The following is a 113513-nucleotide window of genomic DNA, read 5'->3' on the forward strand; positions in this document are numbered from 1 at the left end:
TATGCCTGAGGTACTAGCTGATTTTTACAGCACCTTAAAAACAAATTAAATATGGGATCATCCACATCTCTCAATCAGATTGCACTGAAATGTGTATTCAGTTTTACTAATTTCTCTGATTTTACTCTTTATAAATACTATTATATCGTTTTTTAATATATTACCTTCATGCCTTATGTGTTTCATATGGAGCTCTTTGGATTGCTTTGTTGTTAAAAGCTGCTGTACAAATCCACTTGCCTTGTTTTATGAGAAAACAGGGTCATTAGGGAAGTTATTAATCATTATGAACCAGAGAGGAAATACAAAGTAACCTGTCTGTTCAGATCAAGTTTAACGGCCAGATACCAAGTTAGTTTGTTCCTCAGTTGTTTTATGAACATGAAGTAACAGATAAAGTTATGTTGTTGGTAGTAAATCATTATATCTGAAAGATCACGAGCCCCCTTGAGTGACACGCCCCCTTTACAGCGATAGTGTTACCACGGAAACGAGGCTCTCAAAGCTACACTATGGTAGGTGATGAGGCCCAATTTGTAGTCTTAAAATGAATCTCTCTTTATTTGAATACGCATACTAGACAAGTATAACAACCCAAACTAAGCCAAAACCAACCTTTGTAACTAGTTACTCAAATGTATAGTTTAAGAAAGTAGGTGGTCAACGTGTGGTAGGTGGTCAACGCTGTCCAAAATTAATATAATTACTGTCCCATGATGCTTCGCGGTACAGGCTCACCCAACGCGATTCCCCTATTGCTTATAGTTTACGTCCATTAAAAAGAAACGAACCAACGCAAGTTACTCACCTGACGAGGTGGAACAACCACACCAAGCTGTCCGCGACTCTCTGGCTGGACCTCACGATGAACAAGTACAGGTAGACGGCAATGGCCACAGTCCAGAAGAACGAGCTGGTGTTGGCGAAAGTGGAGATGGCCCCTTGAGCCACGCAGTCCAGCGAGTCGGTGCGGAAAACCCTCCAGACTCCGTAGGCGTAGGAGACGGCTGACAGCCAGTCGGCCACCGACAGGTAGACCAGCAGCCTCCTCGGAGTCGTCCTCAAGTCTGACCACAGGATGTAGGTAAGGATGATCAACGAGGAGCCCGCGAACGACAGCGCGCACGAGCCCAAGACGACCACCTGCTCAGACAAGTACACAACTGTCTGATTTCCCTCCGCCATCGTGGTTGAGCGAGATTATCTGCTGACTATCATGTTGTGCATGTTTTTAATTACTGCGGTCTCTCCGAATTTAAAGCCAGGCGAGCTAAATGACTTAATGCACTTTGTCCATTGCTTTTGAGGCAGCCAGACAAACTTTTCGTCCCGTGTTTTAACCCCTCCTTCCTCGCCTCCTCTCTCCTCGCCTCCTCTCTCTTGCACCCAAAGCAGAAGTCAGTCAGCTGGTAATGGGCTCATAACGGTCTATTTTTGGATCCAAGGCTTGTTACTTGTGCAACCCTAAAGCTATGATAAATGTGTTGCATAAAAACAGATGAACATTTGTGGTTTCCCCCCTTGCAGGGGTAACAAAATATTATTTCAATCCAAGCTTGCTAAACGCAAAGAGCTGTCAGGCCATTAGCAGTCAGTTATAGAATACTGCATCTGATTTTATTTTATTTAGATTAGATTTTCACATTGAACGTGAATGAGTGTTTATGTGTGACAAATTAAAGCTTGGCTTTACAAAAAAGTAAAAAAGTAATAAAACAATCATATAAAAAATCCCATACAATTGTAAAAACAGAAAAGGAAACATAAAAAACTTCATCAGGTAAGATATGACAGTAAATCACATAAATGCACATGTGTGCAAAGTTTAAATTCATCAATACATTTAATAATAATAACGCCATATTTTTTTCAGTAAAGTACCAGCATCAGAATTGAAAGCTGGGATGAGATTTTGTTTTTGATAATGTTATGTCTGTTCTTGTGTGTAACTGTATAAAAGTGTCAATAGACAGCCCTAAAAATATAGTTTAGACTGCAGCTAATGATTATTTTCCTTTTTTATGAATCTTTCAATGCATTTTTTTTGGTGAACAGGATTCATTGTATGTTCCAAAAACATTTTGATAATACTAAAAAAGGCCTTTCACAATATCGTAGAACAATGTCTTTAACATAACTTTAACTTGTGTCTCAACAATAGAGCAAGGATTTCATTTAGTTAAATAAAACAAAACAACAAATCCTCCAGTTTGAAGAACTGGAAGCAGTTGTGTTTTTTTGTGATTGGAATGGAGCATTTATGGAGCATCAACATGTTATTTAAATTTTTTTTTTTCTGTTGATTAAAAAAAATTGAATTATCATGTAAGCTCTAATTACTGTCTGTTAATATTCAGATGTTATATAAATGCTCTTGTGCTAAACTGATTGAATCATAACTTAAATATTTGGAAAGATTGCATTGCATTACTTATGTAAGCTTTCCAGGAAAACCTGAGTGTCTCAGCATTCTGGGCAGTATAATACTTTTTTAATTAAGTAATTATACAAATCTAATTACATTGTGCTTTTTTTTTTTTTTTTTTTTACCTCAAAGTAAAAGTCCTTGTTATCAAGCAGTTCTTTGGGAACACAGGCTGCCTATAATAAAGTGCACATTTGAGACATTTTTGATCAAAGAGTGATGTGTAGCGCAGCTGTTAAATATTTGGTGTGCTTGTAATTGTGGTACCAAAGAGTCAAAGTGAAGACAGATTTAAAGCTATAAAGCAACAACCTTGTGTGAGAGCAGCATTTTATTGCTTCTGAATTGCTGCAGCCCTGAAAAAAACAACTGCAGGCTCTCTTTGTTTGCAGCAATGCAGTGGCACGGTGTCTTCTTTCCTGCAGCAAACGCATCTGCATTATTGTGAGAATTACACATGACCAACAAACTATTTTACGATACACAATGTTTTCCATCAAGTTTTAACAAGTAATTATCTAAAGAGGCTGTGAATCTGTGGACAACGGCTGTATTTTGGATCTTAAATCAGCAGCACACTTTACATTCAGCTGCGTCTGCGTTTAGTGTGTGGGTCTGTGAAAACCTAAATGAGTGTGCACCTGGCATATCGGCCATTCTGCCTCGTCTGCACTCATTAGGTCCCCTCTGTTCGCATGGTAACATATTTTTTTCAAGGGTCTTAAAGTGCTGCTTTTACACAAATGTTTATACAACAAAACATTTACATAATTGCAAAGGGCATACTGTGAAAACAAACAACACCAATTCATACATTTTTAAGTTTTATGTCACTTTTATTTCTTCCCCTTTTTTTCAATTACATATAAAGAAATTATGAAGTTGTAACTAATAAAGTGGGAATCAACCAAAATAACCACAAAACGTGAATGTGAAGCAAAATTATATTGGGTGACATAAACAACATGCATTTGCAACTAAAAAGCAGAAATAGAAAAGTCATGGTAAGCCAAGCCATATTTTCTGAATGAAAGGGGTTTTATATTGTCTCAATGAAAACAAAAAAGAGAGTAGGTTTCACAGATTGCGGCAGTGTTAAATGAACAAAAAGCATGTTGAAGTGTGGATGTCTGTCACAAGATGGCAGCAGAGGGTCATAAAGGTACAGTTTGAGGCTTTGATCCAATTGTAAATATTGTAGGTGCTGTTAACAAAAAGGCCATGCGCTCAAGTGACATATCCTCTGTTAACTCTCTTGTTACTCCCTACAGTGTCATCACACGTGTAAAAACTTACGGTAGCAGCCGGCTCCGTCTTGGCTTCAACACCACTTCACATTTTCTTCCTTCCTCTCATGATGGCTCTGATCCCAGGGCCCCTTATTGCAAAGCATTTCTGCGGCAGTATACTTGCTGATTGCTTCGTTCTCACTTCTCACAACAACCAGCTAAGACACTGCCAGAGAAACACCCACAGCAGCCGCATCCAACCGTCTGTCCCTCCGCCTGCCTCTCCCCTACAGGATCCGGACTGGTATTTTCCGTACACCTCCACCCGCGAGTCTGGCACTGCAGGCGCTCACACTTTCTATGCCCAGCTTCCTGGTGGTATTGGTTGTTGGAAGGCAATGGCCTCACAATAAAAGCCCCAGGGGGTGGCGTGGGTCCTATGCCAGCAGCTTGAAGCTCTATAAGAGAAGTAGGAAAACATAATTCAGGAACAATTGGTCCATGGATTAAACCTAATTTGACCTTACACATTGTAAAGTCAAATTAAAATAAATATCTGTTTCTTTTTGGGAATCGTGCATTAAGATTTAAAGACGCACTCTGCTGCCTAAGCCTGTTATAGGACTGCGATGCATTGATAAGTCTACACTCCGCTGCACAAAGTGACCCAAAGCTAGTTCTCAAACTAGATCCTCTCGGCTTTTACACGGCATCACTTTAAGTGCACACAACTTGGACAAACACAAACACCCCCCACCTAAGAATAGACTTGCTATGAGTCATGACTTTGCAACAAAAAGCTGTGTGTGATTTAGCTGTCATCTATTTCTGTGTGTTTGTGGCTATCTGTTCACATGAGTACCATATAATGCACATACCTGGGTGTTTATGTACCTCAGGTGCTATCATCCCCTTGCTATCAGTTGTGTTTGCTCGCTGCAGAGCTATTTTTGGGCCGGCTGACCACTCCATACTGTCCTCTCCTTGTGGATTATGCTTTGCTGACAGGACAACATGGATTCTATGAACAATCTGCAGTCACTAGCAAATGAAGCAACAGAGGGAGCGCTGAAGGATAGAGAGGTGTGGAATGTGTACAGTCGGATGAACGTCCTCTGTGTGGAGTATCTTTACTGTTGAAATCCAGGAGCAATGCTATTTGTAGCTCTCCATGCTGCATTTTATGACGCATTTTTGGTTGTATAACTGGAAATTCCTTGCTTTATGGGTGGTGAGAACATCTTGACCCTGTTTAGATACTTCTAAAATATATGATTTTTCAGGCTGATGCTAACACTAAATGTGTATGTGTCTGTCCCTGTCTTACACACACAGACACAGGTGATGTGCACTGGCGTCCACGCTGCCAAATTTGTCTCTTTGTTGTGAGCCAGAAGCTGCCCTCACTGAACACATGATGACAGGAATTCCTTCCTGCTCAGGGCTTGATGTAATCCTTAATACAGGATTGAGGAATGCCAGTGAAAACAACACCCTGCTTGCTAAATGAATGACTGGCTGCATCACACAGCAAACGGCAGCAGCAACGAGCCTCGACTCACAAATCTGGACACAAATACGTTCCAGGCCTCATCTTTACTGACAGGAGAATGTCTTAATATTTTTGTACTATTGGCCAAATGCAAAAAATGATGCGGGTAGGAAATTTGTTTAGTGGTATAGACGAATATAGCATCAATTAATATAGCTTTTCAGGTTTGCCAAGCTAAAAGAGGGCTTTCTTTTGACATAGGTATAAGCTGAATTAGAGATATTAATAACCAAGTAGCATGCAATGGATTACTCATAAATCCTAAAATAGGCAATAGTCGTAGATTAAGTGTGCAGTTACAGCAGTGGGATACTGGTGCAATAATGACTGAGAGGACTGGAGAGATATCCAAATGAATCAACATGATTATGGCGTCTGCTTTCTTTCTTTCTTCTTATTTAATTGCACATAGAACCGAACACTTAACACAAATATATAACTAATAATTCCATTTGTAGGTGATGTCAGATGCCTGAAGAGCTTTTCATGAGTCTCCCCCAGTTTTAGTCAAGACAAACAAATATAATAATCTTAACTTTTTATGATTTTTATTATATATAAATGGCTTGTTTTCTCTAACCAACTTTCAAAAATCTTTCTTTTACCGACACTGCAGAGAAGCTGGAACACCAGGTTGGTTTTTAAAAGTAGCCTATTAAGACACTAATTTGATATATTTAACTGACAAATAGTTAAATTTTGTACCATAGTCAAACTCAGACTAAAAAAATAAATCTCTCTTTTTTTTCTTTATATATTCATCTTTCTTAAGAGTTCATATTTGTCAGTTTATTAGGCTATTGGTGTATGCAGCCACAGTTTCAAGTCTAATAGTAAACAGAATGCAGTGTTTGTCTTCGACTGGCATTTGTTAGCAACCATTTAACTCTCGTCTACAGATCATGACAGGTATATCCATACACAAATATATTATGACCCCGCCTATACGTCCTGAACAAGCTGGGTCCCTCTGCTGGAAACACATTTCCCCCAGCTCCCCCACATCATCACCCTGCACGCTGTATGTCCTACACCACCTCGCTCCTCTCCGCTGTGCACTTGTTCTGTCGTTCCGGTGTCGGGTAGCGGCGCTCAAACAGTCCTGCTTCCCCGCTGCAGTCCCTCCACCAACCTAATCATCTTATGGCTAACAATGACGGCTCTTTACTGTGGAGCCATGTTCCTGAACACTGCTACACATGACAAGCACACCGACGGCGTGCCTGCTGCTGAAGCTTAGCCTCTCTGAAGGTTTAAGTTCCGATATTAATTTAGCTTTCTAGATGTTTTACTTTCAAGGTAAGTATTAAAAGCCATCGCTGGAGGCGTTTAAGTTGATAGAAAATGATTAGAAGTAATAAAAGCATTGTCATGACATTTATGCTCTACCTTTTTGTTGTGGAACTTGTTGGGGGTGATAATTGGTTTTGTGAGCAGTACCGTATCAGTATTGCAGTGTGTTACTTATTATACGGTTTTGATTCTTGCCCACTGTGCACACTTCATCTGGTTACCAGAAAACAAAGTGCCCAGTAACTATATGCAGTCTTGACGACACACAAGTAAAATGCAGATCATAGTACACAAGACGCCAAATGATTAACGTTTGAGCTGCATGAGTGATTTATGTCTTCTCGTTTTTACCGTGGAGTTAATCAGTGTGCCATCGTGGATCTGTAGTTAACGTTGTCTTTATCAGCTTCTCTGTGTATCGAGCAGTGAACGTAATCGTTCAGACTCAAACAATGATTTTCCTTTTGAGAGCAGAAACTCTAATCAGCTCTGTCTCCCCCCTGTATTTAACCAGATATAAATCATACTCTGAAGTCTTCATCTCTTTGGTCTCAGCTTTTCGGGAAGGAGAGGCCGCCTGCTGGGTCTTTGGATAGAAAACCGTCTTTCAGTCTGAACAGAGGAGACAACAACAACCAAAACAGCTGTCCTTCTCTGTGAGGCTCAAACTGTGGTCAGACAATGATGGCCGAGTCCCCGGGGACATGTGAAATGTCCAGTGGTGGTGCTCTGTCTGTGCAGAGGTAACTGTGCCACTGTGTGAGTGGTAACCGTGTGTTTGGCCGACTCACACTGCTGTGCGTTCAGTAACCTTTTGTATAGTTACCATGGCGTCATATTAGCATCAAGACTCTATCACAACACTTCAAGCTGTGCACTCCAAGATCACATTTCCTCATTTATACTTCAATTAAATTCCAGGCCGTTTTTTATCAAGCCGGTATAAAAGCCTCATTTTAGCAAATTTATAGTTCAATACAAAAATTAGTGTTTCTGAAGTTGTACCTGAAAGTAAATGAGCACTGTGTTCCTCTTTGCAATAACAATTAACCTAGAATTTCACAGAAGTGCTCAGTAATATTCATCCACACTCAGTTGTGACACTTACCGAGCGTGAGCGAGAGGCCGCCGTGGAGCTCCTCCATCCACGCTCATCTCCAGCGTGGTCGCTCTGACATCAGCAGGAGTCTGTCCACAGGTGCTGCAGGGCTCTGTCAGTGTGTGGGTCACTTCACACACTGGAAAAGTGTTGACCACAAGCCTCTCCTCCGCTTCCCTCTCTCCTTCTGCCTGTATGTCTCTGCTTCACTCAGGCAGCACAACAAGCCAAGGCATGTTCCAACATGTCACCAACAGCTGGACCGGGTGTATGAGCCTGCTCCTAGACCAGAGAGGAGGGAGGAGCAGAGGATTAGAGAGGGGGGGAAACCCAGAGAAAAAAAAACCCAGCATGACTCAGCCTGCTTTAATAAGTTAGTATGCACAAATTTGAGCTCTTTAACACATGAAGTAGTTATTGTTTGAAGCTACATTAAGATGGATTTTCTGGGTGACGTGGTTTACTTGATTTCCTTATAAAAGAAGAGGTGGTGAGGGATGAGGGCAACTGACTAAAAAAAAGTCTTGAAGAGAAGAACGCTGATGTATTGGACTGACTTGTCAGATCCTCTTTTCCATGTCATAGATCACAAAGAAGTACAGTTTGCCTGCAGGCAGAGACTTCTTTCTCTTTTCTCGGACCAGCAGGCGGAAACATTTCCAGCTGATGCAAAATCCTCGTCTTTACTGGTAAGATGACAGGGTGCAAGTCAACTGAATGTCAGCATTGTGTTACATGCATTCTCTTATTAGTGAGTAGTTCTGTTTTCTTTTTACCACAGCAGAATTAATAGTTTACAGACGCTGTAACTGGACACTGGCACAGCATGCTGATGAATGCTGCTGAATCATCAAATCATCTTATGACCACAGTGGGTGAAGCCACATCAATTACAGATGAAGCTCATCCGTATGAATTACATGACTGTGAACATCTTAAGGAATGCATTACCAAAGATACGGAAAACCTGTGAAATATTCACATTTTCCTGGATCTGTGATGTTTAATGTCAAATATTAATTTAAAAGCAACTCATTAGTGGAGCAGAGAAATAACCCTTTTATGTGATCCATCAGAGAAAGAGGTACAAATGTACATTTCATCCTATTTAGCTTCTGACACATTCATCCGTATCAAATGTGCAGAATCATCTCCCTCTACAAGTGCTAATTATGCAGAGCTGCACTGATGCAAGCTGGGTTTTTTACTAGAGGAGGGGTGATGTCAGTTTATCACTGCTGTAGTGGAAGTTGATCACTAGGCAGATTCTGGGTGCAGCGGCAGGAACCAGCTCAGCAAAACTCACCTGCTACAATATGGTCTCAGTCTGGCTGCCTGAGTGTCTCTACAGCTCTGTACTGTACATCACTGGAGCTGCTCTTCACTGCAGCCCGTCAACAGACTGATGACCTTATCAATGAAACGGCAAAGTCACTATGATGTTGCGTCCAGAATAAACCCAAAGCACTTTGCTGCTGCTTGGAGGTTTGTTTAGTCCCTGCTGACAGCAACTAAAAAAAGCTGCACAACTTTGTAAAAGAGCAGAAAAAGGCGTATTTGCCTGCAGACACTTGCTTTAATTTATTGGAAGGAGTGATGCGGCACTGCACTGCTCAGCAGCGTTTTGACAAAGTGCCAGCAGTAGTTTCACCAACTGAGTTGTTTTTTTAATTTATGGAAGCGTGAGCTATCAGTTTGCAAAAGAGGGAAATATGGACAATCGTGCTGGCCCACTCACAGGAAATGATCGTCTGCACTTTTAGGTAAATAATTAAATAAAAGAGTAATTTATTCATCTTCCTACCTGGGACACAGACTGCAGCTGAGGCCTCACACTTGCATCTGTATTAGTCGAGGGAAATCGGGGGGGGGGGGGGGGGGGGGGGGATGAGGAAGAAGATGGAGGGGGGAGGGGGGAAAGAAGCCCCTGGCCCAGCAAGTTCAAAGCTTGCTGCATTGATTACATCATCGGAACTCGAGTGCTGGAACGGGACAATGCACCACCGGGGTGGAGAGGAGGGGGCAACTAACTAATCTCTCCATTGCCTCCCTGTGGAGCTTTGTGTGTGTGTGTGTGTGTGTGTGTGTGTGTGTGTGTGTGTGTGTGTGTGAGAGAGTGTGAGTGTGTGTGTGTGTCCTTCTTCTCTGTCTCTTAACTCAGCCTAGTCTGGTCCAGAGTGAGACGGCCTGCTCTCCCTCATTTACCACCACGCTGTCACGTGACTGAGAGAGAATGATGTGCAGCCCTGTGTGTGATGTTAGAGGCCAGGCTGCAGGAACTCAGCTGCTGCAGGATACTGCAGGATTGCTGCTCTGCTGCTGGCTCACCGGCTCCTTCTCTCTCTCTCTCTCGCGCTCCCTCTCCCTGTCTCTCTCTCTCTCTCTCTCTCTCTCTCTCTCTCTCTCTCTCTCTCTCTCTCTCTCTCTCTCTCTCTAATCACTCAGACAAATTGCTCAAGGAGGATGGTGTGAGCATGTGCTGCATACCTTTTCAGTAGGGGAGAGGGTGTGAGTGGAGGAGGGAGGAGGCAGAATCACAGAGGTGCAAAGCATGCCGGTGAGGCGCTGCGCTGGGCAACTGTACCTCTGAGGGAGACTACAGTAGAGAAATTGGAGATGAGGAAGGGGGAGGGAAAAGAAGGAGAGCGGGCGGGAGGTGGGGGGAGGGCAGAAGTGAGGTGCAAGGAACATCAGGTGAGTGCGGCAATTTCCTTTGCTGGCGGTGCAGCACCCACCCTCAGTGAAAGTGTGAGCAGGAGAACTGCAGATGTTCCAAAATGATGTCAGGCTCCGGATGTGGCGCGGACCTGATGTACAGTTTCCTATCACTCTGTCCCCTCGCGCTAGCCTGCCTGCAGTGTGGAGGGACCAAAGGCCAGAGAGATGCTTGGACTTCTGCCTCACAAAGCTGACGACGCAGGGCCGGCTTTTTCAAGGTCTTAGCACAGTTACCTGAGGTGAACTCAGAGCAGACTGAGACGGCGTACAGGCGAGCTCATCCTTTTAGATCCATCACCCAGATGGCTTTCAGAGCACATTTTGAACTGACTCACTTTAATATGTTGTTTTTTTCGCCCACAAACTATTTTTGCACAGCCTTTGAAAAAGGCTCACACTTGAGCGTAGACAGTGCAATATGGCATAAAAGACAAAATCAGCCACACTTACTTTTAGAGCAGGAGAGATGCTGAGATGCTGCTGCATAGATATTTAAGTATTTCTGCTCTGAGAGATTTTTCCATTTCTGTTTTTAGCCAAGAAATAAATATAAAATTTAAAAACGCATACACAAACACTTCCCTGCAAACAAACTCTTTAAAACTTTGCCCTGGTATCCACTTTTAGGATGGAAGAAAAGTCCTATAGCTACAGCACAACTTCATTACTGCACCACAGCTCCCCTGTCCCATGCAGGCCACTGTAGCCTCGTTCTCCTTCCCACATTTTCAGCTCTCAGACAGCGACAGATCAGGACCACTACAATAGATCTTTCTCTCTGGTGTCCAGCATCATATTCACAACTAACACATGCTGATAAATAAAATCCCACAAGCACCAGGAAAAAAAAGTATAGAGCCAGGACTTTGTGTACTCTTCTAAAAGCCAAGTCAGCAAAGATGAAAGTCCCCTCTAGTGGAGGAAACTCTTTGCGTCCTTGTTAGTCTATTTGTCCTTTGTCAAATACAGAGTCTTTTTAACCGGCCGCTATCCGACACGCCGGCTGCTATTTCCAGCCTGTACCATGTGTTAAACATGGATGAGGGAGCATTGGAGCCTGACTGCTAACGGACTGGCTGTCTGGCTGGCTGCTGCCTGGTTATAACTGGTGCAGAGGAGGCTGACAATGTAGTGACAGAGGCAGCCGGGAGCTTCAACATTGCAGGCATGCACACACCGACAGACATATATCAAGTCCCGTAAGGCTGATTTAAGAAGTGTGCCATCCTACACTAAGCGGTAGACACATACCAAGACAATATAGAAAGGTAAATAAGAAAAGAGAGGAAATATTTACCCAAAGATGGATCCCGGACGGCATCGCACACCCGAGGCAGAGAGGAGGAAAACTTCTCTGCACTCACTCTCTGCCTCTTGGTTGCTGGTGATGTGCCTTCATGGCGCTGCAAAGTTGACTGCAGCATTGCCTCCTGAACAGAATGACATTGTTTGCTCTCTCTCTCTTCACTCCTCCTCCTCCTGGATACGCGCTCGCTCCCCCTCCTCTTCTTTGAACGCGTGCTGGCAGCACAAACTGCACAGCTCAGCAGTGTTCCCCCACTGCCGCAGCAGATCCTGCATGAGCTCTGCGTATCTGAGTGGGATGGGACTTTTAAAGGGGAACGCAACCTCCAGGGTCAGTGTGTGTGCACATCCTCAGTCGGCCTTTCTCTCCTCCCTGTCCTCCTCTGCAACAGTCCCCCCCCCCCCGCAATCCCCTCCGAGAATTATCCGTGTAAAGGACTCCTCACAAGAGAGACCCCCTCCATGCACACATAACTCTCAATCCCCTTTTATTCATTTTCACACTACAGCAAAAGCTGCTTTGAGATATGAGTGTGCTCAAACCTCAATGAGGAACAGTTTGCTCCACAGAGAGGCCATCTCCTCTGGTGTGCTTTGATACTTGCCACAATATGTTTGAATTATAATTTTCTCGAGGGATTTATTCAGGTATGAGTTGCAAAAAAGATGTGTTTGACCATTTAATTAAAAAGAAAACTAAAAATGACATGAAGGATAAAAAAAAAAAAGCTAACACTGTCAAGCTAATTGAAGGAAATGACAGACTTGGTCACCATTTTTAAACACAATTTTTTTTACCTGGTCACAACAACATGCTTACTTTATTTTACCCATAAGCAATTGTTAAGAATCATATATAAATAAAGTACGTCAACAATGTAAAAAACACGAGGAGCACCACAGGATTGTTGCACAAAGACCGCTATTCTCTCGACAAATGAACAATAATCATGATAACGGTTTGAATGTCGCTATCTAAAAGTTGCTATCGCAATGCTAAAATGTAAATATTCTCAAAGGTTAAAAAAATTCCCTTCTGTAAAGTGAAATGTCCTTAATCTGCAATCCCTATTACCTGCCTTTCATTACCCAAGGTGCACTGCTCTACTGGTGCTATTCTGCAGTGCGCTAAAATATAGAAATATCTTGACCAACCAAATCTGTCTTTTGCGCGTTGCACAACTCTGTGAGAGTGAGATCATCCATCATTTAGTCAGCCAATAAGGTTGAGCTTCTCTTTCTGCAATGTCTTTACTTCACAAAAATGCACTTGCTACCTTCCCAGCTTTCATGGATGACATTTGTGGTGAGCTGCATGGGCTTTGTATGGATAATGGTGACTTCATTATAAATGTCTTTTAGGCATCAGCCTCTGCAGCAGTGCAGCGCTCTGCTTTTCACTGCAGGAGCAAGGCTTTTTTTTTCATGACTTTGTTCTGCCTGGGCCCCCACTTGAACCCTGTGATCTTTCATCCTTTGGTGCAAAATTAGAAGCTACTAGTATCGCATATTAACCCATGACTCCATCAAGCTATGGTGTGTGCTTTCCTGTTTTCAGCACATCAGAGTTTGTGTTTATATATCAAGGCTTTTCTCTCTTATTAGCTCATCAGCCCTTATAAGACACGCCACTGCTAGAACAGATCGCAGAATCAGCAAAACTCATATAATGGAACATCTCTGGCTACCGGGGATCAGCTGCATGAGGATGTCCATATCTGTCAGTGTCGGTATTAATCACAGTTCCATCAGTTGAGGGCGAAATCTCTTTCTCTGCATGTACGATCGGCATGCAGTGCTGCTGCTGCTGCTGCTGCTGCTGCATCAGTCTGCCGAGCCTCGCAGCACATGTTCTCTCCTCTGTACTCGGTGACACCGGGGAAAATGCTCCCGCCAGCATATCCCTCACATAGCCATCGCCATTCTCAGTAATGGCATCCCCTGTGATGAATAAGCCATGAGGAGGGGCCCTTTTACATGTCCTATCAGATTACCTCCCTATGCTTTACCTGGCTATACTGTCACCTCATCGCCTTTGGCTCGCACTCTTCTTAATATTCTCTCTGGTTAGCCCAGCCAAGGGCACAGTGTGTAAATGTGTGTTAGGGCTAATAGATCATAAGAATGTCGAAGTTTGAGAGTTGAATCATCTTTGCAGTCCATTGAATGTGTATATACACGACTCTCACTCATGTTTATGATTCACATTAAGCTCTGGGAAAACTGTCTGGCGATTAGCATTTTTTTTTGCAGTTGATAGGAAATGTTTACCTTAATAGGTGATTGTTTTTGTGTGTGCCTGGGATCATTGCAGGCTAACATCATTATCTCATAAAACCTGAGTTATAACAAACCTGACATAATGCTCAGCTGAAGAAAATGTTTGAAAATAGCAAGTGTGGACAGTCTTTACACGTGCAGATAATCGAGTCGAGTCAGACCATCGGATGGTGAGTTTAAGTCTTTTTTTCCTCCTTTTTTTGCCATTCACAGCCCATTCCTCAGCCCATTGATCTGCCCAGAAAAGATAATAGACACATTGATTCACAAGCTCAGCAGCTTGCTTGGTTTACACATCAATTCAGACTAATTCTCAATAGTCCTCAGTCGAGGAGGAGAATTGCTTTGACTGACGACTGACTCCTGGGTCTTTTGAAATGGAAGATTCAAAAGACGTGCTGAGGAGGCTTTCTTCTCGCTCTCTTTTGGGTGTATGGCAAAGCTGAATTTACTTCTGAAAATCTGACAAGATGTAAAATAAAATAAAAGATTTTGGTGTGCATGAATGAATATGTAGTTATAAAGGATATTCTCAGGGGGAACCTGACACTGACAATGGAAGATGAGGTAATTGAGGCGAGCAAGCAATGGATTAACTTCACAAAAATCTTTCTCCATCTGTCTGGCACAGAGATTGACTGAATGAAAGGATCTGATTTTGAAGGTGTGTGTGGTGTGTTTCACTGCACCAATGCTTCTTAGTTGAACTCATTTTATAATGCTGATCCGATTCCTCCCGCAGCCAAGTGGAGTGAAAAAGACACCGTCAACAGCAGCACAGGTCCAACGTGGTTGTACAGAAATGACTGTCAGCACAAAAGCTGTTAAACATTAAGAATAGTGAATTGATACACTATGAATTATCCCATATATACAGTAGTTTATTGTACTAACATGGAAACACTGTTTTCATTCATCAAAGTATCACTCCTGACATTACTCACCATCATTTTAAAGATCCCGTTTTAAGAGGCAGAGCTCTGCATGTGAAACATATGAAGTGTGAGGAGTGATCAGTTTCTCCTCCAGTATGAAATAAATAGTTGTAAAAGGTCTGTGATGGATTGACACTATGATGAGTGTCTGAACTTCTGACAGCCGGCTGTTCTGTTGTGGCGAATGAGCAGCCGCTCCGTCAGCTGTCGGTGTCAGCAGCATACAGTTTGCTCGCCACAGAGGTGTTGAGGCAAGACTGAACGCACAAATCAGCTTTTACAGGGAGACTGCAGCCTTGATTAGGTCTTCACAGACATATCAAATCAATTCCAAGCATTTATGTGATATGTAGAATAAACTGTAAAAAAAATAATTCTGTAAGTTGTGTTTTTGTTTGGATTTCTCTTCAATATTTTATGTATTTAGGTTGGCTGCAGTTAAATGTGCACATTGTAGTGCAAGTCAGGGAAATATTACTCTGAATAGAGGATAAAGACTTTGAACTTTGGGTTCATCTTATCGGTTGCAGTCGTATGCACACGCCATTACGCTGTAAACCAGCTGCATTGCACCTATAAATATTAAGTCTCAAAGTTGAATTGCACTCTACTTTGAATAAATTCTTGGTAGATGCGAGTTTACACTGAAAAACAAAACAAAAGATCATATAGAAAGCACTCAAGCATCTTCGTTTGATGAGAAATGTGTGATTGTGAGCCAGAAAACCATATTGTGTTTCATAGAAAATATGCCCCTCTACTGAGTTTCTGGTGTTATTTGTGCCATTTTCCTCTGTCTCGATGGCTAGCAGCTTGCTATTTTGGTCTCCTCCCTGCTGCATTGTGTTATGCGTTTCAGGTTCTTGGAGGAGTGTTGCATATCCTCCACAATAATCCGTGTCATCTGGAGATGTGTGTTGACTCCTGGCCTACATTCACTACTGCCATTTGTTACCGTCAAAAACAGGTTTGGCACAGAGGGACACAGAACTAGTCAGAACGAGTGGCCTATTGATGTCCACATCTGCCTGTGAAGCGTTGCAGCAAGCGGCTCCGGGACCATTCCTGAAATCTGCACCGTCTTCACCGGGAACTCTGAGAAGTCTGCTGCCCAATGAGAGAGTCGTAAACTGGAGGAACGGACTCCCATTCAGAAGTCGTGAGGAACGGAAACCAACAATGCAATGGTTGTGAGTCGGTTTCTTTGTACTTTTTGACTTACCTGTCTGTAGCTCTCAGCCAGAACGACATTCAAAATCTTTTCACATAGTTCACAAATATCTATTTTATTAAAAAGAAAAAAAGCTCAGCCATTTCCTAAAACAGCTTGACAGTGTAGTGCTTAGCAAAGGCGACTAAAACAGGAGTAACTTGTGCTTTGCTGAGAACTATTTTCACCCATGGATTAATAAATACATGCTCGGTGTGCGAATGAGCATTGTTGGCAGCAGGACGCTGTATGTGGGCTCAACTCTGAATGAACTACAGTAGCGCTGTTCATTGGATAAATTCAACGTATTATTAAGAAATATTAGTCTTTGGATACAATACTTACAGACTAAAACTTGGTTTTGGTCTTTTGTGGAAGCTGACAATAATAAACAAAGCAAATATCACCAGGCTTATTCTTATTCTTTAAACTTAAAAGTGGAATGTTACAATATTCAGCCCTTTCACTATAAAGCCTATTTGTGTTGAAAATAGTAAATGCATTGTCACTGCAGTCGGTCCATTAAGGTATTAACTTATTGATTCCATATTGTGCAACACAGCAGGTAGTTTTAATATCAGAGCAAATACAACAATGTAGTTTTGGGCAACAACTACACAATATGTTTTTTTTCCCCATGAGATGATTCTGTAATTTGTAATTTAGTTTGCCTAAATTAAAGATGAACCGGTCTGATATGCTCAAATAATATGTCTGATTTATTAAGCAGATCAGGTTTCAAAATTGATCTATACTAAATACAACACAATACCGTCTTTGTCAATGTCTTCATCACAATTTTGACTGATGTAAAAATAATTCAAATGAGTTCCATGCAGAGTTATATAGTATGCAGATTTTAAATGTGGGGAAGGGGAGCTTTGGCATCAGATTGGTATTCTGCATGGGGAGATACAACTATTGAGGTAATGGTGAGGGTCAGTGAAAAAAAATCATTTGTATGCTTGTGTGTTTATGAAAGGTATACCAAGCTCACATTGCCATCTCATCAAAGAACTTGTCTCTCTCAGTGGGCTTGATGTCACAAAACATCATAACACCTTCATCTGCCCCAGCTCAGAGAATATGGAGTGAGTTCCTAAAAAGGTATTCATGACCTCAGATCAAGGCAGCTTCGTTGTACTGCAGTTAAAGAAACTACGATATACATTTCCTCGATTGATCTTCATATTTTCTGTTCACAGTGTCCGGTCATTTCCTGGCTCTGATGCGCAGGATGAGCTCTGAGGGTCGGCCCGTCTACTGCAACATCAACCGGGCCTCCATTAACGCCATGAGATCACTCGGCTTCTCTGCTTGTCCACGTATGGGGGAGAACTCAGTGCTGCTAATATGCAAGGACAGAGTGTGAGTCTGAGGGAGCCAAACCACAATAGAATCAATGTTATATTTTTTATTGTAAAAGTTGAAAATGTAAGGATAAATTTACCTGCAGTACTCAGGGAATGCTGCACTTTAGAGAGTTTAGTCCATTTATGACAGCGAACCGCACATTTTCTTGTGGCTTAAGGGGGGAATGAGATGAATGCCAGCAGTGCTGCTCTTTTCTTGTTCACTGTAAAAAATATCTCTCAATATGAAATAATTATATAAGGACAAAACAAAACTTCCGTTTGACCCTGTGGCATGTGCTGAAGATCTGCAGATCACCCAAGGAGGCTCTCGTCCACCTGGGACCCCTCCCTGGAGGTGTGCCGTTCCACTGCCGATTGCCTCTTTGTGTTTTAGCAGCAATGCACCACTCAAGTCTGCAGGCCACTTGACAAATGAGCAGCGATCTGAGCAGAGGGGATGCTCGTACTGCACCACACATCCTGTCCCATCCACATCCCCCGGCCCTGCAGTGGTGCACCTCTTTTAACTGACACCCTTTCCTTTCTCGAAACCTTCAAGTGCTCTTCTCAAAGTCACACAAGTACTGTTCACTGTAAATGCATGCTTGCAGACGCAGGTACATATAAAGACACAGCTAAACGAGTGTGTAAACACAAACCTGTATTTTCAGTGCTGCTGCTTTATAGAAATGTTGATCTGTGTAAATTAGCGTTTTAATGCTTGAAATACTTATTGTTTTATATTTCATTTTAGAATATCGTGACATAACTTAACTGCATGTCAAGAAACTTTGATAAAATTTAATCAATAATGATTAATCAAATAGTTTTTTTTCTCTATTTCTATGTCTTTTTTAAAATTCAATTAAAACAATTTGTCTCCCATGTTGAAATATATTATTTTTCAGTGTATGACATTTTGATGAACTAATTGATTAAATGATTATTGAGAAAATAGTTAAGGGATTAATCTGCAATATTTTATTTTTTTTAAGTTTAGTTGCAGCACAGAATAGTGTGATAAACAGGTTGTGTAAAGGTGTAAAAATAATTACAAGAGGTGAATATTACCAGAGTGAATACATTTCTAAACCTTACTGTCCATGCACACTGCTTTAATAACAGAAGAATTTTAACGCTGTTAAAAGATTTCTGTTTCACAAAGCTTGATTGTCTTATATTGCAAGCCATCTCCTGAAATATGAGAGGTCTTCTCACCTCCGTGATGAGTCTCTTTGAGTACTTAACCTCTAATACAGTCAAAGAGGTGTAGGGCAATAATAAAAAAAAGGCCTCAGGAGAGTTTAATGCAAGCTGCCTCAGTTGCAGATATTTACTCATCTCAATGCAGATTTGTGAGGCAGCGAAGAGGCAAAACACTTGAACTACCTGACGACTGAGCTAGTTCTGTGGCTTCATCAGTATGTTGCCTGCAACTGAAAGCATCACTTGAGGACCGCATCCACCCACTGGCCCTTCTCAGAAACTGCAGCCCAGAACAAGTGAGGAGCCGAGAGTCTGACGCAGCATGCGATCATTCTCCTTGGCTGCGAATGCTGCTCGGACTTGCCTTGGTGCAGCTGTCCACACATAACCCCCCACCGACACCACCCATCCCAACCCCCCTATAGAGGCGGTGCACTCTGCCAGCCGTGGAGTGGGACGGACTATCGATCCTGCTGAAATGATGGTTTCTAAAAGGGAGGCAGTAAGCATGTCTACGCTCCCTTTCTCAACTGTGGAGGGGGCCTGAGATATCACCAAGCTCAGCACATTGCACCATCACTGCATGAGAAAATGGGATTTTCACCGCGAGACAAGCTGAGGGGAAGGTAATTCAAGCCTCCAAGCTATGTTCCCCAGCAAGGATGTAAAACGAGCCATATTACCTTCAGACGCCTCACACAGCGAACAAATAAGGTCATTTTAAATGTCCTATTATTAATTGCAATACTTGTCACAGATGCCAAATGGTCAACTCTGCATGTATGGCGAAGTTAAGAACATGAAGAGAAGAAGGATGCTGTGTCAACTGTGCATTGATGAGCATGTATGCCATCACATCCAACGTGTTTGATTTTTTAAATTCTCAATGAGTGATAAAGGAATAAAGTAGAGCTTTTTGCAGATTAGAATAATCTAATGTGAGGCACCGCTACACCTAAAGAAGGTGTGTATTCCAGAGAAACCACTAGATGGCAACAGTGTCCTCCCATTTCCCAACACTCAGGTGAAATTTGGTGCATGTATACATGCTGTGACTCACACAGGGCTGCAGATTTAGAGGGAATTCTGAGCAGGCTTTTTCAGTTGTTAGTGTTTGTTACCACAAACCAAAATTAAACAGGGGTAATAATCGTTTACTCTGGTCACTATTTCAGAAAAAAAGATCTTGTTTTCATTCCCATTTACGAATGAACTTGGTCGTTGTAAAGAAGCTGCTGCCACTAAAGATATTTGCCTGAAAGATTATAAGTAACCGCATCGGTTTTGCAGCAGATGAAGGTTGTGTGCTGGGTGCTTTGTCCTTGTCACTCAGCACACTTGACGTTCCCCTGGGGTCAGTGTGTCAGTCAGTGGAGTATGATTTGGACTCACTGAGCAGCAGTAACTGACGTTTAGGGTTTTCACTCGTCTTAACGTCATTGCCTGCCTTTTTGAAAACCGTGTCAGCGAGGGACTGAATGGCCTGTAGGTCAAATTGAACAACAAAGTGCTCCAGTGTGTGTCATTGTGTGAGCAATAATGGCTCACTGGTGCTGTCAGGCCCCTGCTGAAGTTCGTCATATGGGGTGTTTGTCTGGGACAGACTGGAGTGTGAACTATCAATTTTACTTTCACCATCAGACATCACGTGCATGCTCTTAGGACAGCCAATACTTGCTTAGTTCTGTCCAAAAATACAGAGGACACAACGATACAGGAAAACTAATCTATTATGTTTGGGGGATAGCTCTAGAGAGACAAAGCACAACCCAACAGATAGTACCGCAGACAATGTGTAAACCCAAAGCTGCTTTTTATAGTTTCGTTATAAATGAATGTGACGTGTTTTGCCTTACTGTGAAACTAACAAAGATGTGAATGAACAGTGGTTTTGTGATGTCCTACCTAACTTGTTCAGCAGTTGAGCTCAGTGTACTCGACAATTCAGGCTGCACATTGAACGAAACTGGGCAGTCCAGTGCATCGACACACATGGCGATGCATTGGACTGAAGTCAGTTTGATATTTAGAAAAAGAGGCATTTCGGTGGAGAATGTTTTACCTTTAGTTTCTGTTTTATGTCGAGACTATGGCAGTTCCTCTGTGTTTTATCTTTTTTTTTTTTTTTGTCAAATACGTGAATATATCTGTCTATCTCTCAGTCTGTCTGATAGAATAAATACAGTTTTAAATACTTCTTTATTCTGTCTGTCGAGACGATGTGAGTTCAATTTTGTTTTTATCAAAATTTTTGTCAAATAAGTGAATATATCTGTCCGTCTGTCTGTCTGACAGAATAAATACAATTTTAGATATTTGTTTATTCTGTCTGTATATATAATAGTGTTTTTTTCACTGTTACATATATTACTTGCTTCTTATTTTACTACCATCTCTTGCTGATGTAATCCTAATGGCTACACCCTAAAGCTATTCTAAAAGCAATAACTCATTTCTCTATGAATTACAGTGAAGACAACTTGTATGTGTGTGTGTGTGTGTGTGTGTGTTTATATATATATATATATATATATATATATATATATATATATATATATATATATATATATATATATATGATAGATAGATAGATAGATAGATAGATAGATAGATAGATATGTACTTTATTAATCCCCAAGGGGATTTTTTTTTAATTTATATGTATCTCCTAACAAAAAACGTGAATATAAACGTGTCTAGTATTTTATTAATTTCTGAACATGAGCATTTGTACAATCTAAGTTGATTTTATGATCACAATACAATAATAATAATTATTGCATTATTTGTGGAGCAATGTTTTTTATTGGTATTGGTATTGTTGTTATCAATATACTTAGCAGCCACAACGCGTGTTAGGATGATGATTAAGAAAAAAAGAACGCAACATTGTGTTTTCTAAAAAGTATAAAATAAAAAAATCTGAGGTACAGTGTGAATGCGTTTGAATTGAAAGTCTTTGTGAATGTGACTTAAATCTTTGAAAAAAAATAACATTTTAAGATCTTAAAATGTTCAGATGTCTGCAATACAAATCAAAGCTACATGTCAACACGGACATTGAAATAGGTTTTTGTGTATTTCATGAACACACTTATTTACAGATAAAACAAAACACCACATCCGCATAAACTACACTCCCAACACGAAGCGGACTTCGCTCCGGCTGCAGCCCGTCAGGAGGGAGGTCCTAATCGAGCGGAGCAGCTGGGAGCGTTTTATCACGTGACGGAGAGATGGTACAGAGCAGCCATCACCATTCCACCTAGCTCATGTGCAGCCTGAAATGGTCAAAGGTAAGACTACAAGCAAACTGCGATGGAGTAACTCGCCTCTGCCTCTGTCCCGGTCTCACCCTCTCCATTTGTTCCCTGTGTCACGAGGTTAGCTGTGCGCCTTTTCCCCATTCGCTCCTCTCCCTGTTTTTTGCTCCTATAGTGGCTGCCGAAGCGTCTGTTTCAGTTTCTGTACGTATCTTTGCGTCACATTTACCTACTTTACATGGAAAACAGCCCCCCAGCAACGGGTTGTCATTTCCCTAACGACCAGTTTAGGAGTCGGGTTGTCCTCGCGCCTCATTGATGCGAGCCATGTTGTGGTGCTGCTCATGCTAACTGCTGAGCTGCTTGTTGTGTAACAAGACGTTTCGGACGCTGGTCGAGCTTCAGGTGACGTACACCGGTATCGATACACCAAAATCAACGCTTGACGCACACGCTGGTCTGTGACGTACCTTGACCTGGCCCTCGAGTCCACGGGAGAAGTGTCGGCGGCTTGTACGTTAGCTAGCTGGACGAGCTGCTCTGGGGTAACTTGTCCAGAAGGCCTGTACGCTCAGGTAAAAGTTACTGAGGTGTGACATTACTTAACTAACCTACCTTAAACAGCAGGCAGCACCTGCTTGATTCCATCAGGTGAGGTTTTTTGTTTTACCTGGTATGGTGCTGATTTAATTTTATGTTCATTCTGGAGGCTGCAGTTATTGGTACTATTGTTTTGTGCTGATATTTTCTATATGCATATCAGTTGATGTCGATCACATACTAAAAACACTTCTGAGTGTAATATTTCAGTTCAATGGCACTATAAACTGCTCCTTCCAAAATGACCTGTTTATAACTAAACAGTACCAACTAAGCCTCACACACAGTTTATGTCTTCATAGGACATAGAAGAGACTGCATTATGTTCTGTAACAGCTTTGTATCTGCACAATGGATGACTTTGTTTTTGGTAAACCTTAAGCTTTGTACACCCGGCAGGTCAACAAACAAGCCAGGGCTTAAGTTCAGGTGGGCCCCGTCTAAATTGGGCCTTACAATAGAGAGAAGTGTTTCCTTGGCTCAGCAAAACCATCGAGCCCTTCCTCCTGCATCTTAATAAGCTGCTAACCAAACCAGGGGCCCAGGAACCCCAACCAGGCCAACCCAGGATCCGAGCCCAAATATATCCCTCCACAAGCCGCCTATTATACTATTGATGGGTATGTTTGTTTTGAAGTCCATGGTAAATGTGGGAAGACCTTTTAATTGTTTCTGTTTTGTGCATTGTACGATGGGACTTTGCTATAGGGAGAGAAATGGTGAACTCTTGGCTCAAAGTACAAAAAAGTGCAAATTAACATGTTTCCCTCTCCCTGGGTGTTGGGACAGGCATTGAAAAAGAGATTGTTTACATTCAGATGCTGGCCACCCGCTGCTTGCTTTTTCTTCCCCCCCTGTTTTCCAATCACTGTAGAGACATGACCCATTTAAATGGTTGTTTACTTGCATTAAAAGAAGAGCCAAAGCACTTCTCAATGAACTCTTGTCTACAATTCAATTAGAGTGGCCTTCCCACATTACACAATGCTCTCTTCAGCCTCGCTGCAACTCGGAGGTACGAAGACCAAAGAGCAGGCGTAGTCACAGGTCCCCGTAAAAGAATGTCCTGACTGTTGACTTAAAGTAGTCCTTATTGGCATTTAGACATTTCTTACATTTCCCTTAAAACTTATCTAAGTTGTTTAACAGTTGATTCGGGCTCTGCAAGAAGTGCCCCATCAAAGCTGTAGTCTATTGTAATGGAGACAGCAGGTATTCAACAGGCCTTTTTGTTTTCTGAAACTGTTCCTGCCTCAACAGAGCTCTGGTCTCGCAGTGTCTTCCTCAAACATCAGATCACTTTTCTTTTTTTCTTTTTTAAGCCAGGCGATTTATTACTGCTTTTCCGGTTGCCCTCTGACTAGACAACTAAATAAGAAATGGCTGACGTTTTTTTCCCCCCCTCTATTTTTGGAGATTGTGGGAATATTAGCTGAGTAACATGTCAGCCAATCAATGGCATAGGAGCTACTTTTGTGCTGCTTTCCATGTGCATTGTAACTTTTAATAAACTAACGGTATAATACCATAAATTTCTCTCTCGCTCATATTTTTATACACGTGTCAGAAAATTACAAGATTTAAGTTGTCCACTGTGTCAGGATGGCAAGCACTTTATGTTGTCACTGCTTGATAACTTGATTGGAGACATTGTGTGACATCAAGAAAAGCTGTCCAAGAAGTAGTGTGTAAAATTGAGGACAACTAATCAAATCAGGTTTTTTGATTTCTTCATCTTTTTGCAATCTAATCCAAAATTAATCAAATCAAAAAAAGCACTAACATGGTTGTTTACCAGTTCGGCATGTAGAGCTCATAACAATTTATGGAAAGGACTGTTTAATAAGCAATGTAAAAGCTGATCATGAGAATATTTAGATTATTGTTGCACTTCTATGCAGTGTACTTACTATGGATCTAGATATTGTACAGCTGCCGGATCTATGGATCATGTACATTTACGTGAACATGTGTTAATGTTTATAGTCTTGTAGGTGTGCAGTTGTCCTAAGATGAGGCCACAAAGGGAAAAACATGGTCATAACTGGGCTTATTCAACATGTCTTATGTATAAGTGCACATTTTTGATATTGTTATGCAAATTAAATTAGTTACAGCGACTCAATTCAATCAGACATTGTAAATAATTAGGCCAGTCTATTCCCTATTGTCCGATCCATTTAAAATGATCTTCTCAATCAATAGCAAATATTTTTACGACTAGATGGCTGAAATTTGGTTGGCTCAACTGGTCGGAAATCAGAATCAATATAATCTGGCTCCTTCAGATGGTTGCGACAACACTGAAGAAGTCAGCAGATTAATGTTTTCTCCCAGTTGTGTGATGATGATGTTATTTGTGTAAATTTAGGTATTTGTTTCCATCTCCGATTTCATTGCCAGACACTGCCTTCTTTATGTTTTTATACGCTAAACATCACATGAGAACAAAGCCACTTTTGAGGCTGCTCACAAGCTGTGCAGCTAATGTCCGTTGTCGTCTACTGATTTTAATCAATCAAGTTAAACCGGTGCATTTACCACTAAATGTTAACATGCACTGTAACATTTTTAACTAGAAAGAGCATTTCCTGCTGAAAATGCGTTGGAATGCAAAAGGCTGAAGCTTATAGCTGAAATATTTGAAGGAAATAGCTGAATATAGCTGAACATAGTGGAATATAGCTTAAATTAGCTAAATATAGCTAAATATATTTGAAAATGAAAGAATAGCTGAATATATGTAAAAACAGCTGAATATATTAATGCAGCTGAAAATTGCGGAATAGATGAATATATAAATAAATAGCAAATCATTACTGAAAATATAGAAAAGGCAAAATACCTGCTGAAAAATGTTACAGTTCAACATCATTTAATTGAACTGTTGAAAATCCTTGTCGTTTAAATGTATCATTGGAAAAGTTGAAAGGAAAACTGCATCATCTAAATCAGAGGTGTCAAACATACGACCCGGCCCGCCACAGTGTCCAGTCCAACAGAAGAAAAAAAAAAGTTGTTTTTTTTAATATTGAAGTCTGCCATAAGTGGGGTTTGAACCACTGACCCTTTGCTTCTAAGACGGAGATGCTAACCACTGATCCACAGGCGCAGTTGGTGAGAGACCTGATATTATTGAGTGTCTACAAAACCATCTGTCAAACCTCAGAACGTGAACGTCAGTGACGCTGTTAATCCTGACGTCTATAACCAAAGTGACCTGCACACACGCGCGCACACACACGAACGTGCACGCGACCATAATAACACGTTAACGCGGCCGTTCGCGCGCACACGGCCGTGCACGCGCGCGGCCGTTGAGGCGCGGGCGCACCCGTTGGCGAGCGTTTACACGCGCGGCCGTTTCACGTTAGTGGGCGTTTACGTGTGCTGCCGTTCACGCGCGAGCACGGCCGTTCATGTGCGCGACCCGTTCGCGTGTGCGGCCGCTTACGTGCCTGCTGCCTGTAGATGCACAGACCAAAGGGCTGCTGCTGGGGACGGACCGGCTCTCCCATTCAGTCGGACCTCAACACGTCTTATCTGTTGGATTCCTGTCGACCGCAGTTTACGGCAGAAGACAAGATTTCCAACGTTTTGAGCTATAAATTATGTCCAAAGAGTATACGGTTTGGAGTAGAGAGCAAGTTTAAAATATGTGTATCGCCAAGTGCCCTCGCTCTGGAGTCTGACGTCACCGCTGTGAGCTGCCCAACACACAATAATGAGAAAGGCAGAAAAGGTGCGGAAAAACTATAAAACGAAAACGCCGACAGTTAAAACAATATAGGATATATCAAAAAAGATGAGTAATACAATAACAGCTAAACGTTTTGTCAACATTTTAAAGGTGGAATGGTGTCTCTAGCTGGAGGCATGACAGAGCCTTTACCTTTTGAAGTTGAAGAGTTGAAAGCGGATTTGAAGATGTTCTTCATTGGAAACCATTCATTTTTTTTTTATAAAAAGCTGAATAATTTTAAAATTTGAGTAAATATGAAAAATGTAAAAGCGTAGATTAATAGCTAAAGGTTTTGTCAACATGTGAAATTTTAAATATTGTCTCAAGCTCAACGTATGAAGAAACTGTAAACGTTTGAAGTTGAAGATGATTTGAAAATTTCCCCATTGGGTCCCATTATAAAAAAAATCATAAGAAGCTTAATAATTCAAAGATTTGAAAAGTCTGAAATATGAAAAGTCTTAGCCATCGTGTCCTTAGGTAACTGAATATTTTTATAATTGAACTTTTTTCTGTAGCTGAAAATATGAAAGAGTTGAAGAGGTCCAAAATACGGATGGAAGAAATAGAATAATAACTAGAAAGAGCATTTCCTGCTGAAAATGCGTTGGAATGCAAAAAGCTGAAGCTTATAGCTGAAATATTTGAAAGAAATAGCTGAATATAGCGGAACATAGTGGAATATAGCTTAAATTAGCTAAATATAGCTAAATATATTTGAAAATGAAAGAATAGCTGAATATATGTAAAAATAGCTGAATATATTAATATAGCTGAAAATAGCGGAATAGATGAATATATAAATAAATAGCAAATCATTATTGAAAATATAGAAAAGGCAAAATACCTACTGAAACATTTTACAGTTCAAAGTCATTTAATTGAACTGTTGAAAATTCTTGTCGTTTAAATTTATAATTGGAAAAGTTGAAAGGAAAACTGCATCATCTAAATCAGGGGTGTCAAACATACGACCCGGCCCGCCACAGTGTCCAGTCCAACAGAAGAAAAAAAAAAGTTTTTTTGAAAAATTAAAATCTGTCATAGGTGGGGTTTGAACCACTGACCCTTTGCTCCTAAGGCGGAGTTGCTAACCACTGATCTACAGGTGCAGTTGGTGAGAGACCTGATATTATTGAGTGTCTACAAAACCATCCGTCAAACCTCAACGTGAACGTCAGTGATGCTGTTAATCCTGACGTTTATAACCAAAGTGACCTGCACACGCGCGCGCGCACACACACACACGAACGTGCACGCGACCATAATAACACGTTCACGCGCGAGCACGGCCGTTCATGTGCGCCACCCGTTCGCGTGTGCGGCCGCTTACGTGCCTGCTGCCTGTAGATGCACAGACCAAAGGGCTGCTGCTGGGGACGGACCGGCTCTCCCATTCAGTCGGACCTCAACACGTCTTATCTGTTGGATTCCTATCGACCGCAGTTTACGGCAGAAGACAAGATTTCCAACGTTTTGAGCTATAAATTATGTCCAAAGAGTATACGGTTTGGAGTAGAGAGCAAGTTTAAAATATGTGTATCGCCAAGTGCCCTCGCTCTGGAGTATTACGTCACTGCTCTGAGCTGCCCAACACACAATAATGAGAAAGGCAGAAAAGGTGCGGAAAAACTATAAAACGAAAACGCCGACAGTTAAAACAATATAGGATATATCGAAAAGATGAGTAATACAATAACAGCAAAAACGTTTTGTCAACATTTTAAAGGTGGAATGGTGTCTCTAGCTGGAGGCATGACAGAGCCTTTCCCTTTTGAAGTTGAAGAGTTGAAAGCGGATTTGAAGATGTTCTTCATTGGAAACCATTCATTTTTTTTTTATAAAAAGCTGAATAATTTTAAAATTTGAGAAAATATGAAAAATGTAAAAGCGTAGATTAATAGCTAAAGGTTTTGTCAACATTTGGAATTTTAAATATTGTCTCAAGCTCAATGTATGAAGAAACTGTAAACGTTTGAAGTTGAAGATGATTTGAAGATTTCCCCATTGGGTCCCATTATAAAAAAAATCATAAAAAGCTTAATAATTCAAAGATTTGAAAAGTCAGAAATATGAAAGGTCTTAGCCATCGTGTCCTTAGGTAACTGAATATTTTTATAATTGAACTTTTTTCTGTAGCTGAAAATATGAAAGAGTTGAAGAGGTCCAAAATACGGATGGAAGAAATAGAATAATAATAATAAAAAGTTTAATAAAGATTTGAAGAACAATAGTTGGAATGCTTGCAGCATTCCAACTAATAAATGCAGTATCATGTAATTGGAATTGTCACAATGAAAACGCACGATGAGGATGGACTCCCTTATGTTGAGCTTGTCTTTGCTTTGTAGGATCTTAATCTAATGTTTCCTGGTCTAAAGAAATTTGCTAAGATAAATTAATAATGATCTGCTTTCATCTCTACTAATCTCTCCAGGTACGCTTTGAACAACACCTGGTGTGACCGTCTCTGCCTGCAGCTCGTGACAAGAGGAAGCAACAAACTTGCTGCTTGGGTTGCAGGAGCACAGTAGATGAGAGGTTTTGAGGTGGATTTCTCCCCCCATTAAATCTTTTAGGAGGAGGAGGAGGAGGAGGAGGAGGGGGTGGAAGAGGCAATTGCTATAACCACCCAGAGCATGGGGCAAAAAGTCCCAGGTGGCATTAAAACCATTGATATGCGGGATCCAGCGTTCAGCCCCCTGAAGCTGGAACTCCAGGCCCTGAATCACACCAAGCCGTCCCGACTAGATCTGCTGCTGGACATGCCACCTGCCGGCGTAGACGTCCAGGTCCAGCACTCGTGGAACAACGATGATCGCTCTCTAAACATCTTCGTCAAGGACGACAACAAGCTGGTTTTTCACAGGCATCCCGTTGCGCAGAGCACGGACGCCATCAGGGGTCGAGTCGGCTATACAAGGGGACTGCATGTGTGGGAGATCAGCTGGGCTATGCGCCAGAGGGGCACGCACGCTGTGGTCGGCGTGGCTTCGATTGACGCCCCGCTTCACTCGGTGGGGTACACTGCTTTGGTAGGAAGCAACGCCGATTCCTGGGGCTGGGACCTGTGCAGGAGTAAACTCTACCATGACGGCAAGAATCACCCAGGAAAAACCTACCCGGCATTTCTTGAGCCAGACGACACCTTCATAATACCTGACTCCCTTTTAGTAGTGTTGGACATGGATGAAGGGACTCTGGGTTACATAGTGGATGGACATTATCTAGGGGTGGCATTCAGAGGACTAAAGGGCAGGAAGTTGTACCCTGTGGTGAGCGCCGTGTGGGGACACTGTGAAATAAGAATCCGGTACATAAATGGACTTGATCGTAAGTACAAACTTTAAATGTTTGAAAATATTCTGTTCCTCTTTTCTCTCTGCGCTGACAGTGCTTTGCCATCCGTGATATCTTGTGTCCATTTCTTGCACAATCAGTGACAGCTTTTTTTTAATCCAATAAAGGTGGGACAGTTGAGGATTGTCTAAGCCGAACATATTCCTGTAGACGGTTACTGTCGAGCTGAATTGCATCAGTATCAGTATGATAACGTGACGTTTGTGTTCTGGCTTTGCGGTCCAAAATGCATTTTAATGAATATTTAACATATAAATAATTATCTTTTCTCATATGTGAATTATGTTTTGTGTCGTGATCTTACTATAAGTATCTCAATGTAAGATACCTTTTTTTTAGATTTTGTCTTTTGAAGTATTCACTTGTAATTCATTAACTGTACCTTGCCTTGTTTTTAGTCTAGGTCGCGGCGCCGCCATCATAGATGTTATGGCTTTGAAAACATCCACTGGTCCCTAATCTTTAAGTCCAAAGACAAATCAATTATTTTAAATTTATTTTCATTGGACAAATGCTTCATTACTCTGTGGCGTAACGATCATAAGCTTTCAATGAGGAAACATAGTTTTTTTTAATCACAACATGCTGTACTACCCGCATGTCCCAAGTGCTGTGTGCTCATTAGATTTTTATGTTCAACTCAGATCCCGCGACCTAGTTTAGGCCTGTGGAAAACGAGCACTACAGATGCCATGATATGTATAAAAGCCTGTTTTAATTTTATGGTTCTTCTCATTGTCAGATATTGACAGGGGAATTACAGGCAAGATTAAAGAAGTTTGTATCACAAAATATAGTTAATCTTTTTGGCACTTTGGATTCAGCATGCAGTTTCGGCACTGCAGCTAGAGAATAAACAGAAAGTCAAAATATTTTTCCAAATCAGTTTTTACAGCCACAAAAAGCCCAAACTAATGGTATACTCATATGAAGAATTTAAATCACAATTTTTTTAATCAATTTTAAAATGTATTTTTTTAAGTTGTTGTTGGGTTGCTTCAAATGAAATGCATCTATCTAAATTTTTGGCTTATTTAGTTTAATTAAAAGGACTTTGTAGAAAAACATTTCCAAAAAATAGAGGTACTGAAACTCTATTGCACTGCAATAGAAATTCTTCAAGATGACCAACCCTAAATTTCCATCACGTTAATAACACCTCCTTGTTTCATTAGTTGAGGGTGGATTTCACTTCCGTGTGAAGTTCCTTTCTTGAAAAGCGGCATGAACCGAAGCCTATTAAGTTTATTAGGATTTCTATTCTTTAAAGCAGAAAATTGCTCAAATATACATTGTGTTTTGCACAAATACTACATTATAGCCGACAAGCACATGAGACACTGTCCCTTTTAGTGAAGGCTTAACATGAACGCACTACTGACATGAAAATCAGCCATTGCTAACACACAAAACATGCTTCTCCTCATCCTTTTCTTGTCTCCCACCCTCCCAGCTGAACCCCTTTCTCTGATGGACCTGTGTAGACGTTCGGTGCGGGTGGCATTAGGAAGAGATCGTCTTGGTGAGATCCATAGACTGCCCCTGCCGGCCTCTCTCAAGAACTACCTGCTCTACCAATGACGCCGCCGCCGGTAACCACCCACTTGGCACACCCTCGTCTCTTTCTCGCATTTCTCTGGGATTCCTCTTGGGCTGAACCCGTTTGACGACATTGCTCAAGCCTCCTGGAAAGACTCAGCCTTTAACAAGTATGCTTCTGTGACAGTGGGCGGACACCTTTTTGATTTTCTTATCCTGTTTTTATGACTCTTTGCAAATGTATTCTCAAACTTTATAATATCAGGAATCACTGAGCGCTATGCACATGCTGATCCAGACGATGCCCTGACGGTCACCATGTTGGTGTACGACTTCTAGTTTGTAGGTTAATGTGGCATTTGTGGTCGGTATCTCTGCTGTGACTTTGTTATTATGAATTTCTAACTCGTAGCCTTTTTAAATTGAAGTGTTTATTGGTTGTGATGGAAATTAAACTTTGAGTTGGTGGACAAAACGCTGCCTGCATCTGACCACAAGGTGGCAGCACATTATTCTGTTCAGCCCCTCAAATTATATTAAAGTTTTTAGAAATCATGTTTTTTAATGAATGCTTAACACATAAGAGTTGCCGACCACTCCCCATGGTGAGTCTGAATGCAGTGTGGATGAATGCACTGAGGCAAGTGTAGAGCAGCTCCAACCTCTCACTGTACTCAGGTTTCTCTGCGATTATGGAAGTGTGCCCCATTGCTTACCATCAAGGCATCGGCCAGGAACGTCCACAGCAGAAATTTTAACGGTTAATGTCACTGTGATTATTTGTAGCATGCATCTGCAGGAAATCTCTCAATACAATCACGTCTTTTAAAAAATATATATTTTCTGTCACGTCTGCTTTTTTTAAATTTTTTTTTTTTTTAGTGCATTAGTTTTCAACCGCATGCGGTCAGGGCCCAAGAGTGCTGTTTTCTTTTTTTTTTTATTCAACCAGTCTCGCCATCAGCTGATTTCACTGGTTTGCACATATTCAGCCAGAGAATGGAAACTAAACAATGACATATCCACTGAAGTGGTTCTTCGATGAAAACCTGCTACTCTTGGGTCTCACTGGCACATAGCTGGGAGCTATGGATGTAGTGTTTGTGAATATATGACATGTAAAGGGCGCAAACTATGTAGGTGGACAATGTTGTGCCTGAATCCACAAACTTCAGATATAGGGCACCATAACAGAAAAAGACAATCTACAAAGTGCTGCACAAATGTAATAAAGATCAGATTGCCAATATATTGTCAAATGCCATATCATAGACCTGTTAACTAGTATTTTTAAATGTGCAGATGTTGTCCGTATTCAGTGCTCAGCTGGATGTAGACACACTGTGTCTCACTCTATTTTCCTTGATTGCAGCTTCCATTTTATTTGTATTCATTGTTAAATATGTGTTTGTATCTATTAAAAGTTTATTTCAAAATGTATATATTGTCTATTGTACAGGAATCCACTGTAAATTTCAACAAGCTACAGGGGATGGACAAAATATTAGTTGCTGTATTTGGGCAAAATCATGCGTCACGGCATGTTTTTTTGTAAAGTACATTTCAACAAGACAATTCAAAGTAGTTTTAATACAAGGCATTAGGACAGGATATTGAAAAACAAGTGTAAAATAAAAAACTATGCATAGTATTCACCATCCAAAAGTCTTCAACCTCTTGGTCTCTGAGCTGAACGTCACTATTGTTCATACAAAACCAAGCAACCATATTTTAGTCCAGATGAAAGTTGATGTAAAAACTGATAACAAGAACTGAATAATTAGACCCCCTTACTTTGTGACCATAAATAGTACAGGAAGATCCTTTTTTGAGGTTTCCAGAAGGTAACTCCTTTCTGTCTGAAACTCAAAAAGGAGATATTATGGTACATTGGGTTATTACACTATTGCAAAAAATAATTACCCATGCACACTTTAAACTTTACAATAAAATACATAAACATCATTAATTGTTGCTGATCAAATATTTGTGAATATAAAACTGGCACACTCGTCCTGAAATACCACTGAAGATAAGAAAACCAGTTGGAAGCTTTCATAATGAAATGTAATTGTACTAGAGCTAAGCACCAGAGAAAACAAATACTGGCAGGGGTGATTAGAGTCCCTTTCACTGATGCGCCAGTCTCACGCGACTGACGGTTTCCCTACGGCTTTTTAATCCTTGCAATGGTTTAGCTTTTGATATGCGGCACAGGATTAGGTCCAGCTAAATTAGCACACATGCACATGTATGTGTGCTGATTCACAGAAACCGAGTGATTGAAAGCACCTAGAAACTCAATGAGATCTAAAATTCAGCTGCAATTTAACAATGCCAAATAACACTATAGTTTTAAAAAAGAAAGCAAATAGGTGAACCTCAGTGACAAAAGAAATGAAACTCAAAGCTGAGCTGTTCTCCAGCTGTATGCTTCACATTGGGTCACATGGTGTCAGCATTTCCAGCGTCTACTGTATTTAAACCATGACAGCCAGTGAAGCTGTCCCGTCTCTTTTTGTGACTGACAATTGGTGGTGAAATAAGTATTCAGATCCTCAACTTAAAGAGTATAAATACAACAATGTAGAAGGCCTCCATTACGTTGTACATGTTAACTTGTATATTTGCACTCTTCTTAAACTACTGCAACTGCTGCTCAGGTAAAATAAAGTTGTCTCATCTTGAAGAATTATTCTTTAAAAAAATCTTAAAGTAATAGCATTTCTTGCCCTACGGACTGATCTTATTTTAGAAATGGCATTATTAGCTGCATGGTGGAGGGAGGTAGTTTGCAATGAGAGGATTTATGGTGCTGGAAAGAAGAAATCGCTAAGTCCTTCCAGACACATTTGTGTAGCACATTACATAAATATCTCAAATTTAAAATGTATATTCAAGTTTAAACAAAGGAATTGTTCTTTGAGTTTAGAAGTCTGGATTCTTGGCCTGCATCTAACTTTGGCCCTGGCTGCAGGTCGAAGACTGCAACAAAGCTGGATCTGTGGCTGGTTGCTGCTTGAGTCTGAATTAAAGGAGTTTCTGGTAAACCTGCATAAATGTGTCAAACGTTGTGCATAATCTGATCTGGTGCACCAATGCATGAAGCATGAAGAGTATCTTCTCACTGGGGGTCTCGTTTACTTGTGTAGAGACTTTACCAGTAAATTCAGACTTTTATAACCAGTTCAAACTTCCTCACTGTAACTTTAAGTACTATACTGGAGTAAATACACAGTTACTTTAACCACTTTAAAATACATTTGCCAGTTGAAAGTTCCTTTATTATTTATGTATGTGGTTTCAAAACCTGTTGTGCAATAAGTGAGATGCACTTTATTGCTCAATCACATATTTGTTTACATGTTAATGTAGTTCTACACTTGATGACAAACCTGTGTTGTGATTTCAAATAGGACAAAAAGCAAGTGCAGCTGTTTTGACGAGACAGTATTGACAACATTTACAAATGGAGTTATTGCACAGACAAAAGGACAAATAAAGCACTAATATTCTTCTGTAGACTAGATTTATAGCCATAGATATACCCATGTGACAGCATACCAACTTGCATTATTAATATTACTCACTGCTCATGGTATGTTTTGGTATACTTACTGCTCATTGGCCCACAGCACATACCATAACATCACATGTTTTTTATGGAACCCAAACTGGCACGGAGTCATATTTCCTCAGGAGCCATGTTCTGTGGTGTTCCATTTATAAAAGATAAGACTGTGCTCATTATTATTACTATTATTTTTAATCTCCTTACCCATTTTTTTTTAATGAAAGTAAAAACAGCCACTGATAGTTTGACTGGAAAGTAAAAAAAGACCATTCAAACTTCACTAAAAAACCTGAAAGTTTTAAGTTTGTATTGTCATTATGTCGCATTCGTATTATTCATACGACTTCACAAGTAAAGTTTGAACAGAATAACAGTGTTTGGTCTCTAAAAAAAAGTTTTTGAAGACATTGTAGTGTCTTTATGCACCGATACATCTTTAAAACGAATGACTTCAATTCATATTGTTATAAAATGTGCAGAATGAAACCCGGTTATTTTACACTGAAACCAGTGAAGGTCAGGAGGAACTCGAAGGAACAAAGTGTTGTTCTCGCGGTGTTTTTGTTGCTGGTAATAATTGTCCAACAGCACGAAGAAGAAGAAGAAAAACAGCCCAATCGCGCACGGTGGCTAGCACATGTGCTGACGTCACTGACAACACCCCCGTCCGGCCCACTGACGTAAATCGTGAGCAGTTCCTCAGGTCACCCGGGAGCCGCTCCACCGAGCCGGTAGAGAGACACGGGCAGCACACGGACACGGGGATCACACCACCGCGACTCCGCTCCTTCCCTCCGGCCAGACGAGAATTTTTAAACAAGCGGCATAACACGAGCATGGTGGCGGTGTGAAGACATAAAGGATGCAGAAGGACACTCTACTGAATCTCTTTGCAGGGGGGTAAGTGAACGCTCACGTTACTGCTTCTCGCCGGTTTAAGGGTTTAGGGGTTATTAATAACTCAACAGGTTCAGCGGTAAGGCGACCTTGGGGGCCACGGGGTTTGTTACACGAGTCACCCAGAAATGACTCGTGAATGTGACGCGCGTTAGAGAGCCGCGGACCCGCTAACAAGGGAGCCGAACTAGCTCGTGTTAGCTTAGCACTAGCTGCCACATTGAACACCGGGGAAATTTGTTTATTGAACTGTGTTCTTCATTATGGCGGTAAATCGGCGAGACGGGATACTGACTGACACTTGTATTAACGTATGGATCTTAAACATGCTATTAAATAACGTTGTTGTCGTGGACAACGAGCGCCTCGACCACATCTTCAAGTCCCTTAATCAGTAGCTAACCGAAACATCCTTGCGGAAGTGTGCTAGCGCCCGTCAGCTAGCAGGGTCCCGCTGCAGTGTGTCTGGTCTGGAAGGTGCTGAACAACGTGATAATATACTGTGTTACACCCCCACTGTGTGTAACACAAGCCCGTGAGGCTTCTCCCTTGTCGCAGTCACCAGAGACGTCCGGCTGTATGTCGCTAACCTTAGCCGACGTCCTTCGGCGTTATGTAACGTTGAAAGAGGCACATAAACTCCTCAGTGTCACATTTGGGCCTGTGGTATTACGACGAGCTTGTTGGCTTCCACATGACGTTAAAGTCACATTTTTAACTGCGCTGACTTGTTCAAATGACGCCATTTTACCCTTGAAATGTTGGGATGAGCCTTCAGGTTACCGAGCTATAGCTTCACACGTCTGTATTAATAATAACAATAATACGACTCAGATGTTGGCCCTTTTTGTTGAACTGTATCCACCAGACTCTCCTCATAGACACTTAAAACATGTACCAAACCGTCTGAGGGGGAAATGTGTGTTTACCTTTCGAGGTAACCATTTCTCTGAAAACCGGCTGAGCTCGTTTGACATACTAACACCAAAACTTAATACAAACACACACTCACAAACACCATTTTAAAAAAAACATACGGGCCATTTCCAGACTGCTCACACTCTTTCAACCACTTTACCTGGATTTCTTAACTTTGTGGTCACAGGTCATGGACACAACAACAACGCATCGTGTCATCATGGTTGCTTTTGTTAGTCAAATTAGGTTGTGCAGATGGGGACATCATGTAATAATTTCATAACAAAACACTCATGGGTGGTCAGGTGACTGCGCAAATGTAATACTTGACCTAATTGCATTATATCTATTTGACTCGCTCCCCTCAGCACAGGCCATACAGAGGCTTAGTCTGATCCCTTCCAGACGTCTAAGCCTGTCACGAACAATGTTATAGACATACTTGATAAAGGATCTACCTATTTAAACTTAAAATAACTAAATTCATAAAAAAATTGTGCTGGAATAGATTTCCAAAAACGGGGAAATTACTCTGTGCAATTAGAGCGTCTGAGCCATAAAACCCACTGCACCAGATGTGTTGGGTTTACTCTGGAGTATTTCCATTGCAGAGCCAGAGACCGGTCTTTGCCCATAATTGTTCATAGTACTTGTTCATAGCTCCTCAGCTGTGTTATGATGGAAGAACACTCTGCTTGTCAAAGCCGAAATGCAAATAAAAGACTACTCTACATGTATTTGCTTGTAATATGTTAAACACCCGAGAGTCCATAATCCTTACTTGTATGTATTATTCAATTCTCAGATGTAGTGGTACGGTGGGAGCCATCGTGACCTGCCCCCTGGAAGTGTTGAAGACACGGTTGCAGTCATCTGGCCTCGCCCTTCGACCCGTCTTCCAGGTCCAGCTGGGGACCCTAAGCGGTACTGGAGTTATTCGACCGGGTACAGTTACTCCAGGGCTGCTTCAGGTCTTACGGTAAGATGTTTTTATTTTTTATGCGTTTGCTGTTCCTTGAGAGTTTAATTTTTTTTGAACTGTAATAAAAGTACACACATCTGTTGCACTTTCTCTTTAGTGTGACTACCCGAAAGGGACTGTCTACCTTTTATAGTTACAAAGAGGCGTCATGCTGAGTTATACCCTGCAAAGACGTCAATGGTTAGACATTCTGAATCTGTTTTGATTTAGTCCATGGAATCACTTTGGACGTCCTATCATCTGCTTTCGTGGTCTTAAAGTTCAATCCTTAAATTCTCCATTAAGGGAGGATCTGGACGCTTGTATTTGGTACATTTGTATTTGGTATTTAACCAGCACTGAGGGACAGCCCAAAACATTACCACAATGGCTGACATGTTTTTGTTTTTGAGGTGACCATGCAAGCAGCCTTTTTATGACTCTGCTTAGGTTGGTAAGAATCTAGAAGCAGCCCTGGCGTGCCGAGACGAGAAAGGGGAGGTTTTATCCAGGGTGCTTGGAACAACTCATGTTACACATATAGGACTGGGGCAACCAACTGAACCAGTCTAGACTGTTCATTTGTTGCTGTTGAAGTTTTTTACATGAATATCCATATTACATTTATATTTCAAAAGCAAAAAAGGTTAATATGCACAAATAATACACATTTTCGTACCTTAGCTGATACAAAATATATTTTTTTGAGGGAATTATCTTTTATTTACAGGCTTATATTTATGCAAAACTATTTCCGGACATGGAATTCCACCTTCAAGTCATTAGAACATCATCAATAGTGAGCACTGCATTATTGCCATTGTTGTGTGTGGGTATCAGTGAGAGAGTTAGAATGTCTGAACATTGCCCGAGAGAGACGTGATTTGCATTACAAACCCCAGCACAAATAGCAGTTTTACCCTCTCCCTTTGCATAGCCGCAGACAGACCTGACTAGCATCTGGCCAATGAAGTTCACTCCCTTCAAAGAGTTAAAAAAAAACCTTGAGGAGACGTGGCCGACGTGACCAGTCTCTGTAGAGAGGACTGGGTTTCATGTTTAAACTTGGTTAAACCAGCTCAAGTGAACGGGACTGGCGAAACACTTTGTGCAGGAGCCATCCTACTCATTCCCGTAATAGAATTGGTGTGGACGGTCCTCCACAAGCATTTGCTGTAGTGTGTGCCTGTGTGTGTCTTTGTGTCTCTGTGTCTCTCAAATATCAATATTTTGATGGTTTTCTCTTGTTGCAGGTCAATACTAGAAAACGAAGGACCAAGATCACTGTTCCGTGGTCTGGGGCCGAATCTTGTTGGTGTGGCCCCCTCAAGGTACAGATACATCAGTGACCCCACAACAGTCAATCTCACCACCATCCTCACTCATTGCTATTTTTATTGAACAAAAACCTGACACTATGACAAGCTCTGTGTGAATGATACCTGCCCTTTGGTGTACAGGTTTGCAATGACACCCTTTTTAAGTGATATTCAAGAACGATAAACAAAACAGAGTCCAAGTAGCCCGCAGAGCGGTGGTTTCTCAGTAAAGTCTGTGTGGCAGGACACTTCAGAGTGTATTAATGCACAGTCGCTAACCAAACAAAACAAAAGCAAGAGGCTGTGTTTTTATATTTTCAACTTTAATGGCTGACAGCATTAACTGGCTGTATAAACGGGAAGCAGCACCTTGCAGTGTTCTTTGAGTCGGCTGTTTGGTTTTTATGTGCGACGGTGTACTTGTATTTGATCAAACAAACTTGACACAAGACTCATAAGTTGAAGAACAAATAAGTAACTATGTTTTTAGTAAAACTGTTTGTTTAACTCTGCGACAGTAAAATATAATACATAGTACTGACGATGGTTTGATAACGAATCTGTCATAGGTCAAAGTTCAATATTATGTAAGTACATCTTGTTTTGATTTCACTTTTTTGTTTCAACAAATAGTCGGGACTTTGGCACGTTACCGTGTGGTTGATGATCTAAACTCAAAGCGCTAAAATTAACAGTCCTGATGCATTTGCCATAAAATGTTGATTTAGACTTTGAGACTCTGTTAAGCTGAAAAGGTTCATAGGTTACGTATGCTTTTCCCTATGGTTAATGAGTAGCCCCAGCATGATCCTTTGCCCAGTAATTCCACTGTCCCTTGATTCCACTGGCCAACTTCGACCGGCTCACATTCAGGGCCACTCTGTGGTGCCCGGTGCTTATTCAGCCCATTCTGGTGCAGTGGCAGTAGGTTCCAGAAGCCAAATAGAGAGAACAGGCATTGGGAAACAGACTACTCTCGATGCACTCTGTCAAAGGCCAACACAAGTCCAAATGGAATATTTTGCAGAATTGCCCAGCTGTTTATAAAACATACACTTGCATTTTAAAATGCATTCATTTAATGACTGTGTTTTAATCTTTACAGCTGCTTCTGTGTAGAGTTCTCACCAGTTTGTTCTCTGTGTTTCAGAGCCATTTACTTTGCTGCATACTCAAAATCTAAAGAGACGTTCAATGGGCTGTTTGTCCCTAATAGTGGAGTGGTGCACATGTCCTCTGCTGGTCTTGCAGGTGAGCAGTCTGCTGTAAAATGTAATTCAATCCAGGGTCCTGCAAAAATATTATTGATAAAGCTCATGCTTTGACTACCCTGTGAATGACATAACAGAATGCTTTCATGCCATTGTTGACAATTTAAAAAAACAAAACATGGTGGACTTTACAAAGGTTAATCATTGCATTGCAAGTAATGCTGTTGCATTGTGATCCTGCTGTAATTCCCTGAAATCAATTGGAGAGCATACTTTTATTCTTACAACTTTATGAGTTACATTGATCGGACGGAATTAATCTTGTAAACTAAAGTATAAAACTGAATGTGCTTCTGTACCCCCTTGTTTTCAGCTTTTGTTACAAATTCTCTGATGAACCCCATCTGGATGGTCAAGACCAGAATGCAGCTGGAGAAAAAGTGTGTACACTTAATTAAAGGCATAATATGTGTCCTTGTATTCTACATGAGAGCTGTGTTGAACAATCTGACTTATTTTAGGGACTTTGAAGGTGGTACGTGACTCCATATAATATGACCTTTGACAGAAACCTTTAACAGAGCTCCACGATGGTGTCCTTGCGAGACTGAGCGTGTGACCTGGCGCCATAAATACACAGCGCTGACGCACTGACCTGCGTGCAGAAGAAGAGTCTATATTTACATTACAGAGTACAGGGCAGTAGTATCATGTGAGAACTCAGGAACAGATCTTGTCACTCTTTCTGGAAAGAGCATCTGTCCTGCAGCACAAAATTCAGATGCAACTACACTATGTACTCATTCAACTCAACAAGGAAACTTCAGGTTGTTGCATACTTCCTGAAAAAGGCTGAAAGTTAATGCATCACTTGGACAATAAACAGAAAAAAAGATAGGATGATGATTTACAGTTAAAATGTCTGTTGGTTTCAACACCCCACCAAATATGATTTTGTCACTAATAAGGCTGACTGGTTTGACTCTTTAGAGCCCGAGGAGAGAAGAAGACGAATGCACTGCAGTGTGCCCGATATGTTTACAAAACGGAAGGAATTCGGGGCTTCTACCGAGGCTTGACTGCATCGTATGCTGGCATCTCGGAGACAATGATCTGCTTTCTCATCTATGAGACACTGAAGAAACACCTCGCCAAGAGCCAATTTGCCTCCTCAAATGGGGAAAAGGAGAAAGGAGCAGCAGACTTCCTGGGTCTGATGATGGCTGCTGCTTTTTCAAAGGGTTGTGCGTCCTGCATAGCCTATCCACACGGTAAACACTAACATCCATTGTTTGTCTCTTGCAGCACAATTATTTGTTTTGATGACTGAGCTTTTTTTTTTTTTTTTAATGTTTCCACAGAGGTAATTCGGACAAGGCTGCGCGAGGAAGGAAGCAAGTACAAGTATTTCTTCCAGACGGGGAGGTTAATAGCGGTGGAGGAAGGCTATGCGGCTTTTTATAGAGGACTCATTCCACAGCTAATTAGACAAATCCCTAACACCGCCATCGTCCTCTCCACGTACGAACTCATTGTCCATCTTCTTGGAGAATCAAAGTGAAGAAAATGCTGCAAAGTTGGGATCCTGACAAACTACGGACGCCACACAAAACCCAAAACATGCTGGTCAAAAGACTTTTTTGAAAATGCTGTACATACATTTTCTTTAATGTGCTACAGAGACTTTTATGGTGGAACTGAAGCAGGTTGTACTGTTATCCAAAGAACTAAACATATTTTATTGAAAGCTTGTTGTTAGGAGTTTATCAAAACAACTGAAGAAGTCGTGGTACTTAAATTAAAACTCCAAACTTGTGAAAAAGGTCATCTTCTGAGAGGACTCCTGTTAAGTTAACTAAATTATTGTATATTTTGTTCTTTTATGACATTGTTTGTTCCCTTTTATCAGTGGTAAATGTACCAACACACGTGATTGCACAGGTTGACTCTTTTGGTAATTCAGATGAAGTGCTAGTATTAGTGCTGTTTCTTACACTGTAATGACTACAAATCCTCTTGCAGTTTTTGTTTCACAAATTCACTGGTTTCACATCGGTGTGTATATTACAGACACACAATTATATGCAGGCTTATCTGTATGTTTTCTTTGTGGGGAAAAAAGATAGTCATCTTTTACATAATATAATGAGATCTTGAATGCTTATTTGACCAATGGCTCAATAAAATGCATCAAGAAAAATATAATTTGCTAATTCACCCAAATACTGAAGAAATGATTCTGTTAATATCTAAATCTACCAGTACTGTGATGAATGCAAAAGAGCATAGCAAGTTGGCTGGTTTTGTTCTGAAGTTTAAGTATTCCTTTGAATTCATTTAATTTACAACATTCTGTTTGACTGCCGAAAAATAATTGCAGGATTTATGGTGTCTTTTTAAGGAATTCATCCCACTTTAAAAAATATTTGACATTTTTCCAAACTAAATTGTGCAGTAAACTCTCCTTTTGTTTTCTATTTGAAACGCATTGTCTATTTCTGCTATGACTGAACATCAAGATGTGTTTTCTGTTCACGTTTGTCCAGTTAATGTAGGTTGCTATGATTGTGTTACCTTTTTACAGTAATGCCTCTCATACGCTCACGGATCTGGAAACAAGTCTTCCACATACGCCTATAAAGATATTCACCCCCTTTTGACATTTTTGTACGTTGTTTTTAGGGCTGGGCAAAGTTGAAAAAAAAGAATCGCATTATGCGCCAAATTCAACAATTAAGTAAAAAACTATGTGTATTGCATGCTTTTATTTTAATGTAATGTTATCAGAACAATATAACATCACTCTAGAGCAACATATAAGTACAAATATAAATTGGATGCAGATGTGTTCACCCAAAGTCTGTATTAAATTGTAAAGACACCATTGTCAGCAATTACAGACTTTATTCAGAGTAAAAGGCTTTAAACATTTAGACAATTTGTCTCTAATCTTTGTCTAAACCTGACAACGACCTGTGTGTTTGCAAAGGAATTGGAGGTCAATAATTTTCCAGTCCTACCACACATTATAGATTTGCTCATTTCCACGACTCCAAAATCTTTGTGGCCTCTGTGGAAAATACATATTCAGCCAATTTGCAGTTCTCTTTCTGACAAGCAGTTTTTTTTTAGGATATTTATTGTTTTTGCTCTATACATTTTCACCCACTGCCTTCACAAGCTCTCCAGGCCAGGGCCAGCCTCAGAAGTGTCTCTGGTCTGGATGACTCATGGTCAATCACAGGTTCAAAGGCGGTACTGAAAATGCAAACCTACTTGGTTACAAAGAAACAAACACCCTGGGCTTTAGGAAATCCCAGTCATCTCTGACCGGAAAATGTCATCTGGCATTTTATTGTGTTAGTCGCGTGGTGTCGATTTCACATCTCAGACATGAATCAGCACGTACATAATCTTCTTCCTGATGTGATTTCTGGTTGAGTCATTCACATTGTCCTTTCTATCTGGGAAGAACAGGCTCATGACAAAACGATGGGAGGAGAATTTGGAGGAATTTTGTTGTAATTCTTTCAATAGTGTGGCTATCAGTGTCTACAATAGTGAAAGGGGTGCGAGTCACCCTTTTTCAGCTGTTCTTCACACGCTCTCTGAAATGTTTAGCCTACAACATGATTCCAACTTTAGGCTGCCAAGTTGTGAAAAATACTTTCTGCTAGCAGTTCTTTCACTTTCTCATAGTTAAAGGTTACTACTTTTTAGTATGATAATCCCTTTTTCCTTGCCAAGCCATGGTACAGTATGCAGACAAAGCAGAATTGTTGTACTCATAAGGCTGTAACTTTGTGTTCAAGCCTTTATGTCGTTGATGATGATACAACATTAGTATTTGTTAAACATATACACCTAATTTAAGTAAAAACGGAACAATTAATTGCATAATTCATTATTTCGCAAAAGACAACTTGATTTTGTTGACTGTGAGTGCTGAAGTCTCAAATGAGTTTAAGAATGTATCTTTTTGCACAAAACAAGGATTGTGTATCTTTATCATCCCATGCAATGCGTTCCAGCTAAAATCCTCAGTCACAGTCGATTAAGACGGCATGTCCACCTTCACATTTGAAATATATAAATCAAATGTATAACTTGTTCAAAGAGAAAATGGAAAGAAAGAAATCATTTCTAATCTCAGATTTTACACAATGCATTAGTGTCCCTTCGCTTCAAGTAGGCCTATTCATCGTTCGCTGCATACATCCAGTGAACTGTTTTAAAATATGCTGCGTTCAAAGACCTCGTGGGTGATCGCACTGCCCTCTCCCGAGCAGTGACTCCCAGGAGAAGCGAGTGGCAGAAAGCAGCGCTGCGGCTGTGGTGACCTCTGTCTGCCGCAGGGAGAACTCTGCTCAGCCCCGGAAACCCCGACCGGTCGCTGTTAGGATGGCGGCCTAACGGTGAGTGCTTGTGCTTTCACAACATTATCCCGACGATGCTGATGGTGTAATGGTGGCAGCCACCCGGACTCAGCAGCAGCCTCACTTTATTCTGGTGACGATAATCAACTGTTAACCGATGCGTTCATTACCGACCAGTTATCGATGAAGCCTTTGGAGTCAGGTGGTTATAGCTAAATAGCCGTTAACCTTTTAGCCGAGTGTCAGTTAGTTAGCACACAGGCTTGCTAACGGTTTGTTTTTTTCGCTCGCTCTCAACAGCTGTGTGTATCCTCGTCACCACGATAACGGGCACCCTTCCCACCCGTACCACTGATGGCAGGGTGAGGGGAGCCATGCTGACGTTCCTCCATATCCCTTTAACAGGTAGGTAGCGGCGAGAGAAACGTGTTTGTGAGCTAGCTCCGACGCCGGACCAGCTGACGTTCATGTGTTATGCAACAGGATCACTTAACCTGAGCTGAAGTTGGCGTAGTTCCTTTGGTTAGTTAATTAATTACATTGCAAAGGAAGAAAAAAAACGTGCTTCTCGTATTTAGGACTTCTGAGACTGTATCTTGAAATTGTGATACTATTCATGTTAGGTCCGTTTCTCGTAGCTTGTTACGTTTGAAACCGTTCCTCACATTGTGTTTATTGTGTTCATCTAACGTTAACTCTCGTAGAGCAGTGTGTCACAACAGCCTGTCATAAATGCTACTCCATGAAGGTTATGATGTTCAGTGTTGTTGTTGTTGTTGAGAGGCGCTGTTACAGCGATGGTTATTTTGGAGACTTGGGTTGTGGTGCTGTTTATTTGTTGTATTGTGTTAAGGGGTGTTGTAATATTTAGTTCATGCCATGGCTAAATGGGGGGAGCAAAATCTAGTTTTGTAAAAATCACAAGCTACATCCTTTCAAAATGACCATGAAGTTTAATCGACACTTCTCATTCGATGCAGTACTGTTGTATAGTACACATTAGTTTTGTGTTATGTTAACTGTAATTAATACATTCACGACTGAATGTTAGTGCTTGCCATTGCTGTAATCTTTAATGGATTTTATTCTGTTTTTTTGTTTGTAATTTCCTCACAGGCCTGTTAGGTGTTCTGTGGGATGGAGTTGCTGCTTTTGGTACGCATGGGATTGATTGGGAAAAACCTGCTGCATCCATAGCTGCTCCCACATTTCTGTCTCTGAGTGATTTCTCTTTGATCCACAGGTGGGGTCAGACTAGTGGATGGGGAGAACAAGTGTTCTGGCAGAGTTGAGGTACTCCGCCATGACCAGTGGGGGACTGTGTGCGACCATGGGTGGGACCTTCGGGAGGCTGATGTGGTGTGCCTGGAGCTGGGCTGTGGCCTAGCTGAATCGGCCCTTCACGGTGCAGTGTTTGGTGAAGGCAGTGGCGAGATCTGGCTGCGGCATGTCCAGTGCTCTGGACATGAGTCCAGTTTGACACGCTGCGCTGTTGTCCTTCACAGTAATGTCTACTGCACCCACGAGAAAGATGCAGGGGTGAAATGCTCAGGTGACTGTCTACTACGTTGAGGCATTTGATCCACCAAGGAGCAGTGCAAAGGTGGTTGAGTGATTTCTGCTGGGTTGATTCATAGAGGCTACGCTATGTCAGTGACCAGTTAGACATGTGTGCATACAAATACAAATTCATACTGCATATAACTTTTAGGAAATCTCAATCCAAACTCTTTCGCTGTATATCTGCCTCTGTGGTGGAACGAGTTCCCAAACTCAGCAGAATACCACTCTGCCTTCAAAAAATACTTGAGTACCTATTTTGTCTGCGATAACTCACTACCCTTAGTTACATTTCATATTGTGGTGATCTAATTCACGTTTTGTGATCAACCTGTCTTTCTTCGCAGGTACCCTTTTAATGCCGACCCTCACCCTCCTGTCACCTCACACTGTGTTCTCTCCTGGCGAGGCTGTTCGGTTTGCCTGCAACGTTTTGCTGGGTCACCACCTTAGTGACTTCCACTTGTACAAGCATGGAGTGTCAACACCACTGGTTACTCAGAGGGCAGACCAGACGCAGACCAAAGTGGAGCTGACACTGTCCGACATAGAGACTTTCCACCAGGGAAGCTACAGTTGTGGGTACAGGATCATGGGCGGCTTCCCTTCTCAGCTGCTGAGCTCCCCACCAAGCAACTCCATAAACATCACTGTTGGTGAGTCATAACTACATCGTCTTATAACTCTGTTGCGCCAGTGTCCATTCCTATAGCACAGTTTTTGATTATATAATCTACATTATGTGTTTCATTACATGTCCAACTCAACCAAATGGGCGTTTTATTTTAATTTGAAGTACCTTGCCTTCAATACGTTTTGATTTCAGTTTGATAAAATTATTTACTTTTAACATACGGCGTGTAACATGAAATATACATCATGTGTCACCAAATACTAATCTTAAGCATGGTAGTTTACATTTAACTGGCTCCATTTGCTCAGGAAGACTGTGAGATGCTGGTGAAAAAAATCCAAGTTGAACATTTAGTTTAGTTATTGCTACCCATTTTTAGTGTCACACTACTGTAAACTGTCATGATTTGTTTGTTGTGCTTCGTTTGTTGTTAATATGACTCACCGGTTATATATTAGCAAAAATCTATCGTATAACCTGACCGAAAAGGCGCTTTTATTTCAGACAATTTGTAAAAACATTTAAGAGTTGGAAGGAAAGTTATAGTTTTAATGTTCAAGCCCAAATTGAGTTCTTTTTTTTGCCTTGTCTATATTACTCTGAATACGATAACTAATGTAATTCCTTTTTGAATGATCTCAGTGGAACTCCTGACTCCCCAACACTGGTACAACACGTCCGCTGAGGCCCCGGCTGGTTCCGTCATTAAAGGCCACAACTTTAACATCACCTGCTCCACCCCGCAGCAGTACCCTGGAGGCTCCTTCCAGCTACGTCTGATCCGCTCCAACGGCACAGTGCGCCAGTCCCTGCCTGCCCTCACCCCATCCGTCACTTTCACCTTTCCCAATGCCCAGAGCTCCAACGAGGGATATTACTACTGCCTGTATCGGGTCCAGCTGGGTGGGCGCACCTTTGTCTCCAGAGAAAGCCAGCCACTGCCTATTGCCATCAGAGGTGACACTGATAATATTACAGAGACAGATGAAAGATCAGTAACATCGGTAAAGAATAGCATACGGATATAATGTGCATAAAAACTAAATAAAATGGGGAAGTAAATTATTAATATTTGTCGATATTCCCGAAATCTCATTTATAAAAACCCATCCTGTATGTAACATGTCTTCCCATCGTCAGACCCAGATCCAGTACTGAGTCCAATGGTGATCAGCTGGCTTGTGTCCGGCCTGACATTTGTCATAGCGGTCATCGTTATAATCATTGTGGCCAAGGTGCTGTGTAACAAGGAGAAGAAGCCCACTGAACTGGAGCGAGAGACCAGAACCTGTAAGTTCCTTTATGACAGAGGTGGGATTTCTCGATAACATCCCGTATGTCTGCCCAGACTAATAGATGTTTCTGCCTACAGGTGTGGATAACACTTATGTTGCCTTATCGATTAACAAGCTATGACGGGGTATGGACCAGATCACTAAAGGTATTAAAGGTCATGATTCTTGCACATTAGGTCCATTTTTAAAATAGTATTTTTGCTCCTTGGTAGTTTCCATGTTTGAAAATAAATCAAAGGGGATTTGATTTGATATTTATTGCACCATCCGTTCCTTATAGTGCTTTTTTGTCTTCGTTGTGGGACTTTTCCCACTTGTATTGTGGCGATTTGAACAGTTGTATAAATACTAATATCAACCCCTTGACCACACATAGGTGAGGTCCATTTAAAAAAAAATGATCTGCACCAGAAATATTTCAGGTGTTGAAGGTCAAAACATGTTTTTTTGTGATAATTCATTAAGGTCACCTTGTGGTCCGTTTTCATTTGACAAAGATTTGTTTTTGTTAGTGTAAAAAATCCACATGAAATCTAGTGTGATTCAGTGTCCCTTCAATGAAAACTTGGAAGGAGAGGTGACTAATGTTTATAGGCACTATAATATTTATTGTAATATGTCATTGTCTGTGGGTGTGTTCTTAATTGTGTCACACTAATAAATTAAAGTGAAGCATGTTGTTTCATCCTTTTAAGCAGAATCACACGCGAGGACAGTCGAGGGGCTCACACGGTGTCCGTCGTGGATTCAGTTGGCAGGAGACCTGATGCAGAATCAAACAACTCGGTCTGCCATCCACTCCTGGAAAGAAGCCCTACCTGGATCCAGTTCAGTACAGTCTGGATAAAGCAGTTTTTATTGGACTTTTTATTGGACTTACATAGACATACATAACACTAAACTTCAGGCTAGTGATACTGCTGGGAAATAATGGATGTGCTTGACTTTAAAGCATTCTGTTATGAGATGTAAACTACTAGCCACAGAATAGTGACCGTGTAGATTACTTCCAGTTAACCTCAGTTCAACAACTTCAGATTTGGCTACTGCCATGACACCAGATGTATGGAGTGGAAAACTGCAGTAAAAAGCTAAACTGGGGAAAATGTGATGCAGATCCTTCAGGTCTGCGTTAATGCATTTAAAAGAAATGCAGTATTTATTACCAAGTAACACTAAAGACAGGCTCAACTAGCTTATTAGATACTCGCTTCACCAGATCAATGATCCTTAAAGGATTCAAAAATGTTTTTGTATTTTAAGTCTAACCCAATGCATCTTATGCCATTCATAATATGTAGATCACTGCACTTTAAGTTAATAGACGCTGTAGTTGATTAAAATGTGCTGTTGTTGGAACTTCTGTGTTCAATGAGTTTTGTTTGACAATCTACAAACATTTTTGCATGACCTGTAGGTTGATTTCTCGCATCAGATTGAATTACATCGGAGAAAACATCTTTTAACATATTCTATATCCTCGATTGCGTAAACATTTCTTGCTTTTGAATACATGTCGAGGCGCTTCAAATGTTTACATATACAAGCTCTTTTAATAGTTTGAATAATGTAATAACAATACAAAACACATCACATCAAACTACAGAATGTAAAGGTTGGATAATATAAATGTGTAATATCTCTCCTGGAACAAAGCATAAACATGTCATTACAGCTTGTATAAACACTTGCATTTCAAAATTTTACCCAAGAAAAAAATGTTGCTACTTATTAAACGCTGGAAAAAACAACAACAATTAAATCCCAATTGTTCCTACAAAACCACTTAGGCACTTGTATTACAGCTGGTCTGAAAGCTGCACTTTTTAAAAATTATTTATGATAACTGACAAATGGAAGCATTGTTGTACTTTTGATATTGAACAGCAGATTGATTAATGCACTGCGACACGAGTTTAGCCATTTGTTGTACATATACATATATATATTTTAGAAGCATTATATCTAAAAGGTAATACAATTTGGCAAAATGACAAATTCTCCTGATGGAATCTCAAATTTGTCCAATTCTGATGTGAGGTTATATGACATCCGTCAAGGTGGGGATAAAAAAGTGTGAGCTTCCCGTGCAGATAGATTTCTGAATTGCTGAGACTTTACAATGTATTTAATTGACTGAGGATAACAATAATAAAATGGGGTTGCCTGGCAGTTTGATTCTTTATGCACAAAAAAAACTACCTTAGTCAACATAAATGTCTCTTTCTAAATATCAGACATATTATTATGATAATCCACTGACCTTACATTGAGATAAAGATCTGTGGATGGATGTAATATGCAGCTGCGATGTATTTAGCCCTGAAAGAGAGCACCTGTGGGTGATGAGGATGATGATGATGATCTCAAAAACTTCAACAGATCCCACTGAAACTGTCTCGGTAGGAGGAAGAGCTTCTCTGTATTGAGTGATATGTTCTTTTAGAGTGGCATCCTCATCTTTTCTAGTAGTGGTCATATAGTGATGCTGGTGGACAATTTTACCCATAAACATAAGCAAGCAACTATAAAGCATAAAAATATTGCATAAAGCCCAATCTCAGCTATGTCTAAAATAAAGGCATTAACCAAAATACATTCATCCAATTAAAATGCACACTTATATATAATACACCCATAAACTGAGCATGAATTAAAAAGATAAAAATCATTCTATTCCTTGGAGGGATTCATTTGTCTCCATACTTGAAAAAACTAAGTAAAGGAAGACAGCCACAGCCAGGAAGAACACAAACTGAACCCAGAGAGGGATGAGGCGAGACTTCGGGGCCTCCGGAGCATCTGGAGATTTCATGGGTGCAGAGTTCATGTAGGTGTTTCTGTATGTGGACGGGGTGTCGTACATGACGGGCCTGAAAGGAAATTAAATGATCGAGTACATTAAAATAGTGCTGCGTCTGTTATCACGTTGGGTTAAGTAACAAAGAAGAGACTAAGTGTATTGTCACCTCAAATCATAATTGAACAGCATTGCGATGCAGTTTTTTGTGGGACAATCAATGTCATTTTGACCAAACTTTAAACAGCAAGAACTTTTATTATCAATTTATTAGTTCTAACCCTCGTAAATTGCACATATTTATGGCTCTGAAATGTTAGTTAGACCTTGGCTTCGAGGAAACTTCTACTGGGCGTTTTGTAGCATTTCCCCCAAACAATTCTACATTAAGTAGACTGAATAATGAGTGGGGGAGGAGGTATTCAGATCCTTCAATTAATTAAAAGGTGGAATATATGAGATTGGGAGTATTTCTATTGTCTTTCAACAGCTCTCAACATTGTAACGGCTGCGCCAAAAGCTCGTAGCTAACTTCGCTTACAGTGCAAACCACAGCTAAAGGGTTCACCTGAGGGGAACCGGGTGGTGGGAGCTTTCTATCACGGTGCCGCCGGTCGGGACAGCGTTATCAGCTGTAACTGCTGTATGAGAGCATTGCTGTGAGCTAGCCAGTGGGGCACGCTCACATGCATAGACATGCAAAAATACCATGAGCAGCCAGTCCGGTATGGCAGGAAAGCAATGAGAAGCTCTGATTACAATACACGGAAAAAGAGAGAGACTTCATTCTCTGCTGAGGAAGGAACATTACGGCACAATATCTTTACATATATAAGTTGTTTTCTGTTATATCATGGTCTGTATCACGTATATTGCACCAGATAAAAATAATTATACTGCTATAAAATACAATACTACTTTTATATTATAGGTAAAAGTCCCACATTGAAAATACCACTGAAGTAAAAGTACATAAACATACTTGGCACAATATACTTAAAATGTGAAAAGTACAGTGAGTGTTGCCATTATAGTTTAAATTATTCAATTGTTATTACTGATGCATTAATGTGTGCGTAGCATTTTACCGTTTGAGGTGGTGCTCATTGTTGTTTAATCTGAAACAATACATCACATTTTAAATGCTCATACATTTTGTGTGTACAATCTTAATCTTTAAAGTAACCAGTCACTATAGCTGTCGAATAAATGCAGTAAATAGTACAAGTTTTGCCTCTGAACTGTGATGGGGTATAAGTATAAAGTGTATTTACAGTAATAAGTTAGTAGTTAAGTAAGGTACTTAAAGTAAAGACAAATAAATTTGCTAATTTGAACCGAAATAGATTCTGATGACACTATTTGACTTTACATAAATACACTTACTCATCAACAAAGTCCCGTCCTCTGTATTCAGGCTTCGGCCTTGAGTAGGTTGAGTAGGATTGCCTGTTGAGAGTAACGTAGAACAGAACATGAGTGGAAACGTCTCACCAACTGAGACAACAACTACTACTACTACTACTGCAAAGATGTATATTATATTCATAACTTACTCATGTTCAAATTCCCTCTCATTCCACTCTGGTCTTGACCTCATGTAAGATCTACTGGATTGAGAAGAACAAAAGTAATCCATAAGTGAAGAGTTGAATTTTTCCATTTCATTTACTGAAACAGAAGGAAAGCAAGGCATGTTCAAAGCTGACAATAAAAGACGTGTGAGATAACGGACCTGTCTCCTGCAGCGTCACTCCTGACCTGCAATGTGTTAAGCAGTGATAAGAATAGTGAATTTTTACAACAGTGTTGAAAGAAACAATTTATACAACTGTCCCTGCATTTCATTTACATGGCATTTCATTTATATTTGTATGAATATTATAAGTCTAATTTACCTGACTTAACTTGACTTTGTTGTCAACATACAAAATCTCTCAGACTCGGGGCCCTCAAACTAAAAGGTTTGGAGCCCATAGCAACAGAGAACCTAAATGACATTTGACAGTAATGGAGATGCACCAGTATCTAGCGTCAGGGCCAATAACAATGACAGGTTATGGCTGTACATGATGAATTCCCCACAAAAGAACATGTTTTATCAACAGTCCTCATCAAGTATTTATCTTTGTTCATTCATTAGACCTGTAAACATATTTAAACAGCATAGACAGATGTACTTACAGGTGTCCTGTATTCATAGGTGACTTCCTCTGAAAAGAAAACAAACATAAGGATAAATGTCAAGTGTGCATTTCAACGACACTATTATTACTTACTTAAGTGGCCCACACATGTATAATAATTGCTACCAAACTATATTTTGGCACTTTTAACAAAAAGACATCTGTTCATTAATGCATTCAAGAACACAGCACAGATGTTTCCAGTTTTGCTGACTTCATGTATCTTTTATAATAAATACAACTTTACAATTAGTTTGTAACAGTACAGCTATAATGGCAACATACTACAGTTATACAGTAGATCTTTTTTAAAGACCTACATTTTCTTCTTCAATTTAAAAAGGGTTGACAGAGATTACTTGTAAAACATGTAACGTTACATCTTCTGTGGCTCTGAAGGAAGCTTTTTTAAAGTGTGCGAAAATATCCCTGATGATCTTGTTTTGGTTCTTTAGCATTTTACTTATCCTATGTTTGTCATAAATCATTTTTTTCTCCAGGTAGGTCCCATTAAGGTTATGAGACTAAAAACCAAAATATCTTGGTTTATATTGCTTACATTTTGGGACGACGCATATGTAATCCTTTGGAGAAAACGAGTGACACTATGAGGAATGTACAATAATGTATAATTAGACTTCTGGTACATTTGTGGACTTGTGTATGGCCCCTAGTGTTGCCTTTGTTCATCAAGATAAAGTGTTAGACAGAAGAAAGAAAGACCCTCTTCTCTGTAGTAGGTTTTATCAGATGACGGCTTCGCTGTCTTCCCTTTGGCCATGGCCTCTTTCAGCTTCCTCTCATATAGACCTCTGGTGGAGTCTGAGAACACAAACATGTCATTAGAGAGATAACGAACACGTGTAAAAAGTAAGACAAATTTAAGGAGTATTACAGGAGTAGAGTTCCTTCACGCGCAGGGGAGGCCCGTGAAGTCATCTGCCGTAAACGTGGATTCAAAAACGGGCGCAAAGTGAGTGTTAACCGTGAGCCACTCACCGACAACAGGCCCGTGCTTTATCCCGTATTCGTCCAAAAGGTCGCTAATGTCCTGGGCGGATTTACTTCTGAGCGAAGACATGTTTGTAATTTTATTTGATCTGTTATTTTTTTGGCGTGTTACTGTTTCGGTTAAGCTGTTAGTTTATTTGACTCAAAACAGCTCAACAGCCCAAACTCTTCCCTCCGAAGTGACCAGCGGCAGCTCGTTTTGTGACACTGGTGGGAACAATTCTGTGTGGAGTCGAATGCGAGTTGAGAAAAGAACAGAGGGTTAAACCCCGCTCCCCGATGTTGACCCCGGTGTTAAAAACATTCGCATTTTCCGTCAAACGTTAATTCATTTCCGTTTGACACAATTCTTCTTTTATGGTTTTGAGTCTGTTTTCTTTCCGGAAATATAGCAGCGCCCCAAGCGGTCTGAGTGTGTTAATGTTTACACATGCTAATGCTAATGTGGGACGTATGTAAACTCATGTTTTATTACCAACAGTGATAACAGTATAACAGTGAATATAACAAAGAAAATGTCATAATGCAGAGAGTAGCCTTATTTATTTTTTTATTTTAAAAATACCAATAACCAATAATACAATTCAAAAAATCAAACAAACACATTGTTGTCAACAAACATTTATTTTTATTAAGCACACAATTGCATGAACATTTAGCACTTTACATTGCATTTATACTTTTACACTTTTATACACATTTTTACTATTTTTTTTTTATTCCATCTGTATATTTTGATTTTTTTTGTCTTACTGTTTAATTTTTTTTAAATTTTATTATTGCTCTGTTTATTGATATAACTTGATCTTTATCTCTAGTTACTGTGAATAAGGGCCACTGTAATCCCGTAATTTCCCCACTGAGGGACTAATAAAGGGCTATATTATCTTACAAGCAAATATTGTCATTTTTTCTTTTTTCTTTCATCAGCCGTAAACATGTGAACACATTTCAATTACCACAAAATAGGGTTTGACCTAAAAGAGCTACACATGGCTCAACCAGCCTGCGTGGTCTGTGGCAAACCAGAACATCAGCAGCCCCGTCAGTATCACCAGAGCCATCTTCAGTGTCAGCTTCAGCACGTTGAAGCACTGCGGGAACAAAGGACAGGGCCGAGAGGCAAAGTAACTAACCATTCAGGATCAAATAAACAAAGTGAATGTCCAGTAAAAGCCAGTGAGTACACACTTTGTGTTTTCTGGTACACATGTGTGTGTTGCTGGTATCTGGCACATTCTCCGGTAGCTGAGTGTTTGGGGGGTCACAAGCCTGTGACATTATCGTGGCGTCGTCATGCTCCCTAAATTCCTGGACAAAGGCAAAGCAGTTAATAAATCTAGTATGTGATCATGTATGTATGTATGCTTTCATAATGTGTTCTCATGTGTCCACGTGAAAACCTCAGATGTCTCTGCAGAGCTCATGTCCTCCTCCCCGTCTGTGGAGCTGTTGAGTGAAGCTTGTTCACTGCTGAGAAACAAGAAAGCAGACACAGTTGTGTTTTGTTTGAAACTGTCGTAACTCAAGTCGCAGTTTTTGTTTAAGCCAAAATAAAGTGTCATACACACTAGGAATCCTGCTCACCTGTCGGTTTCATAGTGAATTACTTGAGACAATGGATCTGCACAAAACTGAACTTTGATCTGTCTTCCTATAAAAATGCACAAATGGAAACTGATAAATTGTCTCATAATGTGATTTCATATAAAGATTATACCCTTGATTGTCTTCACTCACCTTCTCTTTCGTTCTCTCCGTCGCTGTCGTCATAAAACTCGTAGAAAGCCTTGATTCTCTTCTGCTCTTCTTCCCAGTTCCTCTCCTCTTCATACTCATCTTCTCCCAACTCTCCAGTCTCCATAATCCCAGAGGCTTCAGTTTCTGTATTGAGGAAGAAGAAGCTATCATCCAGGGATCCCTGGCTAGAGGGGGTTGTTGTTTTTGAATCCCCTCGCTGTACCACTTCTTCTGCAGAGCACTGAGTCACATCTGAAAGCGGTGTATCTCCTTCATCTGCGTCCTCTGTGGTTAACAGGTCTTCAGCCAGAAGGGTATCAGTTGGTAACACGTCTAGAGTCCAATCCTTGTTGAAATCTGCTTGATTCACTCTGTCGTAGCAGCCAGAAAAGGCTGCACCACTCCCACCACGAGTCTCCACTAGTTGCTTGTTGCGTTCAAGATCTTGTAGACACATATGATCAAAGAGTTCCTCATCGCTCCTTTTTTCTTGGACCTCATCATCACTGGAGGTGTAGGAATCACTCTCACTTGTCACACTTCCATCATCAACCGCTGTTTCAGCTGCATCAGCAGACACGTTCTCCACACTGACTTTTTCTCTATCAGACACATGCAGGCTCTTTGACTCATTGGCATCCACCTCTAGATCTTTGCTGTACAGAAACCCGTCCCCCTCGTCATCAGTGTCCTCATCTCTTCCCATCCACATTGCATCTTTTACAGCTTTTACCTGACTGCTTTTCTGCTTTGGAATTGAATCGCTGTCGGATGCACAAGCCAAGGCCTTTGACTGGTGATTCTTCTCTTGATTTTGACCTTCTACATATTCACATGAGGAAAAGTCTGAGGGGTAATCTGCAAAGCTTTCACCTGCATCTTGGTGCTCTTCCCCTGAAAAATCCTTAATTTTCTCTCCATATTTCTCCCTATCAACTTCAGCAACAAGATCCTGCAGATTTTGCGCAGATATTTCTGGAAACTCCAAATTGGCTTTCGGTGAGCCATCCGCGCAAGGATTTTCAAGCTTCTGCTCACAGCACAGAGCGGCTTCTTCTTGTTCGACTTTCATGCCCTCATGCTCAGAATCACACGAGTCCTCTTCTCTTTCCCTCTCTTGCTCGTCCTCTTCAATCCCATCACCCCTCACCATCATCTCACTGCAACGTTCAGGGACTCTCTCAAAATAGGACACCTCCTCATCACTCTCGCTCTCACCTTGCTCCTTGTTTCTAACTTGAGGATTTTCAGCAGCCTCCGGAGCCAGAGGTTGTCCCTCAGTAAAGAGCCGGTCCTCTTTATTCCCATCGCAAAACTCGTTGCTGCAGTGAACCAACCTCAACACATCCTCTGGTTTCTCTCCTGTTCCCATAGTATCTTCCTCGTCTTCTTCATCTTCTCCAGAGCTCATCTCTTCAGTCTCTCCATCTGAGCTTGAGTAATCCTGCTCCAGTGTTTTGTCCCTGTTCAGGAAACCTCCGCCTTCAAGATCTTCCCCTTTGCTTTTATCATCACACTGCTCTTCATCAACATTTTCAGCCATGTTTATATCTTTAGTCTCTGTGCTAGACAAAACTGCAGTTTGACAAGTTGCTTCCTGTTGCAGAGCCCCGTCTTCCTTTGTGAGAAAGCTTTCTTTAGAGATGTCAGTTTTATCTGCCTCAAATCTTTCTTCAAAAATGAAATTTTCAAAGTCCAAATCTTCATCAGGGAATGATGTGGCAGCTGTTTCTGAAACATCACCGTTTGAAAATGTTATACTTTGATAACTTTGTTTAAAAATAAAAGTAAATACAACAGTACTTAGGCATATAAGAAGTATGTCTTACCTGAAAAAGCATCACTTAGTAGATCAGCAAAACTTTGTTCCATCTTTTCAAACAGGGGAAACAATAGTTCATAAAGTACGAGTTATACCAAGACAAACATCACTGCCGCAGATCGTCTTTTCTCAGAAAGGAAGAGAGCGCAAACTAACTCTCATCTGCTGTTGCTGCATGTGGCTTCCTGTCAAACAGACGTTGCATAAATTACACATTCAATCTAGTATATTTAGTTAAATACGTAACTACAAATGTCTGCATGATGTAAGCTGTACCGTAAAACTGAAGGTGATCAAAATGTTTCTCTCTAAAAAGTATAAATCACAAAAGTAATGTTGCATGTCTCCAGGAACTTACCTTCATGAGCTCATGAAATGAGGTCAGCTTTGATGTGGTCTCGGCTGCAGCAGTTGTTCCTCCATGCTGAAACAACTCATGTTTATGGTGTTTTAATGTATATATCTTTTCTGTTCTGTATATTAAAGACTGTTCTGTTTGCTGTTGCCTTTAATTGAACCAGATTCAAGGATATCGATCAATTTCTGCATCTCACTACTGCATTTTATTTCTTAAACTGCACTGCAAATGTTATTCTATTTTTTGCTTTTTGACGTTTTTTTTTCTATTTTAATGAATGTTCTTAATTGTTTTTAAATCTGGTTTGCATTTGCATTTTTTTGTGATGCGTTTAATGGTTTTATGTCGAGCACTTTGAATTGTTGCAATGCAAATAAACTTGCCTCGCCTACATGAGTACAGTGCCACTTTAGTGATGAGTTGGAGCCAATAAAAAACTATTATTGTCAGTGAATGTTTTGTTGGTAACTTTGATTTATTTTGACAACTAAAAACCAATAAAACCACAGTTCAGATCAGACATCCTGGTTTGTTGCTGCTTGTCCTACAGCTCACTGCGGAGGAGGTAGCGGTGGTTAGGCTTCAGGTCAACTTCTACAGGAAAATGATCACTCACCTCAAGAGCCTAAAAGTGGCATCAGAAGAGATTCATGTTAATGTTTAGCTACATAACTGAATTAAAGAAGTCCATATGTATAGAGGACATGTTTACCTCCTCCTCTGTTAGATGGAAACTCTTTTTAAAGTTGAACGGTTGAGCTGAATCCGGCACTATACTGGAAATAATCTCACGTCCGTGGACAATGATCCTGTAAAATCCAAATAGTGTATATGACATTGCCCTGATGCAGAAAGCCCTCATAGAAAGATATATCATTACAGTATACATGCATTTCATTGCTGAGCACTTCTTCAGTGACTTTATGTAAGTCAGTTTTCAGCAGTCACTGACCTGTCATAAGCGCAGTGCGTCTTCTCACGGACAGTAGTGTCTTGCTCGTCTCCAATTAACCAGCGGAACTTTGGGTCGCTCCTCAAGCGCACGGCTCTCCAGCCCTTGATGGTGACGTAACTACAGCCGGCGTTGAGGTCCCCTAAGATCATGACGTTCTGGGTGAATGAAGGGAGGCAAAAAGGGACGTTCAAGAGATTGAAATTTGTTTATATATATATTTAAATAAATATACTGTGTTTTAATAATGATGAGGATGATGATAGTTTAACTTACGTCCGTCTTCCACCTCTTGTAAATGCCTTTGAAGACAGTGTACAGTTCATTAATCTCCTTCATGGCATTTCTTGGACAGGTGTGTTGCCCAATCAGGACAAAATCCTTCACCACTGCAAAGTAACAACAACCACTCAAACAGTTATGTCTTCAATAAATGTGTTTACATGCAAACTTCAGTATTTTCTTGGTTTTGCTCTATGTTATGATCATACATAGACACCGCTCACATGGAAAATATAGAAGCCTGATTATTAATATCCCTGGATACATTACTATGATAATACACTGGGATTAGCAGTGTGTCTGTTTTATTCCTCCAATTCCAGAAGATCAGTTATTTCAACAGGCGTTGTTACCACAACTGTTGAGGATGAACCCAGTAGGTTTCTGGCTGTTTGAACTCTGCTGCATTCATCATTCTGCTTGATTTTGTTGTATTCATCTGATCATCAGACGTGAGAGAATTGCTAAAGAAACCTGGATAAGGTGTCAATATCCACCCAGGAAAAAAAAAGTATATCTTTGTGAAACTGGCCTCAAATCTTAGCTGGGATCATAGTGTCTGCTAATGTGGCTTTACTTTCTATTTTTGTATATTTTCAAAGATGCCTTTTGCCTCATCGTACATGTCGTTGGGGAGTGAAAGCGAACGATGAAAGGCTCTCTGGAGAACACATCTGTTTCATTGATTCCTTCTCCTCCTAGTTTGGGATACTGGTAATGCTCTTTGATCGTCAGCACGTTGGTCCTGGAGAAGATGAGAGAGGAAAAAGACAACATTAAGGATGTCATGTCAATCTGACCACTAATAGCAGAATGTTATGTCTGATTACGGTTTACCTGTAAATGTAGACATACTGCTCCTTGTAAGTCTTCCTGCCCAGCCTTTCACTTTCCACATATGAGTATGAGTTGGATTTGTCAAACCTGCTGATGACATTGTAAATGAGAAGTTTAAAGTTGCTGTTGTGACAGAGGCTTCACCAGATCTTTCAGATTAGCAGTTTCAATCAATCAAACAAAGCTTGTACCTGTTGAGATCCTTAACCAGAGTTTGTATTGCTGCTCCTTTAGAGTCTCGGACCTCCTGAATAAGACACAAGTCGCACCGAGAAAGAATCTTCGGAGCAAAAGTAAAACAAAGATGGATCAATTATCTAGTTCTGCGTGGATATTGCTGTAGCTGTTGCACAGTAGAGTACCTTTAGAAGAATCCCCATAACCTTCTTGTTGTTCGCCTTTGATTCACCAAAGCTCTGAACATTGAAAGCGCAGATTTTCAGGGAAGACGCGGCGTTCAACGCACACAACCCCACAACAAACAGCAGAACTGCAGTCCTCATCTTGCGGAGGATTATCACTCTGTAAGTAAAAGAGAGTTTTGCAAGATCCTCCCAGTCATATTGTGAAATATGTTACAAATACTTCTTCACTCATCGACATCTACTTTGCAGCCTCTTACCTTCCGAGCCAGTTTCAACAAACTGACCTCAGTCCAGCAAAGATCCATCTCTTCAATGAGCTGTAGTGTGTTTGGGGAACATGCAGGTAAACGTGTGTGAAAGATCTGTGTGGTGGATGTGCTGTGTCAGTGCCGGTGGAGAATGGAGCTTCATCTGGAACAGTTAAAACCACCGAATACAATGAACAATTGTGTGTTTTGTCTCTGGGTTTGAGTTTAATCAGACAATAGATGTGTCATGTCTGTCAATTTCATGAACATTTGTTTAGAATTGACAACATATTACTCATTTCAGTAATGTTAGCATTGACATGAGCAGCTGGTAGTTACCACACAGTGCCATGACATCACTAGGACAATTGATGCTGTACACTGGTGCAGTCTTATGTGACAGGTTCTACCTCTGACATTAGAAGGGACAATCATTTTTGTTTTATACCAGATCTTAGCGCATAGGGACGGGTCCAGTGGTACATGAGGACATTTAGTCTCAAAGTAGGAGATCTTAATTAAGACTCCAACCAGTGATGCTTTTTAAAAAAAAAATTCAACTCATAAAGCTTAAAAATGTTTGTTGTAGTAAATATTAGTTTATTGCTGACCATGTACAACTCCAATGGCTCTTCTTTTGTTTACTTAGAGCAACAGCTGACATTTTCTCTTCGTATAATGTTTTTTTAAATGACTTTTTAATAATTCAAGGTGCTGCTATTGACCAATCAAGCTGTTTACAGTACAGAGGATACTTCATGTGTTCTTACTCTCGACTATTGTGTTGATATTATTGACACACAGCAAATTAATCTCAACTTGTAACAATTAAAAATACTTCACACAATATTTCACATGTGTTTCTTTATATTCTGAAAAACTTCACACCACACATATCAACTCAACATTTCCACAAATACTCTGAGTTCCAAGTATGAAATTGTTTAAAATGCAAAACGATAACTACATCCTAGGTTTTTTTAAAACAAAGCAACAAAACAACAACAATACAATGAAACTTCCTGAGCAGTGACATTATCATATTGGTCTGAAACAGCCAGAGTGTTGAGGAGACGCCATGTCCTTGAGATATTCTTCAATACGTGCTTCTATGTCTGAGTACAGGTTTTCAGCTTGCTCCCTGAAAGGAGGATGCCACAGCCACAACATGGCAACCCCCACCACACCAAGGAGAAGAAGGAAGGTCATAGACACTTTCCACCAGGAGCCACACTGGGTCTAAACAAAGAAGAACATTATCATTATTTCTATATGAATATATTATATTATATATATATATATATATATATATATATATATATATATATATATATATATATATATATATATATATATGTATATATATATATATATATATATATATATATATATATATATATATATATATATATATATATATATATATATATATATGGCTTATTGCAGAGGCGGATTTGGTCAATGCAGCAAACATGAAGCAAAAATACATTGTGACAATGACAATGTAAGGGCAAATAAGCATTTGAGTACAGCAAGGGCATTTCGTTTAAAATTGTAAACACACACTCGCGCACACACACACACACACACACACACACACACACACACACATACATATTTAGGCATGCGTGCACACCCACACTCAGGGCTCACCGGTCTCCTGCTGCGGTGGCTGAGTTGTCGGAGCTCGTCCCTGCACTGCGACAACCGGGCCTGGCTGGACTGGCACTCCTGCTCCATGGCATGCAGCTCCGTCTGCAGCTCCTCGCACTGTGCGCACACACGTATGCAGATTAAATCTTACTGCAAAATGTACCTGAAATAGCAATATTTAAAATAAAATGTGTCTTGATAACTATTTTTAAAATAGATTTGACACTCATTTTAAATGTATTAGTAAAGAAGAGGGTAGTGAGTAATGTGGAAGCTGAGTTAATTCAGGATTTATTTTGCCAATAAATATAAAATAAATGATCATTATGCATTACTGTAAACATTGTAGACATTGTAAATTAGGGGAATATTACGTTTGAATCCCAGTCATCAACTAACTCAAACTAAACGTTTGAGCTAGCTCCACTTCACCTCTCTCTCTTTGAGTTGGAGTTTGTCCTGAGTGTGATGGAGCTGCTCCTCCAACTGAGAGTCTCTCCTCGCCGTCAGATGTGGCTCTGCTTCCTTCGACGTCAGAAGCTCCTGCATGACCTGGCTCTCCTGGTTGCCATCTAGGACATAGAAAACGGTTTAAATAAATGAACCATATTGCCTTTCACTCTGTATAAAAACATGACTTTAAGGTCTTAGAGTCTTGCCTCCTAGGTGCTGGATTTCCTCTCTTAAAATCTGATTGTCTTCTTCTAGCAGACAAATGTTGTGCTGTAGCTCTTGCTTCTCTTGTTGCAATGACACAACCTCCTCTCTCATCTCGGCCTCTCTGGCTCTGAACAGCTGCACAGGACACAAGTTTTTCACAACCATACACATTGAAACTGGCCGTCCACATGGTCACAGATAGCATACCTCCACTTGGCTATGCAGCTGTTGCAGCTGTTCGTTATTGAGGTGTTGGTTTTCCCTAAGCTGTTCAGAGCTCAGCTTCAGCTCCTTACAAAGGCTCTGCCACCTCAGTGCCTCTGCCTTGGCCGTAGTTAGTGCTTCCTGATGGCAAAAAATAATAAGTCAATGACAGTGTCTTTCAACATAGTCGAATATAAATGTTGTTTATTTGGATTTAAAGCTTGATATATGACCTGCATCGTCTCAGACTTGATAAGCGCCTCAGTTTTCTCCTGTGTGACCTTTTGCAATGCAACCATGGCCTTCTCCTCATACACCAGTTTCTGCTTCTCCATCTGTATCACCAGTTTTGTCACTCCATCCTTGGGAAACTTCTATAAGGACACACCACCGTTGAGTTAAACCTATAAATGCTTTCGAAAACCGGTAGACACTGGACTAACACTACAAGACAGATGATGAGCAGGTCAGCTGATTTAGGAAAGAGCAAATGTTTGGGTTTTTACAATGAAATGACGTTTTGAAGATTTAAAAAACACACACACAGTGTTTGCATCTTTACCACCGGCTGCTGTTCTTACCTGCAGGCAGACTTGCAGCTGCGCCTCCAGAGCTTTGATCTTGTTTCTCATCAAGTCTTCACTGCAGCGAGCCTGTGGGTTAGAAAGGAAATGACTGACTGTCACGCTGTAGCCTGCAGATGGAAAATGAATGGTTCATCAACCAGAATCTGTGACAGTATGTTCTTTCACGGTCTACACTCACTGGTGCACAAAGACAACTTGCAGCATCAGTGAGCCTCAAGAAAGATCACAATGTCTGATCTATGTGATTGTGTTGTTTTGAATTTGAAAAACATATATAACATATAACTTGCCTAATGATAGCGTACCTGAGTGAGAAAGAAAACGCATACATTATTTAAACTAAATCAACTTCTCGATCCACAGCAGTCCAAATCCAAATTAAAACAACTAAGCAAAAAAGGGAAACACTAATATTTCCCCTTCATTCATTACCGCGAGAGAGAGTTAATGATCATTCAAAGCACCCATAGCTGCTGACTGTCACACCCTTCCTGCATAAGAATGGCAGCACGCTCTCTTCCAATGCAGCAGGTTAGAGCAGAAGCAGGAAGCTCCAAACCACAGACTGCTTAGGCCTTCCTGAGGTGGCAGTCACCATACGTGACTTTGACGGAGACATTTTCAGTGTAATATCAACCAGGGAGACAAAAAAATAACATGACCTTATAAAACGAGAGATATTTGTTTGGTGTTTGGAAACTGTGACTGTGACCCACTAGAGGTGTGAATAGTGAGGCAGTCTTACCGTCCATATTGTGTTCGAAGTGTTCATGAGGCTTGACGTGCTCTCCTGGAGGGCGACAAGCTTCTTCTTCACGGCCTCCTCTCTCCAAAGGGCCTCCTGGTAGAAAACAGATAGAACAGAAGAGGGAGAGCTAAGACATTGTACAAATACTAAGTGTTCAGGTTTTAGACAATATTATACAATATAGAAAATATGCTCACCTCATCCTCTCATGTACTCCGTTAAAAAACATTAATAAAACATGTATATTTTTCTCTCAAACATTAAAGGCAGGAAATTTAGTTCACATAGGAATGTGCTTACAGTAACTTCAGAACAAATAAACAAAGTAAAAACTTCCTTTCGTCAATTATACAACTAGCTAACTAGCGTCTGCTAATATTAGCCACCCTAAGCTACATGCCATACAGTGGCTTCAGATAATATAACAAAGCATCTGTTCAACTTCTGTTTGTAATAATAATGTATTAACAACCACTATTGCCACGGGTGACAAGTATGGGAGGATTTTTAGTGGTAAAACTTAATGTAACAGAAAGACAAGAAGAGACAAATCACAAACTTATTTCAGTAATGTCAGTTACAAAGCCAAATCTAGCTAACTTTGCTTTGCCAGCATAAACTTCAGGTCATACCAGATTATGTGAGGCTGTATCAGTAAAAGTATGAGCTTTATGGCTTATGATTTTAACTTTTAATTAAAAGGAAGAACATGTTATTTAATCTGTCAAAAGTGACAAAGTCCTGATTTAAAGAGTAAACAACAGCACAAAATTGACTTGGAAAGTCATTATGTTTACCTGCAAGTAGTCTGTTAACATCTGAAGATCCTATTGTGTGTGAGAGATGAGAGACATCAAAAACAGTTACATTTGATTCAATTTTAGTTTTCTAATACGCAATTAATAGATTGATAAAGCAAAAGTTTGAAACGTACTGACTCCTTGACAGTGACAAGACCAGACCTGCACAGAAGAAGATATCTCATTATAGAAATACGAAGCATTATCACAGCTGCTTCTGACATCAAATTTGAGATTTAAATTCAACCCACTCTGTCTGCACACTGGTCTCTCGCTGTATATTCTTTTGAACAATATTTTCTGTTTGGACGGAGAATCTTTGGTGAATCTTTTCCGCTTGGATGAATGTTCTGATGCTTGTCTTTTGAGCTGTGACAGAAAGTGAAAACAACATTATTAGTGGGCTAATAAAAGATAATTTGACAGTCTCTGATAAAAATGTTACACAACTGGGCAAGATGTTTACCATTCATACTATTCTCTCTTTTATCTGTGCTTTTCGCCCTGTGCTGGTTTGATTCCTTCATTGCAGGTGTGGAGGAAGATGCTTGCTTCTTTGCATGGCCCTTCTCTTGCTTCATCAGTGTTACCTGTTCTGTCCACAATGAAGCCTGAGGAAATGAGAAGATAGAAGATGATGCAGGGATTATTCCTGTGGACGTGGAAAGATTACATCGATCTGATGGAATAGCACCAATAACATTAAAGGGTATTACCCAGTTGCTGGTGCTTGGGCCTTCAGTTACGCTACTGTTTGGTGTTACAATTATCCTTGTATGCCTCCCACTTGCAGGTGGAGTATTTAGGACATCTGTATGCAATGTCCCTGACTTAATTGCACTGTATTGTTTCATTAAAAAGGTCTTTGGTGAAAGTTTTCTCCTAGAATAATAGTTTGTAGTATTCAAACCACACGGCTCCGGGCTCACTGATCTTCTCCTCAGAAATTCAAGTTGCCTCTTTTCCTTCAATTCGTTCTTGATCAGTCTTGTGTTAAACTCTCTTGTCGGGCTGCGACATGAAGTCACGTTGTTGCGTCCTCGCAGGTGTTCACGTTTCTCTGCTCTGATGTCCACTATTTGTTCAAAGTGTTTCACTGGGGAGAGTTGTATACCACTGACAGTCAGGGCGTCCATGGCAGCCCCTCTGGCTCTTTCAGTCTCGAGCCTAGAACAAAAAAATGCATCATGAAATTAATTATAATTGTCTTAAATGATAAAAAATACAGCATCTAAACATTTGAGTTGAAATCCTCCAATCTACTGCTGTGTGTCAAATGTTGTAGGCAGCTAAAACACATTAGTGAATGATGTGTTTCAGCTGCAAAATTATGGTTCAGACAGTACACGTGAAGATAAACTCTGTTTAACTATTCCTTTTTTTTTCTTCATTTACATGGAAAACAGTGTTTGAGATATGCCCTTACACTTCTGTGGTATGGGTTTGTATATTTCAAACACTTTTCCTGATATTTTAACCTCAAGAGTCGTTTACCTACTTTGGAAAAGAAAGAAAGAAAGTTAGTGTTTGGGCTCCAAAGGTATGTAAGCAATATGCTTAGAAAAAAGTAAAATGCAAAACCTCAACAATATATTTAACATTTAGGATGCTCTGTTTACAGCAATGCGTTTTCTCCTTGAACCATGCAGGTCCGTTGTAGAAGCAGTAGTAGTAGCTCTTATAGGAGTACTTTTAGCTACAGTAAATGTAATGTAGATGTTGCAGTGGTTGCATCCTTTAGCTCCTTTAACCCTGAGTATCAGAGTTATCAAAGACGGACTCGGCTTTGGAAAGTGCTGATTGAGGTTGTGGAGGGAAAATGTACAAAATGCAAAGACAATATGTTGCTTAATAAGCAAAAAATCATGATAGATCTTACCTAGAATGCCATCTCATTCAGTGGGGTAAAGTATACTTGAGGTGATTGAGAAGTCATCCATTTTCTCACCCTTCTGAAATAGTGCCGGGAGGTTTTGTCTGTGTTTCACATGTAGCTGTTTCTGTTGAGCATAATTTTACAGGAAGTGCTGTGAACCACAGCGTCATATGTTCCTCTATCTCACCAGCCACTCGCATCAAACTGATGCCATACGCGGGTGGGCCCCAAGATTACACACAGACTCAGACAATTGCCTCTACATGCAGCCATGGGATAAAATACACCAAATGGGAGAGAGAGAGAGAGAGAGAGAGAGAGAGAGAGAGAGAGAGAGAGAGAGAGAGAGAGAGAGAGAGAGAGAGAGAGAGACTCTCTTTTATTATTATTGTTATTAATTTTGTCATCTTTGTGAGTTGTGTATTTTTGTGTTTTGTGTTTGTCCTGTGTCTTAATGCTTTGGCAATATTGTTGTTGCAACTTTTATGCTAATAGAGCTAATTAAATTGAACTGAAATTGAGAGCAAGAGCGAGAAAGAGAGAAAGAGAAATAGAGAGAGCGAGAGAGAGAGCGAGAGAGAGAGAGAGAGAGAGAGAGAGAGAGAGAGAGAGAGAGAGAGAGAGAGAGAGAGAGAGAGCTGTGTGTGCGTGTGTGTGTGTGTGTGTGTGTGTGTGCGTGTGTGTGTGTGTGTGTGTGTGTGTGTGTGTGTGTGTGTGTGTGTGTGTGTGTGTGTGCGTACAGCACCATCTCGCGGTTGCTTCCTTTAACAACTCTAAAAATAGGAGCTTTCCTCTCCTCTCGCGATGCTTCATGAGGATATCTCGTGGTTCCGCCATCCTTACGGCTCTGAGCAGAAGGGCACGTAGAGACCAAACAAGTGCGCCCGGCGTAACAAGAACTTGGCACTTCATCCTTCAAACATGTTGTCCAGGCTGGTTATTGTGTCAGGTATGTAATACTATTGCTTTTGCTGATTGATAAACACCACTACGCTCTGACGCAACCAGACTGTCAAGCAGGAGGAACAACCGTTTGGATTGAATGTAAAGCTGAAGGGTAAAGTGAAGGCCGCACACTGACTGAGAGGCATGCTAATGGTAGCATAAGCTAGCAACGTTAGCTGCACGCGAGATATACGAGCTGAAACTGTAGTTGGTTTATTGCATGTTGTTGTATCGGCAGTTATTGTTAATGCCGTTGGCTGTATTGCGTTTCCTGTGTGTCCATCAGACATCTCTACTAGTTATATGACGATAGCTAACGTTAGCTGGAACGAAGCAGAGCTACTTAAGCTAGCGTTGCTCTGCATGCCTGTAAATGTCACCTCTCTGACAGCAAAGGTTGGTCGGGTTTGTGCTCTTTAAGTTGGCAGTAGAATGATTAACTACACTGGCTACACAATGCAAACCCATCAGATGTATATTTTGTTTGGTTTAATGCTCTCCTAAGTTGTTAATGTAGCCTAGTTGTTGCCAGACATTCACTTAGATTGATGCTATGCTATCATCGGGGATTGAAATGATCCTGTAAGTGGGTTCTGTTGACTTTTTTGCCCTTGGACAGTGAAGTTATATATGCTATATATTTATACTGCGTACCCAGTTTATTAGTTGCACTTCACTAATGCAACAGTCCTGTTAGCAATCCAACCTTCATGACTGCTATAATGGGCACGTCTGGAGAGCGGTTTTAATCATGAAAATAAACCGATTGAAACGTGACTGAAAACAACAATTTTTGGCTTCCCTGAACCAATGTCACTGTCTTCTCTGTTTGCAGCTGGTGCGCTGAAAAGCAGCGGCCCCCTTGGAGCTGGGTATGTGTCTTTAGAAGTAGAATTTTGTTATTAACATACAACAGAAATATATCCAACATCCAAAATATAAGCTAATATGTTGTCTCCCACAGTCTGGTCCAGGCGTCTCGCTCCCTGCACACAACTTCCCAGAGTCTGGCCCCAGTTCCCCCTCTGCCAGAGAAGGGAGGAAAAGTCCGTCATGGCATCTTCCCCGAAGAGATTTTCCAGCTCCTGTACCCCAAAACTGGAGTCACAGGTCAGAAGCAAAACTTAATGTTCAGTTATTGTAAAGGCAATGTTGAAAATGTGAGTCCTGCTATACCTTTGCCTGACATAAAATAACGCACAGCAGATTCAAACTTTAAGTTTCAAAACTGAAAGTTGTGTCTATTCACTCCCATTAGCTAAATACATGAGCAGAATATACTTCAGTATTCTGCCCTTAGTTGCATAATGCAAGATATAAATGAATAGTCCCTAATTAAAAAAAGAAATTGCAGCCGCAATCCAGATTTTAAAGGATTGACAGTTCAAGCACATTTTATGTTTTCTGAGAGATATGTGGTTTACAAGCTACATATCGCTTTTTTTTTGTTTTGAATTTAGGAACAGTAAACACACAGGGCTTATGGGTGACGTAAAACAGGCCTGGTTTCAATGTCAAAATGTGTTGTAAATAGCAAATTATCTGATGGCAACACATTGCATGTGCAGTTCCAATGTTAAAATAAACCCTTGTAGTAATGTGATTACATGTAAAATGTTAATATAGAATTAATAAAAAAATGTTGTGGATTTGTCTCTGTGAGACAGTCACGGCTGGTTTGTCCCACACATGTCCAAATGTTATTTGTTTTTTATTCTTTGTCTTCCTGAATTTTGTAAATTTTCATCAAAAACAAACTGCTACATGAATTTGATTTAATTGTCAATGAAAGAAATTGTAAATTTTTTTTCTCACTAGGACCTTACATGCTGGGCACTGGTCTCCTCGTCTACATGCTTTCGAAGGAAATCTACATCGTTAACCATGAGACCTTTGCTGCTGCTTCCATCACCGGCATCATCATCTATAGTATCAAGAAATTTGGCCCAGGTGTTGCAGCTTTTGCTGACAAATTGAACGTGGTAGGCTGGCAAACAAATAGCTTTGCACTTCATTTCTTTATTTTTGGTTTAATAATTAGGTATCAGAGTAGTGTTTTCTTTTTGTTCAGAGATTACTGTTTATAGATCATTATGCTTCTCTTTTGTGAACATTCATTGTAAGCACAACTTTGATGTGTGTGCTTGTTTGCAGGACAAAGTGGCTAAGGCTCAAGAGGTGAAGGATGTGGCCATGGCCAGCCTGGCCCAGTCTATTGAGGAGGAGAAGAAGGAACAGTGGAGAGTCGAGGGAAGGTCAATGCTCTTCGACACAAAGAGGGTAAGCAACAGCGGTGTCGCCATTTTAATTTTCAATTAAATTCTTTGCTGTTCATAATGAACTGTTTCATTTTTTTTTTTAAATCATATTGACTGCTGGAAGCTACCAATAATCATTATGTGAGCTCAGATATTTATCGCCTTCTGTTGGCAAGAAGTTGACATTGCAACCCACATTTTTTAATCATAGCTGCATTTCTCGGCATATAGCATGTTTTGTCATCTTTGTAAATGTTTTTCTTCATTACTCCAATAATAGCTATTTTAACAGGGACAGTTCTCCGCAAAATACATATTTTTACGCCATCTATCTGAGGCTAACTCCTAATAATGAATGTTGATTCAAAATGAACAATGTGAGATTACTCTTCCTTGTTTCAGGTTAGTTGTGGGATTTTGGATGTATTCAAATACTGACTTGGACGTTGGTTACCACCGCAACAGTTGAATCTTTGAAGTAGAGATTTTAGCAGCCCAAGTGTCAACTAGGTATTTCTACAGTGTGGTGACCAGGACTGCATGGCCTCCTCTTTTCTTCTCAGAACAATGTTGCCATGCTGTTGGAGACCAACTACAGGGAGAGGCTACACATGGTGACCAACGAGGTGAAGAGGCGCTTGGACTACCAGGTCGCGCTTCAGTCCCTCCACACCCGGATGGAGCAGGAACACATGGTCAAATGGGTGGAGAAGAGTGTCGTCGGCAGCATCACTCCTCAGCAGGTCAGTCTTTTTATGTCGAACCACCTGAAGCCTCCAGCTCGGTGGTGACTCAGTTTGAGTGTTGTGTGTGAAAAGAGTGCATTACTGTTACTCGTCCCACGTCATTTTTATGATCCAACATTTTATTGTCGCGGCTGGATACCAAACGGTAATAGTGTTGTAGGAACACTCGGCTAACACAACACTTTTATAGATATGTAAATTTTTACTGCATATTCAATCAGTATGTACTGCATACAAACAGTTAACTCTGCAGGCTGTTTACATTGAAGTAAACATTTAGCATTACGTCTTCCCTGCATGACTGGGCTGATAATGGCTTACTGATTTGAGCTACTGTTTTAATTTAAATCACAAATTAGTGCTGCCAAATATGGGGGGAAAAAAAACAAATTTTTAAATCTTTCATATTAAACAGAAAAATAGGATTCTAAGCAAACCTTTTGATTCGGATACAGAACCTTTTAAAAAAAGTCAAGATTATTTTTCACACTCAATGCAATGTTTTTAAGTATCAATTTCAAGGTAATTCAAAGGAATACATATTTGTTATATTAGTGTTTTAATGGGATTTTTACAGTCCATTTACACGCCTTTTTTGTTCTTGCGTCCATTCTTAGTGACACGTAACACTGTGTGCTTGTGTGTCTTAAAGTTTTCTACTGTGTGTTTTGTTCTTAGGAGAAAGAGAGCATCGCCAAGTGCATCACAGACCTGAAGGCTCTGGCCAAGGCCACTCAGGCCAAAGCTACGGCCTAAAACTGTCAAGTCTTCAAAGAAGACTTCTCTAATCCCAACTCATGGTCCCAAGACAAGACGAGGACTTTTTTCTTTTCGGAATAAACAATCTGTCTCTGTCAATATGTTATGGGTGTGTACAGTATTTACACGTCAGCTGATGGTAAAATAAATGGTTCTCTTATTCAACATACTTCAACTGGCTCATTTCTGTCATGTTCTTTCTTTCAACATTTCCTTTAACCTTTGTTTATGGATTCTCTCAGTGACATTATGTGTGATTATGGAAAATAATTACCATTTCTATTGCCATAAAAGATTACACTTCAATGCGTTTAATGCGTAAGGGCATTTTCTTGAGCACTTGAGACCTTTGATCACTTTGAGACAAATACTGTGATGCGTTTTCTAAACCTTTGGACTCATAATGAGCCACAGCCTCTCTCAGGCCCTGAAATACTTAAACCTCAATTGACAAACCCGGCCAAGCCTGTGGATCCGTCACTGCCAGCAGATCGTTGCACTTTGATCCTGGTGATTTCAAGCAGGAAGTCAAGACAATTCTCTCCATAGTTTGTGAGGAACGGATGCTCGTTGCTTGCTAGAAGACTTATTTAACAGAAGAAAAAGATGACACCAGAGCAGAGCCAACACTGACAGGTAACCGATACGTTGTGTAAAGCTGATTAACGATTGTAATGAAGGGAAGTAAATAAACTTGACTGATGCTGGCCTAACTTCTTGTCTAGAAATGATATGTGTTTGCTCTTGTTGAAAGTGTACGCTGTTGACAGGAACTCATCTGGCAGCCTAAATCTACACGCTCTGACTAAAACACATTATGTGATGAGTTTAATCTTTGTTGAATTGGAGCAGATGTTTCCAGAATCTGTGTCTTTGCTTCAAAATTCCCTTTGTCTCCCATGACGTCAAGTCTTCAAGACACAGATTAATAATTACTCAATCTTTGCTCATTTTAACTATTACTAACTGTTGGTTTAATGTCTTTCTTTGTGCCTCACTGCTTCGGTTTACATTGAAGTTTAATTTCCAAGCTATGTAACTGTTACTGAAGAGCAGACACTAGCAATCACAAGATAATAGTAAATAGTAATAAATACCAGTAGTGTAATCTTAATGTTTTCTACTTGCTTCCATCAGCCACCTGAATATACTTGACTAGAGGGTGACAGTGCTGGAATGAGAAAAGTTGAATTTTGTTGCCTTTGAATTTGTAAAAATAATAGAATTTGTCATTCTTGCTTCATGCTGTTAGATTCTGTAAATATCTGTAACCATCTCACCTGATTCACGTGAAACAGGTGTAATGTTGACAGAACATCTTCTCACTCTTTCAGGTTCAAGTGGCTCTAAGAGAAATTGGAAGTTTTAACTTTCCACAAAAGAAAGACGTAGTTCAAACATGTTTGGAAACAGTGCACCTTTCTCGTATTCGCCGAGGTAAGTCAATCTAATTTCATTTTCAGACTCCACAGTCACTGGAATTAATTTTGTTAAGCCTTGGAGCACTAATTTGATTCTTTACAGCACTATAAACATGTGCGCACACGCTTTCATGATAAAACATCAGTGTGTTGTGGTAACTATGCCATATCTTCAAATCACTGCCTTCGTTACACCTCAGGGGTTTCTCACCGGAGGACATCCCTCAGAGGCGAGCTTTCCAGCAAGATGACTTCAAGGTTGCTCCACTGCAGAGAAACGACATGTCCAGACCTAGTGGAAAATCAATATACAGTATGCTCGGACATAAACAACCCTCTCATTTTGTTATATATAAATTCTTATAACGTATAACATCTTTTTTTCAATCCATTTTCTTCCCATCAGTGCAGAGGAAGGAGTACTCCGAGACGCTGAACAGACACCCTGACAACTTTAATGTCAGAGTGGAGGTAAATGAGTGTGAAATGTGCACCAGCATGGAGACGTTGTCAAACCCATAGCTTCTCTTCATCCAGGACTTCTCTTCATTGACTCCGCAGCACCTGTTCACCTGTGAGCTGGACGGCCGCGAGGTGAAGACAGTGGACGACTGCTTGGCCAAGCTCAAGAGGCTGGATGCCAAAGGTCGCTTGTGGCCTCAGGAGATGATCATGGAGGTGCAGAGGGGATATCTACTGCTCAGTGACATCGAGACTAAGGTTGGTAGCCTCACGTTTCAGAACGTTTTTAACAAGTACGGTGCATAGCCAAAAATGTACGTGGACGTTACAACATTCATTCTGAATTCCAAGTGTTCTGCTGTTTGTATAGAAAATGTGATGCTTAGTAATGTTAGATACAGCGTATAGAAGGAGGAAAGTTCCTGGTCAAGACAGAAAAAGATTTTCAGTGTTTGACATTGATCTTTAGTAGAAAATAAAAACAAAGAACTAGAAGACATAGTTGTGATTTTTTTTTTTTTGAGAATCAAAACTCTACTTTCAATATGGATTATTAACTGTTTAATCTGATTCTAAAGTCAGAGCTGGAGTCGCTGCCTTTGAGCTGCATCTTGCAAACCAAAGCGGTGCTGGATAGCTGCGCCTACAACTCTCTGCTGACAGTAACTGTGCAAGAGCGCAACAAACGCATCCCTCAGGTCTTCATCTTCCATTGTGAGGAGACTGGGGTGAGTCACATTTCTGAACTTGACCTCCTGAAAGCATCCAGATAAGAAAGGATGTGTTAGTCATGTTGTCGTGTGCAATCTCTGAAATCAAGGATATGATCTGAAACCAGTGTAACTATTTCATAACGATGCTTTTTTTTGTTGCTGTCACAAAGTTTAGATTTAAAGCATGTGTGTTTCACCAGGCGGCGCTTGTCAAGAGTGATTTGGATAAGGTAGTCCAAAAAGGAGGAGATGTTGTGGAGCCACGCAGAGACCAGTCTGACATCAGGTACAATATCACAGGATATTCTGTCTAAAGGGACATTAAATCACATTAATAGGAAGGAAAGAACGATAAAGCTGTCTTTAACAGCTGTCTGTCGTTGACGTTCTCAGGACTAATCTCGAGAATATCATCGGGCAACATGTTCCAGGAAGTTTCAGGCAAGCTGGGCCTCGTCCTGTGCAGCACGAGAGGCCCCCCCCACCGCCGGACCACCCGGCCCCTCAGTGGAGGAGCAGAGAACCAGGTAGACTTGATCGCATGCACTGACAGCTATTTATAAAGATGTGCTTTCTTCATGGAAGACAAACTCTTTAATTTAAGCTTTATGGATGTGTTCTGTGTAAATAAGATGGGCTCAGCAATAACGTTATCCAGCATGTTTTATACTGTGTGTGTTGATGTTCGTCTTCAAACAATTCATTTTGATGCCTTGTAGAAATTATGGCGCCTCCACGTTTTGACCCCCCAAACGAAGCAATGATGCACCATCCTGATCTTCATGATTTACATATCAGCCCCGAGGTCGCTGTGCAAACGGACACCGAGAGGAACACAGTCAGTACTGCCAGTGTTTTTTTACATTAGTCATGATTTATAGATAGTGGATTATACCAGTGATAAATGATCGTAGATGTCTAATCGTTTCTCTCATTTCAAGGAAAACATGCCCACACATGACACATTGTAAGAAAGCTCTTGATGATTTGTGTCATGCATATGCACCTTTTTCACAGGACATTTTAAACCACGTGATAAATGATTTGGAGATCTTCATGGGCAAAGTGTCTGCTGCAGCAAATGCATCTGTTTTACCGCAAGAGGACAAGAAGAAAAATAACGCATTTAAGAAGAAGAAAAAAGCAAAGAACAGTGGTAATATTCTTTTTTTTTCCTGTTTCTCTTTCCAACACATCTTCTTCTGGAAGTCATTACTGGAGAAGTGACCTCCTATAGAGGTGCTGACATACAAATAGCACAGATGTTTATGTCTGATACAGTTATTTTCCTTCTCTTGAAGCATCCACTTCTAGTCTGCCACTCTGGGAGGAATATGTCTCCTATCTTCAGAAAGTCAAGTATGGATTCAATCTTCTGGTAAATGTCTCCAAAGATTATAAATTGAAAAGTGGTTTTGGAAATATTGTGAGTGAACCCTCTCATGTGTTGACTTGGAGTATGAATAAAACGCTCTTTGTATTGCAGGGCCAGCTGGATGGGACACTAAGCAGCCCTACTGCTCCGGAGTTTGTCCACATCTTCTTCACTGGTTTAGGCGCGGTAAGCTCTTCACTGGACGAGTCTACTTTCAAGGCACAACAGTTGATACTTACTTCCTTCCATTTTTCCACAGATACTGCCTCTGTATCCTGCAGACCTTCCTCCCACTGTGCTCGCACCGCTGCTGACGGAGGCAGCCATGCAGCTGCTCAGTCAGGTCGTAGACTCGGAGGAAGACCTCCTGTGGAGGTCTCTGGGAGACAGCTGGAACATCCCCAGGTCGAGAGGCCTTCATAGCCCTCACACACTTACACAACTCTTTTTTTTTTTATCAAGCTTGTTGCCTTCACATATATAGCCCTCTGATTGTAAATGTCACCTGCACAGGCACGCCCCAACCTGGGCGTAGTCTGTGTGTATTTGAGGTTATGTAAATGTAGGTCAGAGTTAATGCTTTAGTCATGTGCTATAGACAATGTGATAGACAGGAGTGAATTGAAACTACTGCTAATTTCTTTTTATGTTTTAGGTATGGTTAAAGAAACTATAGGAAGGGGACATCTGTGTTTACTATAGTTTAATACTATGATGATCAGTTTTATATGAACAAGTTATCAGGTTGTGCTGGTGTTTAACTTCCCTCCAGCATGACACGTACACTTAGTCTCTTTAGATCAGTAGTTCTTCAGGAACACAACTCAAATTGACTGGTTGACCACATAAACCGTATTTGCATTTATAGCTGCTTTTTAGAGAGGAGTGCAAGCCATCTGTTTTCCTGTTTCTAGTCTTTGTGCCAAGCTAAGCTAAGCATCTGCTGGCACCAGCATCATGTTCACCATGCAGACATGAGTGGTATCAATATCGTCTGTCTCTTGGCGAGAACGCAAATAAGCATGTTTTCCAAAATGTTCGAATTACTGTAATTCCCTCTTAAAAACTCTTTAGGAAGGAGGCACGATTTTATAAAAAAAGTGATTCCAAAACATTTTGTCATCAAAGCCCTTTAAATGTTAGGCTAGGACCTGACTTCTTACTGATCTTTTGTTGGGTGTATTGCTCATGCTTGAATTATCGCAGCTCTCATTCACAAATGTCTGAAAAAGCTCAAAAAAAGCAACTTACTTTAGATCCGTCCTTCTTTTTTCGAACTTGACTGACTCCGCTCTTATCACTTCGTAGATCTAGATGGCCGGACGATGACGTCCCACTTTACATCCTACAGTTCTATGATGGCTGGCAGCCGCCTGCCCCCAGACACATGCCTTCCTCACTCCCTTATCAGAACAGTCCAATAAGCCGGAGCGGCAGCCAGCGCTTCCCACCCGGCCCCCGGGAGCCACCCCTGTACATGCGGGTCATTTACGACTTCATGGCCAGGAACAACCACGAGTTGAGCATTATGAAAGGTGATGTTGTTGAGGTAAGATAAGCAATTTGGTACAATTACCTTCTTCAATAAGTACAAGTGTAATATAAGTATAAATGCTTGCCTTGTCCAACACAATGCAAAGATTGTTTGTCGTTGAAAATTGATCTGCCACCATCAGGAAAATTGTCTTTAACTTTAACAGTCCAAAGCAAAGTCACAAGCACTGGAGTTGGGTTTGTTTTTTAGCGCTCACCCCCACTGACAACATGTGTGTCAAAATTAAATGTACTCAGGAAAAATGTTCTGTCAGTGTTTCACTATTATATCTAATGTTTCACTGAGTTATTGCTGCATTGTGTATCTGAAGCTGTTTAATAATGTGCTAATCTAAACTACTTTATGAACTGTTGGGTATTTTAATATAGTTTCATGTTCTATATAGGATCATGAGATGTGTCGTCGTTTTTACAGGTGGTTCAGAAATCCAAACAATGGTGGCTTGTTCGCAACGCCCGTAACGAGGAAGGCCATGTTCCTCAGAATGTTCTGGGGCCCATGAAGCACGAGGGGCTCATGGAAGATCTTCCGGTGAGCGAAGCGACACGTGGTGCAGCTGAGGAACCAATATTGTTTCCCGTGTGACTTTATTCTCTCTCCCCGACAGCGGAACAATCGCGGCCCTGTGACTCTGGACATGACCTCCACACCCACAGAGGTCAAAGCTTGGCTGGAGTACAAAGGTTTCTCCAAAATGTGAGTGAAATCATGCACAGACTGGCTGGGAGCTTTAACAGTTTTTAAAAAAATTTATTGATATTAAAAATCTCTTTTTCGAGGGAGACCTGGCCAAGACAGGCAGAAACATAAAAAACACCTACAGACAGAAGAAACAAGTTGAAAGAAACATTTACATTTTTGTAAATTGCTTTCATTTTAGATGAAAAGCAGTCAGTGGTATCAGTTCTTTGAGTCAACATTCTGCAACATATTGACAGATCAGGGGGCAAAGTACACAAAAGCCCTTTTTTCAGAGAGCAAACAGAAGTATCCGACACTTCTCTGCATGATAAAGACGCACAGGTAGTTTGTACTGTAAAGAAGACTCGTAAGGCAGCTAAAGTCAGATATTCTGTGTCTTTTCATCTGCAGCACAGTGACCAGCCTTGGGGTGCTGACTGGTAAACTTTTTCTGGGGTTGACCAAGGATGAGATTAGGACAGTTTGTCCTGAGGAAGGAGGCAAGGTCTTCTTCCAGCTGCAGGCCATTAAATCAGCCATAGCAGTAAGTAGTGTTTCACTTGATACACATTCTAACATCCAGCACATCAGTAATGTTTGATCCTGTTTCCTCCAGCTCGCCAGTGAACCCTCAGGCGTGTACAACGGCCGCTACTAACGACCCGGAGCTCTTCAGCTTGTTTTCTTCTGACTTTTCATCCTCAGATTAACAACTGGAATTATTGTGTCTAATTTATCCTTTAGTCTTAAATTCTTGGCATTTGTTTTTTTTCTTAAGGGAAGGAGCATTTACTGAATTAAACTTGTATAATTTATTACCAGCAGCAATTCTTATGAGTTACTCAAATTAATGACTGCATTTTACTTAATGTACTTCTAGTTATCTTAAGCAAATTTAGCAGTTTTCCTCAGAGTAAACCACAATATGTATTCAACAACATTTCTATTCTTTAACAGCTGCATTTAAAAAAGTTGCATACTGTAAAAATACAGTCTTATTGAGTGAGACTCTTTCCATAATGTTGTCACACACAACAGAACCGGTCAATGGCAAACTAAAGCACTTTCACATTGAATGCGAGAGGCTGCTCTCTCCAGCGCTCTTCCTCAATACATGACCAATTATAAAAAAGGTGTTGCCCAATAAGTCGGTCGACCAAAAGATGTAGGAAAATAGGTCCAGGTTGAAAATGACCCTTAAATTATATCTTTTCTAAATTGATGCTTCGACGTTATGGACCGACGATGAGTTTGAAGTTGAATCCCAAATCAAAGAGTCACTAAATGAGTTTTAATCAGTCAAAATAATAATTAAAATGTGACAAGGAAGTGCTTTAACTCAAATGAAAGTTTCCACTTTTCTAAATATCAAGACAAACTTGAGTTTGTCTTGAGTTTATTTTGAGTTTACTTTCTGACTAAACTAAAAATGGTTCTTACAAAAGGGCATGAACCTGTTTGAGAAAGTGTAAAATGTGATTCAAGGACTTGAAACCTACACAATCAGCTAATAAAAAAAGACATACTACAAACAATCTTTTCTCTTTATTTATTTGTGACTGAGTTAGTTGCACTTGTGAAAATGGTCTTCTACTCTTTCTTGTTTCCCCACTTGGCCATCCTGTTGTTGATAGGAGTCTTCATGAATCGGTCTGACTTCATGTAGGCAGCAATCTTCTCAAGAGCCTACGATGACATAACATACCAACGCATTAAAAAAAAATACCTTGCAAGGCCACCGCAGAGACGATGTTTACCGAGAGAGATCAGAGACTATATCACAGAAACACAAAAAGGTGCTAGATTGCATATTTGCTGACCGGTAGATACAAACAGCACTGAAAGTTGCAAACAGACATTTGAGTGTTCTCACCTCAAACTGGTCTAAAAAATCTTTGAGGTTCTTGAATTTATCCAGGCACGTGGGATGAAACATCCTTTGGTGATCAAACAGCTCGTACATGATGAAGTCCACGTAAGTGATCTGTTATGAAGACAAATTAGAATTCCCATGTTAAAAAGCAAAATAAAAAAGGCAAACCAGAGACTGTATAGCTGTACAAATAGTTTTATCTGAGCAAACAGTCAAATGACTTAAGTGTCTCTAATAAATCCAATAGAAGCTACCGGACCAAATGACATTGTTAATAACATAAAGCAGTTCAAGACTAAATTATATTTATCAAAAAAAAAAAAACTCAGAATGTAAATGTTATACTGTTAGTTTAAAAGGCAATAATATGTCAAATGCAAGTATCTCATGTGATGGTGTATTATTTGTGCCTTGTAATTTGAGTGATGCAGCTTTAAAATTGTCTGTGCCACAACCTGACATAAGAAGCACACGTTTATGGCTGACGGACATACCTTGTCACCAGCAAACCACTTCCTGTCCCCCAAGTAATTGGAGAACTGCTTCAGTAGGCCCGGCAGCGCCTGAAGGTACCCCGGCTTCAGATTGTCCTGAGAGAGGTGATGTTGGCATTAGTGGAGACTTGGGAGGGTTAAAGTGACTCTTTCAGTCCATGTCCACACTACTACATTTCCATTTTTAAAGCTTATCTTTTCCCACGTTTACACTGAGCGTTCACACTATGTCAGAGTTTTGGAGTACCGAAAACGGATAGGTTTGAACTCTGGAGTGGACGGGTGTAAGTAGAGAAGTTGGGAAACAATGGTGTAGACACCTGCATACTTGATTGGGTCTTGGCAGTCACGGCGTGTCCTTCCCTGATTGGTCACGACCCTATCCCATGACCCGTTTTTAGAGGAAACTAGATTTGTCCAAGTAAAGATATCTCTGGACCTTTTTTTTCCCTGCCCATGCAGTTCTTACTCCGCAGTATTTTTTGCAACTAACGAAACTGTGTACTTCCCGTTTACACTGTACGCGCACGTGAATAGTCATGTTATATGCATATTCAAAAAACAGTAGGCACCTCGAGCATTTCAAAAACAATGCTGAAACTCTTCGTTTTTAAAAACAAATACATATTTGTGTGGATGTAGCCTCAATGTTAAAGTCTTTAGTACTCACAAAGTCAAAGTAGCACATCCTGCCAAAGCCGATTCTGAAGTCCATCGCCTGGTTCTCCAAGAAGTCCACACGACATTTCTCATCCTCCGTCTCTCCACCTGTGATCAGATCAAATACAGCGAGGCACTCAGGGAACAAAAGGCTGAGATACACCTGAAAACTGTATATTTGTGTGGTTCCTTTAAAAAAGAAGACCACGAGAAATATTGGAATGGATACGAAACAAAATGTATATTATTATGTGGGAAAAAAAACAATACTTACACAAATTGTGCTTACGAGCAATGTATCTCATGATGGCATTGCTCTGCACGATCTTCCGGTCTCCATCCTCTAAGTAAGGCAGCTATGGTGAGATATTAAAACCATAATCCGTTTGTGTTTTATATTTGCCTTTATACTTCAATTAATATGTCAAAGTTAACCTCACTTACATTGGGAAAGTCCATTCCAAGTTTATTTTTTTCATCTAACCAGCAGCTCTTGTCAAAGTTGGGAGCTGAGTGAAATAAATGTGGGTTAGATGATCAAGTGTAAGATATATGGACCCTTCAGTCACTATTTTGGTTAAAATCATTAACTAAAGGTTAAATTGGTAAGTTACCTTCGCCACAGACATAGAACTTGTCCTCATACTTGGAGCCAGTGTACTCCAGCAGCAGACGGATAGGCTGGGCGAGCTGCACACAAATCAGAGATGAGAAAGGGGTTAGTCCATTTCTTAGCTTATAGATCAACACATTTGGATCCGAGATTCACACATGGCCGTGAACAGATGATGAGAATTGACATTGACAAACACCAGTTGTGGCAAAATCTTAATCATGAATCTATTCGCCAATTTAATGATTTACTTTAGTTATTCAAAATAAATATAGGTGACAATCAATAAGTATGTTAATTGTTGTTGTACTAATGTGTGGTTTACCAGGTACAAGTACAAATAATTTGCTGCAAAGTCTCAATTGTCACATTTTGCTTTGTTGTGCGAGATCATTGAGGTTTAAGTCTTGACAAAGTTAAAACCAAAACAAACTATTTCCATGCAACTCCAAGTGCAAAACACAAGTTCAGAAGAACAACCATTTCAATGGAGACAGACATTTTGCGACCTTAGCGGTTAGAGATTAAATATAGCAGCTACATTGTTGAGCCGCTTGCAAATAGTTAACTCATCTAACAACGCTCTATTGATCACGTGTCTGGCCACTTTTATACAATACCTACTTTATTACTAAGATATATAACATTTCACCTGAGCGAGGTTTACTTTATGAACAAAAAAGACGGCTGCACACTCACCCCACGAATATCCCAGTAAGCTAGTTTCATTGTCATTTTTGAATCACTTCCAGATACCAAATGTGGCTGATGGCGACTCGCGCAGCAACTTTATCTGCTGGGCGCAGAAGTGGGCTGGTTTACTTGTGCAGCGGATGGGCGGGGTGAACCTGAATGAACCGGCTGTCACGCGATGTAGAAATCTCCTCTTAAATTACTCCTGTGAATGCACCCTCAGTGTGTGTAAACAATACGGCAGTTACCGACCGGTTCTTTTGTCTGCACCGCCATGGTAGGGTGTGTGAATATGAAGACGCTCGGCAGCTGCTCTTACCGGTGTATCCATCTCACGTGACAATGCAACCGATGAAAGACTACAGGTAGCGTGTGTGAAAATCCTGTTTTAGCTGTCAAAAAAAATAATCAACAATTCGAGGACAATGATATACAGGCATAATCATAGCAGATCAAAAGTCACTTGTGGTTAGACAACAGGGACATTTGTTGTAATGTTTAAAAAAAAACACCTTAAATCACTGTTGGCTCAGGGCCTTTGTGGTTAAATGTTTTATCGAGTCAATCAACATTTATATGCGTAAATACAATTCCTCAACACAGCATAAACTTGACCAGTCACAAACATATGGCTTGCACTTGTCCATCTTGGGCGCTTGAGCAACATTCTAAAAGCATTACATGTCATCTAAATCTCTTTCATTTTGGTTTTTCGGCAACTGCACCACAAGTAAGCTGTATGATAGAGTAGAGGCTCTAAGAGAGCTGTTTTAACATCATCTGTACACATATGACATTTACGTGCCAGCATATTGGCTTGCACATACAGTTTGCAACATCATTTCTAAGTCATTCCTGATAATGTGCATATTTACATCTAGCATTCAAAAGTTTATGTTCATATTCTGGATCATGTCTTGCTTTTCCTGATTAAACTTATTTTTCTATTTAGCCTCTGTGGAATGAAGACACTTTACATCTTACAATTGCCTAAAACTATGTTGTTTAGCCTTTTTTTTGGAAGATTGGTTTACTGGCATGATTTAGACAATTCACAATGGTGTCATGTATTATGCATAGACCACCATTGGTTTTGGTTCTTACAGTTAATGTTGCCACAGAATTGCATCAAATGGTATCAAGATTTAGGCTCCATGTGGTGCAGTGGTTAGCAGGGTCACCTCACAATAAGAGGCTGGGGTTCGATCCCCAATGGTCCCGTGTGGAGTTTGCATGTTCTCCTCGTGGCAGCGTAGGTTCCCTCATGGTTCTTCAGTGTCTGCCCACAGTCCAAAGACAGGCAGTTGAGGTCAATTGGACTCTAAATTGACCGTATGTGAGCATGAATGGTTGTCTGTCTCTGAATGTTCCCTGCGATAAACTGGCGACAGGTAGACTCAACATTAATTATATTAAGCACAGGTATGTGATCTGTTGTATCCAGCTCAAACAGAACTGCAACATCCTTGAGACAGCCATGAGCATCAGTTGTACATATACAGTGATCCAGCCAAGATGTTGCATTAGATGCAAGTCCAGAAAAACCACAAGGAAAGCTACTGTATGTCTGTACTGCAAGAATGCATGCAGAAGTTACTTCCAATGTTTGGAAAGTTGTAAAATATGTTTAAAAAAGGACTTTCAGTCGACACAACCAGCTTAAAAAAAAGGAATACTACAAACAAGATTTTATCTTGTCTTGATTTTATTAGTTACAGAAATAGTTGCACTTGTGAAAATGGTCTTCTACTCTTTCTTGTTTCCCCACTTGGCCATCTTGTTGTTGACAGGAGTTTTCATGAATCGGTCTGACTTCATGTAGGCAGCAATCTTCTCAAGAGCCTATGATGACATGATAAAATAAAAAGGTATTAAAAAATATACATATAATACATCACATCTAACACCTGACACTGAAAGTTGCAAACAAAATCAAACATTTGAGTGTTCTCACCTCAAACCGGTCAATAAGATCTTTGAGGTTTTTGAATTCATCCAGGCACGTGGGATGAAACATCCTGTGTTGATCCAACAGCTCGTACAAGATGAAGTCCACATACGTGATCTGTCATGAGGACAAATCAGAATTCACAAACAAATAATTTAGTTTTATCACATAATTTAGTTTTTTAATGTCAAATGAAGTGAGTGTTTTTCACCATTACCGGCCCCTTTCTCTTTACATCAGTCACCCAACTCTACAGTTGTCGCTCAGCTCTATGATCTGATCAAGCTCATTGTTTGGGTTTTTCACCTCACAGATTTACTGCTTGGTTTGGTCTCACCTTACCAACTCAAATCAACAGCATTTTCATTAAAAAAAAGGCTCTAATAAATCTAATATAAGCTACATGCCCAGCAGCACATGACAAAGTTAATAACATACAGCAGGTTGAACCCTAATTATATTTATCAAAACTCAGAATGGAAATGTTAGTTCAAAAAGGCAATAATATGTCAAATGCAAGTATCTCATGTGATGGTGTATTATTTGTGCCTTGTAATTTGAGTGATGCAGCTTTAAAATTGTCTGTGCCACAACCTGACATAAGAAGCACACGTTTATGGCTGACGGACATACCTTGTCACCAGCAAACCACTTCCTGTCCCCCAAGTAATTGGAGAACTGCTTCAGTAGGCCCGGCAGCGCCTGAAGGTACCCCGGCTTCAGATTGTCCTGAGAGAGGTGATGTTGGCATTAGTGGAGACTTGGGAGGGTTAAAGTGACTCATTCAGTGATGTTAAACTCTTTAGTACTCACATAGTCGGCATAGCACAGCATCACAAAGCCGTTTCTGAGGTCCATCGCCTGGTTCTCCAAGAAGTCCACACGGACTTTCTCATCCTCCGTCTCTCCACCTGTGATCAGATCAGATTCAATGAGGCACTCTGGGAACCAAGACTGAGAGACACCTGAATAGTGTATACTTTTACTACAAACATTCAGAGTGGATATGAAACAAAATGTATATTATTATGTGGAGAAAAAACAATACTTACACAAATTGTGCTTACGAGCAATGTATCTCATGATGGCATTGCTCTGCACGATCTTCCGCTCTCCATCCTCCAAGTAAGGCAGCTATGGTGAGATATTAAAACCATTATCCATTTGTGTTTTATATTTGCCTTTATACTTCAATTAATATGTCAAAGTTAACCTCACTTACATTGGGAAAGTCCATTCCAAGTTTATTTTTTTCATCTAACCAGCAGCTCTTGTCAAAGTTGGGAGCTGAGTGAAATAAATGTGGGTTAGATGATCAAGTGTAAGATATATGGACCCTTCAGTCACTATTTTGGTTAAAATCATTAACTAAAGGTTGAATTGGAAAGTTACCTGCGCCACAGACATAGAACTTGTCCTCATACTTGGAGCCAGTGTACTCCAGCAGCAGACGGATAGGCTGGGCGAGCTGCACACAATCACAATCAACACATTTGGACTTTGAAAATTCACACATGGATATGAACAGGTGACACGAATTGACAAACATCAGCAAATCTTAATTGATAAACCTATTCGCCAATTAAATGATTTACTTTAGTTATTCAAAATACATATAGGTGACAATCAATAAGTATGTTAATTGCTGTACTAATGTGTGGTTTACCAGGTACAAGTACAAATCATTTTCTGCAAAGTCTCAAAATGTTGCTTTGTTGTGCGATACAATTTAATCATTGAGGTTTCAAGTCTCGACAAAGTTAAAACTAAAAAGTATGCGGCAAATCAAAGCAAACTGTTTCTATGCCACTGCAAGTTAAAAAGGACAACCATATCAATGGATAAACATTTTACTAACGCTAGATTGTTACACCACACGAGTAGTTAACTCCTTACAGTACTACACAGGGCCACTTTTACATAATACAGTTCGCGTCAGATGTTACTGACTTGCATAACATTTAACCCGAGTGAGGCGCTGTCGATACGTATTATGCTCACAAAGAACAATGAAGTTATGGAGTATACGATTATGTTAGTGAGTCAGACATGAATAGTTTGAAAGTCGGTGACGCGGTAGTGTGTGCGCTGCACACAACAGGGAACACTTTATGAACAAAGAAGACGGCTGCACTCACCCCACGAATATCCCAGTAAGCTAGTTTCATTGCCATTTTGAATCAAATGTGGCTGATGGCGACTCGCGCAGCTGCTTAATACGACTCGGCGGAGAAGTGGGCTGGTTTCTTTCTGCAGGAGGTGGGCGGGGTGAACCGGGCTGGATCGGGCGGATCACGTGGTTAGGGGGTAGGACATGCTCGAAGCCCATTGGCTATTGGTCTGATAACAGATTTAAATTCTTCTTGTGAATGCACCCTCAGTGTGTGTAAACAATCAGGCAGTTACCGACCGGTTCTTTTGTCTGCACTCTGCCCACAGTCATGGTTCACCTCCAGGGTGTGTGAATATGAAGACGCTCGGCAGCTGCTCTTACCGGTGTATCCATCTCATGTGACAATGCAACCGATGACCGACGACAGGTAGCGTGTATGGAAATCCTGTTTTAGCAGTCAAAACAGACTCAAGTTCTGACAGAAACCACAAAGCAAGCTACCTTATGTCTATATTGCAAAAATGTATGCAGGTCTTACTTTACAAAGCTTTTAAACGGCACCATCAATCACGTGCATTCAAAAGAGTTTCATCAGGGAGATGTTTTGCAATCATTTGCTCCCACACACGAAAAGTAACAGGGAGAAGGTTGAAAGTTAATTTTAATCTTGCACAATACCAACTGAAGTTCTAGTTAATAGCTTTCTTTCTGGAGCTTTTAAAGGTATTACATGGTTTTCATCAGCAGATTTGCTCAGCTGTCTCTTAAATGCAAGCTCAGAAGTTAATTAAAATAATAATTTCATCAATAGCACTTTTTTTAGAGGCCTGGAGTAGCAATTGCAGAAATAGAAATTGCAGAAATATCATCTGTTACCTTTCAGTAGATCAGCGAATTGACAATTGTTTTAACATTACCAGAATCCCTACATAAACAATACAGACATATTAGGTTTATGCTACAATGTGTGTGAGCTAGGAATATATTATTTGCAGCCCAAACCCAATCCTTTGTATGCAGTCTGACATTTGTGTTGGACTTTGTGCTCTATTTGGCCCACATTAGAGAGTAATGAGCTGTCACGCCTCACAACGTTCATTTTGTTTCACATCCTGTATTTACTCCCACAATTGACCTTAATAAACCTATTGGCTAATAACTGCAGAAACTACAAACAGAACCTAATGGTAACAAAATGTAACTATTACAAACAGCACACATATAGTTATCTGCAGGGACACAAAGTTAGTTGACTTTCAGCTCTCAAAAAAATTGTTTATTCATAAATATGACACCAGCTGGACTTGTGTACTGATTGAAAACAGAAGGAACAGATCATGCATCTTTCACTGTACTATGACTCAAACATGTATGTGTTTTAATATATGTGTATAGAGGACAACTCACAGTTACAGATTAAACAACAGCTACAACTGAGTTGCATTACTGCCCAATAGAAGCAAATATTGACACACAATATTGACAAGTAAATATTTAAAAGTCAATATTGACATAAACAGCAATCTGGCCTTCAATACATAAATGATTCCTAAACTTTGTTATTTGATTGTGATTATTTGTTGACCAAAAACATAAGAGTTTCACAAAGACATACCTTTCTTGTATAGACATACAATTTTGTGTATTTACACTTCATGGCAGTTTGATACAAATAAAAGCAAGTGCAAACTATAATCTGGGTGATACAGCTGGAAAAAAAGCCTTAATAATCTAAATTTAATCATTTTCTCCAAAATAATTCAGCTTGCCTTACTTACTGGGTTTGACTTTCACACAGGTAAATATAAGTATACAATAACACCCAGCTCCAAAACAATATATCAAGATCAGACAGGATTGCATGTAGTCATATCTCATAATAATATAAATGATACGTCATCTTCAAGCAGTCGGCTTAACCATTACAAACAGACATACTGCTGTGGTAGCATGACTTGTCAAAACTGCAAAAACACCCAACCCTAAAATAACCTCCTCCAAGTGCGTAAACAGGTGAATCACTCCACTACAAAGGGAGTTTAACATACCCAGGATATATTTGTGTTATCTGGCTTAACTAACCCCAAACAATGATATAGCAGCCGTCACTGGTCATTAACTTGGTAAATCCATCCGGGCTTTCTTAATCTCACTCGTGCATTCACATAAATTGTTGGCATTGTTAGCAGCATATGACTAATCGTAAACATGGTCAAGTCAACAAGAAGAAAACTATAATATTAAACAATGTTGTAGTATTACACACGTTGACACATCACACTGCAGCACACAGCTCAAGAAGCTGACACACATGAGTTAATGTGCATTTATGATAAGATAATGTACAGATTGCTTTTTTTTGTGCTCCCAAATCCAAAAACTGAAAATTCAGATTTAACCATAAAGTTACCGCGATAACTAACCCCATATCGTGCTTCGTAGCCCATGGCCCTATTTTTAACAGCTTTAAAAGGCTGCGCTTGTTCTGGGGAATGGCTTGAATACTGCAGCATTGCTCTTGTTGAGCAGAATTCAAGTGGAAGTATAGTATTGTATACTTTTGTCTTTATCAATTTTGTAATTTGCAGTTTTCAATTTCATTGATTGGCTTTCTGGGATATAAAAACGACAGCTCGTCAAGCACTTTAATGTGAACATTTATTTTTCTTGGACACAAATGCAATTAAATAATATTTCACAAACAGCACAAACAATTCTCTTGGAGGGACACTTCAGGCTTTTGAATAGAGACAAGAAACTCCAAAAATATCACCAGTACCCGGACGTAAGGCAGGAGTTTGAAAAGAGCGCGTCAAGTGTGTACATTTTCAGTTGTTAAAAAAAAAAAAAATTCAAGAATTTTGTGCAAAAAGTAAAAACTGAAGGAACAGATCATGCATCATTCACTGTACTATGATTTAGAAATGTATATTTTAAATGTAAAGATGTATGTATATTTTAAATGTAAAGAACAGCTCAGAGTTACTCTTACCGATCATAACATTAGAGTTTGTTCAATAAAATACTAAACTGAGTAGCATGACTACACACCAGAAAAAAATGTTGAGGCGCTAACATGCAACTCTACTGAATAACTGTAAGGACTGTAATAAAAACTCCAACAACCATATGACACAGAACAGCTGTGGGTAAAATGTTTTCATTACCAGGCAGGAATACAGAAGATGGATGTTTTTCTGCCAGTTATACAGCAGAAGTTATTGACCTGTAGATAATTACACTATAAAATGTCAAACAAACAATCAAAATCCATGCAGTTTGGCAAAATGAATATTCTTGAAAGGTTATGCATCATGTTAAACACTTTTTTACTTTTTTTTTTACTGCACAAGTTTATGATTTGGTAAGAAGTCAGGGTCATAGCAATACTAGAACTATTGATGCCATCGGTTGTTGACCACATTTGACACCAAAAAAAAGTTATTTCATTTGGACTTTCCATTTAATATTTATTATTATTATAATTAGCTATAAATGTATATTTTTTTTTTAGGTCAAACAATCTTTTCAATTTATCATAAACTGCCAATTAATTTAATTTGAAGGAGTGTAATATATATATGCTTGCTCTGACCGGCTAATGTTAGCTTTGGCAGGTCGTTCAGTTTGCTGGATATAAGCTAGTTACATCAGATTATGTCAATATTTATCAACAACTAATATCTTTGTAAAAATTAGACATGTGTTATTTTAGGGATGCATAAATCTCCACTAAACTCTTCGTTCCAACTTAAGGTGCAATGTGTAAGATGTGGTCATATACTCCAAGGACATAGGAGGCAGCATTTCATATCTATACTGGGTCCATACAGTCTCAATTTACAGTCATCTGTTATAAAAAAGAAAAAATAAGAAAAGCCAACTACACATCAACAGCAAGGCAAAAACAACAGTTAACCTCTAATGGAAAGCCCACCGCCCAAGACCCGCGAGAACGAAGCGCTAATCTCGTTTCTGCCTTTTTGGATTTTTTTTACAGTTAACGAACACGTTCAGTGTGACAAGCCGGTTATGGCTAGAAAGGATTTGTCTTGTGTAAAACTCCCGCGAGAGTTTGTATTTGTTGTTCGCCAGAGTTCATGGTAATATATTCACTTCTTGGCGTCGGCTGACAACCTTCCAGTGATCTTGCATCTCTATACTGGATGGTAACGTTTGCAGTGGATGTTCACATGCTAGTTTGAATGCAGTGTGTTATTTATTAAAGAGTAGGGTTCAAGGCTAAGATTGCTTTTATCATCTTAAAGTTACATTGAGGAACTTTAATTTTGTGCTGATATTTACGAGCACCAGATTCCCTTAAGAAAGCATCTAATTTTACTGCAGCAGTTTCTGACAGTCCTGCTCAGATCCTGGTTCTGGTTTTCCATCTAATAATAAGAGCTGGGTTTCCATCAGCGGTATGCCCCGCTGGCAGAGATGCTGAATCTTCAGAAGCGTCATTATTACATTGAGACATCTTTTCATAACCAGCTAAAGAGTAAGTGAAAATTTAAATATACGACAGAAATACTAAAGCAACATTCCTGTCGCCCACAGAAGACCATCTCCATCCTGATCACCTCGGTATTCTGATCCTTTCCCAGTTAGTTTTTTTTCTGATTACAATGAGAATGTAATATTCATATTATCTATTATATTAATATCATATTTACACAAGCGGAATCCTTTCTAGTCATAACCGTGACAAGCCCTCGGGGTTGCCCAACTTTATAGTGCTGCAGTGACGGCAGACTGGACAGCAGTGACTCACTATCGCCTCTCAAGAAGTAAATGATATTACTCTTATCTTGATCGTTTTCCTACTTTAGTCGGTCATTGTAGGATCAAGTTTTTAAATGTTTTTTTAATGGGTTGAGTTTCAAATGTCAATATTATTCAATGCTTGGTACAGGAAATAGAGACTCTGTACAGAAATTCTGACAAAATGTCACAAACCACGAAAATCTTAATATATAAAAATAAATACATCAAGAGACCACGTGAAATTGACATGAAACATGACATAAAGAATGAGGCAAGAAACTAAAGGAAGTAAACATCTTGGGTACACAGATTATAGGTCCTCTCTCATACAGCCACAGTAGCAACTCTCATTATTGTCTTGTGACAAAGCTTTTCTCTTTTCACAGGTGTGATATGTTGATATGCAAATCTGTACAATGTCCTGATGTGAAAAAAACAGGGAATGTCGAGAGTGTTTGTGTTGTGGTGCATGTTCATTTCTCTCCCTGCCCAGCTCCCATGCACAGACTCCCCTCTTCCTCGATGGTGTCCAGCTCATCTGTGCGGATGGCTTGTGTGATTAAATTCAACTCCTCACACATGGTCTCATACCGGTACGCCACTCGAATGCCAGGAACGTTGGTGCGCCTGATGTCGTTACACTCCTGCCCCTCCTTGGTGTGATTTGGGCCGAGCCAGGATTTCTTCACCTGATGATACAGAAAAGGAGCAAAATGGACGGAGGAGGGAGTGGTGTAATTATAGGCAGTAAAACTGGAGAGCGTGTTTTGTGAATAGAAAGATAAGTGGTACCCTTTGAGAGAATCCGCTCATTAGCACGCTGTTTCGGGCCAGTTCACACATGTCGCAGGAGCTCAGTTTCCACACCTGGGCAGCAATGCTGTACTCCTCCATCAACGGCTCCTACACAGAGCCCAGAATAAATATCACGATAAGGCATACGGCACACTGTTTATTATTATGGAGTATTTTTAAATCTATAAATGCCCTAATAATATATAGGTTTAGAATTACAACATTCATCTTGCAACTGAACCATCTACATGGATACAATGCATGAAGGTGCTACATGTGATCTATAAATGTAGCGCCTACATGTGTTTATATTTGATACACTTTTTGTGTGGCTTTGACTGGTCAATTAGGCAACATCCATAGTTATGATAAAAGCCAGTGTGTAGGAGCGCAGGAACGACTGCAGCCGGCAAAACTTCTCTCTTTGGCTGCACAGGTGTGTGGCTGTTTATTCACGCTCACGTAAGCCAGTCACCACGCCAACCCGTTCCTATGGTTACGATACTTGCTCTTAAAGGGACAATCACCATATTGTCACTAGTATTTTGATGATACCGGTCTCAGATTTTTAGTCTGAAATAACGTGTTTTGACCACTTGTGGACTCAAACACAACTGGCGTGGCCAGAAGTCAAACTTGTGTATCTTTATTTCACACTAAAACACACTGTAGTCTGAGAGGATTCAAGGGATTCATCTTCTGACATTGTTTTATGAAGTGGAGGAGACAGTGCTGTCCTTTCAGGTGTCCCTCCAGAGCCACTCCCTCAAAATGATCATGATGAAGGTGAACAACAGAAACATAGCTATTGTTAGCACACAGCTGTCGCGCTAGCAGCTTGTGTAATGAGTGAGCGGGCTGAGTGAATGCAAGCAGGCGGGACAATTTAAATGATTAAATAGGTTTATTACAGTCCTATATATATATATATGTATATATGTATGTATATCCTTATTAACCACCTTTTACATTTTGCTTATAAAATTCTAGTTGTTTTTTAATTTAGAGGAGGAATAATAACAAACAAACAGTCAACCTGAAAAACTCTGAAATGTACAACGATGATACTGACCTTGGTGAAGTGAAACTGCAGAGGGTCGTCCGTGGACAGAGAGACCATGAGGCCTCTGGACAAGTACTCTGGTAAAGGGTTACGATGGTAGCTGAGGAACAGGCTGTTATTGCTGAGAGGGGACATGGCGATACCTATCTGGGCCAAGTAGTACAGGTACTGCAGCACAGGAGCCTGGAGGACCATGAGGCAGAATGTGTGCTGTAATACACAAGCAATGCTCTCGGAGCACATTATTACCACAGTCCTAATAGTCCATGAGCCTTTAAGAAAGTAACATTACAACTCAAGAATTACTCAACTGAACAAACAGATAGATTATCTTTCATTAGAGTCATACATTCCTGATAAACTCTTGGACTAATAAACTCTGAGCAGAGTTGTGAAGTTAAGGCCACACCTTCCTGAGCAGCAGCCCATGAGAGATGTTCTCTGACAGCATGAAACCAGACACCAGGTGGTGGATTGGCCCTGCTTCACCACAATGTGGACGCAGGACGAGCGTGTAAAACCCTCGCTGCCTGGAACAAAACACACAGATACCAGAAGGCGACTTCAACGGGAGATAGCATATAACAGGTTTCAGCTTTGTTTGAGAAGTAAACAATCAGGCAAAGCATGTTCTCCAGAGATTCACAATCGTTGCTCTTCCCTCCAACAGATAAATCTCATACAAGAGTGTATTGTGTTGTTTGTTACCTTGTACTGCAGTACCGTGAAGCTAATCTGTACACTCATATGCATATATTTGACTTGTCAGGAATGTTTTTGTATTCTGTTTTAAATGGTGGTGGAGTTGAGGCAAATAGTTTTGAAATCAGCTCAGGATGCATTCAAAATCTTTCATGAATGAGTCCTGTAATTAATTATTAGTGTCATAAAGTTATTCAATATACAATCATCTCTCTTTCTCATATAACTGTGTGTTTATAGTTGGACAAATGTGATGGAAAATAAAGATTTTTTTCTTTAAATATGGAACTATAATAAAATTCAACCATATGAGATTCAAAAATAAAAATATGACAAAAATATTAAACCTTTGGGAAGATAAATATGTTTAATTGGTATTTGCATTCAAACTGCAAATTGTATTGGATATTTAACATATTTTAAAACTGTTTTTGTACCTTACGTATAAAACAAAAAGGGAAACATGAAAAGTAGATTGTGTACCTGCGCAGGTGATTCAACACGGTCATGTTTGCATACATATAGTAGAGGTAGTAGGAGTAGGGCGGGTTGTCCTCCTCTGTCCAGTTGCCGGGCAGCGGGCTGTCCAGGTTGAAGATATGTTGCTCTGGTTTCGATTCATCATCCACGCTGTCAAAACCCACAACCTGTGTATGGGACCAACGAGAGATCCATGAAACCTTTTAATTCTGGCTACACGTGAATAATATAAATTCATGATTGTACAGCAAATTGTACCCCTGAATACACTGCATTTAATTCAATTTCAGTTCCCCCTGAATACACTGCATTTAATTCAATTTCAGTTTGCATTTAATTTATCCTCCAAATACACTGCTGTGTTTTGCTTGTTGTGTATGTTTTGCACATGTGTATGTGTATATGTATGCGTACATGTATGTACGTATGTATGCATGTATGTATGTATGTATGTGTATGTATGTATATGTGTATGCGTGTGTATGTATGTGTGTACGTGTGTATATATATATATATATATATATATATATATATATATATATATATATAAATATATATATATATATATATATATGTATATGTGTGTATGTATATATGTATATATGTGTATATGTATGTGCGTGGGCCATGGGTGGGTGTGTATGTGTAGGTATGTGTATATGTATGTATGTATGTATGTATATGTATGTGTGTGTGTATGTGTATATGTATGTATGTGTGTATATATGTATATGTAGATATGTATGTATGTGTGTATGTATATGTGTGCAGATATGTATATATATATATATGTATGTATCCATTTCACTTGCTTGCATGTATGTATATATATATATATTTATACTTATTTCTTACTTATGTATATATCAGTTACCCCTGTTCCTGTTATTATTTATTTTATTTTATTTTATCATCTGTGTGTTTAGCTTAGCTTATGGCATTGGGATGCTGCTAGTACGACAAAAAATTTCTCCTTGGAGATCAATAAAGTACTTTTCATTCATTCATTCATTCATTCAAAGACTTCATACATGCTGCAGGAAGAGGTGCAGCTCTGGATGGCTGCCGGGGTCGACTGTGACCTCAAACAGAGGCATGAAGATGTTCTCCAGCATCTCTTGGAAGTTACACAGCTGTTTCTTTGTGTGGTAGACGTCACTTTGAGAGAGAAATGCAAACGAAGATGTGACTTGTGAGATGTGTTTATAAAATGTATCCATGTGTGCTGCAGATACTTCAAAGATGCTTTGAGACTAGAGTGTTTGTAAACCTTAATAGGGTTTACTCAGTGGTGAAGGAGTATTCAGGTATTTTACTAAAGGAAAAGTATACAAATATTAATCTCCATCCAGGACGAGGTAGAGCAATTTGTTAATATTGTCGTATCACACTTTCCACCACTACGGTTACTCACAAGAGTCTTGGCACTTGCACGAGCCAGCGCACATTGCTAGAGTACACCTGATGTGTTACCGCCCACTGGGCCAGTTTGTCCCACTCGTCCCTGGAGCGTCCGTAGATCGACAACCTGAGCTCCACATTCTGGTATTTGCTCTCCTCCAGGTCTGCCATCACCTCCTGAAAAGCAGCGGCACAGTCCATCAGCAGATGGCGCCAGTGTCTCATGCACTCATTCTGAAGCTATCAGTGGTAACGGCAGTGTTTAATAAAGTGCAAGTCAGCACCTTAATAATGTGGCCAAAGTATTTCCCCTCGATGTAGTTGTCTGTTTTGATGAAGATCTCTCTCAATATGGACTCGCCAATGGGGTTGTATTTGGCATTGAACTTGTCAAAGCGATGGAAAGTGTTGCGGTCCTGCGAAAAGAGTTTAAACACCAATTAAAAAAATCTCAGAAATGTACATTTTGGGACATTTTTGTCCATTCATCATGGACTCACTGCGTGCATGTCCAGGGTGTCCACGCTCAAGTCAAACGCTGTCAGGTTCATGGACTCAAACACCTCCATGAGCGTCTGACCCTTGCCTCTCTCCACATGCACAATCTCCTTCGGATACTTCTTCATTGCTCTTTTGATAAAACGCAGAAGGTGCTTCTGGTTCATGCAGGATGAAGCGTGAATGTGTGTGTCCACCTGCGAAAACAGATAAATCATATTTTAAAAAGTGATGTATATTGGAGCCTGGTTCTGAATAAACAATTTTGATTACACTCAGTAGAAATAGCTGTCAAGTTCACCTTACGGATATTGTAAAAGTCGCGATGTGGGACTTTCTTCTGCGCTGCCAACTCTTTCATCTCATTCAGCAGAATGTGCATCTGGAACTTGGAGCTAAGATACTGCAGACGACGGTAGCAGAAGGACTTTCTGTAGCAGAGGGAAACCCAAACTAGTAATTGGTACTTTCTGAGAGAGATTAAAAATGTGGTTTAGATGGTTGAAAAGTAAAGAGACTAGAAAGTCTTCTGATAAACAATTTGAACTTTCCAGTATCATCATTTAACAAAAATAATCTAACATGTGTGATATACACATTATTCTGTAATCAATAATAAGGAAGCGTACACTGGTCCATTGATGATGAGGGCCATCATCACGTTCATGTCAGCAATGTACTCCTGCAGGTTTGGATATGGCAAGTCCAGCTCTGTGCTCCTGTTGGCAACATCAAAACTTATGCAAGAAAGTCTCCGCTGCCAACAAAAGGTGCAAGTCTAAAAACAGACAAGCAAGCGAGGACAACAAGATATAGCATGCAAGTGATCCATCATAAATATCTCACTTTTCCATAATGTCCTTCGTTGTGTAGATATGCATGACTCCATCCACCATCTTGCAGCCGTAACCCATGTCATGGGGCATGCTGGCAGGGTCCCGGTTCTCATAGGGGTGCCTTTCAGGAGCCGGTGGGTGCATTGAGGCATCTGAGAGGAAACAGAATGTTGCGCTGTGTCATGGCTCTGAACGAGGTGAGAACGCACATGCAACTAAGGACTGATTTTAACAGCCTGCACGTAAGGAATGTGTGACAGATGGATTGTGCAATCTGTGGTTGTGCCCACTTATGTCTTAATATCAGAGTATGGCACATGACACTGGACATGACTTGTATTCCCATATTTACGAACCGGTGTGTTGGCGGATCAAATGGAATGGCACCGTAGGTTATATGCTTGGAAAGTGGGAGGGGTGTTGACTGTTGTTCCGAGTTATCGATCAGTTTTGTTGTTGTTTTGGTCTACAGAAACAATATCTATAGCGTGTCTTTCTGCCATAGAGAATGGAGGCTCTTTGTTCTGTTTGCAATGCTTTTTCCTCATTCGCCTTCAGGGTCTGAGACCAGAGGATGTCTAATACAGAATGGTTTGAGGAAAATGTTTGGACTACACAAATACATTCATGACATTGTTGTTACACATAAGGAAACGCAAGGTTCCAGAGATACAACAAAGAAAAGCAGCAAATCATCATATAAGAGAGGCTGGAATGAGAAAATTATAAAACACTTTCCATAAAGACTTTAGGATTAATCAATTATAGTTGTTGGAGAATCATTTTTGAAACGAGATGTTTCAGCACAATTCAAGGCCTGCTGTTTGTTAAGGAAAGCAGGTTTTTTTTTGTGCATCCGGTATATGAGGATAGCAGTGTGGTGGTGTGGATGTGTACATGTGTATACACCTGCAGTGAATGAGGTCTCTGGGATCTCCTCCTCAAAGATATCCAAGTCCAGAGGTCTCTCACTCAGCTCCTGAAGGCAGCGAGCGGTGGTCCTGCAGAAACTCTGCAGCGACAGACCCATGTACTTCTGTCTGATGAACAGAGCCTTCACCACACACTTGGCTGCATCCAACAGATCTGTGAAAGGAACCTTGATAGAAGAACAGAATAATGAAAATAAATAAACATGGTGTCCTTTTCAGAGAGGGTGCATTACTTCATTTTAAAAAACACCACAAAGTATGTTAATATGTTCTTTCCCACAACCCCTGCGTTACTGGGACTCTGACTTACTCCACATTTCTCCTCTCCAGAAATAGCGACTCGCTGGTACTCTTTCTCTGGAACCGGTTCTCTCTCCTGCAGGTCAGTATCCTGGCTCTGCTCCTTCATGTATCTGATAATAGATCAACAAATAAATTATTCAAACTAATCCGGCGTAATGACACAATGTTGCCTATAGCCAGTGAAAACACTCACTCAAGATCTGTGGCACTGTCAGTCTTCATGAACTCCTGTTTGGCTCGCAGAAGGATGTCGGGTTCAAACCTGAGCGCAGAGAGGTGCATCATTGTTAGCTTTTAGATCATCAGAGAGTCTGGTTGCAAATACAGTCACAAATGTTGGAATAGTAACTAACTCCTTCTCTCCACTCACTTCACATCCTGGCTGATCTGTCGCTCAAGTCGATGACGTCTCTCCTCCAGCTGCTCAATGGGGCTGTCCTCCGGGAACTCATAAGGGGCGCTGCTCATCTCACTCTCTGCCAGAGTGCGTGAGAACAGCTCCTTCACACAAACACACAAACAATAAACACCATGATGAAAGTCCACACATCTCGCTACAAGTCATTTTTGAGTCAATATTTTAGGTGAATAATTCACAGAGTACTAACCTCAGCAATCTCCTTGTACTTCCCGTCCATGGATGTACGCAGGTCAATGGATTGTTTCAAGGCCACTGGGATCCCAGGCAAGGAATGCTGGGAAGTGAGGAGGTGGCGGGCACCACGCAGATCAGCTGGAGATCAAGAGGAGAAAGAGGGAAACTCATAAAATAAGTGAGAAAATGATGTATCTTTGGAAGTACTGAAGAATGTCTCTTGTAGAATTATCCAAGCTTTATTTTAAACTCAGGAAAGAAGAACAGCACATTGAGGCCTTAGTATCTTCTAACCATAGTCAGACAAGTGACGCCTAATTTCAGACTCTAATGACGCATTCGACCTGAAACTCATTTCAGGTTGAAAAAATATCATCAATCAATTTAGCTTGCAACAGCTGCATCCAATTAACTGTCAATGAGATTATCAAGCGAGATAAAAATAGAAAATGTCTGGTGTTAGCGTGTATTATTATTGGAAGCCTGGTGTCGCCTCCAGAAGAATTCAGTTCGACAACTTCTCTTTTTCTCGTAATTTATTTCCTCGATCACAGGTAAAGTAACAAGCTCTGCAGTTACAAAAGCAGGCAGTCGTCCAGTCAACGCGGGTTGACCGTCTAAGACAACACCCTGAACAGCCGGGAGTTCGGCTCTTTAATACACGGTTTTCCGTCACCAACATATCATAAGCAAAGTAACATTTAATTGGCTCTAAACTGTCAAGAGGAGGAGAATCCTGTGTTCTCACCTCTTCTCACAGAAAGGGACGAGCAACGTCCAGTCTGCTTCTCTAGTGTCAACATACTGATAAACAGGTGTGTGTGTGTTGAGGAGTGCAGGCGTGTGATCCAAGTTCCCTTGAGAACCAGACATTTCTAGACACAACTCCAGCTGCATAGCTGTGTTGTACTGATCTTGCTAACCTAACCTAAACTTCACTAGACATGAATATGAAGAAGCCTCTACAGGAATTTTAGATTTATTTTATCACTGGTATGAAAAAAGTGGGCGAGACATGAAAATGAATCAGCTAAACTAGCTTAATCAGTTTAACGATAGTATATTCTGTCTTTATGATTTATCTTTTTTTTTCAACAGTCTGCAGAAGATTGTTCCACCGTGGGCCTTTACACAACAGTGGAGGTCTGAGGTCGGCGCCTCAAGACACAAAGGACCATTAATGTGAAGCTTCCAGCAGCAGTTACTAGCTAATGCCCTCCATGGTTGACATTTCAAGGCTTAAGTTTGAGACAAATCCAGTTGTCATGGAAAAGAAGAAGAAAAAAGAAGAAGAAGAAGGATGTGTTCATTTAAAAAAGACAAAGACTGCTGGTAAGTGGATGTCCGGAGAGGAGGTTGTCAGCAGCGTTGAGGAAAACTAAGTTCTGTGGCATTCGCTTAAGAAACAAATGCTCAGGAGAGACAAGGCTTTCACAGCTGTGTTTTCCCTCTGGGTGTATATTTAGCTGTCTCTATGAAACGATATCAATCTTTCCCTCGAAACTATGCACCGGCCACTGAAATATTCATCATCCTGTTAAATATTTCATCCTGTGTGTGCTAGGGTGTCATTGATCCTGTTGTCTGTCAGCATTTATTTACCATACACCGAGAAAGGTCAAAGAGCGCACACTGCAGGATACCGGCAGTCTGTGTTGATCCTGATTTATTTAACACAACTTGTCTGAGTCTGTCTGCTCTATGTGAACAATAGAGGATCCCAAAGAGGCCAAAAAACGAGGCTGATTAGGACTAAACTAAAAAAATCATTAAAGGTACAAAACCACTTAAGAAGGAGACAGAATGGTGGCTGTGAAGAGAAAAGAGATGATGTTGTAACCATTGGCCACAACTCTACGTTGCTTATCACCTTCTGCTTAACACTGTCCAATCAACACATCCCACTCAACACGCTGATCAAGTTTGCCTGCACCACAAGGCAGCGACGTCAAAACATACACGAGTAAATCGGACTAAAATACCTCAGCGAACACAGAGGAAAACAAACTTTTTCAGTGTATAATTATTCAAGTGGGCTCAGGCTGTGACCTTTAAGGCTGAATAGTCGAGCTCCAACAATAAGCTTTGAGTTGAGTAAGTTCAAATCAAGAAAATGACGTACACATACTGATATATTTTAATATTGATTAATGAGATTGTTTCTTGACAAAGTAAATTCAAATTAACCAAATGAGTTAATCTGTGAGGTAATTTGAAAATAAGACACAAAATGATAAAAAAAAAAATGTATATTTGAAAAACATAAATACAAATAGTAATTTTACAATTCTTGAATATAATGGGCAAGAACTTTAACTGACTGAGAGCAAAACAAAACTTTTACAAATGCTACAAAGGGATGTAGAAAATAAAGAGTTTAATACAAAATAAACATGGATTAAGAGTTTGTCCACTCACCAACATGCACTGTTCTCTGTACACATTGAATTTCTATTATAAGGATTGAGGAATGTATTTGCTGAGACATTATCAAATGTGCATTCAATACTAATTAATAAAGTAATGAGGGTGTATATTGAAGTATTTATTGACAATTGATAGTTTCATAGTATGCATAAGCACATCCACCAGTCAGTAGCCTCTTCACACCAAACATTCCCTGGTTGCAGCTCCCCACTTGTATTTTCGGCGTCACATGAACTTATACTTTGGGGGTTTGAACTTCTGGTGAGACCAAACAAGACAACCGAAGATTTCATCTACAAAGTTAGGAAATACTGTACAAAGGACATTTTCAAAAGAAATAATTAGCAAGCTATACAACATTTAAATAGAAAAGAACAACTGTTGCGTCATCTCCGAACATCATGGAGGAACCTTTGTTAAATCATCGTACATACACATAAGAAATAATACACACAGCTTAAATGGATAATAATGACACACATGCTGTGGTGCCAAACTGTCCTCAAGTCTCTGTCAAGTTCAAAAAGACACAGATAGATGCTCCTCCGGTGACAGGAAGGAGCGTGTCTGTGTAATGCAACGGCCAGCTAAGATGTTATCTCTGCTGTCGGTTTGGCGCGCATCAATTTCTAGTGATAACAGTGAACACTGGTTTGAAGGGCAGGAACCAACCAGCGGCAAAGACATCCATACGGGGCCACAGCAAAGCCGAACCTAGCCAAGCCTGCTGGGCCCTGGAGCTAATCCCCTAATGGCTGCTATATTTGGATCATAGCATCCCTGGTTACATAACAATTCATCCCCCCACTGTTTGAGAGCAAACCACTCAGAAATTAAAGTCAGCCATGTTTCAATTGAACATATACAACATAATCTAGTTGTGTGAAGCTTTTATTGATCTAGCAGGAAGAAAGTAGCACAAGGGCCAAATGTAAGCGGATTGAAGGTGTCTATTATGAATATATGTTTCCAATCAAAGACAATGAATCCCACAATGAGGTCAAACAGTATCAGCGCACTAAGGGACTTCCACTGCGTCTGTATTTCAGCTCACAGAGTATGGAGAGCCCTAACTGCAGCGTAACTGAAACCAGATGGTGCGGTGTAATAAGTCCTCGGGCATGAGCTCACAAGTGGAAAGTCTACAGCCCATAGGGGAGCAAGAGGTCAGGGGTCAAGAAACTTTGTGTGAAACTTCCTCTCCCTTTGTCATACAACCTGATACTACAAACATTTCTAAATGATTACACTGGAACATCAAGAGATTGTTTACTCCCATGTCACCTCACCCCTCCTCTGTCTTTTCTGCCGTCTGGTAGGCGATGCATAATCAACCACTGTGTACCTGTTTCCATTGACGAGGCAGATCTGCTATTCAGTCCACAAGAAAATGCCAGTGACTAACAGTCTCTGTGTCAGTGCTGCTGAGAAAGCAGTAACAATATCAACAAAGCAGGACTGGAGGTTCATATTTATATGTTTTCTGTAAGATTAGTAAATAAGTAGATTATTTTTTAAACTATGGAAATGCTAGTGCTGCTACATCACCTCAGTTTCAGTGCATATAATAAATTAATACTTTTTTTCAGTATCTTACTTTGAAGAATATCTTTTTTTTCTTCTGCAAACTCCCTTTTTTGATTTGACAAAAGATTACAAAAGTCTCAAATATTCCATGTCATCGAAACACAAGGAGGTTTACAGGCAACATAAAATATTCATAAACTAGCTCCATTTTGAGTTTAATTCGGAAACTATATAGAAACAAGATTACAACTCTCGCCAGGCATTTGAAGCCAGCTTTCAGTATTGGAGAGTTTTTGACACGTTGTGTTTTCAGTTGAATACCTGGCCCAGCTTTAAGGACCAGAATATCAAATCAAAGCAGTGAGGTTTCCACAACTGACACATCTATAAAATCAGACACTCATCTTTTACTACAGAAAACATGGCAGACATGCAATTGAACATAACAACAATGACATCTGACTTCTCACTTAAGGATGCCCACTCCTCCTGCATCTCTCAACGGCTCTGCATCAAGATGTGTAATCAAAATATTTAGTTTGGTCTTTGCCACTGCATAAACAGACTGCCTGCTGATGACTGACGTTGGCAAGTAGAACCTTATTTCCTGCATTTTCTATACTACTGTCAGCCTTCTCACTTAAACCGTACAGAAAGGGAATGCTAAAAACACGAAGGCAGGATCTCCACTAGCCCCAAAAACAAACCCTCTTGATCAGATCCCACAGCTGCAGGTGTAGCCAGCACAATCTATCGATCTTTAACATTATCTCCAAAAGATATAGAGAAAGCTAGTTTGTGGGACAATCAATCGGCACACTAAAGACAGCGCTGCTCAGGGCTATTACACACAGCCACCAAGGGACAAGCAGGGGAGAGTGGTAGAGGGTGTGAAAGAGGGAAAGTAAAAAGGGGGAGGGAGACGGGAAGAGAGGAGAGTGTTTATTGTGCTTTTGCACAGGACAAGGGTAGTGGAGCGTACCTGTCCACTCACAGCCTGCGTGAACCAGTAGCTATCAGGGCCAAGAGAGGAGGGAGAGAGAGAGAGAGAGAGAGAGAGAGAGAGAGAGAGAGAGAGAGAGAGAGAGTGAGAGAGAGAGAGAGAGAGAGAGAGAGAGAGAGAGAGAGAGAGAGAGAGAGAGACAGAGACAGAGACAGAGATGGAGAGATGGAGCATGCCAAACAGAAAATGGCCCAGGATGGCGTTTGCTATCATTGCAAGATTGGTTAAACATGATGGGAGGGAAGGATGGAGATAGATGACACAGAAGAAACACTTTAAACACTCTAAGAACTGGTTAAAAACACACACATACGCTCACACATAATCAAGCTCTCACAGAGTCAAAGAGTCATGTCTTCTATTCCCTGAATCTGTCCCTGTCATACATACAGAGAGCTGGTCCAGCAGATCCATGAACTCCCCCTCACATCCCAGTGGGTGACCCCCCTCTGCTCTGTCTGCCTCCTGGTTCAGGCCAGCTGTCGCTGCACTAGCTTCCTCTGGAGCTGATCCTCATTTAAATGCCTCTGACATGTATCTGGAACGTACCACAGGAGGGAGAGGAGGCGGGGGGGAGGACGGCATCACTGGAGGATCTGCGTCCTCCTGCTGAGAGTTTACCCAACAACACCCCCGCTGTCCTCTACTTCATCCTCTGTGCTGTGTTTTGCTGAGAGGACCATGTGTTCGAGATGATTGTGTCGTCTGTGTGAATAAAATGGTGCTGGCTCAGCGGTAAGGTTTGAGATGTCATGGTCTTTTTTTTGCCAGTTGGAGTCTGAGGGCGATGACTGTTTAATAGACGAGACCTTGCCTCCATGTCCTCTCACGTGAATTCAATTAAAGGGCCAGCACGATGTCCCCATTATGGTTGGAGCAGTAATTTCTGGAACATACTTTCTCATGCCATCAACACAGAAGCATGTGTCTGCTAAAACTGATGAAATAACACATTCATAATTCACTAACCTGATGCAATTTCATGCCACAGAATGAAAGACGTTTGTGAAATCTGCGATCACACCTCTCCTCTTATGAGGAGAGCATATTTCTACAGTGAGTGTACATTTACTCTGGATAACAGCTGCACGCTTTATTTAAAACAAATATGGAATGAAAAATGTTTTAAGAGATTACTGGACTACACTTAAATGGATGAAGGCTTCCAGCCAGACCAAAACATTCAAACATTTATCCAATATTCCATACCTTCAAGAAAGAGCTGTAAAAATGACCAAAACTGGATGCTAATTTGGGTTTATGTTATAAGTGTTATAAACAATATAATCAAATCTATGATTATTAATCCCATTCTAAGCAAAGACATAATCAAATGAATTTGTCACCAATAAGTATGAGCCTTACCAACCTCAGTTTGTAAAGTGTTTGCTGCTCATCTTATCTTCTCTTGCTCAATGCTTCTCGAGTTCAACTCAAGTTCTCCTAACTTGGAATTTAAAGCTGGGTAAAAAGTCTTTTTCTCGCCCTAACACATCATCTAATTGAAGAATTTGATCAGGTTTCTTATACTTTTCTTACAAAGGGTACGACGGGCAACAGTCATCATATTTGGTGTTGTTGTCTCTACTCTGTGGTACTCAGCCAACAAGCGCATTGCTTCATACTAAAGCTGTAAAGCTTTAAATGTATTTTTTTACTTCATATAAACACCAAATCATTTTGAGTTTATTACATCCATAGCACCTTACATTTTTGCTCTATACACCGTTGACACAGCAACGGTGAGTTGAAGGTCTTGCTCAAGGATGCAACAACATGGCCGAGTGGAGCCGGGGATCGAGTAAATAGTGAATTTGTTGGGAACTTTTTTCAGGGCGTCAGTGAGTATTAACAGCAGCAGGACTGTGTATGTGGGATTTAGTCAAAGTCACTACAGCTCCCATGTTCACAGTGTGCTTCTTCAATGTGTTTTTAATAATTGTTGGACAGCAATGGAGCGCAATGAGACAAGATTAATTCATTAGATAAAATTTGTGGACAATATCCTTATCGTTCAAACTATATTTTCTGAAGCTGTTTTCATCTTCCGTGATCAAAGCAAATATAATGCACTTGGACCCTGAGCATCTAATAATAATGTCCATATAAAACTCCACATAATATCATATGGCTGGCTAAAATCCTCCTGACAGTCAAAACTTAATATACTGCAAATGTTCTCCACTTTTCAAGCTGATGGAGAGTTGCTGGTAAACAGGAGTAATCCAGTTTGAAAGTGCTGCTGACAAACTGGACAGAAAGAAACACTGAGTGCTACAAAAAGCCAAACACAAATCGACTTCAGACAAATTGCCGCTGTCCCTCACAAGGTTAAATCATCGTGTTTCTTTTCAAGGCACTTAAAGCCAAAATATCTTTCACGAGATCTAATCAAATTGATGAGCCCTCAAGAGGAGCACAATAAACATGATTGCTGTTGATTGATTCATCAGGGCAGCTCCATCTAGTTAGACCAGACTCCCTCTGCTGGTCCAACGCCGCATCACACACAAACCAACATTGACAGTTAAAAAGAACACGTTTAACTTCAGATGTTTGCAAAGCATGAATCTACCCGACATGAATTGAATTACTAGAGTAAAAGAAAGTCCTGCATAGCACATTTTACTAAAGTAAAAGAATATCAGCAAAGTATAAGAACTCACTAGTGATCCCTTTCAGTGTGTGTGTGATATTATTGCATGATTATTGTAATTAACCTATAAATAGAATTCAAATCTTGCAGCTGGTTGAGATGTAGATTATTTAAACTGCTTCATATGGTATTGAGCATTTCCCTCTAAGGCAATGCATCATACTTTATGAGGACATGTTTCATATGAAAATGTTTAGAGTTTTCAATTGACTTGATGTTAGGTGAACAATCGATTGATTAATCATTTAGTCTATTGTGAACAAATGGCTTTCAAATGTGGAAAACTATTCCACTGTATATTGTACATATACAATACTTACAGTACTTTGGTATACTTTATGTCTATTGAATAAAAAGAGCGAACAATATTTCCGCCTCTAGATATTTTTCTTTAATGTCATATCATGTCAACAGTAGCATGCACCGTACCTTTCAAACAAGATTCTGGCTTTCCACAGGTCGATGTGTTGCAAACCGGCATCAAGCAACTCTCAGTCTAAAGCGCCACACTATTGACTATGAACAACCATAATAAGAGGTGGCCCCACTCACAGGGCACAAGTCCACAAGACCTCCAACAGGCCAGATGTTGGCTCATTTGAGACACACACCACTAAACAACTGCATGCATTGTAGATGCATGATGGGTGACTCAGTAGCGGTTATCAGCTGAAGGTGTGTTGGGGTTGAGAGTCTTAGGGCTCGGCTAATCATTATTTGTACAGATTGCGTTACAGAGGGGAGTGACAATGCTTAACATTTAACCTGCAGGGTCTCTCTCCTGTAATTACTGTATTTGTTCATGACAGAGCACCCGGCACGTGTTCATACAAAACGATGACACAGAACACACAATAGGGGAGACACAACCAAATGAGCCCTGAACAAGATGTGGGCAAAGTACATTGTGTTCAAAGGTCCATCATGAACCTCATGTACTGTTAGCATCATCATTCTGAGTAACGGCCTGGTTTAGTCAATCATAGACTTGCTTTATGGTATTGTGGTATTGCTTCCCTGCAGAGGGAGAAAGTATTTATACTTTCATGGACCAGCCATCTGGTAGCTACTTGCTACAATAAAGATGGTAATCTTACCTACAAATTTTTTTGGATCTGTTTAGAAAATATGATGTATTTGGACAAGTTTAGCCAACATGAAGCTAGACATACAGAATGCTGTTTACATATTAACTTTAATATCTAATCATATATAACATTGGCAGGAGCCCTTATGTTGGTTAATGAGCACTTTTCATCTTGAGACTTTTCAGAAAACAGTACTTTTGTGCTTTTACTATAGTGGAAATTTTTTTTTACAATCACTTTAGTAAAGCGGCTGTCCTGGATATGGGACAACCTGTATTTAACAAATATTAAGAATTAAAGCAACAACAGTTATTTTTTATAAATTTTACTCTCGTAAACTATTATTTTGTGTGAATGTGAGTGTATATACTGTCATTGACAAACCCATCTGTTTATATATATATATATATATATATATATATAAATATATATATATATATATATATATATTTATATATTAATCTATAGTGCTATATAATATAAATTACGACAATCATAATTACATTTTCCAACAGAGTGTGTGTTTTTGCATTTGCTAAATATACTAAAACTGTTTATGTCACTTACTTTACGGAGCCTTCATTAGTAAGAAAATATATTGCTACGTTTCTCTTCAAGTGGTTCAACAAGTGTAAAACAGCACGAGGCACAAAACAGGCCGACTGGTGAGTGGGTGGCGCTCTTATTTCAGAACTACCTTTTTCACAGCCAGAGAAGTGATTCACTGCCGTTCTCTGCAGAGTTCATTCCACAAACCTGCAATAATGTCAAAATATGGACAACATCAAGCAACACTATGCCTCAGCGCTTCACACAAGAACTGCAAAAGAGAGCTTGGGGCGGTCCGACAGACAACAATATGTGTTTAGCGGGTCCATAACCTCTAAAGAAAGGTTAGATGTGAGTGATTTAAACTTATTTGATGCTGATTAGACGAGTTGTAGCCTTCCACCTTTATTCCACTCTGATGTGCTGATTGATTGGCCCGTTAGATTGGATCAAAAGTTCAGGATCCACAAAATGAAACTCCTCTTGAATGCTCAGTGTCAATTTAGGGAATCGTTACGTAGACAATTTACTTCATAATCCTGTTATGAGCGACTGCAGCAGATTCAATAATAGCAAATACTCTGGCAATTATTCAAACAGTCCATCAAAAGGGAATGAAATCCTGGTGTTTAGTTTTCACTGCACGTATTACTGTATACACAGACTGTACTGTATAATCTGCCTAAAACTAGAATAGTGCCCTTTTGAAAAAACAAAAGATGATGAGTCACCTAAATGCCGTCTTTGCCAACTCAGACGATTCCGGATGCTTTAACAACATAACATATGAATGTTATGTTCATGTGCTTCTGCAATATCTTTCTGTATTAAACAGCAGAGAAAGAATCTGTGCACAAATATAAAAGCTAAAGACGGACTGTCATCATCACAGCGACTATTTACTCCTCCATAATAATTTCTGTAATAGCCACTGAGCTATAAATGAGGGTAATCACAGAGAGCATCGTGACTGGAGGGGTTGGTAATCATTTTGACCTGCAGCTGTTGTATTTATTGGCATGGCGACAAATCAATGTTTGACCACCTTGAAGAGTCATCGTAAAGTCACAGCATGTCACTGTCTGTCATCCGTGTCTCCAGTGGTCACGAGACGTGGGGGATTTTTAAAGATACGTTGTTATGTAATTCTAATATGTAAAGTGCCAGTAGAGGGAGATTATATCTTATATCATCCACTTCCAATTCAAATAAACTAATTTCAAGAGGAAAAAGAACACCACTGTAATGATGTCTATATGAAATTGGATTAAGAGATGGCCCAATGAACAGAGGGAGGGTAATGGCTGGCATTTCATCTTATGGTCATTCTACACTCTTGACTCGCTGACCAGTGTCTGCATACATCAGAGTGGAGGCTAATCCTCTCATTCAGCTTGGTTCCAGTCCTGAGGTACCAACATACATATTAGGCCACATACTGCCATCAGGCTACATGAAAAACACTGTCATCACATTTGTTAAAGCAACACATTAATATCAACAAGTATTTTCATGTATATGTAATCATTTAAGTTAACGCATAAAAACTGACGAAATTACTTTTTCCTCACACAACAAGTTAAGCAACATTTCAGCAACGTCAAAAGGGTTTCATACAGCACTGGCTGATGCTACTGTAAATCAACCTCTGGCTGATGCTGCAGAATGCATGTATACATACTTTGACACTGGCAAAAACAATAAGGGGTGAAAAGAAAAACTGCATACCAACACACTGACGTGAAACTGCAGGGTACAAATGCCGAAATCCTCCAACAGAGAGGACCTTCAGCTACACACCTCCCTAATCAACAGGTTTGGCTCAAACTATTTGCAGAGAAAAAGACACACTGGTTTCCTCTCATGAGTGCTTTGTTTCTTTCATAATTTATCTTAAATCAAAGTATCATGGCTCAAAAAGTAATATTGCACAGTCCAGAGCAACAGCACCTCAGGTTATTTTCATGTGAGATTCCTCCTCTGTAACTGGACCGACACACTTAAACTGTCCTCCTTCTCCATCCCCATGCAACCTCCACTCACCTGTGCTGGCTGCATACTGCAGGCTGCCCCGCTTCCGAAAGGGGGAAAGGGGCTTGTTTTTAGCCCCAGTTGCGGCCCCCGGTGGCAGGTTAGAGGACATGTTGTGTGTCCCAGATTGTGTGGTTCAGCTTGGCAGTGATGGGGAAAGGAGAGCAGAGTGAGTCGGTGCGGCAGAGGACTGAGCGTCGTAGAGCTGCGGAGAAAAGAGAGGAGAGGGAGGAGATGTAGCACAGATGCTAAGCGCTTGAGGGGGTTGGATTGCAGTCAGCGTAAGTGTGTGTATTTAAATGTGTGTGTGTGTGTGTGTGTGTGTGTGTGTGTGTGTGTGTGTGAGGGGGGGGGGGGGGGGTTCGCGTGTGTGTGCGTGTGTGTGTGCTACGTGTGGTTGGTCCAGCGTGAGGGTGCAGAGCATCCCTCTGCAGCGAAACAGACCCCGCCCCCTTCGAACGGCTCTCGTGCTTAGCTGCAGCGCTAAGGGGCGGAATGGAGGGGCTTTGCTTCACCCTACCACACACACAGACACACACACACACACACACACACACACACACACACACACACACACACACACACACACACACACACACACACGCGTGCACGCACATATATGCAGGTACACGTTTTACCAGTTTGATCTTGACCTACTGAGCATCTCAGCTGTATTAATGATAAACAAGCTGAAATGCTACAATCAGAAAACTCTTTAATAATATAATACTATATAATAGTATAATGTAAGTCTAATTCCAATTAATTTAATTTCAATTACACTCAATGTGACTTTAGACTTTAAAGTTTCCCAAAACAACGTGGCCTCTGCATTACAACACAAAAATAGACACAATATGTTTAGCATGACAATTAACACAATAATAACACAACATTACGACATTGTTCCACTAAAAAAAAAAAGATTGTCATGGCAAGTGCATCTTCCAAAAAATGTTGATTGTTTCTTTATTTTAATATGCTTTGGATTGAACAATATAACTTGTATTACCTAAATATTATTGAATAAGCCAAACTAACTGAGCAGACCCAATTATTTTTCGTAATGTGCATATAATTATGTCACACCAGTTTTTTTGTGATTTTTTTTTGGTTAAATTCCCGATTTGTTTTATATCAGTTTCTTAAAAAAAAAGTGCTCACAGCAGTTTCAATATATTGAAGGACATGTTATGTAAACCATATACATCTTAAACGGGTGAATCTTACCTTTAACAACGATAGACAAGCTTTATTAAATATAGCTCTTCTTTATATAGCACATATTATCTATTTATTTGTGTGTTTTTATTTATTTTTTACAAATGTTGCAATTCATTAATGCCTATCGTTGGTCAAACCTCATTTTTGGTCCACATGGTGACACGAGTCCCCCGACACACACACACACACACACACACACACACACACACACACACACACACACACACACGGCAGCGTGCAGCAGTTCTGCTGTTGCCATGACAACCGAAAATCCTAAGGAAAAGTTGTGTTTACGGAAAAAGGAAATGCTCCAAAGAAATGGGACAAAGTGCTTAAGGAGAGGTGCTTGCAATATTTTATATCATTATAATCTAATGAACGAAAACATTTAGTGAACCAAACATCACATTAGATGTAACATATTGTGAACAGAAATTGAAATTAAAAAAAACTGTGACGTTTTGCTGCACAATTAAAGGACTGAAGTATTGTCAGGAGTAATTATTATGACGTCAATGCAGGGTACATATGTAGAAATCAAATTATATTCCTGAGAGATAGTCTAGAAATGAAGATGAGAGCACAAATAAGTCTTACATCCATCTTTTCTCTACATGACTTATGGGTTTTACATCACAACGCCTTCGTGAATGGACCAGGAGAAGCTCCCAGGAAAATATGACAGGGTGACGGAAACCCAATGTCAATCCAGTCCTGACATAATCCCCTGAAGAATCAATATATTAGAGCCACCTCTTGGCTGAAAAACACAGAACTATAAGTGCAAGACAATAATCATTTGTTTTGCATATTCCTTCGCTTTTCTGAATATGTGTGTGCACTGTGGAGCCAGCGCCCTCTTGTGGTGTGTTTGTGGAAGTAGCGCAACAAACTGCAGCGCATCGTTTAACTGCAGTCTGTGAGTGTGAGTGAGAGAAATGCAGGAGTGACGACAACAATAGATAGTAGGACAAGTTTAAATTGTCAAAGACCAATCTCAATTCAAATTAGGGACCTTGAAAGGAGACATAGTGAATAGCCTCTAATTTTACTTTATTCCAGGAATGATTGAGCTGCTTTTAGTTTGTTTTAAAACAGGTCATGAGCGTCAGTGTTAGTTGTGATGTTTCTCACAAATGGTTCGTTATGTAGGAGGAAAGATGCTCTATGTTTAGTTTAAACCCAACATTTAAACATGACGTCTTTTAGAATATAACTCCACTGTATATGGAGCTGAATTTATCCAGGAAAAGCTAATGTTTTTAAAGCTAATGCATTGTTAGCATTAGCTAGCGTCCAACCATGTTTTTATGATGAGTTCTTCAGGATGCGCAATTATAAAACATCTCGAGCTGCGTTTTTGGAAAGAAGCTTTTCGTGGCAGATTTTAGTTGTCGATCTTGGGACAGAAGACAATGTTTTAATGGAAAAATGTTTATCCAGCTAAAAGCATGACTCTAAACATCATTTCACTATTTTTGTACCAAACCCATTCAATGGATGGAAACATGATATTTATATCCATATTCTATTTCGTATTAAGGAAGCTGTAAATGATCTTTCTCCCTGCATGTTTTGGAAAACACAAAACAAATATTGACACTTTTATTGTTTGAATAATAATATAAATGAACACAAATACACATAAATAGTGACAGTAAAAGTCCTGCTTGGTTTAAACTGAACTGGCTAAAACTGTTTTAAAGATTCCAGAAATACATTTGTTGTTGAACATCGGGTGATACAAGATGTCTCAGAAAAAGGCCCATATTGATCCATAAAGTGACAAGCTGTTGCACCAGTCTAATGCTTGTAAAAAAAGAAGATCATGGTCAGTGAGTGTGAATATTTCAAAGTAAACAATGTTGAGAAATCCATATATTTTGGTGTTTTGCAGGAGCGATGATGACGTTGGTGACGGGTACATCTTCTTCCATGAGTCGATGGAGATGCTGTGTGAGTTAACAGAACACTGGATTTCATTGTGGTTTTATGCTGTAAATTTCAGAGATCGAGAGCAGCAGACAGCTCAAGACTGTCAAAGTGTTTCTGTATCAGACAGCAATAAGAGAAGTTAACGGATGAATGAGGACAAGGAGTCTGATATATTGTGTCCGTTAACAAAATCCTATTAACTCCACTCTTGTGCAATTTTCTTCACTCGTTTCCTCCAAAGTTAATCCGTCTGTGGTTAATTCCCCCTCAGAAAAATAAAGGTTGACCTTGGACACACAACTTCCTCTTATGGCAAAGACACATCTATATACATGCAGAGATTCGACCAAAGCATTAGGAGAGAGTTTGGATTATGTGCTATTTACTAAGTATCCCAGCATGCGCAA

The 113513-nt window shown here is 40.2% G+C and overlaps 13 protein-coding genes across 26 annotated transcripts in view; 5 read left to right on the top strand and 8 right to left on the bottom strand.

Annotated features, from left to right (window-relative positions):
• The window catches only part of slc2a5 (solute carrier family 2 member 5), a 13747-nt gene extending 12408 nt beyond the window's left edge, over positions 1-1339 (bottom strand). For both annotated transcript variants that reach the window (XM_068598448.1, XM_068598451.1), the window contains exon 1: positions 809-1339. In XM_068598448.1, the coding sequence (XP_068454549.1) occupies positions 809-1185 (377 nt within the window). In that variant the 5' untranslated portion in view covers positions 1186-1339. The remainder of the gene's footprint in view (positions 1-808) is intronic.
• Positions 1340-21795: 20456 nt separating this feature from the next.
• Positions 21796-32591, top strand: spsb1 (splA/ryanodine receptor domain and SOCS box containing 1). 5 transcript variants are annotated; one of them, XM_068598557.1, is made up of 4 exons: positions 21873-21903; positions 22870-23090; positions 28650-29545; positions 31026-32591. In XM_068598557.1, the coding sequence occupies exons 3-4, from the start codon at positions 28852-28854 to the stop codon at positions 31151-31153; spliced, it is 822 nt and encodes a 273-aa protein (XP_068454658.1). In that variant the 5' UTR covers positions 21873-21903; positions 22870-23090; positions 28650-28851; the 3' UTR covers positions 31154-32591. The 5 variants fall into 5 exon arrangements, with proteins under 5 accessions (XP_068454655.1, XP_068454658.1, XP_068454659.1 ...); XM_068598556.1 differs by lacking the exon at positions 21873-21903 and adding an exon at positions 22180-22445; XM_068598554.1 differs by lacking the exon at positions 22870-23090 and having other exon boundaries at positions 21796-21903.
• A 2775-nt stretch (positions 32592-35366) lies between these two features.
• Positions 35367-42527, top strand: slc25a33 (solute carrier family 25 member 33). Its single transcript, XM_068598486.1, has 7 exons — positions 35367-35585; positions 37306-37479; positions 38715-38792; positions 39931-40031; positions 40365-40431; positions 40982-41262; positions 41353-42527. Exons 1-7 carry the CDS (start codon positions 35548-35550, stop codon positions 41550-41552), a joined length of 939 nt encoding a protein of 312 aa, XP_068454587.1. The 5' UTR covers positions 35367-35547; the 3' UTR covers positions 41553-42527.
• Positions 42528-44254: 1727 nt separating this feature from the next.
• On the top strand, positions 44255-49215 carry si:ch211-150o23.3 (uncharacterized). 3 transcript variants are annotated; one of them, XM_068597606.1, is made up of 9 exons: positions 44255-44406; positions 44668-44772; positions 45484-45522; positions 45611-45919; positions 46275-46583; positions 47204-47518; positions 47702-47851; positions 47934-48002; positions 48552-49215. In XM_068597606.1, exons 2-8 carry the CDS (start codon positions 44742-44744, stop codon positions 47975-47977), a joined length of 1197 nt encoding a protein of 398 aa, XP_068453707.1. In that variant the 5' UTR covers positions 44255-44406; positions 44668-44741; the 3' UTR covers positions 47978-48002; positions 48552-49215. The 3 variants fall into 3 exon arrangements, with proteins under 3 accessions (XP_068453707.1, XP_068453705.1, XP_068453706.1); XM_068597604.1 differs by lacking the exon at positions 44255-44406 and adding an exon at positions 44432-44569; XM_068597605.1 differs by lacking the exon at positions 44255-44406 and adding an exon at positions 44432-44569 and having other exon boundaries at positions 48555-49215.
• A 166-nt stretch (positions 49216-49381) lies between these two features.
• On the bottom strand, positions 49382-54042 carry si:ch211-150o23.2 (LEM_emerin domain-containing protein). Of its 4 annotated transcripts, none has more exons than XM_068597608.1 (8): positions 53842-54042; positions 53566-53664; positions 52841-52869; positions 52392-52417; positions 52213-52263; positions 52043-52105; positions 51745-51774; positions 49382-50729 (listed from the first exon to the last, which is right to left on the bottom strand). In XM_068597608.1, exons 1-8 carry the CDS (start codon positions 53921-53923, stop codon positions 50525-50527), a joined length of 585 nt encoding a protein of 194 aa, XP_068453709.1. In that variant the 5' UTR covers positions 53924-54042; the 3' UTR covers positions 49382-50524. The 4 variants fall into 4 exon arrangements, with proteins under 4 accessions (XP_068453709.1, XP_068453708.1, XP_068453711.1 ...); XM_068597607.1 differs by having other exon boundaries at positions 52213-52266; XM_068597610.1 differs by lacking the exon at positions 51745-51774.
• Positions 54043-54568: 526 nt separating this feature from the next.
• Positions 54569-57482, bottom strand: si:dkey-183p4.10 (uncharacterized). The gene is made up of 6 exons (XM_068598136.1): positions 57423-57482; positions 55594-57324; positions 55441-55507; positions 55257-55326; positions 55045-55164; positions 54569-54947 (listed from the first exon to the last, which is right to left on the bottom strand). Exons 1-6 carry the CDS (start codon positions 57463-57465, stop codon positions 54840-54842), a joined length of 2139 nt encoding a protein of 712 aa, XP_068454237.1. The 5' UTR covers positions 57466-57482; the 3' UTR covers positions 54569-54839.
• Positions 57483-58317: 835 nt separating this feature from the next.
• dnase1l1l (deoxyribonuclease I-like 1-like) lies at positions 58318-60347 on the bottom strand. Of its 2 annotated transcripts, none has more exons than XM_068598194.1 (8): positions 60207-60347; positions 60036-60124; positions 59845-59931; positions 59631-59752; positions 59002-59114; positions 58726-58883; positions 58486-58582; positions 58318-58398 (listed from the first exon to the last, which is right to left on the bottom strand). In XM_068598194.1, the coding sequence occupies exons 1-8, from the start codon at positions 60345-60347 to the stop codon at positions 58318-58320; spliced, it is 888 nt and encodes a 295-aa protein (XP_068454295.1). The 2 variants fall into 2 exon arrangements, with proteins under 2 accessions (XP_068454295.1, XP_068454294.1); XM_068598193.1 differs by having other exon boundaries at positions 59845-59934.
• Positions 60348-61136: 789 nt separating this feature from the next.
• On the bottom strand, positions 61137-67091 carry traf3ip3 (TRAF3 interacting protein 3). The gene is made up of 14 exons (XM_068598585.1): positions 66989-67091; positions 65826-66276; positions 65576-65720; positions 65361-65478; positions 65244-65271; positions 65107-65136; positions 64307-64402; positions 63556-63627; positions 63208-63348; positions 62978-63115; positions 62770-62905; positions 62543-62682; positions 62111-62227; positions 61137-61696 (listed from the first exon to the last, which is right to left on the bottom strand). Exons 1-14 carry the CDS (start codon positions 67003-67005, stop codon positions 61496-61498), a joined length of 1830 nt encoding a protein of 609 aa, XP_068454686.1. The 5' UTR covers positions 67006-67091; the 3' UTR covers positions 61137-61495.
• A 701-nt stretch (positions 67092-67792) lies between these two features.
• atp5pb (ATP synthase peripheral stalk-membrane subunit b) lies at positions 67793-71862 on the top strand. Its single transcript, XM_068598584.1, has 7 exons — positions 67793-67934; positions 68766-68802; positions 68895-69040; positions 69749-69912; positions 70085-70210; positions 70752-70931; positions 71613-71862. The coding sequence occupies exons 1-7, from the start codon at positions 67907-67909 to the stop codon at positions 71688-71690; spliced, it is 759 nt and encodes a 252-aa protein (XP_068454685.1). The 5' UTR covers positions 67793-67906; the 3' UTR covers positions 71691-71862.
• A 1480-nt stretch (positions 71863-73342) lies between these two features.
• eps8l3b (EPS8 signaling adaptor L3b) lies at positions 73343-78612 on the top strand. The gene is made up of 16 exons (XM_068598283.1): positions 73343-73427; positions 73521-73585; positions 73676-73834; positions 74155-74304; positions 74490-74575; positions 74683-74816; positions 75009-75127; positions 75307-75445; positions 75591-75667; positions 75776-75850; positions 75924-76069; positions 76973-77213; positions 77634-77750; positions 77827-77915; positions 78312-78444; positions 78517-78612. The coding sequence occupies exons 1-16, from the start codon at positions 73397-73399 to the stop codon at positions 78556-78558; spliced, it is 1803 nt and encodes a 600-aa protein (XP_068454384.1). The 5' UTR covers positions 73343-73396; the 3' UTR covers positions 78559-78612.
• An 814-nt stretch (positions 78613-79426) lies between these two features.
• On the bottom strand, positions 79427-82459 carry LOC137800305 (glutathione S-transferase Mu 4-like). Its single transcript, XM_068597452.1, has 8 exons — positions 82240-82459; positions 81542-81617; positions 81372-81436; positions 81202-81283; positions 80938-81035; positions 80268-80363; positions 79774-79884; positions 79427-79586 (listed from the first exon to the last, which is right to left on the bottom strand). The coding sequence occupies exons 1-8, from the start codon at positions 82273-82275 to the stop codon at positions 79491-79493; spliced, it is 660 nt and encodes a 219-aa protein (XP_068453553.1). The 5' UTR covers positions 82276-82459; the 3' UTR covers positions 79427-79490.
• A 1461-nt stretch (positions 82460-83920) lies between these two features.
• LOC137800280 (glutathione S-transferase Mu 4-like) lies at positions 83921-86429 on the bottom strand. Its single transcript, XM_068597408.1, has 8 exons — positions 86320-86429; positions 85574-85649; positions 85404-85468; positions 85234-85315; positions 84995-85092; positions 84815-84910; positions 84188-84298; positions 83921-84075 (listed from the first exon to the last, which is right to left on the bottom strand). The coding sequence occupies exons 1-8, from the start codon at positions 86353-86355 to the stop codon at positions 83980-83982; spliced, it is 660 nt and encodes a 219-aa protein (XP_068453509.1). The 5' UTR covers positions 86356-86429; the 3' UTR covers positions 83921-83979.
• Positions 86430-87916: 1487 nt separating this feature from the next.
• ampd2b (adenosine monophosphate deaminase 2b) lies at positions 87917-110259 on the bottom strand. 3 transcript variants are annotated; one of them, XM_068597494.1, is made up of 18 exons: positions 109960-110259; positions 98680-98804; positions 98442-98572; positions 98265-98333; positions 98079-98181; positions 97746-97935; positions 96847-96988; positions 96630-96719; positions 96302-96431; positions 96003-96197; positions 95787-95918; positions 95516-95679; positions 95133-95259; positions 94105-94268; positions 93329-93449; positions 92929-93102; positions 91854-91964; positions 87917-91750 (listed from the first exon to the last, which is right to left on the bottom strand). In XM_068597494.1, the coding sequence occupies exons 1-18, from the start codon at positions 110057-110059 to the stop codon at positions 91535-91537; spliced, it is 2484 nt and encodes an 827-aa protein (XP_068453595.1). In that variant the 5' UTR covers positions 110060-110259; the 3' UTR covers positions 87917-91534. The 3 variants fall into 3 exon arrangements, with proteins under 3 accessions (XP_068453595.1, XP_068453597.1, XP_068453596.1); XM_068597496.1 differs by lacking the exon at positions 109960-110259 and adding an exon at positions 108065-108071; XM_068597495.1 differs by lacking the exon at positions 109960-110259 and adding an exon at positions 104014-104089.
• Positions 110260-113513: the final 3254 nt, after the last annotated feature.

Source organism: Clinocottus analis, unplaced genomic scaffold, assembly GCF_023055335.1.
Source record: "Clinocottus analis isolate CAN_PGR_092001 unplaced genomic scaffold, fCliAna1.0.p SCAF_4, whole genome shotgun sequence".
Taxonomy (NCBI): domain Eukaryota; kingdom Metazoa; phylum Chordata; class Actinopteri; order Perciformes; family Cottidae; genus Clinocottus; species Clinocottus analis.

Excerpts from the sequence above, each read along its gene's own strand:
- spsb1 (XM_068598554.1), top strand. The coding sequence starts at position 28,852 with ATGGGGCAAAAAGTCCCAGGTGGCATTAAAACCATTGATATGCGGGAT. Across the intron at positions 29,546-31,025 it reads GTACATAAATGGACTTGATC|CTGAACCCCTTTCTCTGATG; the intron begins GTAAGTACAAAC and ends CCACCCTCCCAG.
- slc25a33 (XM_068598486.1), top strand. The coding sequence starts at position 35,548 with ATGCAGAAGGACACTCTACTGAATCTCTTTGCAGGGGG. Across the intron at positions 35,586-37,305 it reads CTGAATCTCTTTGCAGGGGG|ATGTAGTGGTACGGTGGGAG; the intron begins GTAAGTGAACGC and ends TTCAATTCTCAG. Across the intron at positions 37,480-38,714 it reads GGGCTGCTTCAGGTCTTACG|GTCAATACTAGAAAACGAAG; the intron begins GTAAGATGTTTT and ends CTCTTGTTGCAG.
- si:ch211-150o23.3 (XM_068597604.1), top strand. Across the intron at positions 45,920-46,274 it reads TGCAGGGGTGAAATGCTCAG|GTACCCTTTTAATGCCGACC; the intron begins GTGACTGTCTAC and ends CTTTCTTCGCAG. Across the intron at positions 46,584-47,203 it reads CTCCATAAACATCACTGTTG|TGGAACTCCTGACTCCCCAA; the intron begins GTGAGTCATAAC and ends GAATGATCTCAG.
- si:ch211-150o23.2 (XM_068597607.1), bottom strand. The coding sequence starts at position 53,923 with ATGTCTTCGCTCAGAAGTAAATCCGCCCAGGACATTAGCGACCTTTTG. Across the intron at positions 52,267-52,391 it reads AGTGACGCTGCAGGAGACAG|TAGATCTTACATGAGGTCAA; the intron begins GTCCGTTATCTC and ends TTCTCAATCCAG. Across the intron at positions 51,775-52,042 it reads GGACGGGACTTTGTTGATGA|ATTAAACAACAATGAGCACC; the intron begins GTAAGTGTATTT and ends GTATTGTTTCAG.
- si:dkey-183p4.10 (XM_068598136.1), bottom strand. The coding sequence starts at position 57,465 with ATGGAACAAAGTTTTGCTGATCTACTAAGTGATGCTTTTTCAG. Across the intron at positions 55,165-55,256 it reads GCTCTGCAGAGACATCTGAG|GAATTTAGGGAGCATGACGA; the intron begins GTTTTCACGTGG and ends GCCTTTGTCCAG. Across the intron at positions 54,948-55,044 it reads TGTGTACCAGAAAACACAAA|TGCTTCAACGTGCTGAAGCT; the intron begins GTGTGTACTCAC and ends TTGTTCCCGCAG.
- dnase1l1l (XM_068598193.1), bottom strand. The coding sequence starts at position 60,347 with ATGAGGACTGCAGTTCTGCTGTTTGTTGTGGGGTTGTGTGCGTTGAAC. Across the intron at positions 60,125-60,206 it reads TTATGGGGATTCTTCTAAAG|ATTCTTTCTCGGTGCGACTT; the intron begins GTACTCTACTGT and ends TTTGCTCCGAAG. Across the intron at positions 59,753-59,844 it reads CAGTATGTCTACATTTACAG|GACCAACGTGCTGACGATCA; the intron begins GTAAACCGTAAT and ends CATCTTCTCCAG.
- traf3ip3 (XM_068598585.1), bottom strand. Across the intron at positions 65,721-65,825 it reads GCCCAAGCACCAGCAACTGG|GCTTCATTGTGGACAGAACA; the intron begins GTAATACCCTTT and ends TCATTTCCTCAG. Across the intron at positions 63,628-64,306 it reads CTTCGAACACAATATGGACG|GCTCGCTGCAGTGAAGACTT; the intron begins GTAAGACTGCCT and ends TCTAACCCACAG.
- atp5pb (XM_068598584.1), top strand. The coding sequence starts at position 67,907 with ATGTTGTCCAGGCTGGTTATTGTGTCAG. Across the intron at positions 67,935-68,765 it reads CAGGCTGGTTATTGTGTCAG|CTGGTGCGCTGAAAAGCAGC; the intron begins GTATGTAATACT and ends CTCTGTTTGCAG. Across the intron at positions 68,803-68,894 it reads AGCGGCCCCCTTGGAGCTGG|TCTGGTCCAGGCGTCTCGCT; the intron begins GTATGTGTCTTT and ends TGTCTCCCACAG.
- eps8l3b (XM_068598283.1), top strand. The coding sequence starts at position 73,397 with ATGTCCAGACCTAGTGGAAAATCAATATACA. Across the intron at positions 74,576-74,682 it reads AGAGACCAGTCTGACATCAG|GACTAATCTCGAGAATATCA; the intron begins GTACAATATCAC and ends TGACGTTCTCAG. Across the intron at positions 75,446-75,590 it reads GAAAAAAGCAAAGAACAGTG|CATCCACTTCTAGTCTGCCA; the intron begins GTAATATTCTTT and ends CTTCTCTTGAAG.
- LOC137800305 (XM_068597452.1), bottom strand. The coding sequence starts at position 82,275 with ATGACAATGAAACTAGCTTACTGGGATATTCGTGGG. Across the intron at positions 81,618-82,239 it reads CTTACTGGGATATTCGTGGG|CTCGCCCAGCCTATCCGTCT; the intron begins GTGAGTGTGCAG and ends ATTTGTGTGCAG. Across the intron at positions 81,036-81,201 it reads TGCTCGTAAGCACAATTTGT|GTGGAGAGACGGAGGATGAG; the intron begins GTAAGTATTGTT and ends ATCTGATCACAG.
- LOC137800280 (XM_068597408.1), bottom strand. The coding sequence starts at position 86,355 with ATGGCAATGAAACTAGCTTACTGGGATATTCGTGGG. Across the intron at positions 85,469-85,573 it reads GTTCTATGTCTGTGGCGCAG|CTCCCAACTTTGACAAGAGC; the intron begins GTAACTTTCCAA and ends TATTTCACTCAG. Across the intron at positions 84,299-84,814 it reads AGTGGTTTGCTGGTGACAAG|ATCACGTATGTGGACTTCAT; the intron begins GTATGTCCGTCA and ends TCCTCATGACAG.
- ampd2b (XM_068597494.1), bottom strand. The coding sequence starts at position 110,059 with ATGTCCTCTAACCTGCCACCGGGGGCCGCAACTGGGGCTAAAAACAAG. Across the intron at positions 96,198-96,301 it reads ACTTTTACAATATCCGTAAG|GTGGACACACACATTCACGC; the intron begins GTGAACTTGACA and ends CTGTTTTCGCAG. Across the intron at positions 95,260-95,515 it reads GTGCAAGTGCCAAGACTCTT|TGACGTCTACCACACAAAGA; the intron begins GTGAGTAACCGT and ends TCTCTCTCAAAG.